The following is a 144,179-nucleotide window of genomic DNA, read 5'->3' as shown; positions in this document are numbered from 1 at the left end:
GGCAATCGAAGATTGGTTCAGACCTCAAGCGATGAGGAACAACAGTCAAGAGTAGAGATCATTCGATCAAAGGAGATCGACGCATATCGCGTCAAAACATGCACGCAAGTTATCTCAGAAAATGGATGCGATAAAGCTATGAGAAAGGAACTAAACTCTTTGAGTTCCGACATGAGGGTGGTAAATGGTTTATCACGTTCCCTCAAGGCAGGAAGTGGTTTTAGATAGGGAGCATGTGATTCCACTTAGCACTCGACAGGTAGCCTCCTGAATACCACTTTATCGTGTGCTTTCGGAGAAATAACCAACGTGCTAGTTGGAGCGCAAAACCGCGTGATAGCTTTTAGATGGCAGAGGACATATCAATGGTGCAAGTTGTCCGGATTAGTTGAAGAGCAGGACACGATAGCTGTCACATGGTTTGTTCTTGAGATCAATGTCAGGGAAAGGTCGAACGGTCGGGGTCCACCTGCGCCCACCGGTCCTTTCGTTTATAGCCTGTCTCTATTACAAATGTACGTGTTCCACGTTTATTACAATTTGTAACTAAAACATGTTATATAAACACCATAACATGGAAAATTTGACAAAGATTTTTTAGAGGAGTGTATTGTGAACCATTCCACGGGCTCTGGAGGTCAGGGTGAATAGTACGGTCGTGTGTATGCTCATTTGGACTCGAAGTTTCGAGCGTAACATAGTGGTGAATTCCATTATTGTGTTGAGACTCTTTTTTGAGCTCACACCTGTAACAACCATTTGAAGACATAATAAAGAAGTCAGCAGTGGAAGCTAGGATGAGGAGACATAGCCAGGAAGTTTGGTGAACTCCTTTATCAATTTTCCTTGTGTTGATGTGTCTAATTGTGTGTTTTATAATTGTTTAAGTGTTTGTGTTATTCACAATCTTATCAATCCATTGCACTAAGTAACATAGGCAACTTCACACATAGTCTGTAATACCTTTTATCAATTTCACATAAAGTGGTATCAATGTTTAAAGTTTTTAAGGTTCGACGAGTTTGTGTGGAGATTTGAATGCTCACTAGGTTAAGGCTTGGACGAGGTGAAGGAGAACTTGTTGAGGAAAATCCATACATTGGAACGTTCTTTTCATGAAGAAGGATCACAGATGAAGCTCCACTTGGGTCAGAATCCCAATTCTTGGATAGTTTCATGACAATATGTGCCATGGTGAAAGAAATGTACAATGAGTTTAAAAAGGGCAAAGGTTAAGGCACTTCATCACCTAAACCAAACAAAGGAGCAGAGGAGCCTTTTATCCTTGTCCCTCTAGAGAAGGAAGTTAAGAAAGATAAAGGAAAAGGAGGAATGCAGCCTCCACCATCTCCTCCATCATCACCATCATCGTCTTCCTCTCATAAAACTAGCTCTTCTAAGAAGAAGAAAAGGAAGACCTATTTGATCAAATTAGATGTAAAATTTGATTTGCCAATTGATGATGGAGAACTTAATGCAAAAAATCAAGATAATTTGATAAGGAAAATGGATGTATATTACAGGGTGTAAAAAATTGATTCAAAAAGGAAGAAGATTCAGCTGGCTAGCCTTCGACTAGGAGGAACCACACTGGTGTGGTGGGAAGGAAATACACAAGCAGATCTTCAAAAACATGGTAAAATCATTTCAACTTGGAATCAATTTGTTTCTGCCATTAAAAGGAAATTTTATCCTTTGGCTTATCTGCAGCAAGTAATGATGAGTTGGCATACATTACGTCAATTGTAGGGTCAACGTGTATAGAGTTATACTCAAGAATTTCGTAAAAGAGCTTTAATATTACGAATATCATTGGACTCACTAGAGACATTGTTAAAATATATAGGTGGGCTTCATAGTTATTTGAAGAATACTATACTTATGTTTAATCCCACTAGCTTAGATGATGTGTGAGTCCAGGCAACTCATCTAGAGGCTAGACGTAAAAATGTGAAGCGAGATGTTGGGAAATCATCCAATTCTATTGAGAACAACGATAAAGGAAAGAAGAAACTGGAATGAAAGGAGAGGAAAACAAACACTGTAAAGAAGGATAAACCTTCATGCACTCATTGTAAGAAGGAAGGATACAATGAGGCACATTGCTAGTCTTTGCATCCAAAACTGAAGCCTAAGAAGTTCGAGGGTAAAGAGTGAAAAAATGATGCTCCTATACAAAAGGACTTGAGGTCTGACTGAGGTGATGAAACAATAGTTACAACCACAGGTATAAAAGGTAAAGATTCTAAAGCATCTAGAAGTAATTCTTCTTATTCTGTTGATAATGAAAGTAATGAGAGGAAAAGAAATGAGCTATTTCATATTAGAGTCATTTCCAAGCACACTAAAATTGATACTTTATTTGATAGTGGGTCACAAGTTAATTTGATTTCTGAACCAATTGTAAAGAAGTTGGGTCTAGAAACAAAACCTCATAAAAAGCCATATCCATTAGGTTGGATGTGCGATAAAACAAAGTTACAAGTTACGAGACAATGTAAACTTTAGTTCGCTATTGGGTAAACATTTGTAGATGAGGTTGAGTTAGACATAGTCTCATTGGACATATGTGGCATTGTATTAGGAAGTCAATACTTGTATGATAGAAAAGCTATCTTCTATCAAGCTGAAAATAAGTATCAACTCACTAAGGATGGAATTGAATATATTGTAAGGGCTCATAAACTCAAAGATAACTTCCCTCTCATAAATTCAGGACAGATGAAAAGAATTGTAATTTCTAGTAAGATATTTTTACTAATGATTGTAAAGGCAAAGGATCTTGATAAATCCGATGCATTCTAAGGTTGTAATCCTAAACATAAACTAGATTTAGTTGAAGTTGTTTCCGATTATGATATTCTATTTTAGTAGCCTAAGGGGATTCCACCCAAGCAGGAGATAGCACATGATATTTATTTACAACAGGATGCTCAACTACCTAACATTGGAATATACAGGTCATCAGCTCTAGAGAATGCAGAGATAAAAAAGTAGGTACAAGAGTTGCTCGAAAAAGGTTTTATAAGAACAAGCATGTCACCATGTGGATCACCCATTGTGTTGGTGTGAAAGAAATACAGTTCGGAGAAAATTTCTATTGATTTCAGAGCACTAAATAAAATCACGATCAAGAATCATTATCCTCTTCCTTCTATTGATGATTTACTAGACCAATTAAAAGATGCAGTTTACTTTTCTAAGTTAGACTTGCGAAGTGGCTACCATCAGATCAAAGTTGCAAAACGTGATGTATGAAAAACTGCTTTTAAGACAAAGCAACGACATTATGAGTGGTTGCTTATGCCTTTTGGCTTAACTAATGCTCCTGCTACGTTTATGTGAGTCCTAAATGATGTATTTAGGCCACTTATTAATGATTTTGTAATAGTCTATTTGGATGATATTCTTGTTTTTAATAAGACATGGGATCAACAAGTAAAGAATGTAAAGCAAGTTTTAGATGTTATGAAAAGAGGTAATCTCTATGTGAAGCTGTCAAAATGCAACTTTGGCAGGACACCTTTGAATTATTTGGGTTATATTGTAGAGGGCGGTGAATTGAAGATAGATCCCTCTAAGGTCGAAGTCATTGTAAAATCGCCTAAACCCAATACTTCTATAGAAGTTAGAAGTTTATTAAGGGCAACGAAATATTGGAGAAAGTTTATCGCTAACTTTTCGTTGATTGCAACTCCTTTACATGCTTTGACAAGTGTGAAACATGTGTTTCAGTGGGGAGGAAAATAATAGAAAGCCTTTGACACCTTGAAAGAAAAGATCAATATAGCGATAGTAATAGTACTCCCATATCTTCAACATCCATTTGAGATCGAGACAGATGCAAGTGATTATGCCATGGCGGCAGTTTTGATGCAGCACAGGAAGCCTATATTCTTTTATCATGACACATTTACATCTGCAGTAGTTAACTATCCTACATATGATAAAGAATTTTATGCATTATTTCAAAGTGTTAAAAAGTGGAAACATTATATAATGGGTAAAGAAACAATCATACACATAGATCATCAACCACTTCAATATTTACATTCACAAAATAAATTGCAACAATCAAGGCATTACACGTGGATGGGTTGTTGGCCCTCGATTTTGGTCTATTTCTGCTTAAGGAAACTTACTTAATCCCTATATTTTCCATATATTTTCCACTATATCTATCCCATTTTGATGTATTTCATCTCTATTCAAGTATTTAATTTTAATTTTTCAAATTCTAAAGTTTTTATGAAAATTTGATTTCAAGTGCAAATTTTGATAGGTTCAGAAATTCCCGTAATAGCTATATGGATGGAATGTCTGCAGGATGCTTGGGCACGAGTTTGATGCATGGATGGATAGCTTGGGAACTAGGACTGAGATAACTCCACTTGGTTCGGTCGGAACAAGCTTTATTAGGCGCATTCAAGGCTGGTCAACCATGATTAGTCACTCAGAAATCCCTAGGAAATAGGCAGTTTTGAGATTTCATGGGATTGACCATATTTCTTGCGATGGATTGGATGAGTTTGACTTAGATAGGTGAATATGAGTATATATGATTGTTAGAAAGATTATAGATCAGTTTGTTTCACAAAACTTCTATTTAAAGCCAAGACTTTGATGGCTTATGTGTGTAACTTTTGTATAATTTCATGCTGAGACATTTTGGAGTTTGAAACTAATTTGAAGAACCTGTTGTACTACTATTTTTTTGTTCAATAATGTGGATGTGTGACTAAAGTTTAAGCTTTTGATATCAATAATCAAGTGTGCAAAGCAAGGGTGGAGGGCCTCCATTCCAAGTTAAGTACAATTCTTTGTTTAGACTAGTTTAATTTCCCACAATCTGGTTATTTTAGAACTTGTTTACATGCTTTGTTTCAGATTGGTTTATGGTTAATGCTTGGTGATTTATCTCATTGAATATTATTTTGTTCATCACATCAGTAAGATGGAATAACAAGGTGTTCAATTTGACCATTCCTTCTCTTTAAGTTGGTGGATTGAAACTAGCATTTCGTTGATTACATGCAAGAAATTTTCTTATGTATTTTCAGATTTCAATTGATAGCATTATGGTGAATGAATTATGATGGAAAATAAAAAAGGTCTCTTAAGTTAAGAGCCTCCCTTCATTGATGATTTGTCCATCTTAAGCTATTGAGAGTTCATGGTTTCTAATTTTTGTTCATCAAGTAATAATTGAGGAAGAATTAGACCTCTTAAGTTAAGAGCCATTTCAACTTTCCTTCTTTACAAAGTGAATTGGAAATTGTTAATGTAGGTTATATTTGTAATATGCACTTCTTTAGTTTTTGAAAACTTGTCTTTCAAGCTTGATTATATCTGATATTCATATATAGTGGACTTGCCTCCAAGTATTACCAACCTAGATTGATAAAGAATACTTGTGTTAATTTGTGTGAATAAATTAGCTCAACACTTTGGCATCATTTCTCGGGAGGCAATTATCGGCATAGTCAATAGGAAGATAAGCAAAAACTCTAAAAATTTCATAAAACAAAAATAAAAAAAATTAGTTACATTTCTTTTGGTCATGTTTCTTTATGCCTAGAAATAGAGATCCTAAAGGTAGATTTATTAAACAAAACCCCCCATCAATAGAGGTAGGACCATCAAAGCTAACAACACCAGTTGCTGGTAAGCCAACAATTGAGGAATTGGAAGAAAAACAAAGAACGGGACAAAGGTTAACTTTAATTGAGAGGCAAACTTTGTTAGCCTGGGAGGTAAAAAGAAAACAACCATCAACAACAACACCTACTTTAGGAAAACAAAAAGAATTTGTTAAAGAAAAACAACCTATTCTTGAATCTGTAGTTGAACCTGTCTTTGAACAACTTGAACCTCAAATTGACACTGAAACAATCGAGACTATGGCAGAAGAGGGACATGGATATGTTATTCTTACTCCTGAACAAAAACATGAATATGAGAGACAACAAAGAGAATGGAGAAGGCAAAGAGAGGAAGAGGCAAAATGAGAAAATGATAGAAGGGCAGACGAGGATAGGAAAGGATGAGAAGAAGGTGGTGATCAAGAAGCTACTTTTGGCTTTCCAATAGTAGATACAAGTGCAATATTAGGAGAAGATGTGAAAATGAAAAATATTCCACCTTCTGTATTGCCAAATTCTTGATTCCTTTATGTTGGAATTTGACATCTTATGTAGAACATATGGATACACTAATGACACACACAAACTTCATCTCTTTCCTACTACATTGAAAGCAACAACCTTAAAATGGTTCGTGGGTTGAGGAGAGAAAACATTAGCTTCTTAGGATGATATGAGATCAATATTTCTTAAAACGTATCAAGCCTTTTGTAGTCCTACGGACTCAAAAGAAGATGTTTTTAGAATGACACAATAAGAGGAAGAAAGTATAGAAGAATAATTAAAAAGATTTTCATATAATCTACAAAAATCCAAACAACACTCTCTAAATCAAGAAACCATTCGAACAATCTTTCTCAAAGGTATAAGAGATGAATATTTTGACATTCTGAATGTAATGGGCAAGGGAGACATTTCAAACATGCCACTTAATGAAATTGTTGATTTATGTCCAAAATATTCTAGAGGGAGATCAAAATCTGGAAAGAGAGATGGGAGTTCAAAAGCAGTGAAATCAGCAGCAGGAGGAGTAACAAGAGCAGAGATAGTAATCTTGTTAGAAAACTTCAAAACCGATCTCCTAAGTACATTAGGAATTTAGGTAGATCTTCTAAAAGAAAATAAGAAGAAAGAAGAACAAGAAAAAGCTTTAGCAATCTTTTGTTCCAAATGTAGAAAGAAACATCCATTAAGAGAATGTCCTTTGGATAGTGTTCAAGTATGTGGTCTTTGTACAGAAAACCATTCAATAAAAAATTGTCTAAGCTTGAAAGAATTACAAATGAATCAAATGGAAGAAGTGTAAGGAATAGAAGGTTTCTATTATGTGGCGCCACGAAGACCTTGGCAACCAACGATTCCTCAACAAAATCTGCAACAGTTCCCTCAACAAAACTATCCATATCCACCTAAAAATTCTTGGAATACTCCAATGCCATGGCAAGCTTGGACTCCACAAAAATATCCAAACCAACTTGCATAAGGATGGAGAGGATATCGTTATGGAAGCCAACCACCTCAACAATACCAACAACAATACCATCAATAATATCAACAACCATTCCCATATCAACAATATCCACAATCCATGCCATTTCCATAACAAAATTCTGCATATCCATTATCAATGCCATTTCCACAACAGAATTGTCCAGCACTGCTAACACAACCACAACAGCTATAGCTACCTTCGAACCAGCCCAGACCAACTCAATTACCAGCCCAACTAGTGGCAAATCCATACAATAAGATGGATAAACCTGCATACAAAGTAGAAGAAGTGGCATATTTTTCAACATATTCTATTCTTCCCATAAATGATGTCCATTTAAGGTCTAGAAAGGTGCTTAAAAAGGATTCTCCTCCAATCATAGAAGATACAATTAAGCAAGGAGAACAACCTGAAACATCACAATCTGAAAAAAAAATTCAAAAAGGAAAAACTATTATAACTCAAACACCACCTTATCCTGAGAGGTTAGTAGAGCAACAAATAGAAACAAACCTTCCTGAATTTGATATTTTGGATGAATTGAAAAATGCTTATGTAAAATTTCATTTATTGAAAGCGATAAAAGAGATACCAATATATGTTAAAACAATAAAAGAATTATGCATTAAGAAAACTGGTAAAAAGAAGAAGGATCCTACTACAATCCAAGTCATTGGCAAATTAGCGAGCCTCATGTCAACACAAATAGTGGTAGAAAAATATATTGATCCTGGTATCCCTATGGTTACTATTTCAATAAATAATTTCTCAGTTCCAAACACATTAATAGATTTGGGAGCCGCTATAAATGTAATGACTATGGAGACAATGAAATATCTGCGTTTAAATAACATTAGATCAACTTCTACAATTATAGAGTTAGCAAACAGATCTAAAGTTGTACCAGAAGGAATACTGGAAGATATTATAGTCTGTTTGGATTCATGGGAGTATCTTGTTGACTTCCTCATCTTGCAGCCAAAAACAAATTTGGGAGGACATCCTCTAATCTTAGGAAGACCATGGTTAGCCACGGCTGATGCCTTTATAGGATGCAGATCCGGAAGTATGATTATTTCACATGGAGATGAACGGAAACACATTACACTTTATTCACCTGCACAATCACCTTCTTTAGAATCGATGCTTGAAGCACAAGAACAAGAACAAACAAAATCAGTTCTAAGTATAAATCAATTTTTTGACCTTAGAGAGGAAGAAGAGAATTAGGATTTAATGGATCTTTTCATCTCAGAACCAAATATTTCAGAGCAACTTAGAGAGATTCAATATGAAGCTGCAAGCAATATTTTTAATCAATGTTTTCAGGAAACTTGTACAATTCAATCCTTGCGAAGCTCTTTTACAAACATTTTTCCTGTAAACACAATTACCAATTCAACAAAAAAAACAATTGAGATATATCCCGGAAAACATTTGAACATTAGAAACCATTTGCAATCGTCACAAGAAAAAGAGGTAATTGCATTATTACAAAAATATTCAAAAGCTTTTGCCTGGGATTATACAGACATCCAAGCAATCCATCCCAATACACGTATCCACCACATCTATAAAAATGATCAGATTAAACCAGTAAGGCAACCTCAAAGACTAATGAATCGCATGATGAAAGAAATAGTGAACGAAGAACTACAGAAATTGCTTAAAATTGTGTTCATCTATCCTATTTCAGATAGTCAATGGGTTTCTCCATTGGTAATAGTACCAAAGAAAAACAAGAAGTGAAGGATATGTGTAGATTACCGAGAATTAAACAAAGCAACATTAAAATATCATTTTCTGCTACCATTCATTGACCATTTTAATAATAATGTATTGATAATGATTTATATTTTAGAGCATAAAACTAATAAAGATATAAAAAAATAATAAATTTAATTCATAAATATTAATTAAAAAAAATAAATATAGAAATATGACATAAATTATGATTAATTTTATTGCATAAATTAAAATAATGAAACATTTTCATAATCATCATATTTTCTAATTTAAAATTTATGTTTAATTAACGATAAATGAAAATTCAATATTTACAATTTTTTTTTCGAAACTTATATATCTATCTAAATATTTTTATATACTAACAATGCTATGCATATCACATTAAAAAATAAATTTAAAAAGTTATAAAGCATATGATTATATGTATTATGAAGGTTTCAATAAAATTAAAAATAAAAATGTTGACACCTAATCCTTGTGATTGGGTGAATTATTGTAAATAGATAAATAGGAAATATGAACAGTCATCGGGAGACGAACTGAACAGTCTCTCCCTCATGTATATAATGAGGACCTACCTGATGGAATAATACAGTCAAATTATTTCTACCTTATGGAGTTAGTGCCTGACCTGACATGGTATTAGAGCCAACTCCTTTTTAGCTCTTGTCCCTTGTAACTCCCTCAGCTACTCTCCTATACCTGCGCTGCTCCTCCATACAATTATCTGTGCCCTCTGTCTGCCATATTCCTTTTATACAGACCTGCGCCTGACATTCACCTGAACGATGCAAACGTTCCTCTGCGTGACACTGCCAGCACTGTCCATGCTATTCTGACATGGTTTCATAAACATTTCAGAAGCACTGTGCATTCACCTGAACGATACATAATGAATCGCTGCTCCACACTAAAACGTTCCTCTGCCATATTCTTCGGTGTCAAAGTGTTGCATATTGCGCTACCCCTCTTTTGAAAATTTGCAATTGAACATTCACGGCTTATGTCAGAAAATAGGCCCCTCGATTTGCATTTTCCCTTGCTGTCGCTGCTCAATCTACAGCAAATCCCTTTTATAGCCTCGCCTTCCCTTTTTTTTCTGAACCATGGTTTCATTCATTCTGCAAACTAGATGGAAAAAATGAGGATTGAAGTCCTGCTCCGGTGGCCCATTGGTAAATCTGTGCACTATTAAGTGGAATGCTTTGGAACAAGTTTTAGTCTCAGAAATTCCACCACAAATCGATGACGTGGGTAACCTGTTTAAAGATTTGTGGTGCAGAATCGACTCAAAAGCATGGAGGGCGCTACTGGACCTTACAATGGCCTCATGTTGTTTGGTAATTTCTTGGTGCACATTCGATTTTCCAGCTGGAATCTGCAAGTGTAGAGAACCTGAGGAAACCGTTAAATAATGTTTTTTAAATTGTAATCCCTTTTATGAAGATCGAATGGCATTTTTAAGTGGTGAAAAGATTATATATACAAAGGGACGTATGATAATTCAGTTTTTTATATAAAGGGGATGTATGGCATATACATATATAATGATGGATTTATATGAGGTTTATATGAGATTTATATGGTGGATTTATATGAGGTTTATATGAGATTGATTTATATGAGGTGGATTTATATAATGATGGATTTATATGGGTCACATGGTGGATTTGAAATCTTTTGAGAATGCCCTTTTGAGTACAATTTTACTGTATATTGGCAGAAGTATTTTTCTATTAGCAATTTTTTTTTTTTTTTTACAGAATGCATTCAATCATATCCATGGTGGGAATAGTTCTCACTGGCAAGGAGAACTATCCTTAATGGTCCCGAATGATAAAACACACCCTCATTTTCGATGAGTTGTGGAAAGGAGTGTGTGTCAGAGAAGGAGACAATGAACCAATATAACCTACCTCAGACAAAGATCTCGTCATTTGGGAAAACAAGAACAACAAAGCTTATCCATTAATCGCTGCATCTGTAAATGAAGAGGTGAGACACCATATTTCGCGATATTCAATTGCCTTTGAAGCCTTATAAAAGCTGAAAGAACTCTATGACTCACATTCCACACTTGAAGTTGTTCAACTCATGATTAAACTCTTCACTCTTGAACTACAAAATAATGATCCTCTTGCTCTTGCATCTGAAGTAAAGTCTATAATGCATTATATCAAGTCCACTAAGGTTGAATTGGATATTCCTATTATCGCTTTTCTCAAGGCACTTTATCCTACTTACTCCAATTATCTTGAGTCATTGCAAGCAAATGGAAATCTCAAAGATATAACCTTTGACTCTCTTGTGAAAAAATTTGCTGAAAGAGAGAAAGCTTTTGGAAAGAAGACAACCCCTGAATCTTCTGAAGAGGTTGTGTGCCTTGCTCATAAAGAAAAGCATCCTACTCAAGATTCTACAGGAGGAAGAGGTGGGCGAAGAGGAAGAGGAAGATATTTTAGAGGCGGGGGGGGGGGGGGGTAGACATTCTCAAGGAGAAAAGGCAGATTTGCACTGCATTCGCTGCAAAAGAAATGGATCACATGATGCCTCTACATGCAAGCTACCATGGGACAAAATTGAGCAGAAAAGAAACCAACAGAAAAGTAAAACTAATGATACAGACAAAGGTGAAGCACCTAAATCCGCTCACTATGTTGCGGCACAATGTAACATTGGAGTAAATGAAGATTTATTTAATGCTTCACTTGCTTCTTGGAAAAATGATTGGTTGCTTGATTCAGGAGAAACCTGCCGCATGACTCATAGAAAATATTTTTTTGAAGATTTCATTGACAATGTTGATGGAGCAGTATACTTTGCAGATCAATCAAGAATCAAGCCATCAGGGCTTGGCACAATCAGGCTTAAACTGCCTGGTCTTCCATACTTTCTTCTGCATCATGTTCTATATCTCCCACAACTCAAGAGAAACTTGTTGTCCTTGGTCCACATCCGCCAGCAAGGTCACTCCATTCATATGTTTGATGGGAAGCTTGGGGTAAGAAAAGCATCTGACCACTCACTTGTCATGAGGGGAATAGAAGAGGAAAGGCTTATCAAGCTACAAGGAACCTCTGCTCATGCACAACATTTCTCATACAGTTCTCATCATGAAGAAGGTACACTTCCATCAAGTTTATTATGGCATGCTAGATTTGGAAATTTGAACTATGACTGTCTCCGCTTGTTGAAGAAAAATGGTGTTGCCGGTTTGCCTACAATTCCTAGGAAACTTAAGCAATGTGATGCTCGCATTCTAGGAAAGCATAGCAAACAGCCTTTTCATGATTCACATTCAAGAGCACATAGAAACCTTGAACTCATTCATTCAGATTTATGTGGTCCAATGCCTGTTCCTTCTGCAAATGGAAATAAATATATCATGACATTTGTTGATGACTACACGAGAATGTGTTGGTTTATTTATTGAAGAACAAATCTGATGCTTTTCAAACATTCAAAAATTTTCATAAATGGATTGAAAATGATGCAGAATCTCATATTGGGTCTATTCGCACTGATAATGGAAAAGAATACACATCAAATGAATTTGAAAATTATATTCGCCAACATGGGATCAAACATCAAACAACTATGCCTTATAATCCCCAATAGAATGGTGTAGTTGAAAGAATGAATAGGACAATCTTAAATATGGTACGATCCATGCTCTTCTTCAAAAATGTAAAGATAATGTTTTGGGTTGATGCTATTCTATGTGCTGCATATATAAAGAATAGATGTCCATCTAATGCTATTAGAGACAAGACTCCTTATGAAATGTGGTATGGACATGTTCCTTCAGTAAAACATCTTAGGGTCTTTGGTTCCACCTGTTATGCTTTAATACCAAAGGTACATAGAAACAAACTTGGTGCTAGAAGTCGTAAGTGTATCTTCCTGGGGTATTCAAACACCTCCAAAGCATACCACCTCTATGATGAAGTAAATAAGAAATTTGTTGTATCTAGAGATGTAATTTTCCTTGAGTCATCCAAAACTAACAATGTTGTTGAGTGGCAACTTGATCGCTTGGATAGATTCGCAAAAGCAAAATCATTTCAAGAATTTGATAATTAGATTACACATCTTGAAGGGGGGGTTCCTATACTAAATCAACATGTGGAATCTTCTTCTGAAGAACACTCTCCCCCGCATGAAACTCCAACAATGGATGACGCTTTAAGTGATGTAATTGATAGAATTGGGAGACTCAATCTTGAGTCCGTCCTAACTCAATCAACGGAGCAGCCTAGACCATCTGAGAAAGGTCCCCCAAAGTGGCTGACAAACACACTTGAAAGTGTTCATCATGATGAAGTTGGAAAGATAGGAACTAGAAATGCAACCCGACAAAATGGAGGTGATGTAGATGACTCTAATTCACCTATTGATATGGATGTTTCTTATGATTGTGAATTGAAAGTGTCTACAGACTTTGAACCAGCTTCCTTCAAAGAAGCTGCTTCTCATGATGAATGGAAAGAAGCGATGCAAAAGGAGTATGACGCCCTCATAAAGAACAACACTTGGAAGCTGGTTGATCCTCCATTTGGAACCAAACCAATTGGCTCCAAGTGGGTCTACAAGAACAAGTATAAAGTTGATGGCTCACTTGACAAGCACAAAGCTACGCTTGTGGAAAAAGGTTTTGCACAGAAGGAAGGGATCGATTATGAGGAGTCTTTTTCCCCCACAGCAAAATGGGCTACCATCGAGACTCTCTTTGCACTAGCATCTCAAAACGATTGGAAAGTCCATCAAATGGATGTAAAAACTGCTTTCTTGAATGAAGATCTAAAAGAGAATGTTTTTATGTCCCAGCCCGAAGGATTTTTTGTGAAAGGACATGAACATAAAGTATGCAAACTTGTGAAGTCCTTCTGTGGCCTCAAACAAGCACCACGAGCCTGGTATGAAAAACTAATTGAGCATCCTCTGAAACTCAATTTCAAACATTTTAATCTTGATGATGCAACTTTATTTGTCAAGAAAGTTGGCAAAACAGTGGTATATCTTGTGGTATATGTAGATGATCTTTTGATGACAGGGAATAATGAAAGCTACATTGCATCCATAAAGAAGGAATTGGGGAAAAGTTTTGAAATGACTGATTTGGGCTATGTTCATTACTATCTTGGCATTAAAGTAACCCAACATCCAAAGTCCATATTTCTTTCTCAAAAGAAATACATTGGAGATCTATTGAACAATTTTGGCATGACAAAGTGCAATCCTCTTGCCACTCCAATGGAACAAAACTTAAAGCTCACATCTATTGAGGGAAAAGAATTTGAGGATGCAACAAAGTATAGACAGCTGGTAGGAAGTCTCAACTACCTAACTACTACCAGACCAGACATTTTGTTTGTTGTTGGAATCCTCTCCAAGTTTATGTAAAAGCCTTGTGAGGGACATTGGTCTGCTGCAAAAAGAGTTCTAAGGTACTTGAAGGGAACTCAAGACTTTGGAATCAAATATACACAGGTGGACAACTTCAGTTTGATTGGATACTCTGATTCAGACTTTGATGGAGACAAAGAAACTACGTTATCAACTTCAGGATATGCTATGAGTCTTGGATTAGGAGCTGTCTCTTGGAGATCACGCAAACAATCAGTTCCAGCAGATTCCACGACAGAAGTAGAATACGTGGCAGCAGCTGAAGAAACAAAAGAAATTGTGTGGCTCAGGAAAATTCTTGAAGATTTGCAGGTAAAACAAGTACAAGCAACTCCACTTATGATTGACAATACCTATGCAATAAAGTTGGCCAAGAACACAAAGTTTCATGATCGAACGAAGCACATCAATACTAAATATCATATGATTCGACATCATGTTGAGGCCAAAACAATCCATCTCCGTCATTGTTCCACAAATGAGCAAATTCCAGACATCTTCACCAAAGCACTTGGAAGGGAAAAGCTTGAACAATTCAAAATGATGCTTGGACTCACCAACATCCCTTCAGATTAAGGGGGGAATGTTGACACCTAATCCTTGAGATTGGGTGAATTATTGTAAATAGATAAATAGGAAATATGAACAGTCATTAGGAGACGAATTGAACAATCTCTCCCTCATGTATATAATGAGGACCTACCTGATGGAATAATACAGTCAAATTATTTCTGCCTTATGGAGTTACTGCCTGGCCTAAAAAAAATATTTGTGTGGGAGAAATTTATATAAATATAAATAATATTAAAATAATAACCTTGAGATCTATGCAAGTGTAGATAGGAATCAAATATCTTGAGGTGTAATCATTTCCTCAAATTTTTATTAGTTTTGGAGCATGTACAAATCCAGAGTTAAAAATAATCTATGTTAATTGTTAATAATATTAAATTTGTAATAATCCATACTTATATATAAAACATTTTTTCTTTCATGTGTTTTATAATATTTTAACTTTATTGTTTTAATGTGATATGAATCACTCTCACACACACACACACACACACAAAGATATATATATATATATATATATATATATATATATATATATCTATCTATATATATATATATATATATATATATATATATATATATATATATATATATATAGATATATATTAGAGAGAGAGATAGAGATAGATAGATATGGAAAAATGTTTATTGTAAATATTATATTTTTATATGTTTCTTTCTTCCTTTTCTTTTTGTGTCTAAATGAATGGACAACTAGCACTACCACTATAAATATGCAACATTTTCCTTGTTTTTTATTATGTTTTAAATTTATTATTTTAATTTTATATGCATAAAATTGAATATCTATGTATATATATGTGTGTGTGTGTGTGTGTGTGTGGAGGTTCTTCCATTAAGGAAAAATATTACATCATTGATCTCAAATTTCATAAAAATATACCAACGCCACTCTAACTAGATCTATTGGATGGTATGCTAATGCCATAGTTTTTACATCCATTAACATAGAGTACATATACTAGCACATCCTATATCTAGAGAACAGAAAAGAAACATAGACAGAGTGAAAGATACAACCACTTATGAATTAGAAGATATCACAGGAGAAGGGTCATCTAAACTAGTGTCTTGGGGTATTGGAATCCTGAATTCAAACTCTATGTGCTTCTCCATTTGGCTCATACAAGCTTCGAGTCAATCAAGCTTATTCTGTATTTTCCATTTGTTCTGTTGCAGGTCATTAATGAAGGATATAATTTAATTTCTATCATCATGATTCTTTATGAGATGCATATGATTGTTTGAAATGTAAAGCATTAACAAAACCTATTACAATGGATCCATAAACAAAATTTCAACATAAATGAGGTTATAAAAATATCCAATTTGAAATCATGCGTCTCCTTGAGAAATTGCCCTAATAATGGTTTAAGCTACCAATGAAGAGTAATCATATGCGTATACTAATTTACCCTACCCCTAGTGTGCCTTGGGTTTGGGAACCATTGAGCAAATTCTCCTAAAAACTCAAAGTAAAAGATAATCTACCCCTCATTGCAGATGTTCCTCTCAGGATGTTGTATATCAACATGAATGCTTGAAGGGATCGTGACTTAGTAAATAATGGTCACCTCCTAGGCCTAAACCTTAGAGTGAGGTCTGACAGTCTCGCGCTAGTTCTCAGCACCTAATTGGCTATAGATGTGCTAAAAAGGCATGGTAAACCAAATAAACCATTGAGCCTTGTTAATCTCGAGATGGAAACAAATGTTCTTCCCCCAAAACCTACAATAGTCATAGTTCTAAATCACAGGAAGAGAATTATAGTGATTTTAGCGATTATAGTGATCTAAATGAGTGTTAGATAACAATTCAACTAGGGTATACACAAACTTAGTGAGAGATGGCGTAAAAGGACCAAACACCACCCAAAAGCTATCATTGAAGAGATGAATTGATCCATAAAACTGGGGACATTGTGTTACTTCCACAATATAACAAGAGTAAATGAAGATGTATAACCACTAAGTAGGTTCCAAACTCTGTTTCATTCTATCCCTTTGAGCAATGTTAGAATTTTTACAATTGACATAGGATTGCTCTAGACCAACATTCTCTTTTTGATGAGTAACATCTTAGCAAGAACCATTTCCTTCCTTTTCATGTGACACTACGATTCCACTTTTGAAAGGGAGAACTATAAGATAAAAATTAGTAAACCCAATCCAGTTTGTAATTTCCATTTCAAACTCCCTCACATCTAGGACAATACCATTGATACTACAAAATCTAGGCTCAGAGAGATGTCGTAAGAAATATCCTACGTCCCATGCTCTGCACTATTGTTCACATGCATTGACTTTACAAAACATAAAAGGATGAATAAATAGTATAGAAACAACATGAGTTCCATTAAGATAGGTGATGTCTCCGAACATTTAATACATGGAGGGGCCATGCCACATTGCCACCCACCTTAATGATTTCAGTAGTTGATGGGGATGCAGGTAGTCCCCCCAAACTCCTCCCTCATGCCATCCATTAGTAAATTCTTAAATTTCTTCAGAATTCACCATAAGGAAATAAATATAACTAGATGTACAAAGGTGGCTAGAATCAATTTTACCTTTGACAATAGGATGAATGTTTCTACGTAATTCATGACCACAGAGAAGAAATACCTAATCTAAATTGTGATTAATAGTGGAACGAAACCCATCGAAAATGTTAGAGCTAGGGTTTGAAGAATTAGACTTACCGTGAGAAGGTATGTTAAGGAGCCCCGAGAGTAGACAAAATTAGGTCAAATCCTTCTGGAAATGAGATGTTTTAACCAAAATCCTTGAAGAAGAACTAGGTTTTAATCTACAAACCTACCAAGCCAACCTACCAAGCCAACTGTTAGTGGGTGAAATAAATGAGAAGTGAAATAAAGAAGCTACAAATATATATGCATCCAAGAAGAAATAATACATTTGAGGATTTAACAAGTGTATTCGAATTAGGTGTACGCAAATATCTCTGATAATGTGCATATTAGCTCTGAGTAAATCTAAGGAGAACTATCAAAACTTCGAAGGAAACACTCTCATGAATAAAAGAAACCCCTTCTTTTCAGTTAAAATCACCATGAGGCTACAGATGAGGCTCTAAATCAAAGAAAATTATATTGAGACTGATACAATAAAGGTGAGGGTAGGGTAGCTACCCTAATGATAATTAAAGAACAATCCTTGTTGATCAATACTTTCTTCACCGTCAAATGAAACAACTAGGTAGGGTTTTAAGTTTGGTAGAGTGGCCCCCTTATCCACATTTGAGAAACACAGGAAGTGAGTCCATGTGGTTGCCATAGTGGAGAAAAATGCCATAAAATCCCATGTTTAAATGTTCATGGTATAGCTTTGTAGCGAATTTTGATGGAGGAAAACAAGTCTAAGCATAGACCCTTCTACCAATTCCTATAGATATATGTTTATACTACTCAAACATTTAGAACAAAGGGTCAATCACTATTTAATTACATTGGAAGTGTTATACCAACTTTATAATAAGTTGGAATGAGAGGAATATAGCTATGTATATAATATATATATATATATATATATATATAGATATATATGTATATGTATATATATATAAGGAGGTTCCATAACCTCCAACATTAAAGGTAAGGGGGTGCTGGAATAGTAATTCTAATAAAGCAATTCATAAAATTACACATCGAGTAATGTAAAAGCCATGTAGAAGTTCAAGATGAACTCAAAACATGATCATTGGGTGTTATGCCTAAACCCTAATGAAGATGAATAAAAGAAAAATATACTCTCATCTAAAGCAAGAAGTATGAAAGATATGTGGAATATTGATGATCCAAAATGGATTCTGCATAGCCTTGAGATCAAAAGTATTCAAATACAGGTGAAATGGAAAAATGTTGAAGTGCTTGTGAATACGAAGCTAATGGTGCAAACAACATGCAGATCTGAGTTTGGACGAGGAAATTAGAACTAATCAAAGATTCAGGTGAAAGAGTCAAAGCCTACGTCAGCAGGACATGTGGCAACCTGGGAAAGAGTCGTAGGTACCTGATGATTTCATCATAGAACATGATGTGGTAATCAAAGATTGGTTCAGACCTCAAGCGATGAGGAACAAAAGTCAAGAGCGGAGATCATTCTATCAAAGGAGATCGATGCATATCACATCGAAACATGTAGGCAAGTTATCTGAGAAAATGGATGCGATAAAACTACGAAAGAGGAGCTAAACTCTTTGAGTTCCGATAGGAGGGCGGTAAATTATTTATCACGTGCCCTCAAGGTAGGAAGTTTTTTTATATCACGAGCACGTGATTCCACTCACCATTGGACATGTAGCTTCCTGAATACCACTTTATCACATGCTTTCGGAGAAATAGCGAATGCTTTGGTTCGAGCGTGAAACTGTGTGACAGCTGTCAGATGGCAGAGGACATATCAAGGATGTAGGATGTTCGGATCAGTTGAAGAGCAGGATACAACACCTGTCACATGTTTTTTTCTTAAGATCAGTGCCGGGGAAGGGTCAAATGGTTGGGGTCTGCCCGCACCTGCCGGTCCTTTCGTTTATAGCCTGTTTCTATTATAAACGTACTTGTTCCACATTTATTACAATTTGTAACTAAAACATGTTATATAACATGTTTCGAGCTTAACATATTGGTGAGTTCCATTTTTGTGTTAAAGACTCTGTTTTCGAGCTCACACCTGTAACAACCATTTGAATACATAATAAAGAGGTCAACACTGGAAGCTAGGATGAGGAGACGTAGCCAGGAAGTCTAGTGAAATCCTTTATCAATTTTGCTTGTGTTGATTTGTCTGCTTGTGTTTTTATAATTGTTTAAGTGTTTGTGTTATTTGCGATCTTATCGATCCATGCACTAAGTAACATAGGAAACTTCACACATAGTCTATAATACCTTTTATCAATTTTAGATCCAGTGGTATCAAAGTTTAAGGTTTTTAAGGTTTGACAAGTTTCTGTAGAGATTTGAGTGCTGACTAGGTTAAGGCTCAGATGAGGTGAAGGACAACTTGTTGAGGAGAATCCAGATATTGGAAGGGTATTTTCATGAAGAAGGATGGCGGATGAGGCTCCACTTGGGTCAGAATCCTAGTTCTTGGTACGTGCCATCGTGGAAGAAATGTATAATGAGTTCAGAAAGGGCAAAGGTGAATGCACTTCATCACCTAAACCAGACAAAGGAGCAGAGGAACCTTTTCTCTTTGTCCCTCTAGAGAGAGAAGATAAGGAAGATAAAGGAAAAGGAGGAATACAGCCTCCACCATCTCCTCCATCATCACCATCATCGTCATCATCATCATCTTCCTCTCATAAAACTAGCTCTTATAAAAAGAAGAAAAGGAAAACCTCTTTGTTCAAATTAGATGTAAAATTTGATTTGCCAATTTATGAAGGAGAGCTTAATGCAGAAAATCTAGATAATTGGATAAGGAAAATCAATGTATATTGTAGGGTGCAGAAAATTGATTCAAAAAGGAAGAAGATTCATCTGGCTCGCCTTTGACCTGGAGGAACCGCGCTGGTGTGGTGGGAAGGAAAGACACAAGCAGATCTTCAAAAACAGGGTAAAATCATTTCAACTCGGAATCAATTTTTTTTTCCATTAAAAGAAAATTTTATCCTTTGGCTTATATGTATCAAGAAATGATGAGTTGGCATACATTACATCAATTGAAGGGTAAAAGTGTACAAGTTATAGTCAAGAATTTCGTAAAATAGCTTTAACATTAGGAATATCATTGGACTCACCAGAGACATTGCTAAAATATATAGGCGCTCTTCATAGTTATTTGAAGCATACTATACTTATGTTTAGTCCCACTAACTTAGATGATGTGTCTGTCCAAGCAACTCATCTAGAGGCTAGAGGTAAAAATGTAAATCCATATGTTGGGAAATCATCCAAATCTATTGAGAACAAGGATAAAGGAAAGAAAAAACTGAAATGGAAGGATAGGAAAACAAACACTGTAAAGAAAGAGAAACCCTCATGTACTCATTCTAAGAAGGAAGGACATAATGAGGCACACTGCTAGTGTTTGCATCTAGAACTGAAGCCTAAGAAGTTCGAGTGTAAAAAGCGAAAGAATGAAGCTGCTATTCAAAAGGACTTGGGGTCTGACTGAGGTGACAAAACAATAGTTACAACCAAAGGCATAAAATGTAAATATTCTGAAGCATCTAGAAGTAATTATTGTTATTCTGTTGATAATGAAAGTAATGAGAGGAAGAGAAATGAGCTATTTCATATTAGAGTCATTTCCAAGCACAATAAAATTGATACTTTATTTGATATTGGGTCACAAGTTAATTTGATTTCTGAAGCAATTGTAAGGAAGTTGGGGCTAGAAACAGAACCTCATAAAAAGCCATATCCATTAGGTTTGGTGTGTGAAAAAACAAAGTTACAAGTTACGACACAATGTAAACTTCGGTTTGCTATTGGGTCAACATTTGTAGATGAGGTTGAGTTAGACATAGTCCCATTGGACATATGTGGAATTGTATTAGGAAGTATGTACTTGTACGATATAAAAGCTCTCTTCTATCGAGCTAAAAATAAGTATCAACTCACTAAGGATGGAATTGAATACACTGTAAGAGCTCATAAACTCAAATATAACTTTGCTCTCATAAATTTAGGATGGATGAAAAGAATTGTAATTTGTAGTAAGAAATTTTTACTAATGATTGTAAAGGCAAAGGATCCTGATAAATCTGATGCATTCCAAGGTTATAATCCTAAACAGAAAGTAGATGTCGTTGAAGTTGTTTCCAATTATGATATTCTTTTTCAGTAGCCTAAGTGGCTTCCACCCAAGTGGGAGATAGAACATGATATTTATTTACAACAAGATGCTCCACTACCTAACATTGGAATGTACAGGTTATCACCTCTAGAGAATGCATAGATAAAGAAGTAGGTACATGAGTTGCTCAACAAAGGGTTTATAAGACTAGGTACATCACCGTGTAGATCACCGACTGTGTTGGTGTGAAAGAAAGACGGTTCGCAGAGAATGTCTATTGATTTTAGAGCATTAAATAAAATCATGATCAAGAATCATTATCCTCTTCCTTGCATTGATGACTTATTAGATCAATTAAAATATGCAGTTTACTTTTCTAAATTAGACTTGCGAAGCGGCTACCATCAGATCAGAGTTGCAGAACATGATGTATGGAAAAATGATTTTAAGACGAAGCAAGGACTTTATGAGTGGTTGGTTATGCCTTTTGGGTTAACTAATGTTCTGTAGGTTTTAACCCCATATAGAAATTAACTGCATACGAATTCTAAAACACAGAAAACAAACAATGCGAGTGCATAACACGTAAAACACATAAATAGAGAGATTTTCCACTAGATCCCAAAACTGGGACTACCAGCTTGATTTTTCATTATGTTCCTTTCAATTTTATAATACATATTTATACATGCTGAAGCATTCAATACCATGGACCGAAAACCATCGTGTCCAAAAAACAGTGCGAAAATCATGCACAAAACCATAGGTGGGTCCGCCCATCCTAACATAGGGTCCAAGCACAATAAAATTAGAGTAAGAGAAATGAGCTATCTCATATTAGAGTCATTTACAAGCACAATAAAATTGATACTTTATTTGATAGTGGGTCACAAGTTAATTTGATTTCTGAAGCAATTGTAAAGAAGTTGGGTCTAGAAACAAAACCTCATAAAAGCCATATCCATTAGGTTGGGTGTGTGATAAAACAAAGTTACAAGTTACGAGACAATGTAAACTTTGGTTTTCTATTGGGTCAACATTTGTTGATGAGGTTATCTTAGACATAGACCCATTGGACATATGTGGAATTGTATTAGGAAGTCCATACGTGTATGATAGAAAAGCTATCTTCTATCAAGCTGAAAATAAGTATCAACTCACTAAGGATGGAATTGAATATATTGTAAGATCTCATAAACTCAAAGATAACTTTTCTCTCATAAATTCAGGATGGATGAAAAGAATTGTAGTTTCTAGTAAGCAATTTTTACTAATGATTTTAAAGACAAAGGATCTTGATAAATTTGATGCATTCTAAGTCTGTAATCCTAAACAGAAAGTAGATTTAGTTGAAGTTGTTTCCGATTATGAAATTCTGTTTCAGTAGCCTAAGGGGCTTCCACCCAAGTGGGAGATAGAACATGATATTTATTTACAACAAGATGCTCCACTACCTAACATTTGAATGTACATGACATCACCTCTATAGAATGCATAGATAAATAAGCAGGTACAGGAGTTGCTCGAAAAAGGGTTTATAAGACTAGGCACATTACCATGCGGATCACCCATTGTGTTGGTGTGAAATAAAGATTGTTCACAAAGAATGTCTATTTATTTTAGAGCACTAAATAAAATCACGATCAAGAATCATTATCCTCTTCCTTGTATTGATGATTTATTAGATCAATTAAAAGATGCAATTTTCTTTTCTAAATTAGACTTGCGAAGTGACTACCATCAGATCAGAGTTGTAGAACATGATGTATGGAAAAATGATTTTAAGACGAAGCAAGGACTTTATGAGTGGTTGTTTATGCCTTTTGGCTTAACTAATGCTCTGTAGGTTTTAACCCCGTGCAAAAATTACCTACATATGAATTCTAAAACACAGAAAATAAACAATGTGAGAGCATAACACATAAAACACATATACATATGATTTTCCCCTGGATCCCAAAACTGGGACTACCAGCTTGATATTTCGTTATGTTCCTTTCAATGTTATAATACATATTTATACATGCCGAAGCATCCAATACTATGGACCGAAAACCATCGCGTCCAATACCATGGACTGAAAACCATCTCGTCCAAAAAACATGTGCGAAAATCATGCACAAAACCTTAGGTGGGTCTGCCCATAAAGTGGGGTTACAGGTACCCCTCAAACCCCCTGTGATCCCCCCTCTAACCCCCTGGTTAACTACATGGGCTAGTTGTGGAAAGAATATAACACAACCCAACATGCTCCTGCTAAGTTTATGAGAGTCCTGAATGATGTATTTAGACCATTTATTAATGATTTTGTAATAGTCTATTTAGATGATATTTTTGTTTTTAGTAAGACATGGGATTAACATGTAAAGAATGTAAAGAAAGTTTTAGATTTTGTGAAAGGAGAAAATCTCTATGTGAAGTTGTCAAAATGCGAATTTGGCAGGACATCTTTGAATTATTTGGGTTATGTTGTAGGGGGAGGTGAATTGAATATAGATCCCTCTAAGGTCGAAGTCATTGTAAATTGGCCTAAACCCAATATTGCTATAGAAGTTAGAAGTTTATTATGGGTAGTGCAATATTTGAGAAAATTTATTGCTAACTTTTCATTGATTGTAGCTCCTTTACATGCTTTTACAAGTGTGAAACAGGTGTTTCAGTGGGGAGGCAAAGAACAGAAAGCCTTTGACACCTTGAAAGAAAGGATCAGTACAGCGCCGGTAATAGCACTGCCATATCTTTAGCATCCATTTGAGATCAAGACAAATGCAAGTGATTATGCCATGGGGGAACTGTTGGTGCAGCATAACAAGCCTATATGCTTTCATTATGAGACATTTACATATGCGGTAGCTAACTATCCTACATATGATAAAGAATTGTATGCATTAGTTCAGAGTGTTAAAAAGTTGAAACATTATATAATGGGTAAAGAAACAATCATACATACAGATCATCAACCACTTCAATATTTACACTCACAAACTAAATTTCAACAATCAACAATTTCATCTTGTTATCAGATATAAGAAGGGCATACATAATAAGGTTGCGGACATGTTATCAAGACCAATCATAAATGCATTCACTATACATAGGCATAATTTAGTAATTCATGAAAGTTACATTGAACAATATGCTCAAGATTTAGATTTTAAGGATGTATATGCAACTTTAAGTCATGGAAAGTAGGTAGAAGAATTATACTACTATATAAATGACAAACTCTTATATCATTTGGTAAAGTTATGCATTCCACAAACTGAAAGAGTTAACATAATTCGAGAAGCACATACTTCTCTCATATTAGGTCATTATGGTGTAAGTAAGATAGTTTCACAATTGCAATCGTTATGTTATTAGCCACGAATGCATGACACAGTTTCTAGATATATCAAAGGATGTACTATGTGTGCTACAAGCAAGCCAAGTAATAGAGAATTAGGCTTGTATACACCACTCCCAATTCCTTCTCATGCTTGGGAAAGTGTTTCCATGGATTTTGTTGGGGGATTGTCAAAGTCTAGAAAAGGTCATGATTATTTGTATGTAATTGTGGATAGGTTTAGTAAGATTTCTATTTTAATACCTTATAATAAATAGGTCACAACTGAACAAACTTCTAAGTTGTTCTTTCAAAATGTATGGGTTCATTTTGGGTTACCCACTTCTTTTGTATTTGATCGAGATTCTCAATTTGTTGGGAAATTTTGGTCAAGTCTCTCGGAGTTAATGGTCACAAGGTTAAAGAAGAGCAAATTATTTCATCCACAAATAGATGGTCAAATAGAAATGCCCAATAGGACAGTGATACAGTTGCTTCGAGGATATTGTAGCAAGCATCCCAAACTTTGGGATGAGCATTTATGTTATGTGCAACATGCTTACAACCGTGCCAAATATTTTTATACTTATAGATCTCCTTTTGAGACTTGTTTTGGTTTTATATCGAAGTCTCCCTTGGATTTTGTCTTTGGTAAATACATAGCAGTTGATGGACACAGTGATGTGGACAAAGCAACCAAGTTCATTGAACAAATCCAGGAAATTCATGAGGCAGTACAAGAACAGCCGGAATGAAGCCAAACAAAGTATAAGGTGCAACATCACAAGCATCGAGTTGAGCATAGTTTTCAAGTTGGTGATCAAGTCTGATTATACATAAGCAAAGAAATACTACAAGGGGAAAGTAAAAATTTAAAACCATATAGATATGGTCCTTTCAAAATACTTGATAAAATTGGTGAAAATGATTTCTGCCTTGATCTACCATCTTATATTCAAATCTATTTAGTCGTTAATGTTGAAAACTTGAGGTTGTATGAACCTTTAATGATTGAAGATCCTAAAGAGCAAGGTCAGTTACCTTCCATTGAGGATCTGTTGCCTGAGTATCTCAATGAGTTGCAGGAGGACACATTTCTTGACAAGAGAATAAGAACTTCGTGATGAGGGGATGTTGAGTACCCGCGAGTTGGACAAAAGGGTACAAAACCAAGTAAAGCATGATGGATAGATATTGGAAAAGTGAAGGAAATTTATCCTCACTTACTCAATATCTAAAACGAACTTTTGGTGGACCAAAAGCATGTAGTGGGGAGGAGTGATCCAAAATGGATTCAGCATAACCTCCCAATCAAAGGTATTCAAATATAGGTTAAATGGAAACATGTTGAAGGGCTTGTAAGTACAAAGCTAATGGTGTAAAATTCATGCAAATTCGAGTTCAGAGATGGAAATTAGAGCTAATCAAAGATTCGGGTCATAAAGTCAAAGCCTATGTCAGCAGGACATGTGGCAACCCAGGAAATAGTAGCAGGTACCTAATGATGTCAAAATAGAAGATGATGTGTTAATCAAAGATTGGTTCAGACCTCAAGCAATGAGGAACAACGATCAAGAGTGGAGATCATTTGATCAAAGGAGATCGACGCATATCATGTCGAAACATGCAGGCAATTTATCTAGGAAAATGGACATGATAAAACTATGAAAAAGGAGCTAAACTCTTTGAGTTTCGATAGGAGGGCGATAAATGGTTTATCGCGTGCCCTCAAGGCGGGAAGTGTTTTTAGACTAGGAGCACGTGATTCTACTCAGCGCTTGACACGTAGTCTCCTGAAAACCACTTTATCCCATGCCTTTGGAGAAATAGCGAACGTGCTAGTTGGAGTGCGAAAGCGTGTGACAATTGTCGAATGGCAGAGGATAGATGAAGGATACAGGTTGTCCGAATTAGTTGAAGAGCAGGACGTGATAGCCGTCAGATGGTTTGTCCTTGAGATCAGTGTCAGGAAAAGGCTAGATGGTTAGGGTCCACCCGCGACTATCGGTCCTTTTGTTTATAACCTGTTTCTATTATAAACAAATTTGCTCCACGTTTATTGCAATTTGTAACTACAACATGTTATATAAACACCATAACACAGAAAAGTTGACATGGAGTGTTCAGAGAAGTGTATTGTGAACCGTTCCAAGGGGTCTGGAGGTCAAGATGACCAGTACGGTCGTGTGTATACTCATTTCGACTCGAAGTTTCAAGCGGAACATAGTGGTGAGTTCCATTTCTGTTTTGAGACTCTGTTTTTTAGCTCACATGTTATGAAACCAGCTCAAGAAAAAGATAGAAAAGATAGATCAATGCCTTAAAATTCAGCCTCTTCGAGGGGGCAACCTCCTTTACATTAGATAAATGAAAAATTATTCGATGATACAAATGAAAATACCTCCTTTCTATATATAGGAGTCTAAGGGGTCATAACATAATCAGAGCCGACATAACAATAATAATATAAGGGCACAATAATAACAATAGTGGGCTTCTATGGGGCACAATAGTAAAAATATGGGCACTACGTGGGTACATCAATATAATAAGTGGGTTGTACTCATAACAATAAGGGGTTACACTAGTAGTATAGGGGCCTAACATGCCCCTCTCCTTCAAAAAGCATTGTCCTGAACACTTGAGTAGTTCTTGACGCTTCTGTATAAAATTCTTGTCCTCCCATCTGGAATATTCAATGGGTAAGTTCTTCCACTTGATAAGATACTCTAAAATTGAGCGATTTTGTAGCTGTCGGGATCTTGTTTCTATGACTGCTCCAGGTTCCAATATGATTTTTCCTTCATCTTCAATTTCTAGCAATATTGTTTAAATTGGGATCTTTTGCAACTTTTGAATAAGTGGCCATACTTCTTCTTCCTTCTTCCATTGATCCCTTGCTTTGTTTATCCAATCTGGTTGGATAATAGAAATAGCACAAAGCAATGCTTCCACATCCTCATCCTTGAAGAGCCTTCCCATTTGGTAAGGTTTCCATTTTTTAAGTGCATGTAATATTGCCAACATTTCCTTCTCATAAATAGCTTGCTTGAGATGTAGCAGTAAAAATACCCAATCACCTACATCAAAATTTTTTTCACTACAATGTTGATCTACCTATTGTTTCGTTTGATTTTTCACTGAAGTGGCGTTATCCTTTAAAAGTTGGAGAACTTGTTGTTGATGCTTGATGTGATCTTTCACTGCTTGAACTTTTTTCTTCTTGATATGTCCTTCTATCTCCAGAGTTTGAGGAGTGGTAATTTCTTCCAATCCTTTACAAGATATGGTCGGATTCATTTCTTGATGCTCGATGTGATCTTTCACTTCTTGAACATTTTTCTTCTTGATATGTCCTTCTATATTGATAGTTTGAGGAGTGGTAATTTCGACCAATGAATTACAAGATATGGTTAGATTCATTTCTTCTTTCTCAATGTGATCTTTCTCTTCTTGATATATCCTTCTATCTTGAGGGTTTGAGGAGTTGACAATGCTTTACAAGATATTGTCTGATTCATTTCTTCTTTCTCTAGGGTGGGGTCCTGGCGTATATCTTCTTCTTTTGATGTTTCTTGATCCTTTTCTTCCTCCTCTTCATATTCTATGTAAAATAATTTCTTCTCAGCACACTTATGACCTTTAGTGCATGTTCTATCACAATTGTAACAAAGCCCTTTTTCTCTTTTTTCTTCCAATTGTTGTGGTGTAACCCTTGTAGGTTGTGGAAGGCTAGGAGAAACAATACTTCCATCTTTATAGTTGTGAGGGGTATGCTTCTTGGTTTCCATAATTTTTCTTTCCCCTATGTCACAAAGCCCTTTTCCTCTTTCTTGGTTTTTGTGGTGTTGCTCTAAAGAAGGTGTTGCTCTTTGTATCCTCATAATGTGCTATCATTTCCTCCGTGAAAATTGACCACGTAGCAAGTTGTTTACAAGAACAAAGCCCTTCATACCATAAACATTGATCCGGTTCTAAATATAAAGACGCAATACATACCTTTTTTAATAGTGGTACACCATGTAGATCAAAATATTGCTCCATCTGAAGTATCCAATTTACCGGATCCTTGGCATCAAACTTCCTGATCTTGCTTTTTCTTGATTTTAGGAGCTCTATTTTGAAACGACTGTAACTTTGTACTTTCAGCTCTTCAAGTTCTAAAATTGTGGTCTGTGGTAGCCCTCTGTGTCCTCTTTCCAATGCCACCAGTTTGACCCCAATTGGATTCTTCGATGGAGAGTTATGCCAAATCTCCCACAGTGACCTGATTATAGACTAATTCAGTAGAGCGAACTTGTACGACATACCACATGTCCTTGTTTTGACCTTTGGCTCTCAGAAATATATACAAGAAACTGCATTCCATCCTCTTTCTGCACCTTCTTATAAAATTTCAATCCGATGCTCAGAGAGAAAGTTATGATGATTTTCCCCAGGTCACCTGTTTGGAATGTAATTCAGGAGTCCGCAAAAAGACCAAATTCCTCAGATCATATCTCTGCAAATATAGCGCAAAAAACTCTGAAATTTGGAGCCGAGCTTTAGCGCGATGGCTTTTCAAATGGGTTTTTGTTTTAGCTTCTGAAACATCGCAGAAAAGAAGTTATAGCGAAAATTCCACAATGTCCTATTTGGAGCAACGAAACCCTAGATTCCAAAGCTCTGATCCCAAATGTTATGAAACCAGCTCAAGAAAAAGATAGAAAAGATAGATGAACGCCTTAAAATTCAGCCTCTTCGAGGGGGCAACCTCCTTTACATTACATAAATGAACAATTCTTGGATGATACAAATGAAAATACCTCCTTTCTATATATAGGAGTCTAAGGGGTCATAACATAATCAAAGCCGACATAACAATAATAATGTAAGGGCACAATAATAACAATAGTGGGCTTCTATGGGGCTCAATAGTAATAATATGAGCACTACCTAGGTACATCAATATAATAAGTGGGTTGTACTAATAGCAATAAGGGGTTACACTAGTAATATAGGGGCCTAACATCACACCTGTAACAACCATTTGAAGACATAATAAAGAGGTTGGCACTGGAAGTTGGGACCAAGAGACGTAGCGAGGAAGTCTCATGAACTCCTTTATCAATTTTTCTTGTGTTGATGTGTGTGATTGTGTTTTTATAATTGTTTATGTCTTTGTGTTATTCGCAATCTTATCGATCCATTGCACTAAGTAACATAGGCAAATTCACACATAGTCTGTAATACCTTTTATCAATTTGTGATCACTTGAGTTCATCGAGGCAAACTAGATATATCGACTTAATATGACCTAATTATACGAACTAATTATAAAGGTAAAAAGTAATAAAATCTAAAAAGTAATAAATAGATTTAATTTAACTTATTGTATTATAATATTATTTTTATTGATAAATTACAAATAGAAAAAATCATTATACACATATCACAGTATAATAAATTTGAATAATAATGTATTGATAATCGTTTATATTTTGGAGCATATAACTAATAAACACATTAAAAAAATAATAAATTTAATTAATAAATATTAATTAAAATTAAAAATTAAAAATTAAATATAGAAATATGACATAAATTATGATTAATTTTATTTCATAAATTAAAATAATGAATCTTATTCATAATCATCATATTTTCTAATTTAAAATTTATGTTTAATTAGAAAATATATGAAAATTCAATATTTACAATAATTTTTTTTTTGTAACTTATATATATATATATATATATATATATAAATGTTTTTATATACTAACAATTCTATGCATATCACATTAAAAAATAAATTTAAAAAGTTATAAAGCATATGATTATATGTATTATCAAGGTTTCAATAAAATTAAAAATTAAAAATATTTGTGTGGGAGAACTTTATATAAATATAAATAATATTAAATTAATAACCTTGAGATCTATGCAAGTGTAGATAGGTATCAAATGTCTTGAGGTGTAATCATTTCCTTAAATTTTTATTGGTTCTGGAGGTTGGACAAATCCAACGTTAAAAAGTAATCTATGTTAATTGTTAATAATATTAAATTTCTAATAATACATACTTATATATACAACATTTTTTCTTTCATGTGTTTTATAATTTTTAAACTTTATTATTTTAAAGTGATATGAATCTCTCTCTCTCTCACACACACACAGATATATATATATATATATATATATATATATATATATATATATATATATATATATATTATATATATATATATATATATATATATATATTAGAGAGAGAGAGAGAGATAGAGATAGATAGATATGGAAAACTGTTTATTGTAAAGATTGTATTTTTATATATTTCTTTCTTCCTTTTCTTTTTGTTTCTAAATGAATGGACAACTAGCACTACCAATATAAATATGCAACATTTTCCTTTCATGTCTTTTATTATGTTTTAAATTTATTATTTTAATTTTATATGCATAAAATTGTATGTATGTATATATATATATATATATATATATATATATATATATATATATATATATATATATATATATATATATATATATATATATATATATATATATATATATATCTGTGTGTGTGTGTGGAGGTTCTTTCATTAAGAAAAAATATTACATTGTTAATCTCAAATTTCATAAAAATATACCAACGTCACTCTAACTAGATCTGTTGGATGGTATGCTATATGCCCTATCTTTTGCATCCATTAACATTGAATACATATACTAGCACATCATATATCTAGAGAAAAAAAAAGAAACATAGACAGAGCGAAAAATACAACCACTTATGAATTAGAAGACATCACAGGAAAAGGGTCATCTAGTCTCGTGTCCTGGGGTACTGGAATCCTGAATTCAAACTATATGTGCTTCTCGATATGGCTCATTTAAGCTTCGAGTCAATTGAGGTTATTCTGTATTTTCCATTTGTTCTGTTGTAGGTCATTAATGAAGGATATAATTTAATTTCTACCATCATGATTCTTTATGAGATTCATATGATTGTTTGAAATGTAAAGCATCAACAAAACCTATTACAATGGATCCATAAACAAATTTTCAACATAAATGAGGTTATAAAAGTATCCAATTTGAAATCATGCCTCTCCTTGAGAAATTGCCCTAATAATGGTTTAAGCTACCAATGAAGAGTAATCATATGCATATACTAATTTATCCTACCCGTAGTGTGCCTTGGGTTTGGGAACCATTGAGAAAATTCTCCTAAAAACTCAAAGTAAAAGATAATCTAATCGTAGTTGCAGATGTTCCTCTTAGGATGTTGTATGTCAACATGAATGCTTTAAGGGATCGTGACTTAGTAAATAATGGTCACCTCCTAGGCCTGAACCTCACAGTGAGGTCTGACAGTCTCGCGCTAGTTCTCAGCACCTCATTGGCTATAGATGTGCTAAAAAGGCATGATAAACTAAATAAACCATTGAGCCTTTTTAATATGGAGATGGAAACAAATGCTCTTCCCCCGAAACCTATAATAGTCACAGTTCTAAATCACAGGAAGATAATTCCAGATATTTTAGTGATTATAGTGACATAAATGAGTGTTAGATAAAAATTCAACTAGGGTATAGACAAAATTAGTGAGAGACGGGGTAAAAAGACCAAACACCACCCAAAAACTATCAATCAAGAGATGAATTGATCCATAAAACTAGGGACATTGGGCTACTTCCACAATATAACAAGAGTAAATGAAGACGTATAACCACTAAGTAGGTTCCAAACTTTGTTTCATTCTATCCCTTTGAACAATGTTAGAATTTTTACAATTGACATATGACTGCTCTATACCAACATTCTCTTTTTGATGAGTAACATCTTAGCAAGAACCATTTCGTTCCTTTTCATGTGATACTATGATTCCAGTTTTGAAAGGGAGAAATATAAGATAAAACTTAGTAAACCCAATACACTTTGTAATTTCCATTTCAAACTCCCTCACATTTAGGACAATAGCATTGGATACTACGAAATCTAGGCTCCAAGAGATTTTGTAAGAAATCTCCTACATCCCATGCTCTCCAATATTATTCACATGCATTGACTTTACAGAAAATAAAATGATGAATAAATAGTATAGAAACAACATGAGTTCCATTAAAATAGGTGATGTCTCTGAACATAAAATACATGGAGCGGCCAGGCCACATTGCCACCCACCTTAATGATTTCAGTAGTCGATGGGGATGCAAGTAGTCCCCCTAAACTCCTCCCTCATGCCATGCTCCACACCCATAGATGTATTTTTGTCTTCCTCTAAAATGGTTTGCAACCGACCATTTCATCATATGCTTATAGCTTCCGATCAAGGAGAGCTAAATTTCAACTTTGTGTCCTGGCTTCTTGGATTAGATAAATAATCAACAACTTTGTTCCTAGTTATGTGTGTATGAGAGGTATTGAAATATGATGTAGAAGTAAGTGTGTTTTGAATGCATGAGATGAGGAGTTCAAATCTCTAAATTTCAACCATTTTCTAGACATCGGTGCGATAGATAAGTCTCTAAGGTGTAGAGGTAGCTAGTTGAGAATCCCCATCCACCTAGAGTTTTGAGTAACCTACTTCAATTGCTACCTATAAATCCTATTCTAGAGATAGAAATTTAGTTATGTTGTTGTTGGTTATACCACAATAACTAATGAACATTTGAAGTTTTATCCTAGTATAGTCTCTGAAGACACCTTCAAATCCTATCGGGCCAGGATTCTTTTCAAATGCCCCATTGAAATTTAACTTTACAAAATTGAGGACAAGGCATGTAAAAAATAAATGGGAAAAGTTGATAGAGGGGTAGACTTGTGATTTCCTATGGATTTCATGTCCTGGGAAATCATAAGATAGTTCATGATAGAGGCCTCTTGTTGATTGAATTTATATTCCTCGGGAGACCATGACTCCAAAAGAATGGTCTTCCTAATATTCCACTTAACCATTTCGAAAAAATACTCATTGGATGCCTACTTTTTCTGGATTATCTTCCTATTATTCTCTTTCTAAACTATCCATAAGATAAAACCAATAACCAGGGACCATGCACTTGGTAAGTGTATTGTGTCCACCCTTGTTTTCCTTCAGGATCTTAATATTTGGTGTGTTTTTAGAGGTATCTCTCACCTGGCATAAATGTTTCTTTGGGAGAAAGATGGAGCCATTTGGAAGGCCTAGATTGACTAGATTAGATCTTGTTCTATCATGTTTTAAGAGACAATAATAAGGAACAGATATACAGGAAAATAAAGCATACCATAAACTTCAAGGTGAAGCTCTAATCAATGTTGATAAGAGGTACATTCCAATCCCATGATCATGAGATCCAATCTCGTAATCATATTGGAACTTGTTCCATCATTGCCAAGTACAAACTTCATCACATCCATATATAGTACTCATAGATTTCGTACGTAAGAAAGGACATTTAGAAGTCCAAATTTTCTCCTCCCAAAATATTTAAAAGTATGATATTCTCAGAGAAAATATGCAAGGAAATCCTCCTGCCCATTGATTTACATAATCTAAAATTTTAATCATATTCTCTTGAGTGTCCCGAACTTCATGTGAAATCATATCAAGATGAGATGCATATCTCCCCTCCCATGGTCACTTTCTAACATTCACATTGTGCCCCTTATCCGCTCCTTTATCCCTAGAACTCTTTTCATTTTCACTTTGAAATGGATCCCTCTTTATCCTTAGACTCCTCTTTCAAATGTTGTGAATTATTCTATGCAGAGCTAGCTAGAACAAAATACCTTCAATAGAAATGGAAGGACCAATGTGAAGAACCCCCCAAGTCATAATTCATGAGCTCTCAAGTAGAAGTAACCTCACTCAAGTAGGCACACACTAGGAACAATTAGCACTGTAGGCCTCTTGAGAATACAATCCCATGGTTGCAAGAGATTGTATTTGCTTATCACTTATGAGTTGTTTCCTTGTTACACATAGTTTCCTTTTTAGAGTGAAAGACCAAAGGTATGAGTGAATCAAACAATGGAGTTCAATATCATGATGGAGGAGAAGATAATTCCATCAACTAGGTTGAATGAGGATGAACAAACAAAAACAACAACAATGCACAACCAGTTTTTGAAACAATTTTGGTTCAAATCTTGAAATGAAAATATGTATTTTAGATGTCTCATTATGTACATTACTACACAAGCTATGAAATAGAATCATATTCTAGACTAAAAGTTAGTAGTACTAGTCAAGTGATAACTCTATTTTGGGATCCATATCCCACTTTTTCAACTATGTACTCAGGACTATGAAAGGACTAAAATTTAGAATATGTTCCATTGTTTCTTCCTATGTCCTACATAGATGCCATAAAGAGCAGCCTTGAAAAGATTTTTTCAAATGTGATCCCAATTAAGGATTATTCTCCTTTAGAATAACAATGATAAATGCACCATTTTTGGCCACCAATTATGTGTCGAGATCTTGTTCCATAGGGGATCTCTAGGAATATTTGGATGACCTATTGTTGTATCAAAAAATTGCTCCCAATTTCGTATTTAATCGTAGACAAAATAGGGACCCTTTTAAAATTTTAACTTATATTTGTCTATTTTTCATTAATATTTCATTCTTCAAAAAACTCAAAAGTTTTAAGTTTCATATTTTTATTCATATATATATTTAAGGCTTGATTTCATGCATTATTGAATAACTTATAATAAGGCCAAAGTTCAAAATCATCATAGTCAACCGCTATATAAATGACCAAAGTTTAACACGTTCTTTGTTAACAAGACCTTTTATTAAACCGTCGCATGTCTTATTCTTATCTCATGACACATCACCCATAGGTTCTTCCTTGAAGCTTTCACAAAAACCTTTATTCAATTCTCCCAAGGATCACATTCCGAGGTGATCCAAGCATCGACTGAGGCATGGTATAACAGGATCTCTCATCCATGTCACATAGGCTATCTCTCTTATTTTATTTTCATCTTGCCAATGTGACACATCATTCTGACACATCCTTCCATGATATTTCATGTGCTTTTCCATTCAAAATATTCAGGGTCAAACTCCTTGGACAACCCAACATGATACCTCAAATGGTAGGCCCCTCTAAATTTTCCACGCTAGGTATCTCATTGGGCCTTTAGCTCCTACCTTACACATAATCTTAGCGCTTACTATTGATATATTTTGATGCACGCTCCTGTTGTTTCTTCTGGGATCCCATCCTTAGGATGACTCAACCCATCTAAGAATCATTTATATTGATTCACAACATTTTCTATCAGATCATTTGTCTTTACACTCCATGTCATCTGACATATATTCATCCCAATGAATGCCTTAGTGCGCAGTCCTTGTTTCTTCCTTGCTTTAGTTCTTGAGTTGACGTAAACAACCACGATGATTGCCAAGTCACTTATCATCCAAAATGAATCATGGCACCTCTCATTCCTAAACAATTGTCATATTAACCTATAAAATTGAAATGTTCACAAATTTTATTTTGTCGTACCTACCACCTTTCATGCATTTTATCTCCTGTATGCGAATTTTAATGATTTAACAACAGAATAAAGTTATATTAGATTTATGTGTTTTGTCACATTTATCTCATCAATAAATTTCTCACCCTATTCTTCCTCTATAATATCATAATACTTGTGAAAGTTCTGCATCAATTTTCGAGATGGTGAAAGAAAAGAAGAAGGTGTCAATGTGGCAACCAACAATTCCATTCATCGACATAATTGATGAAAAGTTGCATGATTATTTCCTCTTTTTTGATATTGTGTGCACAATGGACTATGGAATTTCTTGTTGGAACATAACGCATAACTCACTGTAGGAAGAGTTTCCAACAAAATATTACTCAAAGCTTAATGTAGTGATAACAAAAAAGGGTGGCAACAAAACTTCTGAGATGAGAAATCAAGATGCCTCAAAATACCATCTACACATTACTGTTGCTTGCCCTATAATTCTTCCCTACACTGATATGATTCACCAGGTGTTTGAGAATGTGGATATCATAGAGATGACATTCATCAGTTCACAAGGCATATTCATTGGACCATTCAAGCGAGAACACCTCTAGGGTATGTATCAATTGTTTGAACCACAATTTTTGTATAATTTTGTGTTCACTAATAACTTTACGAAAAATGAACGTAACAATAAAGATAAATAGCTTCCCGGTTTAATTCGAGATTTGAGGAGAGACCCCAACAAGAATAAATAGGATCCATCGTTTAAATATTCCATACAATCCTTAAATTATCTTTTTTGTTATGTTTCCTCTACATTATTAGGGTTATTTTCTTATCAAAATGTCTCATGTTTTCCGTTAGATTGGGTCCCTCTTCATTAGAGAAATTTTGAGGTAAAAAATGGGTCTCAAAACAAAAATGTACAACAAAGATAAACATTATAAGAACCAATATGATTCAATATGTTGATTTCAACCATGGGGGATGATTCACCATTTTGGAGTAAAAAAGTTAAGAGATTAAAAAATGATAATAACTAAAAAACTACTTTTTCCACTCATATTTTCAACTTATCTCCCTATGATTTTACTCAAATTTCAAATAGGAGCACTCACTAGATGCATAATTTAACTTTTGATCCAAGGAGTACCCATGTTACATAGTTTTGATCGGCCCTGCTACATAAAAAATGTGAAATGGATGAAAAAATGTGATTGCAATCACATTTTTCAGGTAGTAGGGTCCATGAAAAGTATGCAACATGGGTACTCCTTGGATTAAAAATTAAATTATGCATCCAACAAGTGCTCCTGCTTAAAATTCGAGTAAAATGGTAGGGCGATAAGTTGAAATACGAGTTGAAAAAGTAGCTTTTCTATGTTCCCTTCAAAATTTGATGAGGTAATCTAATATTATTTTATAATTTCCACTATTCTGCTATAATATTCCTTAGGAAGCCCACTTTCGACCTAAAAAAGTCTCTAATGATTAATAAAGCTTCTAACAATTTTATTTTCAAATGGGCCTAAATCTTATTTGATAATCACACAAAGCATATCCTTTATTTCCACACCAAGCATACGTCGACCCATAATCGCCCTTTTTATATGTTGACCTTTGTAATGGGTTCCACTTGTTTCTCCTTATATTTTCCATTTATGGGCTCAAAATGGACACTTTCTAATCCTCTTCCCATTCACATTTATCATAGTAAATTGTGGGAAGAGAATTATTTCAACCATTTTTATCTAATCTTTCATCTTGTCTTGATTCCCATTTATCAATAATTTTTTGGTTGCAAACCTCCAAGAATGTTTATGGTTGCTATGGATTGTCTATTAAGAATTGGGGTTTGGTACATATAAGAGATTTTTAATTATGTTAGGATTTGGTGAAGTAACCATAAAACCACAAGTTTTACTCTTTGTGTTCTATATAAGCTCTTATGCAGAGAGATCTCCCACTAAACAATAGGGACAAGGATAAACCTTTAGTTTAAAAAGGCTTCCGAGATACTATGGTCGAAATTCCCCTTGCAAATAAGTTTTCTTATTCTTCAAATTTACACTCATGTTAAAAAATAATTGAAACCTCTTTATGAGCTAAAATTGGATACTATTCCTGTAAAGCAGAATGACCCTACAAAGTTTGTCAAAATTTTAACTATTGATGCAAATATTAGGAAATATGTTCATGACACCAATCATTATGATGAACTATTTCATGGAGATTTTTCTTATTTATCTTTCTTCAATAAATCTAAATCGCCACCCCAAAATAGTTACCAACATTTTCTAGTTTACAAGGACATATGAAGTTCTATCTTGCCACTAAATTTACTAAAATTTCTAGAAGGAGAAGGTGTATCAAAAAATGCTACTAGTTCTTCAACACAATAGGTCACTTCTCAAGTAACCACCCCTATTTAGGTTTCTTCTGTAAATTGTCAAGAGAAAACTACCTCAAAAAATGTAGTGCTTAACAATATTGTCAAGGATTAGCAAGCATTTGTGGAGATTACTTTATAGCCAGTTAGACTAGTAGGAGAGACAACAATGACTAGAACAAGTGCTACAACTATAGTTGGAAAAAAATCAATTGATGTCTCGCCTGATACTTCAAATACTTTTCTTACAAAATCAGGTGTTGTTTCTAAGATTCCTATCAGTTCTCAACCTAGTGTGGAGATGATTACAAGCTCTCCAAATGCTATTATTCAATTGGAAAAAGAAGAAATAACACCCATAGAATATTTTTTACAGTCTAAAGCACAAGGCCATTTGTAATAAAGAGTAGTAAGAGAAGGAAGGTCTCTAAAATGTAGGCTTCAACAACAACTACTATTTTACTAATAACTTCTTTGGATATAGTTTGGGAAGGCACATCAACACTGCATCACGAAGAACTTAAGGAATTGAATCAATATGTTGGGGATTATACTTCTACCATTGTGGGTAAAGTACAAAAGTCTAGAAAATTGATCAATCATAAAAATGAAAGAATGCAACAACTGGAACAACATTCCTCATATGCCTAAGCTCAATTGAAAGTTCAAGTTTCTCTCATTATTAGACAATATGAGTATGAAATTAAGCAGAGAGATGACAATATAGGTGAATTACAATAGAAGATAAAGCAGACTAAACAAATTCTTTATATCTTGCTAAGCTTAAGCCTAAAGCTCATGGGTTAAATCAACATTTTAAACATGAGCAACAACATCTCTGAAACAAGCTAAGCATAATTTAGGCTCAAGAAAAATTGTTTAATTATTTTCTTGATTATTTTATTGATATTGAAAGTTGGGATGGTGAAACGAAGTGCAAGATCAATCAGTTATTGCAATGGAAACAGGATCCAAAAAGGTTATTTTCAAAATTTCCCAAAATTAATGAAATGCAAAATTCTATAGTGCTTCATATTTTGAAAGATAATATACACTTGGTTAAGAAATTGGTAAGAGATGTTGAAGGAATCTCAAATTTCATTGTTTAATATTTCATTCAATCAATTAAAGAAGTAAAAATATTATTAAGTGATTTAGAGGAGAACCTCCCAGAAGCATAAATCTAAAAGAAAATTGGAGAAATGAGAAGGTTTCCTTCATAAATAGGATTCAACAATTTCCAAAAGTTAATTTCGAGTTGACCTGAGAATTCCTCATCAAACTGTATGGTTACCTTCAAGTAATCAGGGTCATCATTGAATAGGAACCTCAATTACTTCCATCCTTACAAGCTTAGGTATTCAACTGTTTAGTGAGCATTAGACGTCACTCTCCTTCCAAATTGGAACAACTTATAGAAGTCTATCAACAATGGAAAGCATCTACTCGATCTTCATTATCAACTATATATTCTGAGTTGAATATTTCATTTAAAGTTCTAACAAAATATCTATTTATTATAGTTTGTTTTTCCTTTAGTTGTGAGAATATCAAAGATGTAACTATTCTCTATTTTTGTTTGAAAATCTATTTAAATGACTCTAGAGCTTAGAATTAAGGGCTACGAAATTTTGCAGGAAAAACATTGTTACACTTTTGTACTTTGTTATTTATTTAATATATGCTTTGAACTAATTGTGGATTCCATGTTTCAAAGGAGTAAGGAAAAATTGGTACTTTTATAAGTCTTATTTTCCTTCAATTTATTATTGGAATATTTTCTCATGTATTGTTACTCATGCTTATGATTGAATGCTTGAAATATTATTAGTTTTGATATATTTCTATCTATTGATTCTGAGTATAACTAAAAGAAATCATATGTCCATTTTATTTTGAATTAATTCAATTAAATATTTAATTGAATTAATTAATCCATCTTTAGAAATATTTTAATTAGCATTATAGCTTGAAGGTCTATATTTTTTGTTACAAGTTATCTTTCTCTTCACATATGTATATTAATACATGGGTTAATTAGCATATGACATAATTCAGTTTACTGTTTTCATTAAATCTTTGTCAATCCATTTCCATAATTTGCCTCTAACCTTTACATCTTCCAAGTGTCCATGCATTGGAGCAACTTACATGAAAATAACTAAAACTAATATAAAACCAATCGAAACTGCCAAGAAAAACTGAAATGAGTCTAATTTTGGGCTCTCACAAGATGGTCTCCTTAATGTTGACAAGGAAAATTTTGGCCATAAACATTTGTAGTGCTATAAGGAGGGCCATAACAGTGTGAATGGAAATAATATCTCATTAGAAAATTGCAAACCCTTGAAAGAGATCATCTATGCCCTTAATATCTCCCTCAACTTCTAAATTTACTTCAAGATTTCCTCCCTCACAATATGAAGTTTCAAAAATGCCTCACATACTTCTAAGTATTGTTTGAATATCTTCTAGTGAGCCTTTAGTGAATAAGCCCTTACCTTACTATTCACCTATATCTCCTAAAATTTAAAGCATTATTCAAAAGTTCAAATGATTATGAATTTCTCGAGATCAACCTTAAACACTTGAAGCATCTAAAGGAGTTGTTACATCATTAATAAAAAGTTTTGGAATTTTAACCATAGCTCAAAGTGCGAATCTAGGAGTAGAACCATTTGAGTTTCTGATAGGCACACATCGTCGAAAGAAACCTATCTCAATTTCTAATTCAACAGTGAGTGAAACTGTTACTCCTAGTTCCCCTCCTCCTACACCTACCATCACTCCAAATAGTACTGTATCATCTCATACCATTCCTCATTCAGCTTCATATACATTCCATTCTTCAAATCAACTTATAATATCTTCCATCGTTACTATTACAACATGTCCTTCATCTCCCACTATCTCATCATCACCCAACACCACTACCTCTGCTACTACAACTTATACAATCCTTATTTTACCAGAATAGCACAATGACCTTGGGGAAATCTCAGAGTTGTGATTGTTTGGGGTAAACAATGTCCTCTTCCTAAACGCCCTGAAATATGGCTTCCAAAATTTAATCCTGATAATTGTATGTCTCCTGAAAAAATACCAATTATTTTATGCTAGATATCAATTTAAAATATTTTTCAGAAGAAGATGTAGATTGCAGACTTTCTCCTCACACTTTGAAAAGAAAGTAATCTACTTGGTATTCTATTTACCTGCACATTCCATGCCAAATTGGGACAATTTTGTGGTAATTTTCCTTGCGACTATATTTTTCTTTGTTGGATAGTTGCATTTTCATACTTTTCATCATTTACATATGAATTCACGCCACAACATCAACATAACATTATAAATTATATAGAAATAACAATATAATGAACAAATCAGTAGAACAATTGAAGGAACATCAGAAGAAAATCAGGCACACATAGAGACAGCAGGATTAGTCAAAGACCAGGGAAAAACTCCAGAAGGAGGAAAACCTATCAATTCTTCATCTTCTATTACGTTTCATTAATTTTTCAACTGAGATACAAAGTAAAAGGTGTGAGACATCAAACACATGAGACCTCCTAGGGACAATAAGAGTTAGCTCATAACTTTCATTGTGAACTGACATGAATCCAAATAGGATGATACCATATAACCATTTTTGACATAGTGGCACTATCATCATTGTCATGGAAACATCATCACTATCATAACAACATAGTCATTCTATCTTCACTTTACTTTGTCATTTCTAAAATTCTATATTTCTATGTTGGTGGTTTTTGGATTTTTAAAACCCCCAAAAAACATGAAAAAATAACCAAAAAATGAAAAGTTTGTATGTAGGGACATGTTTTTTTGGTAAATCTTCTAGATTCAAAAGAACGGAAATAAAACCCAATTTTTTTTGCAAAAAAGATGAAAAAAATAACCTGGAAATGAAAAGTGTTGATGCTATAACAACATTTTCTTCAGGAGTACAATTTCAAATTTTTTTAGCAATGACATTAACAATAAAATATTGAGATTCTAGAAAACCCTAAAATTCCAACAGCTTTCATCCATTTCGTTAAAGATAAAATATCATAACTCTAAAAAACCCTAAAATTCAAACTATTTTCAACCATGGCAGTATATGTAAAATATCATAACTCAGAGAAACCTTAAAATCTTGACAATTTTTTGACCATGGAATTAAAAACCTTAAGTTTTCAATATATTTCCATGGAATTATGAACAAATTATATGGCTAAAACAACTTTAAAATGAACACCTCAATGAAAGAGTCATTATTCCAAGAGTAATTTTTATCTAAAAGGCTAAACGTATATCTTTTTTCAAATCTTTGCCTAAGGCAACTTATCCCATTGCAACAAAACCTAAAAATAAACCATCAAAATGACTTATCCCTTTTTAACGAGGCATTAAAATTGCCAAAAAAAATTAACTATCGTATATCAAATGATAATAATAAATAATATCATGGCAATATATCTGTATAATTTAAAAATAAAAAATTAATTTCTAATATTTTTTTTACTTTTAATCAAAATATCAATATTTGTAGACTGAATGAAACATAAATTATTTCTCTAAGTTATTGGTTGTGGATATTCTAACGAAATTAATTCTTCATAATTAAAACATATAATCGAACAAATATAACAACGACTCATACCTTCATGTAAGATCATATGGAAGTTAAAACATTTATTTCAAGTTACCATGCAAGAATCATTTACATAAATTGTCTTAGACAATCATTCAAAATCACTCATATGTTCTCTCACACCATCAAAATCTTGAACATCTTCAGATGAATGACTGGATGTAGATGAAATTGGCCCATATTCTTCTATTTCATCAATTAGTGCCCCATCTGAGTCAACATGCATGCCCACCATTTTAGGTTTCAAAAGTCTTCTAGACCTACGACTGGGTTCAACAAAATCCCATCTTAATATTGAATCTTCTGGTACCAACCTCTTCAGAATATTTATGGTCCTAAAGCGAAGAGTTCCTCTCTTTATTAAATTGAAGTCGTAAACAAGTATGCGAACATCCCATAATTTTAAGAGGTCTATACGGAAATGATTTATATTTGTACCCTTTCTTTTTCTCTTTCTGGCAATTTATTTAGCAACTACCATCTCTGGCATTTACACACCATTGAATGGGTGTGTATTTCTGGCCTACCAATTTATTGACCTTTATAATTTTGGCAACAAAGAATGGATATTGTTAGGACTCAAAAATGTCACTTTTTCATTCACCTTTCCCTTCACTATTCCTTACATTCCATCGTCCTATTAAAACCTTCATCATATCATTTTCATAAATTCATTTGGGTTTCATATTATTATTTTCCAATTTATTCATTTTAGTATTAAGAGTGAATTTATGATTAATATTAGAAAATATACATGTTTTCATATATATCTCAAATATGGGTGAGCTTTGTAATGTGTAGGAATATGAGAATGATTAATCCAAAGAGACTTCTCGAATATCTCCTCCAGCATTTCAAGCAGATAGTTATTGAAGCCTATTCTTAACGAGAAGACCATGGAATATTTGGTTGGCATAAATTATCTAAGATATGTGAAATATGTGTGGAGGATTTGAAGGAACTATATTTTGTAATAATGGGAAATTGGTTAAGAATAGTGGAGTGGGTATGTAATTAATGCATTCTTATCTTATCTTCAAATACTCTGATGTATAAAGGAGAATGCTCCCTCTCCATTGAGGGGGGGAGGAAAGTTGGAAGTTGTAATAAGATTGATTAGTCTTAGATTCTTTCATTGTTATGCTCTCATGTTTGTCATTTGATTATTGTAATATTTATTTATGGATGTGAGCTCACATATGTCATTTGTTGTTAACTCTTCACATGTTGTAATGCTTTTCCTTCATGAAAATCACCATTCATAGATTAAGTTGATTTCAGCAATGCAGATTAGAGTAGATTAGTTCTACTTCAGTCCTACATATATAGTGCATGTGTTTCATCAACTTATGTAGCCTAGATTGACAAGTAAATAGTTGGGCAACTGTACTACAATGCTATTATTACAACATATATTTCGCCTGACATTTTGGTGTTGTTGTCGAGGAAACACAAGGGATTGAGGTATCAATTTCTTTTTCATGCAAATATTATTAATCATGCTCCTAACTCTGAGGTGACATATGGGTAAGGGTATGTAAGCTAGTGTAATTTTCAATTTCTGCAAGTGTGTCTGCATGTGTTTGTAAGAGGTCATACTAGCTACTTGAGTGGATACTCCTCATGTTCTCCTTGCCAACATGTTACTCTGAGGTGAGACGTCAGTCTTATTTAGAAAAAAACATGCAGAGTGTGAGTGTTACTTTCAATTTCTGAAATTTCAATTTCTACAACTGTGAAGAGGTTTTTATGTGTGTTAGCAAGTTTGATTCTCAGTTTTTTTTTTTTTTGAAGGTTGATTTGGGTGTTGTAAGAACCCCTTTTTGCAATATGATTTAACTATGAGTGTCAGCTTGGAACAACTCACTCAGATCCTTGCAAAAGTCGGGATCTCCTCTTGTCATGAAGAGGAGATCTTGACAGCACTCCAAAAATTCATTATTACTCGAGAAACAAATGATGAATCTTGCATGTTCAATGAAGAACAATTAAGAGAGCAAGAAGTCGAGTAGGAAAATGAGGCACTGCAGCATGATCTGAGTGAGGAAAGTTGGGCCTATGAAAGCCATATTGAACGACGGTTTCAACTGAGCACCAAGTTAGCTGCATTTAGTTTTTCTTTTTATTTTGTTAATGTAGAGTTTCAACAACATATTTCGCACATTCATCTATATTTTTTATTATCATTATTCATGAAAATGAAAGTTAGCACATTTGTAATACTGTTGTGTGGATGACTACATTGGCTATTTGACTACACATAACTTTTTTTTTTTTTTTTTTAATTAGCATAGGGTATATAGGTTAATGAATAAGCAATGGCTTTTTTCTCTAGTTTTAATAAGTATGCTCTCCTCCACACTTCGTGCGATCACGAGGATTAGAAAATAGGGATGATGAAGATATTTCTCATTGGATTAACTTGCTTGAATGCAACTAACCCCTACGGATGCCATTGCTATCCTATGTTGTCAGCATCAATTACATGCATTTTTGTGGTAACAATCAGCTCCTTACCTTTTATCTGTTTGTCTCACCACTTTATTCCTTTTGATGTTGTAAATAAATCAATCAAGAATAACCACTGGTTTCGTATCTGCATGCGAGGTCTTCCTCAAGCTTCATTCTAAAAAGAGGAAGTTACCACCTATTATTGTCTACATCAATGAAATTTGAGGTTTACCTACTCCTTTCCACCCTCCACTTTAACCTTTGATTTTAAAGAATTACCTATGCTCCATGAAAGTCCCATACTCACATGATATGAATTATGCTTCAACCTTTATTTCGAACCTCCCTAGAGGTTCTGGAATAGAGGACCGCAATGGAGGCCTAGCCTTAGACATGGAATAACTATATTGATTGAGTGGATTGATTGATAACTAGTTGTCCTATGCTCAGATCCCGCTCCTTTCCTGTGCTCGAATATCTCTTCTTTAGCATTATTGAAAACATATTGATATGAGTGTCACTATCAGGAGCTACCGCAATCGCGAATCTGTATTTCAGGAATATGGTTGACATTTTGATTATAATCTCATTCTTTAGATGTCAAATCACGAAGAAAATCTTGAGTACGAGGTGAAAATATGGCAGAAATATTGTCAGGAAAATCAAGATATCGGACCAGTGAGGAAAATTGTGCCATTCGATATTGTCAATTGCCCCAAGAGGGAAGACGGTTGCCCGATTTATGTCTATGTCCACAAATCTTAAAATTGTTGCATGATTTATGTCTACATCCTTTTGCTATTGGTGCTTTGGCACTCTTCACGTTTCGTTTTCTTCAGCGAGTTAACCACCCAGGTAATCTGGATATGCGAGCTATGTTCTACTCATGTTTTACAATCTCTATGAGGGGAAGAGTAGGAGTGAATTTGAGATAAAACTGCATGAACCTTTTGGCCTGCTTGTTAAGATTCCTTTGTTGAAGCCTGTCAAGGATCCTTTGCCTAATTCAATTAAAGGTATTTTGGATGAAGGAATAAATTTATATAAGCTTCACACTAACAGGCATGGAAAGTTGGACTGCGCTAAGGGTTCCTATGGAAAACAGTGGTCCTAGTGGGAATGACGACTCAGAGAAATCTGATTTGCAAATGCAAATTATCTCACTGCGATTGAGGTTCCATTTGAGCATGTTGTGAACCATGTGTTGGACTATCTACGAGCTATTGCAAAGGGAGACTATGAAGTGGTTGTAACAGAGAAACGTAAGCCTGGGAAAATTGTTTTTGTTGCAGTTTCTTTGGTCCCAGATGAAACCAAAGAATTTTTTGACAAGATATCTAATCTTGATTCATATTCTAAGATGTTTCTTGAGGAAAATAATGTTAAGAGCACTCTTAATGTTGCCCATGTGACACTTGCTCAGAAGAGGTCTCATGGTGTCACTGCAGTTGCTAGTTTTGGTGTTTTCTATGGACAACAGGTCCCTGTTGAATTTACTACATTCTTGTTTTCAGATAATCTTGCTGCACAAGAAACTCATTTGGGTTGCACTGGAAATGAAAAGATATCTTCAAAAAATGAGTGGCCTCATTTGATGATTCGGGCAGGAGCTAGAGTTACTCCAAAAGAAGCGAACACATTACCCCAACTAGTTTCGGTATTGATTTGGAATGTGAAGACAGAACCATCATTTGAAGCAAGATCATACTGTCCTTCAAATTCATCAATCAGTTTTTGGAAAGGAAGCATATCCTTACCGTTAAAACCTTCAAGGCATTGAGGAAAAGTAATGAGTTCACAATAAAAGAGCCCGTTCACGGGGTCACGACTGTTTGGAATAGATAAAAAAACATACTTTCCATCTTCAGTTATTTCAAAATCAACTGTCCACTTGGGATTTTCTGATTCTTTCTAGCAGAGAATATCTTCAGAATGATGGGTGCCCAAGAAATGGTAAAATAGTTGATGATAAAGATTGATATTCATTTCTTTTTCTTCATGGCACCATTGACACTAGCTCTACATGGATTGAGGAACAATAATTAGAATCCTATGCCCCCACACATGGGCAAAGGGCTACACTCACCATGAATAGCATGGTTGATGGTTTAATGGGCTGCCTCTATTGCTTCTTTTGTTTGACCTTAGACGGAGTCTCTGCTTAGAATCAGAGAGAGATTCAAGAAGACATTGATCTTATTAAGTCGGTGGCAAGAAACACTTATAATCTAAAAAAGGTTGTAATGGTTCACTTATAAATATTTATAATCATTACTTTAACCATGGCCCAGGTCTTAAGCTATTTCACTTCCCTAATTTGAAACTCATGACAACCATGAAACTCTTAGCAACGATGCAATATGTTTTATGTAAGAGCATGGAGAATAGCCCATAGACAAAAATCATTGTTTCTTTCTGTTGCTAGAAGTAACTCAATCTTAGGGCTTTCCTGCTAGGGCATGAATACAACTTTATTTCTGTCCTAGTATATTTTAATTTTGGAATTTCCCTTGTAACATGGAGAGCTCGTAGGTAGATAATAAATAATGTTCAAATCATTGTAAATGGACATTTCCTCAACACAATCTCCAACATGTTTTTAGACCTTATGATGATTTGTTTCTCTCAAATCTCCTCAAGCTGCAAGACAATGAGACACAAGTGCACAATGGCAACAGGTACAAACACATTTTATTTTCTTGCCATATTCATACTTATTCTCTAGACATGTTATGTTTTTTTCTATTTTCTCACAAGTTTTCATGCAGGATCTATACTAAGCTTTTTCAGATGCACAGACGATCAATTCTTATGCCGAAGATATTCTTCCAAATCATAAATTTTTTCAGTGGAAAAATAAATAAAAACGACTTGTTGACAGCTTGAAGGAGTTTATTGTCATACATGTCATGACATTTTCCACTACACAAAAAAAAATTATGCGTCATGATTTGTTACCCACATTTCTCCTTCCAAGCATATTGATCATCCCCATGTTGAAGCCCATCTTCCATTACCTAATCCATCATGACTTCACATACGCCTATTTTTCTAAGCAGCATACATCATTTCCTTTATCTTTTTCAGTTCATCTTTGCCTTTCCAGTTTTCCTTTTGAATAAAACAAACTCCCTTTCCATGATTCCATTGCCTCGATTCCCTTTCCATAAACTATGTTGCTACTGAGATCTTTCTTATAGTCCTACCAACTCTTTTTATAAAAACTCGCGTTGACTGATGTGGGATTCCTTAAGGCCCACCTTTCAACCAGTCTTGCCCCATTGACCTCAGCACCTTATCTGGGATATAGACTAGAGTCCATTTTGAGTACCTAGAGGCTTGCATGCCTTAATGGCAAGTTCTCTCGCTAACGATCATGGGAATACATCAATGTCCCTTGATCCTCAGATCGTGCAAGTGGATCGAACTCAGCACATCCATTTGCACTACGCAAGATGTACTCAGGTACCTTGGCACTCGTTGACATCAATGGTGACTTGCCTTGTATTGATCAATGACATCCATCAATGGTCGATAATCCAATGATTTCTATTCATGCTCGACATCGACACATTCATTTGCATGATTAGAATTGTACCATTGGGTTTGTAGCGAGTGAAGACTATACACTTTTTCCTGACTCACTCAGCGGTTCCAACAGTTGCAGTTATAATAGTATTACTTTATGTATGAGAGTACTCCAGCCCACTTGCATACTCCCTCTTTTCCCTGATTCATTAGCAACAGTTCAGATCCCTCCACTTCACATTCTTGGATATAGCAGTTCCAGCAGTTGAAGTTACAACAGTTACAACACTTTTTATTATAGTAGTTCTAGCAGTTACAATTATAGCAGTGTAGTTGCAGCTCCCACACCAGTCACGTTCTCTAGATCCAACAGTTGCAACAACTCCATTCCTATTGCATAGTTCATCTACTTTTTGGGTGAGTGGAGGTATGTTATTTACTAAGCTTTAGTCACCCAATTCCTTATATGCTAACTTGAATATTTTGGAAAATTTCCTCGCCATACTCCATTTCCTTTTCCCTTCCATGAACTACACTATGTTGCATGAGGACATGCAACAAATTCAGTTGGGGGCAGGGGGGGGGGGGGGGGGAGGGAGGGGGAACTATATTCATAGTCACCACATATTTACTACGATCATTCCATTTTTCCATTATCATCATTCCATTTTCATCCCATTCACCATTCACCATAATTTCTTTTCTAACGATCCCATGTTGCACATTGCTTCATATGCGTTGATATAGATATTGGCATGATTCATAAAAGACAGAGAAACGACTTTCTTACACTCAGTGATGTTTTATCATACACATTAATAGCCTATGATTTCCAATGAAGTTTGTGGTTACATTATTATTCCGGCAAGAAAAATAACAAAATGAATATTGTTAGCACAAGAACCACCATTCTTATATTCACGGTCGTTACACAAGAACCAACCATAGGAAAGTGCCAGTTGTTACTCACAATTTGTTACTCACATATTTCACATATCCTGGAAACATTCATTATTAAAAAGACATCATTAATCAAAGCCAAAGTTCAGATGCCAAAAATTCCTTATACGATCCATGCATGGTTGCATGAGGACATGCAACAACTTCAGTTGGGGGAGATGTTAAGACTCAAAAATGTTACCTTTTCATCCACCTTTCCCTTCACTATTCCTTACATTCCATCATCCTATTAAACCATTCATAATATCATTTTCATAAATTCATTTGGATTTCATATTATTATTTTCCAATTTATTCATTTTAGTATTAAGAGTGAATTTATGATTAATATTAGAAAATATACATGTTTTAATATATATCTCAAATATGGGTGATCTTTGTAATGTGTAGGAATATGAGAATGATTAATCGAAAGAGACTTCTTGAATATCTCCTCCACCATTTCAAGGAGATAGTTATTCAAGCCTATTCTTAAGGAGAAAACCATGGAATATTTGGTTGGCATATCTTATCTAAGATATGTGAAAGATGTGTAGATGATTTCAAGGAACTATATTTTGTAATAATGGGAAAGTGGTTAAGAGTAGTTGAGTGGTTATGTAATTAATGCATTCATATCTTATCTTCAAATACTCTCATGTATGAAGGAGAGTGCTACCTCTCCATTGAGGAGGGGAGGAAAGTTGGGAGTTGTAAGAAGATTGATTAGTCTTAGATTCTTTCAATGTTATGCTCTCATGTTTGTCATTTGATTATTGTAATATTGATTTATGGATGTGAGCTCACATATGTCATTTGTTGTTAACTCTTCAGATGTTGTAATGATTTTCCTTCATTCAAATCTCCATTCATAGATTAAGTTGATTTTAGCAATGTATATTAGACTAGATTAGTTCTACTTCAGTCTTGCATATATAGTGGACGTGTTTCATCAACTTACATACACTGGATTGACAAGTAAATAGTTGGGCAACTGTACTACAATGCTATTATTACGACATATATTTCACCTGACATTTTGGCGTCGTTGTCGAGGAAACACAAGGGATTGAGGTATCAATTTCTTTTTCATGCAAATATGATTAATCATGCTCCTAACTCTGAGGTGACATATGGGTAAGGGCATGTAATGTAGCATAATTTTCAATTTCTGCAATTGTGTCTGCGTGTGTTGGTAAGAGGTCATAGTAGCTACTTGAGTGGAGCCTCCTCATGTTCTCCTTGCCAACATGTTACTCTGAGGTGAGACGTCAGTCTTATTTGGAACAAAGCATGCAGAGTGTGTGTGTGACTTTCAATTCCTACAATTTCAATTTCTACAATTGTGAAGAGGTTTTTATGTGTGTTAGCAAGTTTGATTCTCAGTTTTTTTTTTTTTTTGAAGGTTGATTTGCGTGTTGTAAGAACCAATTTTTACAATATGATTTAACTATGAGTGTCAGCTTGGAACAACTCGCTCAGATCCTTATGAAAGTCAGGATCTCCTCTTCTCACAAAGAGGAGATCTTGACAACGGTCCAAAACTTCATTATTCCTCCAACAACAAATGAAAAATCTTGCACGTTCAATGAACAAAAATTAAGTGAGCAAGAAGTCGAGTAGGAAAATGAGGCACCGCAACATGATCTGAGCGAGGAAAGTTGGGCCTATGAAAGCTATATCGAACGACGGTGTCAACTGAGCACTAGGGTAGACGCATTTAGTTTTTCTTTTTATTTTGTTAATATAGAGTTTTAGCGATAGATTTCGCACATTCATCTATATTGCTGATTATCTTTATTCACGAAAGTGAAAGATAACACATTCGCAATACTGTTGTGTGGATGGTTACATTGGCTATTTGACTACACGTAGCTGTTGTTTTTTTTTTAATTAGCATAAGGTAGATAGGTTAATAAATAAATAATGTTTTTTTTCTCTAGTTTTAATAAGTATGTTCTCCTCCGCACTTCGTGCGATCACAAGGATCAGGAAATAGGGATGATGAAGATCTTTCTCACATTGGATTAACTTGCTTGAATGAAACTAACCCCTATAGATGCCATTGCTATCCTATGTTGGCAGCATCAATTACATGTATTTTTGTGGCAACAATCAGCTCCTTACCTTTTATGGGTGTGTCTCACCACTCGCTTCTTTTTGCTGTTGTAAATAAATCAATCAAGAATAAGAACTGGTTTCATATCTGCATGCAAGGTCTGCCTCGAGCTTCTTTCTAAAAAGAGGAAGTTACCACCTATTATTATCTACATCAATGAACTTTGAGGTTTAGCTACTCCTTACCACCCTCCCTTTTAACCTTTGATTTTAAAGAATTACCTATGTCCCATGAAAGTCCCATACTCGCATGATATGAATTATGCTTCAACCTTTATTTCGAACCTCCCTCGATGTTGTTCATCCACATATGGAGCTTTCTGAGAACACTAGAGGTCTGGAAAAGAGGACTGCAATGGAGGCCTAGCCTTAGACGTGGAATAGCTATGTTGATTGAGTGGATTGATTGATAACAAGTTGTCCTATGCTCAGATCCCGCTCCTTTCCTACGCTTGGATCTCGCTCCTTTTGCCTTGTTGAGAACATATTGATATGAGCATCACTATCAGGAGCTACTACCATCGCGAATCTGTATTTCAGGAATATGGTTTACATTCTGATTATAATATTGTTCTTTAGATGTCGAATCATGAAGAAAATATCGGTTATGAGGTGAAAATTTGGTAGAAATATCGTCAAGAAAATCAAGAAAATCAAGAAGATATCAAACTGGTGAGGAAAATTGCGCCATTCGATGTTGTCAATTTCCCCAATAGGGAAGATAGTTGTGTGATTTATGTCTACTTCCACAAAGCTTAAAACGGTTGCACAATTTATGTCTACATCCTTTTGCTATTGATGCTTTGACACTCTTCATGTTTCTTGTTCTTCAGCGAGTTAACCACCCAGGTAGTCTGGATATGCGAGCTATGTTCTACTCATGTTTTACAATATCTATGAGGGGAAGAGTTGGAGTGAATTTGAGATAGAACTGCATGAACGTTTTGACCTACTTGTTAGGATGCCTTTGTTGAAGTCTGACAGGGATCCTTTGCCTAATTCAATTAAAGGTATCTTGGATGAAGGACTGAATTTATATAAGATTCACACTAACAAGAATGGAAAGTTGGACTATTGTAAGGGTTCCTATGCAAAAGAGTGGTCCTGGTGGGAACGACGACTCAGAGAAATCTTATTTGTAAATGCAGATTGTCACTGTGATTGAGGTTCCATTTGAACATGTTGTGAACCATGTGTTGGATGATCTGCGAGCTATTGCAAAGGGAGACTATGAAGTGATTTTACCAAAGAAATGTAAGCCTGCGAAAATTGTTTTTGTTGCAGTTTCTTCGGCCCCAGATGAAACCAAAGCATTGTTTGACAAGATATATGATCTTGATTCACGTGTTGAGATGTTTCTTGACAAAAATAATGTTAAGAGCACTCTTAATAGTGCCCATGTGACACTTGCTCACAAGAGGTCTCATGGTGTCACTGCATTTGTTAGTTTTGGTGTTTTCTATGGACAGCAGGTCCCTATTGAATTTACTGCAATCCTGTTTTCAGATAATATTGCTGCACTAGAAACACATTTGGGTTGCACTGGAAATGAAAAGATATCTTCAAAAAATGAGTGGCTTGATTTGATGATTTGGATAGGAGCTAGAACTACTCCAAAAGAAGCGAACACATTAACCCAACTAGTTTCGGTATTGGTTCGGAAAGTGAAGACAAAACCATCATTTGAAACAAGATCATATTGTGCTTCAAATTTATCAATCATTTTTTGGAAAGGAAGCATCTCCTTGTTGTTAAAACCTTCAAGGCATTGAGGGAAAGTAGTGAGATCACAATAAAAGAGCCCATTCACAGGGTCACGGCTTTCTGTAATAGATAAAAAAAACATACTTTCCACCTTCAGTTATTTCAGAATCAACTGTCCACTTGGGATTTTATGAGACTTTCCAGTAGAGAATATCTTCGAATTAATGCGTGCCAAGAAATGGTAAAATAGTTGATGATCAAGATTGATATTCATTTATGTTTCTTCATGGCACCATTGACACTGGTTCTACATGGATCGAGGAACAGTAATTAAAATCCTATGCCCCCACACATGGGCAGAGGACTACACTCACCACGAATAGTGTGGTTGATGGTTTAATGGGATGCCTCTATCAGTTCTTTTATTTGACCTTAGATGGAGTCTCTGCTTAGAATCAGAAAGAGATTCGAGAAGACACTGATCCTATTAAGTCGGTCACAAGAAAAACTTATAATCTTAAAAAGGCCATAATGGTTCACTTATAAATCATTATAATCATTACTTTAAACATGGCCTAAGTCTTAAGCTATTTCACTTCCCTAATTTGAAACTCATGACGACCGTGAAACTCTTAGCAACGATGCAATATGTTTTATGTAAGAGCATGGAGAATAGCCCACAGACCAAAATCATTGTTTCTTTCTATTGCTAGAAGTAACTAAATCTTAGGGCTTTCTTGCTAGGGCATGAGTACAACCTTATTTCCGTCCTAGTATATTTCAATTTTGGAATTTCCCTTGTAGCATGGAGAGCTCATAGGTAGATAATAAATAATGTTCAAAACATTGTAAATGGAAATATCCTCAACACAATCTACAACATGTTTTTACACCTTATGATGATTTGTTTCTCTCAAATCTCCTCAAGCTGCAAGACGATGAAACACAAGTGCACAATGGAAACAGGTACAAACACATTTTATTTTCTTGCCATATTTGTACTTATTCTCTAGACATGTTGTGTTTTTTTCGATTTTCTCACAAGTTTTCATGTAGGATCTGTACTAAGCTTTTTCGGATGCACAGACGATCAATGCTTATGCTGAAGAGATTCTTCCAAATCATAATTTTTTTTCAGTGAAAAAATAAATAAAAACATGACTTGTTAACAGCTTGAAGGAGTTGATTCTCACGCATTTCATGACATTTTCCATGACACAAAAAAAACTTATGCTTCACGATTTGTTACCCACATTTCTCCTTCCAAGCATATTGATCATCCCCTTGTTGAAGCCCATCTTCCATTACCTAATCCATCATGACTTCACATACGCCTATTTTTCTGAGTAGCATACATCATTTCCTTTATCTTTTTCAGTTCATCTTTACCTTTCTAATTTTCCTTTTGAATAAAACAAACTCCCTTTCCATGATTCCATTGCCTCAATTCCCTTTCCATAAACTATGTTGCTACTGAGATATTTCTTATAGTCCTACCAACTCTTTTTATAAAAACTTGCATTGATCGATGTGGGATTGCTTAAGGCCCGCCTTTCAACTAGTCCTGCCCCATTGACCTCAGCACCTTATATGGGGTATAGACTAGAGTCCATTTTGAGTGTTTAGAGGCTTGCATGCCTTAATGGAAAGTTCTCTCGCTGATGATCATGGAAATACATCAATGTCCCTTGATCCTCAGATCTTGCAAGTGGCTCGACCTCAACACATCCATTTGCACTTCGCAAGATGTACTCGGGTACCTTGGCACTCATTGACATCAATTGTGAGTTCCCTCGCATTGATTAATGACGTCCATCAATGGTCGGTAATCCAATAAATTCTATTCATGCTCGACATCGACACATTCATTCGCATGATTAGAATTGTACGATCGAGTTTGTAGTGGATGAAGACTATACACTTTTTCCTGACTCCCTCCACAGTTCTAGCAGTTGCAGTTACAGCAGTATGAATTTATATATGAGAGTACTCCAGCCCACTTTCATACTCCCTCTTTTCCTTAATTCACTAGCAGCAATTCAGATCCCTCCACTTCACACTCTTGGATACAACAGTTGCAGTTAATACAGCTACTATTATAGTAGTTCCAGCAGTTGCAGTTACATCAGTGCAGTTGTAGCTCCCGCACCAGTCATGTTTTCTTGATCTAGTAGTTGCAACCACTCCATTCCTATTGCATACTTCATCTACTTTTTGGCTGAGTGCAGGTATGTTATTTTCTAAGATTTAGTCACGCAATCCCTTATATACTGACTTGAATATTTTGGAAATTTTCCTCACCATACTCCATTTCCTTTTCCCTTCCATGACCTACACTATGTTGCATGAGGACATGCAACAACTTCAATTGTGGGGCAGGGGAACTATATTCATAGTCACCACATATTTACTACCATCATTCCATTTTTCCATTATCATCATTCCATTTTCATCCCATTTACCATTCACAAAAATTTCTTTTCCAATGATACCCTGTTGCGCTTTGCTTCATATGTGTTGATATAGACATTGGCATGATTCATAAAAGACAGAGAAACGACTTTCTTTCACTCAGTGATGTTTTATCATACACATTAATAGCTTATGATTTCCAATGAAGTTTGCGGTTACATTATTATTCCAGCAAGAAAAATAATGAAATGAATGTTGTTAACAGAAGAACCAACATTCTTATATTCATGGTTGTTACACAAGAACCAACCATAGGAAAGTGCCAGTTGTTACTCAGAATATGTTACTCACATCTTTCACATATCTTGAAAACATTCATTATTAAAAAGACATCATTAATCAAAGCCAAAGTTCAGATGCCAAAAATTCTTCATATGATCCATGCCTGGTTACATGAGGACATGCAACAACATCAGTTGGGGGGGATGTTAGGACTCAAAAATGTTACTTTTCATCCACCTTTCCCTTCACTATTCCTTACATTCCATCATCCTATTAAACCCTTCATCATATCATTTTCATAAATTCATTTGGGTTTCATATTATTATTTTCCAATTTATTCATTTTAGTATTCAGAGTGAATTTATGATTAATATATATACATGTTTTCATATATATCTCAAATATGGGTGAGCTTTGTAATGTGTAGGAATATGAGAATGATTAATCCAAAGAGACTTCTCGAATATCTCCTCCACCATTTCAACGAGATAGTCATTCAAGCCTTTTCTTAAGGAGAAGACCATGGAATATTTGCTTGGCATAGCTTATCTAAGTTATGTGAAAGATGTGTGGAGGATTTGAAGGAACTATATTTTGTAATAATGGGAAAGTGGTTAAGAGTAGTTGAGAGAATAGTGGGTATGTAATGAATGCATTCTTATGTTATCTTCAAATACTCTCATGTATAAAGGAGAGTGCTCCCTCTCCATTGAGGGGGGGAGGAATGTTGGAAGTTGTAAGAAGATAGATTAGTCTTAGATTCTTTCATTGTTATTCTCTCATGTTTGTCATTTGATTATTATAATATTGATTTATGGATGTGAGGTCACATATGTCATTTTTTGTTAGCTCTTCACATGTTGTAATGTTTTTCCTTCATGCAAATCTCCATTCATAGATTAAGTTGATTTCAACAATGTAGATTAGACTAGATTAGTTCTACTTTAGTCCTGCATATATAGTGCATGTGTTTCATCAGCTTACGTACCCCGGATTGACAAGTAAATAGTTGGGAAACTGTACTACAATGCTATTATTACGACATATATTTTGCCTAATAGATATCCATGTTGATCTCCATAGGCTAACACTGTGATCATGCAACCCTCCATAACATCTTGTACATAACCCTTGTAAAGGTCTTCCATGGCTTCACATTGTGCATGTAATCTTCTAGAACCAATATACATTTCTCTTTCTTCTACCATTGAATATTTATTAATGCCTTGAGATTGTTGTTGTTCAACAATCATTCTTTCATCATGCTCATTCGTCACATTTTGTGGCCAAATAAATGGAATATTCAAAAGTATATCTTCATTTCTTGATCTTGAACTAATATCACTTAGATTATTTACAAAAGACTCCCATGAAACAGAATCAACAACATCAAAGTAATCATATGTAATAACAATGTATTTGATGCAAATATTAGACGACCTGGAATGAACTTCATAAATGCCAAACCTAATGAAGGCCCCAATTCGATAGTAGTTGAATACTTCTTGCCCAATATAAGTCTTTTCCCATTAAAAAAAAAAAAATGATGTTGGAAGCTAATGTCATTAAGATGTTCAATGTATTTCTCGTCACCATGTCAATCCAAAATAAACCTTCACATGTTAATAGTTTCTTCCAACACATGAGAAATATGCTCTCCATTGTATTATTTCTTAACACATAGAATTAAGGATGGCAGGCTCCCAACATCCTCCCTACTTAATGTTACTGAAAAATGATTGAACATCTGATCAATATGGTCATGAATGTGCCCAAAATGGAGGAAACCACCCTTTAGCTTTTGAAAAGGTTTGAATTCAACAATCATGTTTGGATATCTAATTTTTTTTTTTTTTTGTGACTAGTGTTCTCTAATTGCAGATACAAAACTTCCAGAAGATTACCAGACTAATGAGAAAACACACCTTGAATTATGGTTATGGTAATATTTGCATCATTATGAATATTTATAGTATCAAAGTAAACCCTTGGCAACATTTTCCCTCTAAAGACCATACAACCGACCAAGTGAAACTGAATTTTTTATTTTCTCTTGTAAAGTTTTTGGTGTGTAAACAAAATGTGGTAGGAGTGTTTTCTTTTGGGCCATACCATCTATTATGAAAGCCAAATATTTATTTGGATTATTATACAACTTTTTTCGATGCTTATACAATTTTTTATTTTCACTTGTTTGTTGATTGTGATGCTCTTGAAGATATTTGACAATGGAGTCTACACATAACATCAAAGAAGACTATTAATAAATATATTTTCATAGTTTATAACTATCCAGTTTTAAAAATAATTTTATGAATGCATACTTCTTTCTGCCCCTTAAAATTTATCACTTTTTTATTTAAGATAATCATATGTATTGCAAACCCCCATCCTTGTCTTCTTAGGAATATGGACATTTTTTAATTCTTTCTTCCATAACTTCAAAAAATATGCATATGTAATAAAATTAACATATCCTTCAAAACCTTCTGCATATTATTTGTATAAGTTGTAGATTTCTTGTCTTGAGAAACCACTTGGAATAGCTATTGTGTCTTTATTTTGAACACACTCTCCATGCTTTGAAAATAATTTTTTCATCCATGACATTGCAGTATTTTCTAATGGACGAAACAACCATCTATGACGTACATTTGAATAAAATGTGGGATCTTTCTCCAATATTTCTTGGATTCTCGACAAATGAAAATTACCAATTGAATGAAACATTTTGAAAGCATTTTTATAGAGAAATAAAGTCTCAATATAATAATCAAAACCTACTAATGTAGATTTCATGGACCCCACTAAATATGAATTTTACATGTTGTTATTCATTGGAAAATAACTCATCCTTTTCTCCAATGAAAACTTGAAATCCATATGCTTCAAGAAATACTTTTGACAACATTCACACGAAATCATATCACTGATAGAACTTCTTCTCATGAGATATTTTGTCTTACCCCTTACATAACCGAAATATCTTGGATTGATATGAAAAGGTTAACTCATACTCCTAGATACAATATTTGTTGAAAATGTCTCGATCATTTAATCATTTTCTCTATAAGCATTTTCATCATAATTAGGGGAATATTATCTTCACTATGACCAATATGAACATAGTTAGGAAATTCATCACCATCATTGCTTGGAAAATATTCATTATCATCATCACTTGTTGGAAATCGTTCACTATCATCATCTGTGCTTTTGAAATACTAACTTGTGGGATACTCTTGACTGTATTCATCTGTTCCTTCGAAATCCTTGCTTGGAGGAAATTATTCACCATCCTCATATTTTCTTTTCAAACCCTCACATGTGTTATAGACATTTTTGGGCACTGCAAACCCAATCATAAATGTCCATAAACCAAGGGCTCTTAAGTCCCTAAAAGTTTTGTTCCAACCTCTAAAAGAACAAGGTCAATTGATTACATCTTCTCCCAGAAGTTCTCCATGAAAAACTGCTTAGAACTGGTCAAAACTGGACCATCTCACCTGCTCCATGGTCAAAGTGTTGCATCCCACCTAAATACACACGGGAGGTGCGATGCATCTTGAGAAGCCCTTCTATCGGGTGCGATGGGCAAGAGTGGACAAATGGCAGGGTCAATCTGCAAGGTGGAAGATCATGGAATCTTCTAGAAACTTCTCCTGTGACACTTGCCTCTCTGCATTTGCCCAGGATGAGTAAGAGATGATCAATCTCCAAGTGGAATCAAGAACTATCAGAGAGAGGACACTAATCAAATCTCAAAAGCCGACTCACCCCCCTTGGAAACATCTATATATGGATCCCTCATCCCAGAGATCTAGAGGCTGGAATTTTGTATCTTGTAAGGAAGTGCTACTGGTTTCTTGGTGCAATATCATAGTGTTGGGTGATCTAAGCCTTTCATGAGGTGAAGAAGGGATTTCCTGCTGAGAGGATGATGTTGGGTCAGAACAATTAGTTGTAATCCTCTTTGCTATTCTTGATTATTAATAAAGCTATTCAAGTTTTCCTCCACATTCTTGTATGATTGATGATATATGCATTTGTGTGGTCAATATATATCTGGTATTATATTGTTTATGATAATAGATCTATGTTCTTGGATAGTGTTATGCCGCTTTGATTCTACAGGTGCTCTTTGAAGCTGGGTAGATGAGGAAGCGAGTGTCAAAGATCTATCAGAAGGGATAGGAATCAAGAAATGAACCAAGCACAAGACAGAGGTTGGTCTCCTTTATTCCCCTCTTATCTATTTCTCATAAAGGAAAATGAAAGTAGTTTTAGTTTGTTTGTTTCTAAGGTAGCTACCAGCCTTAGTGGGACTAGCAGCTCTGCATAGACGCTAGATTTCCTGATAACAAAATGGCGACTCCGCTGGGGAGCAAATAGATTGTTTGTTTATCTACATTTTTTTGCTTTATGAACTTACAGACAGAGCCTGAAGTTAAGCCAGCTAGCCTTCGAACTGCATTTGCTATGCAAGTGCAAAGTAGATCAAAGTTGCTTCAGTCTATCTCCGGGTTTTGTTTATGAACTGAATAATCGATTTACAAGCTCTCTAATTGCCCTTGTGTTGGCTCTAGTAACCTCCTTAAATCTACCCCTGTGATTGTTTTACTGATTACCACTTTCTCGGCCTAAATCCTTGAACTGAGCTGCAAACTGTGACCCGTAACCAATTAAAGTCTTGTCCCTGGTCTATTGCACTGTCTCTTCAGTGGATTCTGGATGCATCACACTTCCTGAGTGTAGTAGGTGTGTTGCATCTCTTTTTCCCTGTGTTACAGGTGCGCTGATCAGACAAGTCCTTTTCTTCTCTTAGATTTTGGTTTCTGTGTTCATTCTTTTCAGCTCTATTCAGGAGTTTTGCTACATGTAGTCAGTACACCTCTGTTGAAACCCCCTCCCTTGCCATTATTCTGCCTCCATTGTGCAAAGAACTGTAAATGTTATTATGGATTTTGAGCCATTTTCAGTTCTCTTTTACAAAGAAGTAGCGTAATTGAATTGTCGTTTCTTGATTTGAAAGAGTCGCAAGTGTCGTTTTCAGTCATAGAAGAGAATTCGATTGTTCTTGATAGTCAATTACATTGTTACTCTTGTATTTGATTTGAATTAGTAGTTTTCCAAGTGCTGAAAGCAAGTTTTCAATTCGAAATCGCAAAGTGTCATCATTATCCTCATTTTGTCTTGAAAAGAAACTTACTAGTAATGTCGCTTTGAAAAAAAATTCAGATTTGCACTTAGCTTTCTTTTTATCATTCACACATTAAGAAGGCTGAAAACAAATACATGCATGTGCATTTTCATTTAGATTGTTTGTTGGTTTGATTTAGGACAGTGCATATAGTGTGTGCTCTCTACTCTATGTTGAAAGAATATCATCTCTCTTTCCTTAGTAGCTAGGATTTTCATTTGCAAAAAGAAGATTAAATGATTGTTTATCATCTTAGATTGCATTTTAGGAATTGTACATCTGCATCACACGGTGAACCTGAAAGGAAAATTTCTTAAGCAAGATCAACTGTAAAATAAATTTAATGAATCTAAAAATGCTTTGGAACCTAACGCACACCATTTAGAAGTCTAGGCTAGAGACACATTTCGGCGTTGTAAAGCCTAGTAACTGTTGTTTTCATTGATGGTTGGGTGATTCCTCCACTTTGAGACGATAAGTGCCAGTATGGACTTGTGCTCCCACATACCATCGAGTATATATTGGGAGACCATAATAGGCTTCATCCTTTATCCATAGGAAGCCGTGTCTGCTGCCCTATCGATTGCAATGCACTGAACACAACATTCGGGAAGATTGACTGTCGTACCGTAAAAAGTATTTTGTAGTTTTGCGATTGCTTTAGTAATCCCTCTGTCTAGATTTCCAGAGTAGTCTCTTTCGTTCCTTTTCAGACTCCTTAAAAGAAAAGGTCCATCTGAGCACTTGTCACTTCAGGCTCATTAAAAATCGAAGGTGACTAGAGTCATCTTTTGTTTTTTCTCGACTCTTAAAAATTGAAAAAACAAGTTGTGTCAAAGAATCTAAAATTTATTTTAATCGGAATAAATATCACCTTTCCTACGTTGGTCTTAGTTTGAGAAAAATGGATTCCACCAACCAAGGAGTTCCCCTTGGGGGAAATCCTAGTCCTTTCTCCTCTTGGGGAGATGTTGGTGCACCCCATATGGCCACATTCTTGCTTCCAGGATTGACAATCGGCTTGCCCGTATGGCTCTTCTCAACTTCTGTCATTCAGAACACCATGATTCCTGAACAATCAAGTCAGTGACTAAACGATACCAGAGTTACCCCCCAACCCTCTACTTCGCCCAATTCTTCCTCTCCTCATTCCTCTTCGCTTGATGAAGCTAGTAAAGCGAAAAATCAAGTAACTGAGAAGAAGAAGGAGAAGAAGAAGAAAGAGAAGAAGAAGAAGGAGCCAAGGCTAAAAGGGGCAACCAAGCATCGTCCAGCGAAAATCAACACACTGCACCATCCAGGCCTAAATCACCATGTGTCATTTGCAAAGGAGACCACTATCATCGAGATTGTCCCTGCATCCCTCGGATCTTAAGGGACTGGTCTCCTTGTTTGCACAATCTGGTGTCATCAACCTCTGATGATCATGTTGAAAATACACGATCGACTAGTGAAAGTGAAGCCCCTGGACAAAAAGGAAAATGTAAATCTCCTTGTAAACTGTGTGAAGGCGATCACTCTATCCACCATTGTCCCTTCTTAGACGAGGCTAAATGAGTTTTGGACAACCGTCCAGTTTCACCGTTACGGCTTCCTCCTCGATATAAGAAGCTCTTGCCGAGTCCATCACTAGTTGAAAATCCGGCTGACACACCCTTGTGGTCAACCAAAGCATCTATCATTGAAGATAAACCATCTGAATCCACACCAGACGAAAGTCAAAAGGTCGAGGCGGTAGTTGACCCAGTCTTGCCTTCAGAGGATCCATCTTTAGATGATACAGTCACCGAAGAGAACAAAAACGACACCGTTCAAATTATCTTCGTAAGCACAGACTCCGATGAACATGGGGGCAGTCTACCCGTTTCTTTACAGCAGGAAAGAAGTTCGTCAGAGTCATATCCGACCGTCTATTCGGTCCCACCTCCAAGAAACCTGGTTGTTTCCTTCGATTGGAATCTACTAGGTAGACCCCATTTACCGGCTAGTGTACCATTTCGAATCATTGCTCAAATATATAGAATGGTCATGGCTGGTACCATCATAAATGAAGGGGCTTCTGTGAGTATCCTTTCCTCAACTTCTTGGAAAGAACTTGGTTCGCCATCGCTTTTGCCTGAGATGAGAAATCTAACAGGCTTTGACAAAGGAACCGGTCGACCGTTAGGGATCCTTCCCAATGTGCCGATAACATTGAGAAGGAAAACTGTTCACATGAACGTAATGGTAGTCCAAGGATCGCTGGATTATAATCTACTCCTTGGATGTGACTATATTTATTGCATGGGAGCCATTATCTCCTCACTCTTTAGAGTAATGTGTTTTCCGCATGAAGGAAGAGTGGTCAAGCTCGTAGACCAGCTTTCATTCGCCAGTTCACACATAGGAAATAGTCATACACCAACCTGAATGGTCTTTTCACGCAAGGAATATCTCATCAATCCCTAGTCCATCCTCCTGATAAGCGCGAGTGATTCGGAGGATATGATTGAAACCCAAGGGGCATGCACCCTGTCCTGTTTCAACAGGAAAACTTTGGGTATAGGGTAGGTTTCTGCGGAGGATATATGACTGGCTGACACACCTGTCCATTTGGGAAAATGGGGTTAGACCAAAATAAGATACCTCTGTTAAGGTAGGCCATTCACGATAGAACAAATGTTTTGTCTGCAAATTGAGGGGTAACCTGGAAACTCTACTTCACTATACCTGGGGGCATGCGAACCATTTGGCATGTAAGCGAAGAGCAACCATTTACTTTTGAAATTTATAGGTACTCTAACCCTTTAAACTTGTACAATTGGTCGTTTCCTAACTTGCATAAAGAAAGGATGCGGGTCAAAGCTTTGAGAAAATGTCGTTTTTATATGAGACATCCTTATGATACGACTGGATCGAGCAGTTTTAACACAGAATTCAAGATCGTTAAAAAATAAACATAAGAAATGAGAAAATGTTCCCCTAGAGTTCAAGCTCATTAAAAAATGAACCAATTTCTGGTAAATAACCATCGTGAATGTATTATCATTAGCCTTTGAAGCCTTGGTCGTGTTCTCATCATCACCTCCACTCTATATTGGCCGATCATTCACCCCCATTTGATTGATTACCCTTTTTGAGGAACATCTGCGAAGAGTGATCCTGTTAGACATCCTTGTGACACTATCGTGATTGGAAAATTCCAAACCTAACCTGGAATTAGCTGCTACCCGAATTTATCACTCGTTCCTCAAAAAACTAGTCTCCTTTAAGCTCTTTTCAACTGACTCGTAAAATATGAAAATATTGCTGAGCAATTGGCCTCTCTAGTTCGTTAAAGGGACCGGAAGTGCTATCCTTCCTTTATATTTTAATCTTTTTGGAGTTGAGGGATCATTACACAAAAGGATCGAGCGCTTGTTTTGTTCGGATCGTTAAAAGTACCGAAAATTCATCCCTTTTGTATTGTTTTATACTTTTTCAGACTCAAGGGATTATATGACGAAAAAGGATTATTGGAGTTTCCTTTACGTCCCTCTTTAGACTCTCTAAAATTGAAAAGGACCGAGTTATCCTTGTCGTTAAACTCGTTAAAACCGAATAGCGACAAACTTGTCCATACAGACAAGAACAAGTTTCACTATCGCCAGGCTCGTTAAAACATACTGATGGGTTTGCCCAAAGGGAAAATTATAGAACAAGCATATGTTATCCTCCTCAAGCTTGACAAAAATAAAGAGGTACTGGTCAGCAATGAGTGGGGAAAAATTGGGAAGAAAACTTGAAGAAACTTTATTTGTAGCAAGTCGCTCTTTAACATGACACTTTCACTCTACATCTGAGTCGGGTTGGGTTGTTCCATTCACTGGTCATATCACCATGGGTCCATCACACCATCCATATTTGCGGTTAACCTAACCAATCCATCATGTTAGTGTCGCCGATATGTTCAAGAGAAGTTGCTCAGAGAATTCACCTGTGTCTCACCCACTACAATACAATTACGCTCCATTCTTTCATGACCGCCACCCTGAACCTTATATCACCAGATCACTTTCACCTCCATTAAAATCATTTTCTTTGTTCCGTGTCATTGATGTGGGATTCACTAAGGCCCTCCTATGACGGATCGCTTCTTGTCGACATCAGCTCATTATCCAAGAAGTCGATCTAGGAACAACCCTTTCAATACTTTGAAACTTGCACGCCTCAATGGCAAGTTTCTCACTTTCGGCGACAGGTTTACATCAATGGCCTTCTACTGGAAGATTTTGCGTGGTGTTCGATGCTAAGTTCCTTATTCACACCACGTGAATTGTACTGTAGTACCTTGAGGGTCATCATCACTATCGGTGATTCCTCTCGCGCCTGTTAATAGCTTACATCATTGGCTGGTAATCAGGGGATGTCTTTCCATGTTCGACTCTAGAACATCTCTCACATGGATCGACTTGTACTTTGAGTGAAGATCGAACGATATTGAAGACCCCAGATCTAGTTTCATCCATCCGGGTTGCGATATGTATTCAGGAAAATAAAGACATCAAGTGTACATCATTACTGCAGAGATAATCATCCAACCTAAGGGATGATGGCTTTACTAGAATCATTAGTGTACACTCAGATGATTGTCTTTCTTATGTACATGAAAATGAATTTATAAAGCTGAGCATGGGAATGCTCGCCTCAGCTACATCATGAAAATACTATGAAGATAATGTATTGTATTGTATCTTATTACAGGTCGCCTTCCAGCTTCAGATCCTCATGATAAAGAATTTCACCCTATATCAAAACAGATTAATGACCTCATGCTTTAGGGGGCAACTGTTATAGACATTTTTGGGCACTACAACCCCAATCATAAATGTCCATAAACCAAGGGCTCCTAAGCCCCTAAAAGTGTTGTTCCAACCTCTAAAAGAACAAGGTCAACTGATTACATCTTCTACCAGAAGTTCTCCATGAAAAAACTGCTCAGAACTAGTCAAAACTAGACCATCTCACCTGCTCCATGGTCAAAGTGCGCTGCATCCCACCTAAATACACACGGGAGGTGCGATGCATCTTGAAAAGCCCTTCTATGGAGTGCAATGGGCGAGAGTGGAAAAATGGCAGGGTCAATCTGCAAGGTGGAGGATCATGGAATCTTCTAGAAACTTCTCCTGTGACACTTGCCTCTCTGCATTCGCCCAGGGATGAGTAAGAGATCATCAATCTCCAAGTGGAATCAAGAACTATCAGAGAGAGGACACTAATCAAATATCAAAAGATGACTCACCCCCCTTGCAAACATCTATATATGGATTCCTCATCCCAGAGATCCAGAGGCTGGAATTTTGTATCTTGTAAGGAAGTGCTGCTGGTTTCTTGGTGCAATATCATAGTGTTGGGTGATCTAAGCTTTTCATGAGGTGAAGAAGGGCTTTCTTGCTGAGAGGATGATGCTGGGTCAGAACAATTTGTTGTAATCCTCTTGGCTATTCTTGATTATTAATAAAGCTATTCAAGTTTTCCTCCACATTCTTGTATGATTAATGATATATGCATTTGTGTGGTCAATATATATCTAGTCCTATATTGTTTATGATAATAGATCTATGTTCTTGGATAGTGTTATGCTGCTTTGATTCTATAGGTGCTCTTTGAAGCTGGGTAGACGAGGAAGCGAGTGGTAAAGATCTATTAGAAGGGAGAGGAATCAAGCAAGGAACCAAGCACAAGACAGAGGTTGGTCTCCTTTATTCCCCTCTTATCTATTTCTCATAAAGGAAAACAAAAGTAGTTTTAGTTTTTTTGTTTCTAAGGTAGCTACCAGCCTTTGTGGGACTAGCAGCTCTGCATAGACACTATATTTCCTGATAACAACATGGAGCAAATTCATCATCACCATAAGTGCCATTGAAATCTTGACTCGAAGAAAATGAATTATTCACATTTGTGCCTCTAAAACTATCATTTGGAGGAAATTCTTCATTGTCCCCTTTGTGAGTGGTTCTCTCATAATCCTTGGGATTAGGACTAAGTGGAAAATTTTACTCTCTATTCATAGAAAAATTATCATTTGTAGGCCTCAGATGTGGGTGACCATTGAAGTGATGGAGGTTACGAACTGGCAGACAGGCGCGTGGCAAGCCCAATGGTTCGCCGGCGCAATGCAGATACACATCTCTGGTATAATTAAGATGACGGACAGTCACCCTATGCAACATTTAATTCGGTGGGGAAGCCGAGACACCAAGCGTCTCAGCATGAAAACTCAGGCCCCTGTTACCCCGTCCTCAATTATGAACTCAGTTGCTTTGATCTGGTTTTGTGATGCTCTGCCGGTCTCCATGTCGAGACAGCTCCTGCCTGTAGGTTCTCGATGCTCGCCGGAAGCCGAACTGCACAGCCTTCGCACCTCGGTGGGAAAGCGCTGCCCGCTGGCCTCCTGCATTAGTTTTATCCCTGGATATCACCACTCGCACAGCCAATTCTGTGCTCAATTCATCCCTGCGCTGTTCGTCTTTCACCCCCATCTTCCTCTGTCGGGCCCCCCTACCTCCTCCGCCGTTGATCACGAATTATGTGCTACAATGCCTAGGATGAGGCACTGCATGAGAAGCCGTAAGGGGGGCTCTAGGCCTTATCCCTCCCCTTCCCCTTCCTTCAGCTCACCCCTTGCTTGCAATCCCTGTGATTATGTTCACCACTATATTCGTACAAGTGGGCAAGCTCGTCGCCTCCCTCCCACCCCGCAGATTGACTCCCTCCCCTCTCACCTGTCCATTGACCCTCGGCCTCCTTTCATCGCCTCTCCCCTGTCCTCCGAGCCCCCTATCAACACACATGCCTCCCCTTCTGTTCCGCTTCCTCCTTTGCCCGTAGATAATAATCCCTCTCGCCAGGTCGATGACAACATCTCTAGCCCGCTCCAGAACACTAGGATGACTACCGGCAAGTGTGTAGAGGTGGAGGGCACTCCTCAAAGGATTTTCGACCCAGCTCCTGAGGACAGCGGCTCTGGCCAGCTCCAGAACACCAGGACGACTGCAGGCGAGCGTGTAGCGGTGGATGACACTTCTCAAGCAGTTCCTGATCCAGATCCTGACAACAAGGAAGGTTGGTGGTGTAGAATTGAAGAGGAGTCACCCTCGGGTGACTCTAGAATATAGCGCCTCTGCTTTTTCTCGCCATCATGACTAGTCTTTTGCGCTTTATGCTGGTTTTGTCGCCTATGTATCTAAGCGTGTCCAAGTTGAACTCTGCAGTTAATTTAGTTCTTAATCTATGTATGAGTCGGTTTCCCCTGGTGGGCGGCTCTGTCTTTTGACTTACTGTTGTCAACTCAATGTTGGTTTCCTCTTGCGAGGCACTGTCCAAACACTTCTTGGGCCCGTTTCCCCTTATGGGCGGCTCAATTTTTGATATTCTGCTGACTATATGGCATCACTCTGATGCCTAGAACTCTCTGTACCATATGTTTCCATAATAGGTTTAAGCTTACTTAGAAAAAAAAAATTATCATTTGTAGGAAATTCTTCATCCTCCCCTTCATGAGTGGTCCTCTCATTATCCTTAGGATTAGGACTAAGTAGAAGGTTTTACTCTTTACCCATAGTAAAATTATCATTTGCAAAAAATTCTTCATCCTCCCCTTCGTTAGTGGTTCTTTCATAATACTTAGAACTAGGACTAAGTGCAAAATGTGACTCTCTATTTACTGGAAATTCTCCATCCTCTCATTTATTAATGGTGCTCTCATAATCCTAAGGATTAGGGCTAACTGGAAAATTTGACTCTCTATTTCTGGAAGTTATTCATCATTCCCTTTGTTAGTGGTGCTCTCATAGTCCTTAGGATTAGGACAATGTGAAAAATTTGACTCTCTATTTACTAGAAGTTCTTCATCCTTCCCTTCATGAGTGACACTCTCATAGTCTTTAGAATTAGGACTAAGTGGAAAATTTGAATCTCTACTTAAAATAAATTCTTCATCCTGCCCTTCGTCTGTGGTCCTCTCATAGTCCTTAAGACTAGAACTAAGTGGAAAATTTGACTCTCTATCTATAGGAAATTTTTCATCCTACCCTTCGTCAGTGGTTCTCTCACAGTCCTTAGGATTAGGACCTAGTGGAGAATTTGACTGTCTATTCACAATGAAAGAATTCATGTTATATTCATCAATATGAATAGATTTTTTACGTGAGGAAGATGTTGACACTCCAGAAAGAGAAAGTTCACAATCAAAAGAATTCATGACTTTCAAACAAAATATGTTGAATGATATGAATTCACTCCCTTACAATGAAAATTTATAGCTTAGAGAATAAAAAATTCCCTCCAAAGCTTCCCACCAAAATTTGTCGCCAAAAATTTTCCTTCAAAAATTTTGTTTGAAATATTTCACTCCAAAACTCCCCCTATAATTTATTTGAAAACATTCTACTAAAATTTTGTCTTCAAAATTTTGATAATAATTTTTATTTAAATTTTTGACACAAGATTTTACTTTAATGCATTCTTCTGGCATGAAAATAAAGCTTTTTCTTCAATTATTTAACATTAACTAGATAATTAAGTTAATTTTTATAATTAAGTTTTATTTTCTATACCACATTTAACAAAATTTAGTGGAAACCTATAATATTAACTATATATTATCTTTTCTTAACTTTAATTTTAATCCCACATCAAATAAATGATAAATTGATCCCATAATCTTCACTATATAATAACACTCTTTGATTCTATCCCTTACATCACATCATGTCTTCGGGGGGCTTTGTTAAGATCTTGGGGTGATTTTGTGAAGGAGCTATATCATCATTGAGAAGACATTCAACAGATATTTTTGCATTTTAAATGTTACTTTTCCTTCTATTTTGACCTTTTAAAGAGGAATTTGGGGAAAATATGTTGTTTTATTGTTTCTATGTTGAAAACTAATTTTTTTGTATCTTTTTTTCGAATTTCTTTTTAAAAATATTTTAGGGTGAAAACCAAAAAAATATCAAATTATTTAGATTTTTGTAGCCAAAAATATAAATAAAAAAAAAATCACATTTGTATAATTTTAGGATTAAAAAAAAGAAAAGATACAATTTTAGGGTTTTGAAATGGAAAAACAAATGCTCATGTTTTTTTTTTTCTAAGGGAATCTCAATTTATTAAATCAAAAATTGGGAAATTGTTGAAACAAGGCAGACTTGTTCAAATCCCTTTGAGGTTATCGGCTTATGACAAGGAGGACAGGTCGTAAACCCCAAGAGGTTAACTAGTAGTTACGTGTTAGGCGGGCTGCTAGGTTCCTTCAGGATACCAAAAAAAAATATTGTTCCTTCAATATGTGTGTGTGTGTGTGTGTTTGTGTAAATCATTTTACATTTATTAAAAAAACTAGACTTTTTTTTTTTTCAAAACCAAATAATTTAAAAAAATTTGCACACGGGTGCGTCAGATCCAGGCCACCCATATCTTCTTGGCCCCCTAATGGGTGAGGCGATTGATTCCCAAAATCAACCGTCCTCCTAGACGGGGGTCATGAGTCCGAAGGCACACTTGGCCAAAGCAATTCTTTTTATTTTTTCTATTTATTTTTTTTATATTCATTTTAAAAGCTTAAAATCAAATTTTAATTGTTAATTTTTTTTCAAGATTTTGAAATTAATTTTTTTTAAATATAATTGTTTATTTTTTATATATTTTTTTTGTTGTTTTTTTTTTATATTTTAATTTTTTAATTAAATTATAGTGAATATATATAATTTTTATGTTTTTTATTATTTTGTTTATTTAAGTAATATATGGTTTTTTTTTTTTAATTAACATATATATATATATATATATATATATATATATATATATATATATATATATATATATATATATATATATATATATATATATATATATATATATATATATAGATAGATATAGATATCTTATTTTTTATAGGAAAATGGCATCGAAGAAGATTTTTGTGAATGTTTCTGAAATAAGGGCAACAATCACATCATTTAAATTTGTAGTTGGATCCTCTATGAATACTTATGGACAAAACATAACTGAAACACATGGTAAAAGTCCAACAAATAGCCTGTCAAATGCATTCAATATTATTTATGAATGGAAGATAACATGAAAAGTAAATAAAAAGAAATTTACATGCCATGTTAAAGATAAAGAAATCAACGAAGGTGTGAAAATATATCTATATGGTGGTATAATTAATAATGGTGTAAGTTATGTGGTGATGGACAAAGTATGAGACATATCTTTGGTATCGAATAGATATATTTTTTATGCCCTTGCAAAAGTGCTCAATTCACGTGAGAAGGTTATATATCTCTCTTACATAGATGAATATTTTACAAAGATGTGTGAAGAAATCACAACCAACATTGTAAATAACATTGTAAGTTTGCTTATTTATATTTATGTGTTTTGAATTATTGTATTTATAATTATATTTTTTATAACTTCCTTATTATTGACATAATATAATTTTTTTTATAGGTTTTTTTTTAGTCTTTCAATTACATTGGAGGGAATTTATTATATGGTGCCAAATATTATGAATGTGATCAATAGTTTCCACATAGAAACAAAAGAAGATATGAGAAATAACAAAAGAAAATAGTTCATGAAACTACAAGAGTACATATAGGGGATCAACAAAGAATGGATATAGTGGATAAATCTAGTAAAGCTAGACATGTTACTTTTGAAGATTTGGAAACTGAAGATGAAGAATATGTTGTCATTACTGAGAATAACATTAGAACTATTGTTGGAAAGCAAAAAACCATAAAATACAAAAACCAAAAATTCCCACTAATTTTTCTCTTCCATTTGATGATGAGGATATTTCTTATCTAGAAGAAAATATGTTAACTGATGTAAGGAATAAATAAAAAGTTTATCATTCTAAAAAATCATGCGCAGTAGTGATGATCATAGTGAAATCTCAAAAGGCAGCAGGAAAATCATAACACTAGATGTTGATTTAGAGGATAGCCTTATTAACACAAAACAAAATTCCATTCAAAATAAGTTGATGAATAAAAACTTAATTGATGGCAGTTGTACATTTTAGCTTAATGTCAGCCAATTCTATAAGCCAAATGAACGAAAATCTAAATATCAAATTAGAAAGCCACACCATTCACATGTTCATAAATTCAAAACATTGATCATGTTCAATGGTTGATTATGTACTTGTTGTTGATCCAATTCAAGTTCCCAATAAATAGGAATTTGATAGGTGAAGATGTTTTGAATACAAATATTATGTAATTGGGGGGAACCATTCTTTAAAGTCTAGAAGATAATTTATGGAGGACTATCCCAAAAACTGGTTTTTTGAAAGAATGAAATGTATCATTCATGTTGGTTTAATAGATACAAAAGAAAATTTATTGGCATGGGAACGTAACACAGATAATGAGTATAGGATGTCCATGAATTTCATCTAAGGGTCATATTTATTCATAGTGAATTTGAATAAAATTGTGGTGGGGATAAGGCAAAGCATAGCCTAATATTTTAGAGTGAATGTTGTATGGAGATAGGTTATCAAATTTAGGAAAAAATCATTTCAAAAGGTGGCGAAGTAAATTCAAACTTATTCATAGGTATGGAAAACATTTTCTAATTGGAATTTAGAAGTGGAGAGATATGGGAATTGATTAATGAGATTTTGGACATGTGGGAGAACATTTCCATAAAAATCTAGAAGTTTAAAAAGTCTAAACCATTAATATGTACCAGCAGTAAGAAAAATCCTAAAATCAAGCAAATTCTAGATGATATGACAATCACACCTTGGAGGAAAATTTAGCGAGTGAAGGATGACAAACTTGTAAAATAAATATTTTCTCGTGTGAAGTCGGATGAATTATCATTGGACAAAATGTGTGAGTGATTTGAAAAGTAAGTTTGTTGAATTATTTTTACTGATTTTTGGATTATAATTTTAGTTTAAAAAACATATTGTTGTTGGTAGTACTTATTATAAATATCACCATATTAAAATTTTTTACTTTATTTATTTAGTCATGAGGATTATACGGAAGTACAAGAATACATGGTTAAAATGTTCAATGAAAAGAGTTGGGATGATGTTGTACGCAACTACCCAGATTCATGTTCTACATCAACACTAAAATATGTTTGTCGCACATTTAAGAAGGTATGTTGATCTATACATTCATTTTTATTCATATGTATACTATTTTTATTTTATTTCTTATACATATATTTGTGTATTTCATTAAATATTTCGAATGAGGATACAAAGTACTAGAAAGTTTCAAAACCTTTATTGAAAAAAATAATTTGGAAAGGCTATGAAAGCAGTGTCTTAAGAATGTTAAACTTCATCATATTCTGAATCATTTCATTTAGAATGGGATAAACACTATCCAATATCAAATAATGAAAGGTGGTTTTGAAATCATTGCAAAACTCATAGCTAAAATGGATTATTCCCCATTTATTGCATGTATTCCTCATGGTTTCAATTTCCTAGGCATTGGATATGAGAGTGATCCTTATAGTTATCAATATCTTAGTAAATTAGTTACCTAATTTTAACAAGTCACAACATCACGATTTTGTAGATTTGTGACATTTCATTTAAGACACACAATTTTCAATGTTATTATGAAGCTTTGAGGGAAAATAAATCTTAAGCATGCAACTTACACGGTAAGATATTGAAATTGTATGTTGGATTAATGCTATTTTTTTTTTATGTACAAGTTAATTGAAATTTTATTATTTCATGTTACAGGAAAAAGTCAAATCTTATTGGTTGTTGAGATCAGTGAATTTTAAGTGATTGTGAGTTCATTCGTGTCTATTGTTATAAAAAATATGATAGTTATATGTCTATTCTTTTAAATCTAATAGATGGAAAGGGTCATTGGAAAGTACTCGTTCATGATGTTGTTGTAAAAAAACAAACATATGAGGATAAACATTCAAAAGGAGAGAGAGTTAAGATTTATAAAAAAGCACAGACATTGATTAACTATCTTACATATTTATGTTCAAATAAAAGAGATTGGTTTTTTGATTTGTTCTCAGGTTCAGGTAAGCTTTATCATATAAAATTAAATTTCAATATTTTGTTTTTTAATTTTTGGGTGTTTATAATAATTTACATAATTACTTATTTTGTACTTGATTATTCTGTACAACACTATCACATTGTCTACAAAAAGGAATAAATTGCATTGGCATTGAAAAAGACTCACTACAACGCAATTTTATTCAACGAAGAATTAAGTTTATTCAATTTCTTCCACATGCAATGCAAGAAGTTGGTTTGAGTAAAGGGGATTTTAAAGAATCACATGTGGCGAAAAATTAAAAGGAACCTCAACCACTGTTAGATGGAATGATTGGAAAGGAATACTTTGGGAGATTCGCAAACATCAAAGATCCATCAAAAAAGGAAAATGACCAATTTGAAGTACAAAATACTATGGAAGAAGGTAATAATGAAACTATAGAAGATTATGGGAATGTATTATATGATATTAGTGATGAAATTTAAGTTATGCTTGCAAATCAAGCTCAATTTTGAGAATTATTGATTACTTATACTTCTAATGTTTTGACTTTGAGATTTTATGAAAATAATATGTATTCAATTATTGTTGTTATAGGTTTAATATTTGTATTATATGATTTTCACTTTAACGTTTATGTGAAACATTAATTTTTGAAAAAAACTATGATTATTATTATTTTTTGACATAAAATTCATAAATAAATAAAATGAATTTAATTTTTTTTTGTTAAAAATTTCCCATAAAAATCATTTATTTGACATGTCATTTTTAGCAAAAAAGTCTCTAAATGTGTGTGTGTGTGTGTGTGTGTGTGCGTGTGTGTATTCAAAATATGTCTTTTTCGCCATATGTCTAAAATTATTATTTTTTAGTGCAATTATTTGAAGTACATTGAAATATTAATTAGAGATATATATAAATATGTAGAAAATTATAACTTTAAAATATTGACCCATTCTTTTTAACTGTGCAAAAAACAAAGATTTCATTACAAAAAAAAATGAAAAGAAAAACAAAAGAACGCAAACCTAAAAAGCACTTAAAATAAATAGCTCAAGGAAGAAGAAGACTACTTCGAAAATTGTTAAATTTAAAAAACAATTATCCACACTAAATACAGTAGAAAATTTAAAGTGTTAAAAATAAGGCCTCTAAAAAGGGGGGTTGATGTGAGGGAAAATTTAAAGGATGGGAAATGATCTTGAAGTTTAAAAACATTGTGGAATCTCATTCATGCCTTATATTATGCAAACTATAAAATGTTTATTGACGTATTTCTAAAATTATTCAAACTTAAAATGATTTTATATATACTCTATAAAATATTGGCAATTTTTAGGGTAAAATAATTCTATATTGTAAAATTTGGGTGATTCTTTTCTATAAAAAAATAGAAAATTGGCGAATCTTATTTTTTGGAAAAATCATGAAAAATTAGTCCACCTGCGAATATTAGCCCTTAAAAGTTTCCATGGTTGATGCTGCATCAACACTTTTCAAAATCGACATTAAAAACACTAACACTTTTAAAAAATGTTCATACTTGATACATATGAAACTTTAAAGTGTCAAAAATATGCACCAAAAAGAAGGTGTATAGCGGATCAACGCTTTTCAACATAAGATATTTTTTTGCTGCATCAAAAGAATGAAAACTTGATATAGTTCTCATTTGATAGTTTACTTTGTTCCATAATGAATCATCTAGGAACAAATGTGATGCTTCAAAAAAGAGACGTAATGAACCCTTGAATAAATGCATATCTACATGTTTTTCTTTTACGTGATTTCACATATATTAGAGTGATGCTTCAGATAGTGAAGATTGATGTGATAATATGTGCATTAAAACATTCATATAAATCTTATATGTAGGAGGTCATTGCACAAAATTTAAATCATAACCAAACTTATCGATGTGCAAAAGAGTTACAACTATAATAGAGAATACCAATACTTTCCATCAACATAAAATAGTGATAACTTTCCATCCACAGAGAATAGAGAGAAATTTCCTAAGATACGCATATCCTTGCGAGCTACGAAGTTCCATAAATGAACCTGAGCCATTGTAAATTTACAGTTGTTGTTATGCAAGGTCATGACCATTATAGCGAAGGTGACATGAATTTTTACTTTCAGGGGAACTCATTGAATTCAAATATATATATATATATATATATATATATATATATATATATATATATATATATATATATATATATATATATATACATATACATATACATATATATATTCTTGTTCAAAATAATATTCTTTATTGACCATAGGGCTTTGTAATTTGGCACTTAGGGTTTCCCTCAGGGGAAATCTCGATGTAAGAGCTCATTGCAGAAGATTTAGATCATAACCAAATGTATATATACGTAGAAAAGTTGCGAGAAGAATAGAGAATAGCAAGATATTGATACCATAGAGAATAACAAGACTTTCCATCAACATAAAACAATGAGAACTTTCCATCCACACAAAATAGTGATAAATTTCCATCCACAAAGAATAGAGAGAACCTTACTCATATACACATACCCTTGTGAGTTGCGCAATGCTAGAAATGAACTTGGGCTATTGTAAATTTATAGTTGTTTCTATGTAAGGTCATGACCCTTATGTGGAGCTAGCATGAATTTTTTCTTTGAGGGAAACTCAAATTGAATTCAAATTTCAATATATTAATTTTTTATTTGACATATGCTTATTCAAACTTATTTTCTTTATTTACCATAAGGCTTGAAATTTGGGGCTTAAGGCTTCCCTTAGGGGAAATTCTTCCAGATGTTGCCCAACTTTCAACACTCCATCTCAGCTAGGGAGGAATTTACATCAACTTCCTAAGTCTCATCTTAGATATCTCATTATAGCTACATGATGACATATTTTGAGTGTACAAATCATAAGGAAGATAGGCAGTTATATCGTTGACAAGAACCATCTTATATCATCTCATAGAATAAGATGAATCCATAAGCAAGGGTAGGAGATATCATCAATCCAAACCCTACGTATATTGAATACATATCTTACAACTATATCAATAAAACAACCATCTCATTATATCTCAGCATAACTTAGTTCCTCTGATCATCAACTCAACAATATTGATATAAAGAAGAAGAAGAGGAAGAATCACAGGAAAGTCAATCTTGACCCACATCATCATCTCTAATAATTAGTATGGTCATCTGAAATAGAATCATTATCATCCTCAAGTCACATCTTGTCTTGGCTCATATTTTATTATCTCCAACTGTTGAACAATATCAAATTTGATTAAGAATAATATGACATTGTAGGAGAGCTAAAGGTACCACCCTTTATCCATCAGGGAGCCACTACTACCACCGAGAATCACGACTATTGGGGATCCAATGCAAAAACCAAGGAATCTATGTTGATATTCCCAACATGGCCCCCAAGAGTCAGTGTTGGAACACTTGCATCTTTAGCTTGAGTAGAATGCCACTTACCATGAATGGTAAGTATCATGCCTAACTCAAGCATGAAAAACCCATTGGCTAGATAGGTGGGAAATCAAATGCCAAGTAGGATATAATCTATCAATTCTGGAGTTCCCTCAGCCTCAAGAGCTCTAAGGCTCAATTTCTCACACTGGAAGATTAGATGAGGGGAAAATAGCATAGCTCAATGTCCTTGGTCAGCTATGACAATTTCTTAGTGTTGGAAGCTAGGTTAATGAGTATTGTAGGAATTTTACAAAATTAATATTTTATTTCACCGACTCAACCACATTAGGACACCATAAACAATTCATTCACATGAGCATGACATGAAATAATTTTTTTAACAGGAGGAACCAACAATTTCTACAAATTTTCTTTTAATTCTTTCATAAGGAAAGCTACAACTTGTTATTACAATTCTCTAGCTACAACTAGCAAGAAGCTTCAACTCCCCAATTTAACAGCTGCAAATGAAAGGAGATAGAACCCCAAATATTTACCAACAATAACAGGAAGGAGCACCAACCCCTAGTCTACAAGCTTGTTACCTTAGGGGGTCCTGACCCAAGTTCAGAGTTAGTTGCGCTAAACAAATCCCTACACCACTGGCCATTTTGGCATCAATCCGCAGTGTGTAAACTGAAGTATCACCCAAAGTAATATGGGGGGATGCTGGAACCACATTTTCGCACCCAGAGATCAGTGTGATGCACTTTTGTGACTTAGAATTGCCTTCGCGCAGATCCTTAAGTTCTTATGGCTTACGGAAGTAACTTCCTCGACTGAGCCTCTAGACCTCCACAAAGGTCGATGACTCACTTTTTCGGACCTTGAACAATCAAATTAGCTACTTATGTGCACCATAGATTACTTTTAGAATAGTATTTACTAAAATCCACCTATGTATTCGATAACTTTAACAGACAATTTTATCATCTTCATGTAATCACTTAACATTAATTGCGTTCAAATAATAAGATGAATCAAGTAAATTCACGCATCAATACATCATTATTTTATAACGACATCATTCCATAACAACACATATCGCGATCATACATAACAGAAGTAAAGATATAAAACACCGGAATTTCTGCAATAATCTTCTTTATTGATCTTCAATATAGGTTTATAGACTCAATACTTCCCTTCGCACTCAGCTGCAGGGGTCCGCCCACTCAGCTGTGTACTCTACTCTAGGCCTCTACGCACTCAGCTGCAGAGCCTTTCCCTCCTCTAAGACTTCTATCTCTATGCCAGACTTCTTTGCTCGTACCCATAAACGTCTTCTTACTTTCCTTAAACTCTCTAAGACACAACTATTTATATAAAGGAAAAGCTGACTCAACGTTACATAAAGGAGGGTAAAAATCCATTTTGACTCTTAATTAGCTACGCGCTCCGCGACCATAATTTGTGGAGACTTTACATATTTTTGCATCTAAAATTGGGCTTTTGCCCCAAAACTGACCCCAGGGGAACCCATACCAACAAGCCCCCAACACAAAGGTCATGACTCACCCACAAGTCACTCAGCTAGCACAGTGAGCTTGCTACGAAGATCCCCTAGCTTGACCTGTATAACTGCTACTTCAGCCACGCTCTGTGTGGTTGCCTGCTTGACTTGCTCCATCAGTTGTTATGTGGCTCATCCTTCACTGACTAACTTGATGTTCTACTACTTAACGTACAAGTTCTCCAACTTTTATTGTATGTTGGTCGAGACCAGGTAGGCTTCATCTAACTAAGGACATAAATTGGCCTTAAGGACTGCTTCATTTTTCTGCACGGCTTCCACTTGTGTGAGGAGCTTCTTTGCTGCCAGAAACTTGGTGAGGCATGGTGCTCTAGAAATGGTGCACATCATGGCCCTTACTTTTTCGTACTACTGCTGGAGCTCCCATATCTCAATCTTCAGTATCTGCATGGTGGGATCCTCCTGCAATCTCATCACCACTTCCATGGCCCGTTCAAACAACATTGTACAATCGGCCACCACGACATCCACAGTATCTATCCCTTCCTTGACAGCATCCTCACATTGCTCCCTAACTTCTAGGAGAGTTGAAGGTTGTTACTTAAGTACCAGTTTGGTGATATTCATATTAAGCTTGAACTAAACTCTAGCCACCTCTTCCTTAGCATCGCGGATGCCCACGATGAGTTTCTAGATCTTAGCCTCAAGTGGTGCCTCCTCAGGTATGAGCAACTCCGACACTGTCTTGTATGCTTCTGCCACCATCGATGCCATCTGGGTGCTCTTCACCTAGATAGTTTATTTTTATTTTAGGGCCTCAATCTTTTCAGTGATCATTTTCTCATTGTTCACCTTGTACTCGCTGATTAAATTGAAGGCACGCTTCTCCTGCTATTATCGAGAAAACTAGTGTCTATGCAGAGCTGCTAGTCCCACTAAGGCTGGTAGCTACCTTAGAAACAAACAAACTAAAACTACTTTTGTTTTCCTTTATGAGAAATAGATAAGAGGGGAATAAGGAGACCAACCTCTGTCTTGCGCTTGGTTCCTTGCTCGATTCCTCTCCCTTCTGATAGGTCTTCGCCACTCGCTTCCTCATCTACCTAGCTTCAAAGAGCACCTGTAGAATCAAAGCAGCATAATACTATCCAAGAACATAGATCTATTACCATAAACAATATAGGACCAGATATATATTGACCACACAAATGCATATAACATCAATCATACAAGAATGTGCATGAAAACTTGAATAGCTTTATTGATAATCAAGAAAGAGCAAAGAGGATTACAACCAATTGTTCTGACCCAGCATCATCCTCTCAGTAAGGAAGCCCTTCTTCACCTCATGAAAAGCTTAGATCACCCAACACTATGATATTGCACCAAGAAACCAAAAGCACTTCCTTACAAGATACAAAATTCTACCCTCTGGATCTCTGGGATGAGGGATCCATATATAGATGTTTGCAAGGGGGGTGAGTCAGCTTTTGAGATTTGATTAGTGTCCTCTCTTTGATAGTTCTTTATTCCACTTGGAGATTGATGATCTCTTACTCATCCCTGGGCGAATGCAGAGAGGCAAGTGTCACAGGAGAAGTTTCTGGAAGATTCCATGATCCTCCACCTCGCGGATTGACCCTACCATTTGTCCACTCTCGCCCATCACACCCCATAGAAGGGCTTTTCAACATGCATCGCACATACTGTGTGTAGGCAAGTGGGATGCAACGCACTTTGACCATGGAGTAGTTGAAATGGTCCAGTCTTGACCAGTTCTGAGTAGTTTTTCATGGAGAACTTCTGGGAGATGCTGTAATCAGTTGACCTTGTTCTTTTAGGGGTTGGAACAACACTTTTAGGGACTTAGGAACTCTTGGTTTATGGAAATTAATGATTGGGGTTATAGTGCCCAAAAATGTCTATAACAGTTGCCCCCTAAAGCATGAGGTCGTTAATCTTTTGATGTCGGGTGAAATGCTTTATCATGAGGATCTGAAGTTTTTTCAAGCTCGAAGGCGACCTGTAATAAGATACAATACAATACATTATCTTCATAATATTTTCATGATCTAGCTGAGGCGAGAATTTCCCATGCTCAGCTTTATAAATTCATTTACATGTACATAGGACAAAAAATCTTCTGAGTGTAGACTGATGATTCTGGTAGAGCCATCATCCCTTAGATTGGATGATTATCTGTGCAACAATGATGTACATTTGATGTCTTTATTTTCCTGAATATATATCTCAGCGTAGATGGATGAAACTAGATCCGGGGTCTTCAATCTCATTTGATCTTCACTCAAAGTACAAGTTGTTCCATGTGAGAGATGTTCTGGAGTCGAACATGGAAAGACATCGCCTGATTACTAGCGAATGTTGTAAGCTGTTAACAGGTGCGAGAGGAGTCACCGATAATGATGATGACCCTCAAGGTACTACAGTACAATTCACGTGGTGTGAATAAGGGACTTGGCATCAAACACCACGCGAAATCTTTCGGTCGAAGGCCATTGATGTAAACCTGTCGCCGGAAGTGAGAAACTTGCCATTGAGGCATGCAAGCTTCAAAGTACTGAAAGGGTTGTCCCTAGATCGACTTCCTGGATAATGAGCTGATGTCGACAAGAAGCGATCTGTCATAGGATGGCCTTAGTGAATCCCACATCAATGACACGAAACAGAGCAAATGATTTTAATGGAGGTGAAAACGATCTGGTGATATAAGGTTCAGGGTGGCGATCATGAAAGAATGGAGCGTAAATGTATTGCAGTGGGTGAGACACAGGTGAATTCTCTGAGCAACTTCTCTTGAACATATCGGCAACACTGACATGATGGATCGGTAGCATTAACCCAAAATATGGATGGTGTGATGGAACCATGGTTATGTGACGAGTGAATGGAACAACCCAACTCGACTCGGATGCGGAGTGAAAGTGTCATGTTCAAGAGCGACTTGCTACCAATAAAGTTTCTTCAAGTTTTCTTCCCAATTTTTCCCCAGTCATTGCTGACCAGTACCTCTTTATTTTTTTCAAGCTTGAGGAGGATAACATATGCTTGTTCTATCATTTGCCCTTTGGGCAAACCCATCGCTATGTTTTAATGAGTCTAGCGATAGTGAAACTCGTTCTTGTCTGTTATGGACAAGTTTGTCACTATTTGGTTTTAACGAGTTTAACGACAAAGATAACTCGGTCCTTTTCAATTTTAGAGAGTCTGAAAAAGGGACGTAAAGGAAACTCCAAAAATCCTTTTTTGTCACATAATCCCTTAAGTTTGAAAAATTATAAAACAATACAAAAGGGATGAATTTTCGGTACTTTTAACGAGCCGAACAAAACAAGTGCTCGATCTTTTTGTGTAATAATCCCTCAAGTCCAAAAAGATTAAAATCTAAAGGAGGGATAGCACTTCCGGTCACTTTAACGAGCTGGAGAGGCCAATTGCTCGACAATCTTTTCATATTTTACGAGTCAGTTGAAAAGAGCTTAAAGGAGACTCATTTTTTGAGGAATGAGGGATAAATTTGGGTACTAGCTAATTCCAGGTAAGGTTTGGAGTTTTCCAATCATGGCAGTGTCACAAGGATGGCTAACAGGATCACTCTTCGTAGTTGTTCCTCAAAAAGGGTAAACAATCAAATGGAGGTGAATGATCGGCCAATACAGAGTGGAGGTGATGATGAGAACATAACCAAGGCTTCAAAGGCTGATGATAATACATTCACAGTGGTTATTTACCAGAAATTGGTTCATTTTTTAATGAGCTTAAACTCTGGAGGAACATTTTCTCATTTCTTATGTTTATTTTTTAACGAGCTTGAATTCCAAGTTAAAACTACTCGATATAATGGTCATTGATTTTCTTGATTTTACCATTAATAACTTTGTTCCTTCAAAGGTTGTACTGCCTCTCATTTTACCATTTCATTTGAACTTTGGTTTGTTGGAGCTTTGGAGGTGCTTCCCCCCTTGATTTTCACTAGCTGATTTCGGGAGATTCTGTGGACGATTCTTGGCGCCGTATGGACCAGGTAGGAGCTAAACCTGTGTTCTTTAGTTTCATTCTTTCCTTTTTGAATTCTGAGCATGTTTTCTGGTTTTTTTGAGCCTCTGGGGTTTGAAAAACTCGCCTTGGCTCCATCGCGCCCTTTCTATATCGATGTTGGGGGTGTGATGGGCGCAAGGAGGGAAATTTGTGCACAGTTTTTCATGGAAATTTTTGCCTGTTTTTCACCAAATCAGGAGCTGACTCTTCTCTTGTTTGCTTTCAGAGATTCATTGGAAAAAAATGCTTGTTACATGGTGAGAACGTGAGGATGAAGAAGAGGACATGCTTGCTTTACATGATCTGATTACGGTAAATGCATTGCAGAACTGTGGCCTGTTCAAGTTTTTCTGCATCTCTAGCATGACGCAACAAATCAACTTGTTGCAGTATTTGCTCGATGCCTGGGATCCTACTAGTCAAGTGTTCCAGATTAGGGGAAAATCTATCCCCTTGACTGTCATGGACATCTATTTTTTTACCGGCTTATCGAGGCAGGGTGTCCCTATCTCATTATCAGGGTTGGCCCGTGGGGGTGAATCTGTGAGAGATTACATTCGTAGTTATTGCAGAGAGGGATCTCAGCCGAGTAAGGAAGGCAAGATCAATATCCGAGATGTCACTGACAGGCCCTCGAGGACCATTCTATTCACTTTTGCTAGAATGGCTAGTAGTGCAGCTCTTCATGTGGCCAACTGGTCTTATATGCAGTATGCCTTAGAATGCCTTGAACAAAAGGTGTTCAACTGGTGTGATGCAGTACTCTTTGTGATGAAAGAACAATTGACCAAGGTGAAAAACGAAAGATTGAGGAACTTTGGATATGGTTATATTTTGACCACTTTTGCCTTGGAAAAGATCCCGCTAATGCAGCTGTAGTATATTTCACTTGGTTTACCTCCACCGACTGAGCCACAGATGTAGAGATGGGTTGACCATATGTCTAGACATGCTGGTCAGTCTTAGGTTTCCTTTTCTGATTGGTTCAATCATCAGGAGATGGTTTTTTCCGAGTATCCATATGCTGGTATGGATTTTTGGGTGACCCGGATTTGGTACTGCTGGCTGGCGAGCAGTGGGGTACCATTGGTAAAATTCTTGACCATATCTCTGTCTATCGTTTCTCTTTATAATTTTCTTGTGCTTTCTTCTATCAAGACTAATCAAAACTCATGTGCTCATGCAGATGTTGGACTAGTTCAGTTAGTAGTACGCCTGAGAGTGCCAGCTGCCGCCCCGGCAGGAGAGGCTGTGGGAAGGGCTATCCTTCGCGACCTCGATGTGGCCGAGACTCTTTCAGCATTATAGGATCAGGTCGAGGGCCTCACTCTTGGTCTTCCAGATGTGAGGACTGACGAGCTGCCTCTGAGATTGCAGTGACATACTATTGGCGTGCCGAGTCGATGGACTAGGCTTTTACGCATGATTGCACAGGCAGTGACTTGTTATCACCAGCATCATTAGAATAGGTTGCCCCCTAGCGTTTTCAGTTTTGGGTCATTTGACCAATTTTGTCTTGGTTATAGAACATTATGTGTAAACCATAAATAGTTATATATATATTTTTTATTTTCGGAGTTTTATTTTGGTTAAGTTACATGATCCTGATGCAAATGTTGATGAAATGCTTCTTTTTATAAATGTTGCAAATGTCTATCTAACACATAATTTGCCAATGAGTCTGTTAATGTGTTTAAGTTTCTGGAAATATGTTGATATTGAATAAAATCAAATTTCCTTTCCAAAATCTTGACCCTTAGTAACATGCAATAGATAGCTGGATTTCAGATGGAGTAGATACTAGTGAGTTGTAGTATGACGAACTGTGAGTCTAGCCTGACAACAAGTCGGCGTATGCCATGTGTGATGGCATCAGAGAGAAGTTCTATCAACACGCTATATTCAGTGATGTTATTTGTTGACCGACCAATACATACCCCTTTGAAACTTACTAACTCGTTGCTTGGATAAAAAATGGCCTAGGCCGCAGAAGATAGGTTCCACGAACTACGACTCGCTCTGTCAGCATATCCAACAAATGATTCCGATAGGTTTGACATCTGCAAAAAATGTAAAAAGTGGATTACTTGACCAAAACGATTACCCTTAGCGAAAACAAAAATGTAACAACAACATATGGGTTACTACACTGCATCATGCGTAGTAACGCTTAAGGTACAACCCGTTACGGGGTTGCACCAGTGTAATCCCGCCATAATCCATTAACTCGTAGGCTCCTTTTGCTAATATACGTTTAACAATATAGGGGCCCATCCATAAAGACTTGAATTTACCTGCCCCTAATTTATCGGATTCTTGGTCGTAGAGTAAGACCAAGTCACCTTCTGAGAAGACACGGGGTATGACATTCTTATCGAACTGCGCCTTGACTAGTTTCTTATGGGCTTCGTTAGCCAACGAGGCAGCACGACGGGTTTCATCCCATTGGATTAGTTCCACGAAAGAAGCCTCCTCTTCTGAAGTTCTGAGGAGAAGGTCGACTGGGAGTTTGAGGGACGAGATTTCACATTGAACTGGTAAGATTGCTTCTAAGCCATACACCAGTTGGAAGGGTGTAAACCCGATTGCATTCCTTACCAATGTTCGGTATGCCCACAATGCTGAGTACAGGATCAGGTGCCAACTCCTTTTGTGGACTCCAATCATCCTTTGTAGCATTCACTTCAGGACATTGTTGATTGCTTCAACTTGTCCATTGGCCTACGGGTAATATGGAGTAGAGCCATCATGAGACAACCCTAATTTGGTAGCCAATTCGGCCATCATGTGATTGCGAAAATGCGATCCATGATCTGTGACTATAGCCTATGGAACGCCGTATCTGGTGTCTACATGATTGAAAATGAAAAGGGCAGTTGTTTCACCAGTGTTATCTAATGTAGGCATCGCCTCAGCCCATTTGGTAAAATAGTCTACAACGACTATGATATACCCATGCCACCAGTCGAGGTGGGGTTACATGTCATGAAATCAATGCCCCATTTGGCGAATGGTCCAACAACAACTATTAGCTGCAGAGGTGCAGGTGGTCTTCTGGTTTTGCTATCGAAAATTTAACATGCATGGCAACTTCTGACTGCGGTTATGCAATCTTTGAACATTGTTGGCCAGAAGTATCCTGCTCATAAAAAATTTTGCGTCGTAGCGTAACCAGATTGATGCCCCCACACGCGCCTGAATGGCAATCATTTAGGACTTTTTCGTCCTCCTCATGGGTGAGGCACCTCCTTAGAACTGTATCGACACCACGACGGTAAAGCGTATCGCCAATGATCATGTAGTCTTTTGATTGGTATCTAATATGTTTTTGTTCCGAGTGGGAGGCATTAGGCCTTTATTTTTGGGTTTGGAGATAGATGATTATATCTCCATACCATGGATTGCTTGAAGATATCAGAAACAAAGATTCATCCACGATGGTTTCTTCAGATGTTTCATCGTTGGACGACAATGGGAGATCGCATAGTAATTCCGCGAATACCGGGGATTTCTTCGATTTGGATTTTACAAATTCCAGATTGAAATCTTGAAGAATTGCTATCCATTTTGAATATTTTCCCCCCAGCAACTGTCGCGACAATATATAAGTCATGGGGTTGCAATCTGACAAAACGGTAGTTTCTCGAAAGAGGATTTAGTGTCAAAATCTCAGTATCGCTTGAACATCCGCAAGTGCCAGCTTTTCAAAATAGGAATACTTGCTTTTTGTATCATTTAAGTTCCTACTGAAATAATATATAGGATGTTCAATTCTGTTGTCTTCTTGAACTAAAACCATTGCGATGGTTGTATCCCCTGCAGCCAGATACAGGTTAAAGTCTTTTGATAATCAGGAGCGTACATTAATGATGCTTTCATTAGGGATTCTTTTAAAGCATCAAAGGAAGCTTGCGTGACCTGATCCCAGAGTAAGGGCAGTTCCTTTTTCAATAGACATGTGTAACCTTTAGCAAGTTTGGCGTAATTTGGAATGAACCTCCTTAGAAAGTTTGCTTTCCCTTGGAGTTTCTGAATCTGAAGCAAATTTGAAGGAGGAGGCAAATTTATGATTGCTTGAACCTTACATGGGTCGAGACGAATCCTGTCCTTTGAGACTACAAAGCCAAGGAAATGACCAGAACTGACACAGAACACACATTTATGTGGATTGAGTCATATCTTGCAGTGTCGACAACGTAGAAATATCGCTCTCAAATGTTGCGGATGATCAGTCTGCTTTTGTGAATGAGCAGGAAGGTCGTTGAGATATGGTTGAACGATGTTTTTGATGTCATGGAAGGCATAATTCATTTCCCTCTGAAATGTTGCCCCTGCGTTCTTTAAACCAAAAGGTAATTTGCGATAAGCAAATGTGCCCCACGGACAAATAAATGTAGTCTTTGACTGGTCCTGTGGGTAGATATTTATTTGATTATACCCGTAGAATAGATACATGAATGAAAAGATTTCACATCCGGCACATTCATCAATTATCTGGTCAATAAAGGGTGTAGGATAGTTGTCTTTCGGACAAGCTTGATTTACGTCCCTATAGTCGACGCACACTCTAATCGTTCCTTGTTTTTTCATCAGAGGAACAATATTCGATACCCAATCGGTTAGAGGAACCAGGTAAATGAAACCAACATGGAGAAGCTTTTCAGCTTCTGCCTTGATGGCAGCGGCTTTCTTAGGGTGCACCTGCCGTAGCCGTTGTCGTACTGGTTTGACATCTGGATACATATTGATTTCGTGTTCAACTATACTCGAGTCAATGCCTCGCATTTCTTCATATGGCCAAGCAAAGACATCTCTGAATTCGTGAAAAGGAGTTTTATATATTTCTAGTTCTGAAGGAGAACAACATTTGCCAACATAAATATTCTCTACAACATCCGTTTTGGTCGAGATATTTATGGATATAGTCTCTTCAATATTGGACAAGTTTCGCTTGGAATCCACCGTGTTTACAGTATTTGATAGCAAATCAAAAACTGAAGGATGATGAAGGTCATCAGGAGCATCTTCTTGACAATCCGGAAGATGGGAACGATGGTGGTAATCTTCCCATGGCGCTCCTTCAATTACCATTGAGTGAACAATTCCTTCGTCGGTGTAATGCACTTGCGACCAAGGATCTGAAGGGGTGCCATATTCCTTAGACCTATCTATCCAAATGCTTGATGAGCGTTGATTCGGGTTTGCCTCCCATGCCGAAAACATTTATTGCTACAATATTTCTATTGGGCTTGGAGGCAATACCTGCAGATGATCCATGTTAATATCGTTTTCTGAGATCTTTTGAATCGAAGATATCATATTGCAGGTTCCTACCGTCGCCACTTCCGCCAGATTGATTAGAGGCGGGAGGGAAAAAGTTCCCATTAATATAGGGTCTTTTAGTAGGCCTACTCCGATATTTTGAAGCGTATGGGGGCTTCCATGGATGATCGGAATGCTTCCCGTAACTTGGGAACTATTGGGGAGAAACGTTTGTTGGTCGACGATTGTAATTCCCCCTTGAAAAGGAAATGCAATCTTCCTAAAGTAGGTCGACACAACTGCAGCCATAGCATATATCCATGGTCTTCCGAGTAGGATGTTGTAATCGATATTTCCGTCGATTACTTCGACATCTATTTCTACTGTTTTCCCTCCTAGTTCAACTTGCAAGTTACTTAAAATACCATATGGGGTATACATTCGTCTGTCAAATTCTTTTAATGTCGTCGACGATCTTGACAAGATTGGAGATCCTAAAGCTTTCCAGCGACTCATTGACATAATACATGTAGATGCCCCCTCATCAATAATTGTTCGATGAACAGTTTTGTTGAGGGCTTTCACTTGAATGAGGAAAGCTAGTTGAGCTGGTAACTGAGGATCGTATCCTTTATGACTAAAGGACACAAGATTAGAATCCTTTGGGTCTATCCCACCTATAGCTGATAATAAAGTCTGCTTTTAGGATGGGCAATTTTGCAGTACCTCAAGTGTCGACATAGCGGATGGCGATTGGGCCAGATCTTCCACTATATTATAATGATGTGCTGCTCGGGCATGAGGATTAAATGTCGACTTGTGTACTACACCCTTTGGCGGTTTTATTGTTAGCTCTGGAATGACGGGTAGCACAACTTCTATTGAAGTTGTTGTCGAACTACTAGGTTGATCTTTATCCTTGTTTTTCGACAACTGTGGATTCCCGTAATCTTTATTTCTTGTCGATATCAAAGCATCATTTTGTTGTTTCGAAACCGAAAACATTAGTACTTGGGACAGGGAAGCATTTTCACTAGCAACCAGATTTTTCCTTGGATTTGGAAATGGATCAGTCAATATCGTCGAGGTTTTTGAACTCTTGAAGAATATTTTAAGCTCAGCTTTATGTGGACAATTTTTTGTCCAATGATCCTCATCGCATATTAAGCATGGATTTTTGGTTTCCTATCTCCAAGAGGGTTTTCAGAATAATTTTCAGGTGATGATTCCTCCTGTTTCTTCTTCTTCCCTTTGTTTTTCTTCTTGCCTCCTGGTTTCTCGGTTTCTTTGCCTTTATTAGTCGAGAGAGCATTTACTTCCGAGGCGAGAAGTTCTTCTTTTGCATTTTGACTAGAAATCTTATGGGCCTTTTTAGATGTAGCCTTTGTCGATTTTGTGTCTGTTGTACCACTCATGCCATCACCGACATGAGAGTCCTTGTTTGATTTAGGAGGAGGAGGGACGGAAAATTCCGGTCTGGGAGCGTCAGGGATTTTATCTTAGAGCGTGCCAAACTGGGTATAAATCAAGTCTAAATATTGCACACGAGCAATAACTTGCTCTTCAGTGACGACTCCTCCTTTTGCCACATATTCTGTAATGGAAGGTAATAACGACTTAATAAACCATTCAGCTAAAAGCTGATCAGGAACATACGTCTTTACCATTCTACGACAACATCGCCACTCATGAATATGATCGGATATGTGAGTGGCTGTTGTTTGTTTGAAATTGGTAAGAAGTTTTGTTCCCGTTTCGTACCTTATGGGTAACTGAAAATGAGTTAAAAGGGTTGTGGCTAAGGTACTGAAGTTGTCAAACGAAGCTCTGGGTAACTCGATATACCATTTTGCTGCCGGACCCATTATCGTCCTCTGGAAAAGGCGAAGCCTAATCAAATCATCGTTTAGGGTGTTTGATGAACACCACAGATGAAAATTCATCACATGATTCAATAGCTCTTCACTTGAATTTCCATTAAATTTGGGAATATCTAACGGAATTTTATGTGGAATCGCTGGTCACCAAGGGGTGTAAGCAATTGGATCATTCGTTAGGCGATTTAGATCTAGTAACTCTAAAGTCGCCACGAAGGGTAACTGTTGATTCAGGTTTGGCGAAGCATACCCAGGATAGGACAAAATGGCCTGACCAGTTGGTCTTTGCATACCAGCATAATGCATTTGATGCTGGTAACTTTGGTAAGGTTGATGGGCATAACCATTATAGAATGGTTGATTTTGACCATTTTGAATATACCACTGCCCACTATTTGCAAAGATTTGTTGCTTAGATCCTTGGTATACTTGTTGGAATTACGGTTGTTGGTATTGCACCAGCCATGGTTGCGAAGCCATGTTCTGTTGTCTGACACTAACTGTTTGACCAAGATGAAGGGTAATTGTACCCGTTTGGGCCTGTGTCATTCCACTAGTTGGCGATTGTGGTTGAGTCGCAGGGACAAGAGGCTGTTGCATTACAACCTGAGAAACCTGAGGTTGGCATACAACGGGCAGCGCTTGTACTTGGGACACCGTCACAATAGCCAGCGTAGTTGGTATATTTGACGTAGGTAAACATTGTTGCATCGAATATACAACTCTTAGTTGTTGAGGCAGTATCGGCACCCAACCGCTAGATGTAATTCCAGCATAACCTAAATTTTGTTATGAACTCTTGTATAGTTGTCCTCCTGGAGGAGACAATGAAAGGCTATATTTCCCCCCATACGGTGGTAATCCGGTACTTAAAGGAATTGTTTTCCCTTGAGGACCGGACTGCCCAAATTGACACCCTGAAGGATCAATTTGCTGAGACTCAACATAAGAGTTCCCGGATACTATTCCGGATGAAAAAACAGGAATGGACCATACTGTCGAAATAGCCCCTGAGTGGGTCCCGTCTAGCGATTGAGAGCTAGTTGGGACAGATGGTATGCCGATGAACATCGTTGGAGTGACAGCAGGAAGTTCTGCCATCGCTGTGTCGGATGACACAGTCCTAGATGTCGACAGTTGTTCAGACATTTCTAGTCTATCCAAAAGATTGCCTAGCAATTATACAGGAGCTTTCGATGACGGTAGACTAATTTCTGTTGAAGAAGGATATAGGGTGATCCCAACTGCAAATTGCGATGGAGTACTAGACAGAGGATCTTCCACAATCTCTTCTATAGCAATCAAACCAGGTGGAAGAGGTATACCGTCAGGTCCGTAAAATATTTCCAGTGCCGAAGAAGGTATAGAATCTGCAGCGACAGATGTTTGGGGAATAACACCTTCCGAATCAGCTGTAGATGGACCTGGTTCAATAATACAAGTGTTTACCTTCACACTAGGATTAGTTCTACTATCCTTTGGTGGCTGCTGAACTTCTTCTATAAAGGCAGGGATACCAGAAATGTTTGGAGTAACCAGAGTCTCCGATGGTGTTGGAACACTTGTTCTAACTTTACCAGGGGATTTGGAACCGGTTAGACGAGTTCATTTTGTCCATAATAGTTTCGATTCTGGAGACAAAGATGGTTGACTCGTAAGCCTCCGCGAACGACAGGGTTTCAATTGACTTTCTTCCATGATTGCAGATTACTCAATCAACTAAAAATCAAGGGGAAATATGTTTCCGAATTAAATGAATTTTAGATGCTTTGACACAACTTGTTTTTTCAATTTTTACGAGTCGAGAAAAAACAAAAGATGACTCTAGTCGCCTTCGATTTTTGATGAGCCTGAAGTGACAAGTGCTCAGATGGACTTTTTCCATTAAGGAGTCTGAAAAGGAACGAAAGGGACTGCTCTGGAAATCTAGATAGAGGGATTACCAAACCAATCGCAAAACTGTAGAATACTTTTTACAGTACGGCAGTCAATCTTCCCGAATGCTGTGTTCAGTGCATTGCGATCGATAGGGCGGCAGACACGGCTTCCTATAGATAAAGGATATAGCCTATTGTGGTCTCCCAAAATATACTCGACGGTACGTGGGAGCACAAGTCCGTACTGGCACTTATCATCTCAAAGCGGAGGAATCACCCAACCAACAGTGAGAACAATAGTTACCAGGCTTTACGACGCCGGAATACGTCTCTAGCCTAGACTTCTAGATGTTGTGCGTTAGGTTCCAAAGCATTTTTAGATTCATTAAATTTATTTTACAGTTGATCTTGCTTAAGAAATTTTCCTTTCAGGTTCACCGCATGATGTAGATGTACAATTCCTAAAATGCAATCTAAGATGATAAACAATCGTTTAATCTTCTTTTTGCAATGAAAATCCTAGCTACTAAGGAAAGAGAGATGGCGTTCTTTCAACAAAGAGCAAAGAGCACACACTATATGCACTATCCTAAATCAAACCAAGAAACAGTCTAAATGCAAATGCACATGCATGTACTTGTTTTCAGCCTTCTTAATGTGTGAATGATAAAAGAAAGCTAAGCGCAAATGTGAATTATTTTTCAAAGCGACATTACTAACAAGTTTCTTTTCAAGACAAAATGAGGACAATGACGATACTTTGCTATTCGGAATTGAAAACTTGCTTTCGACACTTGAAAAACTACTAATTCAAATCAAATACAAGAATAACAGTGTAATCGACTATCAAGAACAATCAAATTCTCTTCAATGACTGAAAACGACACTTGCGACACTTTCAAATCAAGAAACGACAATATAATTACGCTACTTCTTTGTAAAGGAGAACTGAAAATGACTCAAAATACATAAAAACGTTTACAATTCTTTGCACAATGGAGGTGGAATAATGGCAAGAAAGTGGGTTTCAACAGAGGTGTACTGACTACGGGCAGCAAAACTCTTGAATAGAGCTGAAAAGAGTGAACACAGAAGCCAAAATCTAAGAGCAGAAGAGGTCTGATCAGCGCACCTATAGCACGAGGAAACAGAAATGCAACGCACCTACTACACTCGGGAAGTGCGATGCATTCAGGTTGCATAGAAGAGACAGTGCGATAGACCAGGGCGAGACTTTAGCTGGGTTCCGGATCACAGTTTGCAGCTCAGTTCAGGGATTTAGGCCGAGTAAGTGGTAATCAGTAAATGAATCATAGGGGTAGATATAAGGAGGTTACTAGAGCCACCACAAGGGCAATTGGAGAGCTTGTAAATCAATCATTTAATTCATAAACAAAACCTAGAGATAGACCTATGCAGCATTGATCTACTTTGCACTTGCATAGCAAATACAGTTTGAAGGCTGGCTGGCTTGACTTCAGGCTCCGTCTGTAAGTTTATAAAGTAAACAAATGTTGATAAACAAACAATCTATTCACTCCCCAGCGGAGTCACCATTTTGTTATCGGGAAAACTATTGTCTATGCAGAGCTGCTAGTCCCACTATGGTTGGTAGCTACCTTAGAAACAAACAAACTAATTCTACTTTCGTTTTCCTTTATGAGAAACAGATAAGAGAGGAATAAGGAGACCAACCTCTGTCTTGTGCTTGGTTCCTTGCTCTATTCCTCTCCCTTCTGATAGGTCTTTGCCACTCGCTTCCTCATCTACCTAGCTTCAAAGAGCACCTGTAGAATCAAAGCAGCATAACACTATCCAAGAACATAGATCTATTATCATATACAATATAGGACCAGATATATATTGACCACACAAATGCATATAACATCAATCATACAAGAATGTGGAGGAAAACTTGAATAGCTTTATTGATAATCAAGAAAGAGCAAAGAGAATTACAATCAATTGTTCTGACCCAGCATCATCCTCTCAGCAAGAAATCCCTTCTTCACCTCATGAAAAGCTTAGATCACCCAACACTATGATATTGCACCAAGAAACCAATAGCACTTCCTTACAAGATACAAAATTCCAGCCTCTAGATATCTGGGATGATGGATCCATATATAGATGTTTGCAAGGGGGGTGTGTCAGATTTTGAGATTTGATTAGTGTCCTCTCTCTGATAGTTCTTGATTCCACTTGGAGATTGATGATCTCTTACTCATCCCTGGGTGAATGTAGAGAGGCAAGTGTCACAGGAGAAGTTTCTGGAAGATTCCATGATCCTCCACGTCACGGATTGACCCTGCCACTTGTCCACTCTCGCCCATCGCACCCCATAGAAGGGCTTTTCAACATGCATCACACCTACTGTGTGTAGGCAAGTGGGATGCAACACACTTTGACCATGGAGCAGTTGAAATGGTCCAGTCTTGACCAATTCTGAGTAGTTTTTCATGGAGAACTTCTGGGAGATGCTGTAATCAGTTGACCTTATTCTTTTCGGGGTTGGAACAACACTTTTAGGGACTTAGGAGCCCTTGGTTTATGGACATTAATGATTGGGGTTGCAGTTCCCAAAATGTCTATAACACCTGCGTTCTCAATTATGTCGTCACACATGTCTACAGTGCGTGAAGATATTAGTTGGGGACTGCTGCAATGTTGAGGCTGATGTTCTTCAGAGTGCCTACGATTCCCTTGTCATGGGTTGACTCTACCCTCATGGAACCTCCTGGTAGTGCAACTGTCTTGAGGTCCATTGACCTGACATGTTCTGAAACCTTGACTTGTCCCTGGTGCCAGGCTCATCTATGTAGCACCCACCTTACATGCTCCCAGCTATATCCTATTGGTCTGGATCTGAAGCTCTCTCATATCCTTGTGAATAGTACCTAGTTACTGTAGGTGTTGTTGTTCAAATTGCTGCAATAGTTCACTGGTGGTGTCGCGCACTTTATCCCGAATCTTATCAAGGTCACCCTTTGTCAGCGTAATGGGATCCAGCGATGGCTTAGTCACCTTGGACTTATTTTGGGCCCCTCCATCTGCTATTCTCTGTACCTCTTAACCTAGAATGTAGTGCTCTAACCTTCATCACCACTACTGCCATATGCTGACTGCTCTTCTTGCTCGATCTAGGGCGAAGGGGATTTACCGCTTCGCTCAGAGTTGTGTTTTTCTTGTTCAGCCTGTTGCTTTGCAGCGTGCTCTCTTTTTAATCAGGCCTTCTCCTCGACCTCCTCTCTTCACTACATGGCCAACTTCTGGACTGCATGTTTTGTTTTCCCCTTCTTCTTCTTTTCTGTGGATCTCAACGTGCCTTTGCTGGTACCCACAACTAGGTCAAATGGAAATTTGTTGGAAATGCTTGATGACCTCCTGAATCGCATCATATGTGGAAAGATGTGGTAGATTGTACCACTTCTGCTCTGGATCCTTCCACGCCCTGATATACACGCAGTGGAAATCTTCCTTGAACTCTGTGTACTCCAACAACTACTCATAGATGGTTGGTGACAACCATGGCTACTGGTTGATGGCCATGCAAATTCTTAACTCCATTGAAACCCAAAATTTTTTTGTCTTAGTGACCTGCGCAGAGTCCTTCATGTCCCAAATGGAGTTAAACTGTGTAGCTCGAACCTACCTCCAATGGGTGGAACTGACTGTCCTCCAATAGTTCCCAGGAAACCAGCACAATAGATAGCAACAACTATGTGTAGTGGACGGTCTTGCTCTCATCTTTAGCCTCAAACAATTCGAAAGGAACTCACTACATAGATAGCATGACTAGTTGAACTTCACAGCATTCACGCATTGTGTAGCTAGTGAGATCATGGGCACTGAAATTTCATCTACGCGACACTTCCTCATGACCTTACCAATTAGTATCTGTTTTTCAATTTCCCCCATGGGGTTGTTGATGGATGTTATGGAGTGCCCACGTGGCTTCTTGATAATCACAAACTTTTCCTTCATTTTCTCTGCCAAGTCCCGGTCGCTTGTCTTGCCACCAAACTCCTTCTCCGGATTCAAGCCTTTTGTTGGTAGGAGCGTGATCCAGTGGATAAGCATGTCTATGATGGGGATAGGTGCGTCAAGCCATAAACATTCATCATGCACCAGAGTGAGCAGTTGCTTTATGCAGGTGATATTGATGTTGGAGTGGTCATAGTGGGACACCCATATCAGGTTTAGCAACCCAGATTGATTTACTCCGTGAATCCACTCAACTGGCACCATCGTAGTGACACTAGATTCTTTGTAATACACCTATTTCATGTAATTCTCTGTTGCGAGGTGGGGGAACCTCTCATGATCATCTAAGTCCTAATCCTCCATATTTAAAGGGGAACCCTTTTCAAACACGGACTTTCAAAGGCTATATTTTCTACCAAGAGGGGTGTGTGAATGTCAAATTTCTTCGCTTCTCAGTCCTTGGTGACCTTCACCGTTCCTTTACATGAAGGGATATACTCTGGAAAATTAGATATGGGCTCCATGCCCTCAGCTTTGATATTTTCAGCACCCTCTTCGGCCTCCAACTCTACAACCTTCTCAGGCTTCTTGTCCTTCTCCATGCTTCGTGTTGTTGTCCAAGTGTGAATACAATATTCAATCCATTCCTACATTAATTCATTAATCCAGATGTGTACAACTTTCAAGGTAACGCGCAAGGTATATGCAAGGGCAAGGTTAAAACCTTGCATCAACCAAGGATTCGTGATTAACAAATCAACACATTATTGTAACAGGAATAGAAATTAAATTGAAAAACCTAAAAGGAATTCACAACAATCTATATAGAGATCTGTAACTGTTACAGGGAAAACTAGTGTCAATTCGAACTGCTAGTCCCACTAAGACAGGTAGCTATCTTAGAAAAAAACAATGAAAGCTTTTCAAGAGTTCCTTTAAGTGTGATAGGTGGAATACAAGAATAGAGGACCAACCTGGATCTTAAGCTTTGATCTTAGCTTGATTTCTCATTCCCTTGATAGAATTTGTGACTCCTCTCCTACTTGTCTCACTCCAAAGAGTACTTGTAGAGTCAAAGTAACAACAAACTATCAAAGCATCTCTATCTAAAACATCATAAACAATGCGGAATCAAAAACACATTGACCATACAATTGAATTCATAAAAAATATGATTCATAAATACAAGATTATATGGAGGAAAACTCAAAGAGATTTATTTATAGTAATGTAAGAGAGGATTACAACCTAGCTGTCTGATCCAACATCATCCTCCCAGTTGTAGAAGCCCTCTTCACCTCATGAACAAGCAAATCACCCAACAATGCAATGTATCTTCTCACCAAACCAACAACACTTCCTTACAAAATACAAAATTCCAGCCCCTAGATCTCTCAGATGAGGGATCCATTTATAGATGTCTTGCAAGGGTGTGAGTCAGCTCTGGGTTTTTTATTAGTGTCATTTCACTGATATTTCTTGGTTCTACTTGGATATTTCATGATCTCTTACTCATCCCTAGGCGAATTCAGAGAGGCAAGTGTCACAGGAAAAGTTTTTGGAAGATTCCATGATCATCCACCTTGCAAACTGTCTCTGCCATTTGTCTATTCTTGCTCATCACACCGCACAGAATGCCATCTAAGTATGCATCACACCTAGCCAATTAGGCAGTCAGTATGCATCACACCTTGCCCATGGAGCAGTCTATATGGTCCAGTTTTGGCTAGTTCTGAGTAGTTGTTTTAGTGGAACTTCAGGGAAATGATGTAATCAATTGACCAGGATTATTTAGGGTGTGAAACAAAAATTTTAGGTACTTAAGGAGTCCTTAGTTTATGGACATATGAGTTTTGGGTTGCAGTGCCCAAATATGTCTATAACAGCTGCCCCCTAAAGCACGAGGTCGTAAATCTTCTGATGTCGAGTGAAATGCTTTATTCATGAGGATCTGAGGTATTCGAACTGGAATGTGACCTGTATAAGATACAATAAAATACATCATCATCATATTATTTTCATGATCTAGCTGAGGTAGGCATTCCCATGCTTAGCTTGATAAATTCATTTTCATGTACATAGGACAGATAACCATCTGTTGTTGCAGACTAGTGATTGTTCGCATGGAGAGTCACCTTCCCTAGCTTAGATGACTATCTGTGCAGCTCCTGTGTACAATTTATGTCTTTATTTTCCTGAATATATCGCAGTCTAGATGGATGAAACTAGATCTAGTGTCTTCAAAACTCGTCCAATCTTCGCTTGATGTACAAGTCGATCCATGTGAAAAGATGTTTTGAAGTCGAACCTGGAAAGACATCGCCTGATTACCAGCCAATAATGTGAGCTATTAACAGACGTGAGAGGAGTAACCAATAATGATGATGATCCTGAAGTTACTACAGTACAATTCACATGGTGTGAATATATGAGTCGAAATCAAACACCACGCAAAGTCTTTCAGTCGAAGGTCATTGACGTAAACCTGTCATCGGAAGTGAGAAACTTGCCATTGAGGCATGCAAGATTCAAAATACTGAAAGGGTTGTTTCTAAGTCAACTTCTTGGATAATGATTTGATGTTGACAAGAAGTGACCTGTCGTAGGAGGGCCTTGATTTATCCCACATCTACGATGCGAAACAGAGCAAATGATTTTTATGGAGGTGAAAATGATCTAATGATATGAGGTTCAGGAATGGCGGTCATGAAAAATGAAGCGTGGATGTAATGCAGTGGATGAGGCATTTGCTGAATGGTGAATTCTCTGAATGACTTATCTTGAACATATTGGTGACACGGATATGGATTGGTAGTGTTAACCCCATGGATGGCACAGCAGACCAATGGTGATGGTGAACAGGAAAACCCAACCCAACTCAATCAGGGTGATGGACTGAAAGTGTCATGTTCAAGAGCGACTTGATACCAATAGAGTTCTTCAAGTTTTCTTCCCATTTTTCCCAATGATTTTTGACCAGTACCTCTTTATTTTTGAAAAGCTTGAGGAGGATAACATATGCTTGGTCTATAATTTTCCCATTGGGCAAACCTGTCGCTTTGTGTTTAGCAAGGCCACCGTTAGTGAGACTCGTTCTTGTCTAGGTGGACAAGTTTATCGCTATTGTTTTAACGAGTTTAACAACAAAGATAACTTGGTCCTTTTCTTGTTTAGAGAGTCTAAAAATGGATGAAAAGGAGACTCCAACAGTCCTTTTTCATGGCATAATCCCTTAAGTCTGAAAAAGGGTAAAATAATATGAAAGGGACGACTTTTCGATAGTTTTAACGAGCCGACAAAGACAAGCGCTTGATATTTTTGTTTAATGATCCCTCAAGTCAAAAAAGATTAAAATATATGAGAGGGATGGCGTTCCCCTTACTTTAACGGGCTGTGAAGGCCAATAGCTCGACAATATTTTTATATTTAATGAGTCTAAAAAGAGTTTAAAAGAGGCTCGTTTTTTAGGAACGAGTGATATTTCTGGATAGCAGTTCGTTCCAGCTAAGTTTGGAACTTCTCAAAACATGGCAGTGTAAAGAGGGTGGCAATCAGAATCACTCATCACAGATGTTCCTCAAAAGGGTAAAAAATCAAGTGGAAATGTATGGTCGGCCAAATAAAATGGAGGTGATGGAAGTAACACAACTAAAGTTCAAGAAAGGGTAGATATCAAAGCGATCACAAAAGTTTATTTACCAAAGGCGGGTTTATTTTTTAATGACCTTGAACCTTGTGCCAACATGTGCTCAGTGTAGGTTGATTTTTTAATGATCTTGAACCTTACGGGAACATTGCTCTTCCCAGTCTTTTGATAATGTCTCTTGGTAGATTTATTTTTTAATGAGCTTGATCACTACTATAACATGTGGTGATGACCTCTTCATATAAGCTAGAAATGATCAAGCTATGAGGTTAAAGGGTTAAGAACCTACAAACTAAAAAAATCAAAGGTCTTTTTTCACTTTCATGCAAAGGTTTGCATGCCCCCAGGTCTTTCAGTAAAAGGAGAGTTTCTAGGTTATCAAATGGAAGTCCTTGCAGTTAGGCAGGATTGTTTCTGTTGGGAGACAAAAACTCTTCCTTTGCGATGTCCATCGAAATAGACAAAGGTGATTGTTGTGAGCCCCAATCACATAACGTACGAAGGTGAATGCTGTGAGCTTCAAAATTGTACAAAGGAAATAATTGCGTCAGACTGATCACATAACCTATACAGGAATGTTATCCAGTCCAAGTATTATGACCTTTCAAGAAAATCTCTCTTTTCCTCTAGGTTCACCTACAGAAGCAGACTAAGGTGCATGCCCCCTAATCTTCATCACACTCACCAAACTACTCGCGGTAATTAGGTGGATGGGATGAATATAGAAGAGACATTGTTGATGCGAAGAGACCATTTAGGGATGATGGTTGATTTATAGCTATGTTTGAAATAGGAAATGAAAGCTAGTTGACAAGCTGTACTAGTCTGCCTTCATGTGGAAAACACATCACTCGAAATAATGTGGAGGCAATGGCTTCCATGCTATATATATAATCATGTCCAAGGAGTAGATTGTAATCTAGTGTACCTTGGACTACCATCATGTTCACATAAATGGTTTTCTTTCTCAAAGTTATTGGTAACTTCGGAAGTATCCCTAATGGTCGACTAGTTCCTTTGTTGAAGCCTAACAAATTTTTCTTTTCAGGAAAAAGTGATAGCGAACCAAGTGCTTTCCAAGTAGTTGAGGAAAGGATACTAACTGAAGCCCCTTCATCTATGATTGTGCCAGACATGATCATTTTGTAAACCTGTACTATGATTTAGAATGGTAGATTAGATGGAAGGGGTAGTGACGCTAGTTGATTCCAATCAAAGAAAATAACTAGACTGCTCGGAGGAGGTACCGGATAAATGTCTGGATAAGTTTCATGAACTGGGGCGGTCTCTTCCTATTGTGAAGGAATGGGTGCATTGCCCCCAAGTTCATTAGACTCTATATCGACAAAAAAAAATTGAACGGTGTCGTTCTCATCCGCTTTGGAAACTATATCATCTGAAGGTGGATTTTCTAAAGGCAAGACTGGGTAGAATGCCATCTTGAACCGCTAAATTTGATCCAAAATGGACAAAAGGTTCATTTTCAGTGATAGGCGATTCGATCGACAATTGAGTTATGTCAATTGAGTTTTCAACTACTAAAGACTTGGCAAGAGTTTCTTGTATCCAGGTGGAAGTTGCTACGGTGAAGCGGGACGGATATCCAAAATGCTTTTGGCTTCGTCCACAAAAGGACAACGGTGAAGAGTATGATCACCTTCACATAACCTACATGGAACATTGACTTTTCCTTTTTGTCTGCTAACTTCATTTTCACTAGTTGATGGTGTGTTGTCAACTTGGTTGTCAGGAGTTGATGACATCGAGTGGTGCAACCGAGGAGACCATTCTCTCAAGATCCATGAGATGCAAGGGCAATCTTGATGGTAATGGTTCTCCTTGCAAATTGCACATGGAGTTTTTGGTTTGGAAACTTATGTTTACAGATTTTTGCCAGATGATGCATTAGTGTTCCCTTGTTTAGCTGGCTTCTTCTTCTTCTCCTTCCCTTTCTTTTTCTTCTCAGTTACTTGGTTTTTAGTTTGGATGAAGAAATAAATGAAGTAGAAAGTGAAGGGGTAACTTCAATATCATCTAGTTGCTGATTAGATTGTTGAGGAGTTATGGTGTTTTGAATGACAGAGATTGAGAAAACACATACTAGAAGGCTGATTGTGATTCCTGGAAGAGACAATGTAGCCATATATGGAGAACCAATGTCTCCCTAAGACGAGAAAGGACTAGGATTCCCTCCAAGGGGGATTCCTTGATTGGTAAAATCCATTATCTCAACCTCAGTTCAACGTAGAAACAGGGATGTTATTCCATTTAAAATAAATTTGAAAGACACTTTGACGCAACTTTCTTTTTCAATTTTTAAGAGTCAAGAAAAAACTAAAGGTGACTATAGTCGCCTTCGATTTTTAATGAGCCTGAAGTGACAAGTGCTTAGATGGACCTTTTCTTTTAAGGAGTCAAAAAGGAATGAAAGTGACTACTGTGGAAGTCTAGACAAAGGGTTGACCAAATCGATTGTAAAACTGCAAAATACACCTTGGTGATAAATGATAGAGAAATTACCAAGGACTTATGTATGGCAGTCAATCTTCGCGAATGCTGTGTTCAGTGTATTACGATAGATAGGGCAGCAGACACGACTTCATAAGGATAAAGGATATCAACCTATTGTGGTCTCCCAATATATACTTGACGGTACGGGGAGCATAACTCCATACTGGCACTTGTCGTATCAAAAAGGAAGAATCACCCAACCTACGATGAAAATGATTGTTACCAGGTTTTACGATGCCGGAACACGTCTCTAGCCTAGACTTCTAGATTTGTTGTGTTAGATTCCAAAGCATTTTTATGTTCATTGAAATTTATCTTATGGTTGATCTTACTTAGAAGTTTGTCTTTCAAGGTTCACCGCGTGATGTAGATGTGAAATTCCTAAATATGCAATCTAAAATGATAAAAAATGATAAAAAATCATTTATGTTCTTTTAGCAATGAAAATCCTATCTACAAAGGAAAGAAGATAACGATTTTCTTCAGTAGAGAGCATAGAGCACACACTAAATGCACTTTCCTAAACCAAATTCGCAAGCAGTCAAAATGAAGGTGCACATGCATGTATTTGTTTTCAGCTTTCTTAATGTGTGAATGACAAAAAGAAAGCTAAGTAGAGATCTAAACTATTTTCTTTTAAAGCAATAGTACTAACAATTTTATTTTCAAAAACGAAAGGAAGACTAAGACGACACTTTTTGATTTCAAATTTAAAATTGTTTTCGACACTTGAAATACTAATAATTCCAAAATCAAGTACAAATGACAAAAGTACAATCAACTATCTAGAAAAGGAAGACTTTATGACACTCGTCTTTTGATTCAGAATGACAATTACGACACTTGCATCAAAGACGACAGTTCGATTAGGCTACTTTCAACAAAGGAAGACTGTAAATGATTATGAAATACACAAAAACATTTACAATTCCTAACTGATGGAGGCTGAAATAATGTGAAGGAAGATGGTTTCGGCAAGCAGGTACTAATCATGAACAGCAAAACTACTGAATAAAAGTTGAAAACAACGAGAAAAAACAAAAATTTGAGAAGAAAAATAGTTCACTCAATCATCTAACCTGCAACATAGGGAAACAGGGATGCATCTCACCTGCAACACACAGGAGGTATGATGCATCCAAGTTGCGCAGTTACAGATAGTGTGATGGGCCACGGTTTCGAAATTGAGCTTGGTTTTTTCTCAAAAATTGCAGCTAAGTTTAGTGATTTTTACTGAGTAATGATGGACAGTAAACAGAAAGCATAAGGGTAAGATCTGATGAGGTTCTGAGCTACCACAAGCCACTTCGGATGCTTTGTAATTCAGATGTTCAGTTCATAAACCAACCTAGAGATTGACTGAAGCAGTGTTTATCTACTTCACAATTACATAGCAAAGGCATTTCGAAGGCTAGCTGGCTAACTTCAGGCTCTGTCTGTATTTTATAAAGCAAACAATAAAGAAACAAAAAAAACTATTCATTCCCCAGTGGAGTCGCCATTTTGTTACAGGGAAAACTAGTGTTAATTCAAACTGCTAGTCACACTAAGATGGGTAGCTATCTTAGAAAAAACAATGAAAGCTTTTCAAGAGTTCCTTTAAGTGTGATAGATGGAAGAGAAGAATAGAGGACCAACCTGGATCTTGCACTTTGATCCTAGCTTGATTTCTCTTTCCCTTGATAGAATTTGCCACTCCTCTCCTACTTGTCCCACTCCAAAGAGTACCTGTAGAGTCAAAGTAACAACAAACTATCAAAGCATCACTATCTAAAACATCATAAACAATGCAGAATCAAAAACACATTGACCATACAATTGCATTCATAAACAATATGATTCATAAATACAAGATTATATGGAGGAAAACTCAAAGAGATTTATTTATAGTAATGTAAGAGAGGATTACAACCTAGCTGTCTGATCCAACATCATCCTCCCAGTTGTAGAAGCCCTCTTCACCTCATGAACAATCAAATCACCTAACAATGCAATGTCTCTTCTCACCAAACCAATAGCACTTCCTTACAAAATACAAAATTCCAGCCCCTAGATCTCTCAGATGAGGGATCCATTTATAGATGTCTTGCAAGGGTGTGAGTCAGCTCTGGGTTTTTTATTAGTGTCATTTCACTGATAGTTCTTGGTTCCACTTGGAGATTTCATGATCTCTTACTCATCACTGGGTGAATTCAAACATGAAATTGTCATAGGAGAAGTTTCTGGAAGATTCCATGATCATCCAGGTTGCAAACTGTCTCTTGCATTTGTCTATTCTCGCTCATCGCACCCCACAGAAGGCCATTTGAGTATGAATCACACCTGGCCAGTTAGGAAGTCAGTATGCATTGCACCTTGCCCATGGAGTAGTCTATATGGTCCAGTTTTGGCCAGTTTTGAGTAGTTTTTCAGGTGGAACTTCTGGGAAATGATGTACTCAGTTAACCATGATCCTTAAGGGTGTGAAACAACACTTTTAGGGACTTAAGGAGTCCTTAGTTTATGGACATATGAGTTTGGGGTTGCAGTACCCAAATCTATCTATAACAGTAACAACAATAAGGAAATAAACACAACAATTAAAATAGCATATATAAAATAAAATACGCAACACCTGATTAGAAGAGTAGGCCCAACTCTCTGATCAGGGCTGCATTAAATTACAACTAGAGATAGAATAACAAAATTGCTTGTATTTTATTAATATGTAAAGAAGTCGTTACAATACATATCCCTATGTTGCTAACCCTTCACACAGGATTAAAACCCATTTTACACAATATATGGGTAATAACATATTCCCCAAAACCTGGAAACTAAATGCCCAAAATATACAACAGTTTAGAACAGCACTAGTCACTGAGAGAGCGAGAATAGAAACGATCCAAAATAGGCTTGAAAACAGCTGTGAGTTGGTTATGTTGTCTCAACGTTGCCGAACAGCTACTGTGAATCGCAGAACTGCTGCTACCTGATGTGAAAGAGATACTTGTTAACCAAAATCTATGGACATAACAGGTTTTAGTAGTTTGCATAGGAAAAACCCGGATGAATTTATTTCATCAATTAAATATTCCAAGAGACATAAGAAAGGAGCATTACCTCATAGGTTTATCATAATAAATGCATGTTAATTACTGCAAAAAGGATGAAAGGATGGATGGAAATGTGAGGAAAAGATAAGAAAATTTGGTGCCCAACATATCCCCCCAACTAGCATTATGCATGCCCTCATGCAACTCGCCATTTCCGTAGGTCTGGGTTAGATCGGTTGTGATCCTCGTGGAGCTGGGCGAGATCATATTCTTTTTCCATGTCTATTCCTAGGACCTTGTATCCTTCTGAGAGAAGGACTTCCTTCCACCAATCATCCAGTACATTTTATGCTCGGGTATAGTGCTCTGCTGGTGACCAAATTATGGGGAACCTGAACCGGATTCCCATCCACTGGACATCGCATGTTTGGACACATGCCACATATCTTGGCACCCGACTAAGTGCCCATGCAAAATTTGGTGCTCCAAAAGGTTCCCTATTCCGGACAGATGTGGGTGACATCATCCACCTTTTCTGGCAACTATCAAGGGCCTCATCTTGGAATGTGACTATTTGTTTGACACAAAGATCAATGCACCACCTCTATGTCCTCAGCACCCATTCTCTATTTCCATCGATCTCTAAAAACGTGGTGTGCCTATTGTACATGGTTATTGACCGTCCGTGCACTCCTCTCATCATAAGAGGCTTCGTGTTTTGATTTGACTCAAATGTATTGGAAGCCTTCTACCAGTTTATCTGATTGAGAGTGTAGGAGGTAAAAGCCCTTAAATGAATGTCCCCCACATATGGGACCAGATTAAATTCTTTGTTCGCACGCAGGAGGTATCCATGCAGATAGAGCTCACACATCAGGTGTTGGGTTGCTAAGTCATAGATTCTCATTATATGAAGGAACTATACATCGTCCTCGATCTCATGACTAATCTCTTTCTTAATGCTTTCCAAAGAAAAGAAAAGGAATCGATCATGTAATAACAAGGCATAACTAGAAGTAGGAGGGTGAAATGCCATTACCTCTTGTGCTAGGCTGAACATCTATTTTTTTTGAGCCTTCAATTCCTTCACTTGTTCTTCCAACCGTTCTACCTTGAGTTGTTTCTTTGCATACCTCAGCCGTAATATGTCCACACACTCTACATATTTGAAAATAGCTTTGGACGCCTGCTCCTAGGCTCTTTTTACCTCATTCTGGTAGCGGGCTGCGGTGGATTTCCAAGTTTGAATCTCAGCTGTCAAGGAGAATTCATGACCTTCAAACAAGTGCTTGATATGGTCCATTTGAGTAGCAACAGAGGTCATCGTCACATTGTCTCAGCCACCATAGATTTGGGCTCCTTAGCCCACTATTTATACTTTCTTACCTGTTTCTTGAGTTGATGCACCTACTTCCTCAACCTCCGAACCTCTATTTTCAACCGCATTGTATCCTTGAATTGTAGTTGGTATTTCATTTTAAGTGGTGGCCTCCATTACTCGCACAGTTTTGTCCACTCCTACTTAACAACCACTTCATCTTTCTCTACAGCTGGTCCAGCAGGTAGTGGATTACTCAGAGGAATATCTTCTGGGCCTTCTGCCATGTTATCCTGCCTCGGCTCCTCTCCATCAATTACTTCTTACTTGACAACCACCTTAATCGGCCTTGCAACTGGTTCATCAGGTGGTGGATTACTCGAGAGAGTATCTACAAGTTCATCTATCAGGACCATCTTGCTTGGTCCCCCTTCCTTGGGAGCAACTGCTTCCTTCTTAACAATTACCTTGACCTACTCTGGAGTTGTTTCGGCAGGTGGCAGGTCGACCAAAGGAGTATCCACTAGCATTTCGACCAGAATCTCCCTTCGTGGTTCCCTTGTTTCAGAAGCACCCGCTTCTTTCTCTCCTCTGGGTTCTAGGGCATTCACCCAAACAATGCCTTCATCACCTGACTTTTGTTCTTGTGGTCCTGCGGGGTGCTCTTCCTCCCTCTATCCTTCAGGACGGTGTTGGTGGGAGTCCATAACCAACAAACTAGCAGCAATCAGGCCTTTAATTGACCCATCAAACTTCAAAATAGGATGAACAACAACCTCCTCCTCTATGCGTTGGGGAGAACGAGATACCATCGCTCGTTTCAGAATGGAGTCACAAAATGAAAACTGAAAAATGTTTTCTGCCTAGTCTATAATAGTCCCAGCTATGACTTCAATTTCTTTTCCCCTATCACCAATAGTTCCATTTTGGCCCAAGACTTCCTCCTATATAGTCTCCTGTCCCATGGTTGACACTGGTTCTTGTGGAAGAGTGTCAACTTTAGGATTTAATTCTTCCAAATTTTCCATTATTGAATGGGTTGGTGGTGGTTCTTGTGTGACACCGCTGGCCATATCCAACATTTCCTTAGTAGATGACACTGGCATTGTTTCCTCTAGCACTTCATTAATAAAGGTGGACTCTTGTATCAACGTGTCAACCCCATCCATTGTGTCCATAATTCCTTCCTCTGTCAGCCCCATGGTCTCTTCTGCCTCATATCTCTCTTGCCCTGGTCCGTCTTCTTCCATTGGCCCCACAGTCGAGGCTGGTTCTTATGGAACTGCCTTGGTTGTTGCACTAACAAATTCTTCTATTTCAGCTCTTTCCTCCCCTGGTCTGTCTTCCTCCATTGGCCCCACGGTTGAGGTTGGTTCTTGTGGAACAGCCTTGGCCATGGTGTTGACAATTTCTTCCATCGGTTCCACAGTCGAGGCTAGTTCTTATGGTAAAGCTTCGACGGTCATACTAACAATTTCTTCCATCTCCGACCTTCCTTGCTCTGGTACCTCTTCTTCCATCAACTCCATAGTTGAGGCTGGTTCTTGTGTAACAACCTCTACTATTTCTTCCACTTCAAGCTCCCTTCCTTGCTCTGATTCTTTGGCCTCCATTTCCATCTCTTCCGGCTCTTCTTGATCTACGTATTCATCCTTTGCTACTCATTCCTCCTCCATTCATTCTAGCTCCTCTTCCCTAGCAGCTATAAAAACTATTATCTCTCCTTGTATCGATTCCCGTAATGTTTCCCACGGAATTTGAAACTAGGCTTGTGCATGCATAACCAGTAGCCGAACCAGTCCGTGGTTGGTACTGAATGTTGCAACTTGTTGTGAGTGCCGAGGAGATTGTGCCATCATTTGGAGACATTTTAACAAAAATAAAGGCATATTCAACGAGAATACCTCCAACTGTGGAAATTGGAGGTGAGCTAACTCCCTGAAGTGATACTTGAATATGGTGGTGTACCTCCCTTCACAAGTTATGTATTTAATTACAAAACTTGCTACATCGCCCCATGGATGTGGTAATGAATTTTGGTCATACCCCCAACATTTTTGAACAATGCTCTCACCAGCTTGCAAGAATGCTTCAAGGAACTCCAAGAGGGAGGTTCTCCGCGAAAACCAGCTTTGTCCTTACTAGGATAATCCACTAACTTCTACGATGGCTTCCTCCATGACAGGGATTTCTATCCCTCTAACCTGTGAGCTTTCTTCACCCAAGTTAAGTGTGAATTCTACTATAATTCCTTCATCAAACCCCTACAACCTGTCGAGATAAACGTCCCAACCTGCATTAACAAAGATCTGCCACACTTCCCTGTTGTTGCAGACCAATGTGGTATCCTCCGACTTGTGATGCACAGCCAACCCACCCATCGATGTAGAAACAGTAATAGCACAGTGGACGTAGTCAGCTGTTAGGGAGAGAGTAGCAGCAATCCACACTAACAACGACAATGGTAACAACATGGTGGGGGCATGAGGTAAAAGGACAATGAAAATGGTTGGTAGATTTTGGAAATCGAAAATAATGATGGTGAATTATGGCAGTATGATGGAATAATTATAGTAATTAATTTCGATGCATTGGGAAAAGACCGATAGGTTATTGGCATACAAAATTCAAATTCCAATGCGTCGTGGCCATTATTACAAAATCATGATATTTTTGGGTTACCATTCACATCATATTTAGTAATGATGTATCATTATTGTAGTTTAAGTACACCATCATTTATTCATGACAGGACACCCCCCAACTTAAATGTGGTCGTCCGCGGCACGTATATGTCTCATTAATGGAATATTTTAATTGAACCTATAAAAGTGAATGGAGGCGTACCTAGCAACCTACTGGTAGTGGAGTAAAAACAATGTAACTAGTGGATTAATAGCAGTGGCGGAGTAACAACACCGGCAGAGTAACAATAGTGGCAGAGTAACGACACTGACGGAGTAACAGTAGTGGCGGAGTAACAGCACCGGCGGAGTAACAGCAAAGGTAGAGTAACAACATCGACAGAGTAATAGTACCAATGGAGTAACAGCATCGGAAGAGTAACAACACTAGTGGAGTAACAACATTCGTCACTTAAAAAAAAAATCAAGATTAACAGCAGTGGAGGAGTAATAACATCAGCGAACTAGTAGTACTAGCAGAGTAACAACACCAATGTAGTAACAACAACCGTCAGTTAGAAAAAATTTCATGAGTAACAGCATTGGGGGAGTAACAACGTCAGCGGAGTAATAGTAACGGTGGAGTAATAACACCGATAGAGTAACAACATTGACTATTACTTGGAAAATTTTCTTTTAGCTCCTCCTTGTCTTTTTTTTATCATTATCCCTGCAAAATGACAAACAAGTAAGTGGCAACAACATATATTATTATGATTATTATGTTTAGAGGGTAGAGAGAGCATTCTCTGAACCAACAACCATCAAACCAGATTTATCAGAGAGATGTTTGATGAAGGCATCCTTAGAAGTTGGACGGTGGTATAATTTCAGACGGTGTCCATTCACTAAGAAAGAAGTATGAGTGTCATCTATTGTAACCAATTTAATTATTCCATTCTCAGACACAACATTGACTTCATAGGGTCCCATCCAATGAGTGTGAAGCTTCCCTTTGAAATCTTTGAACCTAGAGTCATAGAGAAATGCCTAATCTCCTGTATGAAACACCTTGTTCTTGATAAATTTATCATGCCACTTCATTCTTTGTTGTTGAATAGCAGTAGTTTTCTGGACAGCCACTGAACGGATTTCATCTAATTCGTTGAGTTGTTCCAGCCAGTGTTTCTATGCCTATGATAAGTTTAATCCTACTTCCAAAGCTGTTATGAGCATGCTGATCTCAAATTCAACTAGAAACAAGGGGGATTTCCCATAGACTAACTCAAATGGTGAAAAACCGGTTGTCTTCTGTCATGTTGTCCTACATGCCTAGAGAACTTCTGGAAGTTTCTGAGACCAATCTCGATGATGTCTTGCTACAATTTTTTGTCAAGATATTTTCCAATACCATGTTTGTACTTTCTACTTGTCCATTCGCCTGGGGATGGTAAGGAGTTGTCACTCTGTGTTTAACCCCATATTTTTGCATAAGCCTTGCTATCATGTGGGATGTGAGTTGTACCCCTCCATCTGAAACAGTCTCCCTTGTAGTACCATATCGAGCAAAAATCTCTTCAAAAAAAAATCTGCAACCACCTATTCTGTTGCTTTCACAACCGCTCTGGCTTGCACCCACTCAATCACATAAACAATGTAGACTAGAATGTGAGCCTTTTGATGAGAAGGTGGGTTTAAAGGTCCAATGAAATCAATTTCCCACTTCTCAAAAGGTTTGAGGACTACCTGGGGCTGTAGTGGCATCTCATCTGATTTTCCAGGCTGTCCCATGCATTGACAACTGTCACATCTTCAGACATAGTCTCGAGCATCACGAAAGATAGAAGGCCAGTAATATCCCATTTGCAACACCTTGTGGCCTGTTCTTTTATCTGCAAAATTTCCTCCACAAGGGCCATCATGGGTAGCCTTCAATATCTCATAGATGTCGTCCTCAGATACACAATGCTGAATTTGTTGATCAATCCCTGTGTGAAAAAGGTACCCTTCCATCCATGAATATCAGATACTATGATGAATAATTTTCTGTTTTTCCCTATATGACAAGTGACGAAATACCTTCCTTGTAGCAAGATAGTTAGCAATATCTACATACCACAGAGTGTTAGTAGAAACTAAAAAAAGATGCTCATCTAGAAAACTACCTTCTATGGGTGTACCTTCAACATTATTTTCTAGTCTAGATAGAAAATCAACAACCACATTGTCCTTTCCTGGTTTATATACTATGGTAATGTCGAATTCTTGAAGTAACAAAAGCCATTTTGTAATATGATCGGGAGTAAAGGGTTCATTCATCAGATACAATATTTTTGTGTGATCAGTATGTAGAAAGGTTGGATACCCAGTAATATAATTATGGAACTTGTTGATAGCGTAGATGATGACAAGGAATTCTTTTTCAATCACAGTGAAGTTTAACTGAGCAAGAGCCAAGTTCTTACTAACATAGTAAACTGCATATGGTACCTTGTCCACCTGTCGTCCCAAAACTGCCCCAACTGTTGTCTGAGAGGCATCAACATGAATATGGAATGGTAATGTCCAGTCCAGCCCTCGCAGGATCGGAGCACTACAGGCAAGCTCCTTGATCTTCACAAAGGCTGCATCATAGTCATTTGTCCACACAAAATCTGCATCTCTTGTCAGTAATTGAAAAACTAGATGTGCTATTTTAGCAAAATTTTCTATAAAACACCTGCATTAACCGGCAAAACCAATAAAACTACGTACCTGTGTGGGTGTTTTAGGTATCGGGAAGTGCAATATTACCTTTATCTTAGTTGGATCCATTTGAATTGTAGCAACTGTAAGTAAATGCCCCAAGACTATTCATTCATCCATCATCATGTGGTATTTTACTGTACTCAAAGGTACATGTGCCCGTTTACATCTTTCAAGAAATTTTTACAGATTCTCCAACCCTTATTCGAATGAGTCCTCATATGGAGTGAAATCATCCATATGAATCTCAACACTATTTTCTACCAAATCAGAGAAAATCCTCAAAATTTCCCTTTGGAACGTTGCAGGCGCATTACACTGACCAAATGGAAGGACCCGGTATGCAAATGCTCCCCAAGGGCATGTGAAAGTGGTTTTATCCCGATCTTCAGGAGCTATCTGGATCTGGTTGTACCCACTAAATTTGTCTAGGAAGGAGAAGAACTTCTTCCCAACCAAAGTATCCAAGACTTCATCAATGAAAGGTAATGGAAAATGGTCTTTCTTTGTTGCCTTATTTAATTCTATTTAATCCACACATATATTCCATTTACCATTTTTCTTGGGGATAATCACCAGTGGGGAAACCCATTGGCTATCCGAAATGGGGTAAATAAATCCTACATCCAGTAACTTTTGAAGTTCTTCCTTGACAATGTTTTTCAGAGCAGGGTTCATCCTCCTCTGGGGCTGTCTCACAGGACGAAAATCCTCTTTGATGTATATATGATGGGTACATAGGTTGGAAGGAATCCCTTTCATGTCTGTGTAGTCCCAGGCGAAGGCTTCTTTATGTTTTCCAACAACATCCAGGAGTTGTTTTGTTTGGGATTCTAATAGATCTGGATTAATATTTAGGGTCTTCCCTGGCTCTATCTCCACAAAAATGTTGTCATGGGACACAGTTGTAGGTAGCTCTTCGAATCCATCTATTGTTTTAATACTTTCCTGGGTTTCACAACTCAAGACAGACTCTGGGATTCACTAATTTGAATCCGAAACAGAACAGGGATCACCAATAAAAGTGGTAATTGTGTCATCTTCTGTTTCTGTTTTCAACTGAAGGGCCTACCTAATAGTAACAACTGGTCTTAATTCCTCATTTTCACATTCCAACTCTTCCTCTAGTAAAGGTTTCTTGCGGCTAGCTAGCTTCACTGATGGGCTAGGTTCTACAGGAGGGTATAACACCATATTTTTAGTAACCTACCCATTTGAGATAACCATGTGCCCAAAACGACACCCAATATAAGCATCTAAGGTTGCCAGAATTAGGGGATGACCACCAACTGGGGACTACATTTGTAGCACTAGGAAATCCACAGGGTAATGCCATGAATCGACTGAGATTGTGATATCTTCCAACTTTCCTACCAGCTTGATTGTAGATTGATCTACCAGCTCTAACACAGTAGGTGTATGTTTCAGATTTCGAAGACCCAGTGCATGCATAGTTTCAGCGGTAATGACATTTATGGTAGCGCCCAAATCTACCAGTACATTTGGAATTTCTACTCCATTAATTTGCACGGTTAGAATTGGGTTCCTGGGATCCCCATATTTCATAGGCATGGCCTTTCCCATCATAAAATCTAATAGTTTTCCCATCACATGAATGGTGAGTGGGTCCCTTGATTTCTTTTTAGGCTTCTTAGCACAATATTCCTTGAGAGTTTTTGCATATATAGGTACATCCCTCATAGCTTAAAATAGGGGGATCTTAACCAAAAAAAATTGTGACTCCCCTAACAATTCAAACATAGCTTGAGGTATCTGTTTACTCAAGGTCAATATTTTCGGATAGGGTGGTTTAGCTCAGTGTTCTTGAGTAATTAGCGGCTAAGTAGATGTCTGATATTCACTAACTTGCTTCTATTCCTCCTCAATTGTTTTGGATTCTTTTGCCTCATTGCCAACTTGTGTAATGATAACAGGTGAGGGTTGAGGATCTAGTACCTGCCCAGATGTCAAATTAATCTCATAGAATTCTGCGGTGGAGATTTTTTATGAAGGTGGGTTGAGGGTGTCAGCTTCCTGAGCTTCCTTATTATTAGGATTCAAATTGGGTTGGATAGGAAGCTGATGACAAACAGGCTAATTATTAGGAGGCATATTAGTGGGAAACTGGAGTTGTTGTTGTCGCATTGACTGCGGAAGCTACCTAAGAGGAGAGTGTCCACGTCAATTCGAAGCCCACGAAGAACTGGAACTAGCTTGACGATCCCACTGCTACCAGGGTGGAAGATGATATTGGGGCCACATAGGTGGATAAGGCATGGACTAAGGACCCATATTAAAATTATTGAAATACTAAGATGGATCCGGAAACATACCTTGATTTCCAGTTGGTGGCCGAGGTTTCCATGGCTTTTTGGATCCCATAAATTACAACTCCTCCATCACTTTTCCTGTCCCTTGAAAGACCACTTTAACTCCTCGCAAGGAGGGGCATGAACTTGTTGCATGATTCAACTCACAGATTGCACATTCCTCTATGGAGTTTAATGGGCATTCTCTCTGTGGATGCTTCTTTCTACACTTTGGGAAAAATATAGCCATTTTCCTTTCCAATTCCATCTATTTCTATTTTACTTGTAGTGTGTCCATTTGTGTAGACAGGGTACTCAGGATATCAGTCCTCAAGTTATCCAGCAGATTTCCAATTTCTGCTTTCATGACACCTCCATGAGATACTTTTGTTAACCGAATTCCCTGTTTATTCCTTGCAACTCCCCTCGAGCATTGAATGCACAGCTCACAGATGGTATCGAAGTCCTCATTTGATATGTCTCCCTTCCCCACTATGTTTAACAACTCCAAAGAGTCTTCTCGAAAGGCTCGGAGAAGGATAATTTTTAAAATGTCCTTATCCAAGGTAGAATGACCTGATCTTTGTAGCATGTACTTAAACCATTCCACATAATCCTCCATGTTCTCGTCTTCTTTCTGCATGAACTTAAAAAGTTCTTCCTTAATATCCCGATATTTACAATAGTCCTGATACTTCTCTAGGAAAGAGGTTTTCATCTCATCCCATGTGGTGATAGTCTTTCCTCCTAGACCCATAAACCATCGTAGGGTTTCCCCTTTTAGTGTAGCAGGGAAGATTTTCAATTTCTTAGCATCTGTTATATAGTCATATCCCCAACATATAATATCAAATTCAAACAGGAATTTGTCGGGATCCTCCGAAGTCAACCCATGAAAGCTAGGTAAAGTTGTTAAAGGAATGGGCTTTGTTGGTGTGTCAGTCCCAAGATCCCCAATTGGGAATTCAATAGTAGAGGTTGTAGGTGCCATGAATATACTCGAATAATCACTGGGGATTTTAGCAGGTTCTCCAAGAAGTGGTGGAAGGGTTCTTATCACAAGAGTTTGAGTTGCTTTAACAACACTCCCTTTATCCCTTGCTGATAAAAGTACCCCTACAACTTCTTCCTCTCTATCACAATGGCTTGACTTTTTAGACCACTTCTCTGCAACTTCTTCTTCCCTACTGGAATGGGTTGATCCCTCAGATATTTTGCTTGCAACTTCTTCTTCCTCTGTTACCAGCAATGGTACTCCTTTATCAGGTATACTTCTGCATACCTCTTCTATTGTTGGAAGTCTCTGATCAGTTGAATCAACATGGGGTACTGTGGATAGCACTAGCTAATCTACAGATTGTCCCTCACATCCTGTTCAAATACCTGGCCTTACAGAAACAGAAGAAGATGCCTCTGATTCAGCTTTGGCGATGATTTGTTGGATATAATTATTCCTTCCCAAATCTTGTACCCCCTTCTTTGGAGCTCTTCCTCTACCCCTTTTATAAGAATCTATGTTCATGCAAGTCGATGAGAGGAAAAATATCTAAATTAAGTCACTATGCTCATGACCTAGAGTAGGGTGTCAAAACACCATTCCCTCCCTAGGATGAGAGATAGATTTTAGCCAACAAGAAAGGAAAACGGCTAAAAATGAGATCTAGGGTCTAGGGCCTGGAGCGAGGTGTCAAAAGACTCTTCCCTCCTGTTATCGAGAAATCTAGTGCCTATTCAGATCTGCTAGTCCCACTAAGATGGGTAGCTATCTTAGAAACAAACAGATGAGAAAGAAGCAGAGAGTACCAACCTCAGTCTTTTGCTTGGCTCCTTGCTTGTTTCCTTTCCCCTTTGACAGAATATTGCCACTGCTTCCTTGCATGTCCAGCTTCAAAGAGCCTGTAGATTCATAGTAGCATAATACCATCAAAGCATAGATATCTTTCACTATAAACAATAGAGGATCAGATATATATTGACCATATAAATGCATATAATAACACAATATTCGGAGATACACAAGAATATGGAGGAAAACTCAAATAGCTTTATTAGTAAAACTCGTAGAAGAGAAGATTACAACCACTTGGTCTGACCCAGCGCCATCCTCCTAGCTTGAAAGCCCTCTTCACCTCACAGAAAGCAAGATAACCCAACAATGTCTTCAAAGAGAAACCAGCAGCACCTCTTTGCAAATTACCAAATTCCAACCTTTGGATCTCTTGGATGAGGGATCCATTTATAGATATTTGCAGGTGGTGAGTCAGCTTCTGGGATTTTGATTAGTGTCATCTCTCTGATAGTTCCTGGTTCCACATGGAGATTTTAGATCTCTTACTCATCCTTGGGCGAACTCAGAGAGGCAGGTGTCAAATGAGCAGTTTCTAGAAGATCCTCTGGGTTTCCACCTAGCAAACTGCTTGTGCCATTTTTCTGCTCTCACTCATCGCACCATATAGAAGGGCTTTCCAGTATGCATCGCACTTTTTGCATGTGGCAGGTGAGATGCATCGCACCTTTAGCACTGGGCAGTCTGTATGGTCCTACTTTGACTAGTTCTGAGTAGCTTTCATGGAGAACTTCTGGGAGATGATGTAACTAGCTGACCTTGCTCCTTTAGGGTATGAAACAACACTTTTAGGGACTTAGAAGCCCTCCATTTATGGACATATTTGATTGGGGTTGTAGTGCCCAAATATGTCTACAACAGTTGCCCCCTAAATCATGAGGTCGTAAATATTTTGATGTCCGGTGAAATGCTTTGTAATGAGGATCCAAGTTTTTTTGCACTGGAAGGTGACCTGTAATAGATACAATACAATACATTATATTCATAATATTTTCATGATCTAGCTGAGGTAGGCATTCCCATGCTCAGCTTGATAAATTCATTTTCATGTACATAGGACAGACAACTGTCTGTGTGCAGACTGATGATTCTGGTAGAGCCATCATCCCTTAGTTTGGATGATTATCTGTGCAGCAATGATGTACATTTGATATCTTTATTTTTCTAAATATTTCACAGCCCGAATGGATGAAACTAGATCCAGGGTCTTCAAAACTTGTTTAATCTTTGCCCAAAACTACAAGTCAATCCATGTGAAAAGATGTGCTGATGTCGAACGTGGAAGGAAATCGCCTGATTACCAACCAATGATGTAAGATGTTAACAGGCGCGAGAGGAATCACCGATGATGATGATGACCCTCAAGGTACTGTAGTACAATTCACTTGGTGTGAATACATGATTCGACGTTGAAGACCACGAAAAATATTTCAGTCAAAGGCCATTAATGTGGACCTGTCGCCGGAAGTGAGAAACTTGCCATTGAGGCATGCAAGCTTCAAAGTACTGAAAGGGTTGTTCCTAGGTCGACTTCTTGGATAATGAGCTGATGTCGACAAGAAGTGACCCGTCATAGGAGGGCATTAATGAATCCCACATCTATGACACAGAATGGAGCAAATGATTTTATGGAGGTGAAAACGATCTAATGATATAAGGTTCAGGGTGGCGATCATGGAAGAATTAAGCGTGAAGGTATTGCAGTGGATGAGACACAAGCTCAGTTAGTAAATTCTTTGAGTGACTTCTCTTGAACATATTGGCGACACTAAAATGGATTGGTAGCGTTAACCCCAAAATTGGATGGTATGGTTGACCAGTGGTGATATGACCGGTGAACGGAATAACCCAACCCAACTCAATCATGGTGATGGAGTGAAAATGTCATGTTCAAGAGCGACCTGCTACCAATAAAGTTTCTTCAAGTTTTCTTCCCAATTTTCCCCAGTCATTTTTGACCAGTACCTCTTTATTTTTGTCAAGCTTGAGGAGGATAACATATGCTTGTTCTATAATTTTCCCTTCGGGCAAACCTGTCGCTATGTTTTAACGAGCCTAGAAACAGTGAAACTTGCTCTTGTTTGAATGGAAAAGTTTGTCACTATTGTTTTTAATGAGTTTAACAACAAGGGTAACTCGGTTCTTTTCAATTTTAGAGAGTCTGAAAAGAGACGGAAATAAGACTCCAATATTCCTTTTTCGTAACATAATCCCTTAAGTCTGAAAAAGTATAAAACAATGTGAAATGGATGACTTTTCGATAGTTTTAACGAGCCGAACATGACAAACGCTCGATGTTTTTCTGTAATAATCCCTCAGGTCCAAAAAGATTAAAATCTAGAGGAGGGATAGCACTTCCAATCACTTTAATGAGCTGGAGAGACCAATCGCTCAACAATCTTTTCATAGTATGTGAGTAAGATGAAAAGAGCTTAAAGGAGACTCGTTTTTTGAGGAACGAGTGATGTTTTCAGATAGCAGCTACTTCCAGGTAAGGTTGGGAACTTTCCAATCATGGCAGTGTTAATAAGATGGCTAACAGAATCACTCGTCGTAGCTGTTCCTCAAAAGGGGTAAACAATCAAATGGAGGCGTATGATCGGCTAAAACAGAGTGGAGGTGATAGTAAGAACATGACCGAGGCTCAAAAGCTGATGATAATGCATTCGCAATGGTTATTGACCAGAGGTGGGTTCATTTTTTAATGAGCTTAAACTATGGTGGAAAATATGCTCATTGTTAGGTTTAATTTTTAACGAGCTTGAACTTTGCGTAAAACTGCTCGTTGCTAGGTTTATCTTTTAACGAGCTTGAACTTCACGTAAAAATGCTCATTGCCTAGTTCATTTTTTAATGAGCTTGAACCATGCAACAACATATGCTCAGGTTCGGTTTCATGTTTACACAAGCTTGAAATGAGAAACTATGCTTGTTATAAGTTCGCATGCCCCTAGCATAATGACGCAAATTGAGGTGCATGCCCCCCGAGCTTCATTGCATTCAACACGGCGGTTGGAATGAAGGTTTACCTTCAAAATCTTTGAAAGACTCAACTTGGATTTTACGAGATCCTAATCAAAGCTCAATTTGGAAATGGAGTTGTTTCATTTTTTAATGAGGTCGACACAGTAAAAGATCTATCCTTATAACTTCTTGTTTCATTTTTTAACGAGGTCGACAGAAGACAATAATTGTCCTCATAATCCACGTGTTTACAATATTTGATAGAAAATAAAAAACTGAAGGATGATTAAGGTTGCTGGAATAATCTTCGTGGTAATCTTCCCATGGTGCCTCTCCTATCATCATTAACTGAATGATTCCTTCGTTTGTAGAATCTACATGCAACCAAGGATGTGAAGAGGTGCCATATTCCTTAGACCTATCTATCCAAACACTTGATGAGCATTGGTTTGGGTTTGCCCTCAAGGCCAAGAAAATTGATTACTACAATATTTCTAAAATGGTGATGATCCATGTTGACAAAATGTTTAGGAATCTTTTGAATCTTTTAGATATAGAAGATATCATATTGCAGGTCTTCACTGTGGCTACTTGGGCTAGATTACTCAGAGGCGATAGAGCAAAAGTACCCATCAATGTAGGGTCTTTTAGGAGGCATACTCCGATATTTTGAAGCAATTGAGAGCTTCCATGGATCATCGGGATGCTTCCCGTAACTCGTGAACTATTGGGGATGAAGGTTTGTTGGTCAACGATTGTAATTCCTCCTTGAAAAGGAAATGCAATCTTTCTAAAGTATGTCGACACAATAGTAGCCATAGCATAGATCCAGATCCTTCCCAGTAGGATGTTGTAATCAAGGTTTCCATTGATAACTTCAACATCAATTTCTACTTTTTTTCCCCCCAGTTCAACTTACAAGTTACTTAGAATCCCATATGGAGTGTATGATCGTCCATCAAATTCTTTTAACGTAATTAACGATCGCAACAAGGGTGGTGATCCTAAAGTTTTCCAGCAACTCATTGACAGAATGTAGGTAGATGCCCCCTCATCAATAATTGTTCGATGAACAATTTTGTTGAGGGCTTTCACTTGAATAAGGAAAGTGAGTTGAGCTGGCAACTGAGGTTCATATCATTTATGATTAAAGGCCACAAGGTTGGAATCCGTTGGGTCAATCCCACCTATTTCTGATAATAGAGCCTACTTTTGGGAGGGGCAATTTTGTAGTACTTCAAGTGTCGACATAGCGGACGGCGATTGGGCCACGTCCTCTACTATAGTATAATTCTGTGCTGCTCTGGCACGAGGATTAAATGTCAATTTGTGTACTACTCCCTTTGGAAGCTTTATCATTAGCTCAGGAATGATGGGTGGCAGAACCTCGGTCGAAGTTGTTGTCGAACTACTAGGTTGATCAGTAGCCTTGTTGTTCGACAGCTGTGGATTCCCGTAATATTTATTCCTTGTTGATATCAAAGCATCATTTTGCTTTTTTGAAATGGAAAACATAAGCACTTGGGATGGGGAAGCATTGTCACTAGCAACCAGATTGGTTCTTGGGTTTGGAAATGGATCAGTCAATACTACTGAGGTTTTTGAATTCTTGAAGAATTTCCTAACTTCAACTTTATATAGACAATCTCTTGTCCAATGATCCTCATCACATATGAGGCATGGCTGAGTAGGTTTCTTTTGCCCAGAAGGGTTTGCAGAAGATTTTTCAGGAGACGAATCATCCTGTTTCTTCTTTTTTCTCTTCCCTTTCTTCTTGCCCCTTAGTTGCTTCGGTTCTTTGCCTTTGTTGGTTGACACAGCATTAACCTCCGAGGCTAGAAGTTCTTCATTTGCATTTTGATCAGAAATCTTACGGGCTTTCTTAGATGTAGCCTTTTTTGATTTCATGCTTGTCATACCTATCACGCCATTGCCCGCATGAGAGTCCTTGTTTGATTTAGGAGGAGGAGGAAAAGAAAATTCTGGTCTTCGAGCATCAGGGATTTTGTCGTAGAGCATGCCAAACTGAGTATAGATCAAGTCTAGATATTGCGCATGAGCAATGACCTGCTCTTCAGTGACAACCCCTCCCTTTGCCACATATTCTGTAATAGAAAGTAACAAAGACTTAATAAAACCATTCAGCTAGTAACTGATCAGGAACATATGTTTTTACCATTATACGACGAAGTTGCCATTCATGAATATGATCAGATATGTGAGTGGCCGTCATCTGCTTGAAATTGGTAAGAATCTATGTTTATTTCGTACCTTATTGGTAACTGAAAATGAGTTAAAAAGATGGTGGCAAGGGTGTTGAAGTTATCAAATGAAGCTCTAGGCAATTCTATGTACCATTTTCCTGCCAGACCGGTTAGTGTTCACTGAAAAAGGCGAAGCCTAATCGAATCATCATTTATAGTTTTGGAGGAACACCGTAGATGAAAGGCCATCATGTGATTTAACGGATCTTCACCCGGATTTCCATTAAATTTAGGGATATCTGATGGAAGTTTATGAGGAATCACTGGCCACCAAGGGGCATAAGCAATTGGATCGTTTGTTAGCCGATTTATATCTGGTAACTCTAATGTCACCACGAAGGGCAACTGTTGATTCAAGTTCGGTGAAGCATACCCAGGATAATATGGGATTTCCTGAGCAGCGGGTCTTTGCATACCAGCATAATGCATTTGATGTTGATAACTTTAATAAGGTTGTTGGGTATAACCAATCTGGGACAATTGATAATAATTGTTTTGATTATACGACTGCCCATTACTCGCAAAGCTTTGTTTGCTCAGGTCCTTGGTAAGCTTGCTAGAATTGCAGTTGTTGATGTCGCACCAGCCGTGGTTGTGAAACCATTTGTTGTTGCCCAATACTAGATGTTTGACCAAGATGATGGGTAATGGTACCCATTTGAGCCTGAGTCGCTTTAGTTAAGGAGCCACTAACCGGCATTTGAGATTGTGTCATGGAGACAAGAGGCTATTGTATTACGACCTGAGAAACTTGATGCTGGCATACAACAAGCAATTCTTGTACTTGCGACACTGTCACAATAGCTGGTGTAGTGGGGATATTTGACACAGGCAGACTCGGTTGCATTGAGTATACAATTCTTGGTTGTTGAGGTAGTATTGGCATCCAACCACTGGATGTGATTCCATTTTGACCCAAATTTGGTTGAGAACTCTCATATGTTTGTTCTCCCGGAGGGAACAATGAAAGGGCATACTGCCCCCCATATGGTGGCAATCAATGCTCACATGAAAGATTGGCCTTTGGAGACTGGACTACCTAGATTGATACTGTCATGAAGGATCAATTTGCTGAGACTCAACATAAGAAATTCCAGATATTATTCTGAACAAACAAACAGGAATAGACCATACTATCAAAACAAGCCCTGGGTGGACTCCCTCTAGTGGTTGAGAACTAGTTGGGACAGATGGTATACCAACGAACATCATTGGAGTGACGGTAGGAGGTTTTGCTATCGTTGTATCAGATGACACAGTCCTAGATGTCGATGGTTGCTCAGACATATCGAGTCTATCCAAAAGACTTCCTAGTGATTCTACAGGAACCTGCGATGAAGGGGTATTAACTTCTGAAGTAGAAGGATATAAGTGGATCCCAGTTCCAAAATGTGATGGAGTACTGGATGGAAGATCCTCCACAATCTCTCCTATAGCAATCAATCCAGGTGTAAGGGGCATATCGTCAGGTCCGTAAAATATTTCCGGTGCCGAAGAAGGTATAGATTCTGTAGCGACAGATGCTGGAGGGGTAACAACTTCTGAAACAACCCTCGATGGGGCTATTTCAGGAAAGGAAATGTTTACTGTTACACTAGGATCAGCTCTAATGTCCTCTTGTAACTGCGGAACTTCTTCTATAGAGGCAAGGATATCAGAAATGGTTAGAGTAACTGGAGTCTCAGAGGATGTTGAAACATAGGCTTCAAACACACCAAGAGACTTTGACCTAATTAAACAAGTCCGCTTGGCCCGGAATAGTTTCATTTCCAGAGTTAAAGATGGCTGACTCGTCAGTCTCCGTGAATGACAGGGTTTTGATTGACTTTCTTCCACGATTGCGGATTATTTTCAACTCAAAATAAGAGGGGAAAATGTTATTTTGTATTAAAAGAATTTTAGACGCTTCGACACAACTTGCTTTTTCACTTTTTAAGAGTTGAGAAAGAGCTAAAGATGACTCTAGTAGCCTTTTATTTTTAATGAGCCTGAAGTGACAAGTCCTCAGATGGACCTTTTCCTTTAAGCGGTCTGAAAAGGAATGAAAAGGACTACTCTAGAAATATAGATAGAGGGATTACCAAACCAATCGCAAAACTACAGAATACTTTTTACGGTATGGCAGTCAATCTTCCCGAATGCTGTGTTCAATGCATTGTGATCGATAGGGCGATAGACATGGCTTCCTAAGGATAAAGGATATAGCCTATTGTGGTCTCCCAATATATACTCTACGATACATGGGAGCACAAGTCGGTACTAGAACTTGTCGTTTCAAAGAGGAGGAATCACCCAACCTACGATGAAAGCGACAGTTACCAAGCTTTACGACGCCGGAATACGTCTCTAGCCTAGACTTCTAGATGTCGTATGTTAGGTTCCAAAGCAGTTTTATGTTCATTCAATTTATTTTATAGTTGATCTTTCTTAAGAAGTTTTCCTTTAAGGTTCACCACATGATGTAGATATACAACTCCTAAATATGCAATCTCAGATGATAAACAGTCCTTTACTCTTCTTTTTGCAATGAAAATCCTAGCTACTAAGGAAAGAGAAATGAAATCCTTTCAACATAAAGCAGAGAGCACACACTAGATGCATTGTCCTAAACCAAAATCAACAAGTAGTCTAAATGCAAATTCACGTGCATGTATTTGTTTTCTACTCTCTTAATGTGTGAATGACAAAAAGAATGCTAAATACAAATCTAAATTATCTCTTCCTTCAAAGCGACAGTACTAATGATTTTCTTTTCAAAAAACAACAGGATGGAAAGACGACACTTTGTGATTTTGAATTGAAAACTACTTTCGACACTTGAAATAATTATAAATTCAGATCAAATACAAGAGTAACAGTGTAATCGACTATCAAAAAGAGAAGTATTCTTTTCTTTGATTGAAAACGACACTTGCGACACTTTCAAATCAAAAGACGACAGTTCGATTAAGCTACTATTTTGTAAATGAGAGCTGTGAATGGCAAAAAATACATAAAAACATTCACAAATCTTTGTACAATGGAGGCTGAATGATGCAAAGGAAGGGGGTTTCTACAATGGTCCATTTATCATAGATAGCAAAACTCCTAAATAAAACTGAAGACAGTGAAGAAAAAACCAAATTCTAGAGGCAGAAACAGTCTTACCTGATCATCGCACCTGTAACATAGGGAAACAGGGATGCATCTCACCTACTGCACACAGGAGGTGCGATGCATCTAGACTACCTAAAGGAGAGGGTGTGATGGTCTAGGAATGAGACTTTAACTTTGTTTTTGGTCACAGTTTGTAGTTTAGTTCAAGGATTTAGGCCGATCAAATGATAGTCAGTAACTACAATGTATAGGGCTGATCTAATGAGGTTACTGAAGCTACCCCTAGGGCACTTAGGATGCTTGCAAGTCAATTTTTCAGTTCATAAACAAACCCGAAGATTGACTGAAGTAGCATTGATCTACATTTCACTTGCATAGAAAATGAAGTTTGAAGGCTAGATGGCTTGACTTTAGGCTCCATCTGTGGTTTATGAATCAAACAAACAGAGACAAGCAATAAAACTGATCGTTCCCCAGTGGAGTCACCATTTTGTTATCGGGAAATCTAGTGTCTATTTAAAGCTGATAGTCCCACTAAGACAGGTAGCTATCTTAGAAACAAACAGATTAAAGTCACTTGTTTTTCCTTTACGAGAGAGAGATGAGAAAGAAGCATAGAGTACCAACCTCAGTCTTCTTCTTGGCTCCTTACTTGTTTCCTTTCCCCTTTGACAGAATCTTGCCACTACTTCCTTGCTTGTCCAGCTTCAAAGAGCGCCTGTAGATTCACAACATCATAATACCATCAAAGCATAGAGATCTTTCACTATAAACAATATAGGATCAGATATATATTGACCATATAAATGCATATAACAACACAATATTCGGAGATACACAAGAATATGGAGGAAAACTCAAATAGTTTTACTAGTAAAAGTCGTAGAAGAGAGGATTACAACCACTTGGTCTGACCCAGTGCCATCCTCCCAGCTTGAAAGCCCTCTTCACCTTACATAAAGCAAGATCACCCAACAATGTATTCAAAGAGAAACCAATAGCACCTCTTTGCAAATTACCAAATTCCAACCTTTGGATCTCTTGGATGAAGGATCCATTTATAGATATTTGTAGGGGGTGATTCAGCTTCTGGGATTTTGATTAGTGTCATCTCTCTGATAGTTCCTGGTTCCACATGGAGATTTTAGATCGGGCGAACTCAGAGAGGCAAGTGTCAAATGAACAGCTTCTAGAAGATTCTCTGGGTTTCCACCTAGCAAACTGCTTGTGCCATTTGTCTACTCTCACTCATCGCACCCTATAGAAGGGCTTTCCAGTATGCATCGCATGTTTTTCATGTGGCAGGTGAGATGCATCACACCTTTAGCAATGGGCAGTCTGTATGGTCCTGCTTTGACCAGTTTTGAGTAGCTTTTCATGGAGAACTTCTAGGAGATGATGTAATCAGGTGACCTTGTTCCTTTAGGGTATGAAACAACACTTTTAGGGAACTAGAAGCCCTTGGTTTATGGACATATGTGTTTGGGGTTGAAGTGCCCAAATATGTCTATAAAACCTCCCCAGGACAAGAAACTAAACAAGAAAAGAACACACATACAAGGAAATCTACAGCTCGGGACCTGGAGTAGGGTGTCAAAGGACCATTCCCTCCCAGGATGAGAGATTGGGTTTTATTAATGCAGAAAAATTCAATACAGCTAACCGAAGAAAACAACTCAGCCCAAAAACAATAAAAGCAACAAAAATCAAAACACTACACTCAGGACTTAGAGCAGGGTAGCACTTCCCTCCCTAAGACGAGAGATTGATCCTCTGGTTGATACAGATTGTGTCTTGCACCTTGTTAGCCTCCCTGGCAACAACCCAAAAATATTGGTGTCCGAGTGTGAATAAAATATTCAACCCTTTACTACATTAATTCATCAATCTGGGTGCGTACAAGTTTCAAGGTAATGTGCAAGGTATATGGAGGGGCAAGGTTACAACCTTGCATCAACCAAGGATTCGTGATTAAGAAATCAACACATCACTGTAACAGGAATAGAAATTAAATCGCAGAACTTAAAAGGCATTCACAACAATCTATATAGAGATATGTAACAACAATAAAGAAATAAACACAACAAGCAAAACAACATACATAAAAGAAAATACACAACACCTGATCAGAAGAGGGGGTCGAGCTCTCTAATCAGGGCTCTATTAAATTACAACTAGAGATAGAAAAAAAAATTGCTTGTATTTTATTAATCTATAAAGAAGTTGTTACAATACATATCTTTGTGCGGCTAACCCTTCACACAGGAATAAAAACCCTTTTATACAAAACATGGGTAATAACATATTACCCCCAAAACCTAGAAACTAAATTCCCAAAATATACAACAGTTTAGAACATCACTAGTCACTGAGAGAGAGAGAACAGAAATGATAGAAAATAGGCTTAAAAATAGATACAATTTGGTTATGTTGCCTCAACATTGCCAAACAGTTGCTATGAATTGCGAAACTGCTGCTACATGCTATGACAGTGATACTTGTTCATTGGAATCTACGAACATAACAAGTTTTAGTAGTTCGCATAGGCAAAACCCTCGTGACCTTACTTCATCAATTAAATATTCCAAGAGACATAAGAAAGGAGGGCTACCTTATAGTGTTTATCATAATAAATGCATGTTAATTACTATAAAAAGGATGAAAGAATGGATGGAAATGTGAGGAAAAGATAAGCATATTTGGTGCCCAACACCTGGGTAGTAGAGTGCTTTCTAGGTGACTTGCACACTGGCATTGGTCACTTCTACTTATATTTCTTCCACTTGTGGGTCTGGTGCACTGGTGTAGGCCTCGGCCTAGGTGACCTTAGCACCATACGTAGAAGAGCCATAGCTTCCATGCTCACAACTTCTGGGGCTGCTACTTCAGAGGCAACAATTCCTCCACTACATGCAGTCTCTCCTGGTCCTGATATAGTGTTGTGAATAAATTGCTAGGTGTCCTCGGGTAGATTATAAAACACAGATTTTTCTACCAAATCCTTGAAAAACTTATGATTCATGAGTAACAAATAGCACAACGCAAAATTTCTAAGGATGCAAAGTGTTCTCTGTTGGATGGCCACATGTAATTTATAGGGTATTTTTAATTCAAATTTGACCGTTCCCCCCAAAATCCATCCATTAATGCTAAATTGGCAACAGATATCAAAAAATTTCAAACTTAAATGATGCCCCCTACTAGTCTTAGCTGTCTCCTAGTTGTCAAATCATGAACAATGACCCTAGCATTCATTTTCTGGTTGTGTTGTGCGATATCTCCTTTCATAGTGCAACTCCCTTCATGTCGCTTCTGGCACCGTGACATCACCCTCTTCCATGCAACCTCGCTATCATGTAGTTCTCAAAACTGGGCATCGTACTTTATAGTCCCGTGCTCCCTTGCAACTTACTGGAGAACTAATACTGTCCTGCCATCATGTATTCATTAAGTTGGGTCTCCTGCATACGGCTTCAACTGGATCCCATTCACGTTTCTTAGGAAAGGTTCTCCATTCAACTTTGTGAGCTGAACCGCACCTCCATCTATTATTTCTTTGATGACATATGGTCCCAACCAGTGCATCTGAAACCTTCTTGTAAATTTAGTGAACTTACTATCATATATAAAACCAAGTCATTTACCTTGAATGTACGTAGCTTGATGTATCGATCGTGCCATGCCTTTTCATGTTCCTTTTGTACTGGCTGATTAAATTCCACTAGGAATCTGTCCTCTTCAAGCTCCATCAATTGTGTGAGCCGTTCTCCTAAGGCTCCATAGTATGCCATCCTTGTGAAGGCTACTATGTGTATACTAGGAACGATATTTACCATAGGCATCACAACTTCTATGGCATAGACCAAACGGAAAGGTGTTTGACCTATTAGTTTTTTGCAAGTAGTCTCGTATGCCCATATTATTGCCACTATGCACACATCCCAATCATTTCGTTGCACGTTGCAAATATTTGTCAGCACATTGTCCAATATCTTATTGAAAGCCTCCACTGTTCAATTATCCTGTGGGTGATATGGTGTACTCTTTTGATGATAAACCTTAATTTCTTCTGTCAACGCACTAATCATTTCATTAAGGAAGTGCATACCACAATCACTTATCAATACTTTTGGGCACTCAAACCTTGTTAGCATGTACTCAAACTAAAATTTAGTTGTTGTAGCCCCTGTACAATCCTTTACATGTTGTGCTTGCACCCACCTGGTCAGATAATCTGTTGTGGTGATGATGTAGCGCACACCTGTTTTCTTATGGGAGGCTGAATCGGTCCTACAAATTCAATAGCCCATTTCTCAAATGGTTGTAAGGACACCTGAGGATTCAGAGGTAGCTCATTCCTTTGCGATGGCCTGCCCGTTCTTTGACATGCATCACACACCCTACAATACGCTTTAGAATCATTATGCAATGTAGAGCACCACAACCCAATGCACAATCTCTTCTACATTGTTGTCTTTGCATCATAATGCCCTCCTACAGATCCTCCATGAGCCTCCATAAGGATGTTGTTTCTTTCAAAATCAGGAACATACCATCGAAGTATATAGTTCAATCCCATTTTATACAAATGTCTGGAAATTACTGAGAAATCAGCCACGCGTACTACCAATTCTTTCTTCTGCTGGCTGCTATAGTCTTATGGGGCTATCCCTGTGGTCAAAAAATGGATGATATCCACAAATTCATTGTTTGTTATTCGCACCATGAAGAGCTACACGTCAGGCAACCCTTCCTCCAAATTAGTATGCTCTTCCCCCGTTTCAAGGTGCAACAAATGGTCGGGTCTGTCATTCAACCTTCTTGGCTTGACAATTACCTCATAGTCATATTCTTGAAACAAAAACAGCCATTTGCATATATGTCCCCCAACACAGGCTTGTTGACTAGATACTTCAAACCAGAGTGGTCTATGTACGTCTTAAAATGTCCTCCCAATAGATAGTTCCTAAACTTCTCGAGTGCGTACACCACAGCCAATCCCTTGCGCTCTATCGTTGAGTAGTTCTTCTTAGCCTTTGATAATTTTCTGCTTGCAAATGATATAGAGTGATCCATCTCTCTGTCACGAGCCTGTGTGAGCACTGGTCCTAATGAAATACATGAAGCATCAACATGCACATGGAATTCCTTCTTCCAATCTAGGAAGACCAAGATCGGCGTCGTGACTATCTTCTCCTTCAAAACATCCAGATTGAGCTGATATTCTTCATCCCAAAAGAATGTAGCATCCTTATTTAGCAACTTCTCCATGGGCATCGTAATCTGAGCATAAGCCTTGATGAACTTTTGATAGTACCGAGTATGGACCAGCATTGCACGCAACTGTCTAACACTCCTTGGGGCTTCCAAATTAATTATTACCGTGATCTTTGCAAAGGTCCACCATGAGTCCTTTCTTGCATACCACATCACCTAGAAAAATCCCAAAGGGGACATAGAACAAGAACTTCTTCAAGTTCAGTGTGATCTGGTACCTTCCGCATGTATCCAACATTAAGTGCAGATTGGCTACATGGTGGTTTACCATCCCAAACATTGTCTAGTCATCAAAATATACCTCCAAGAATTTTTGAATAGATTCTTTGAACATCACGATGACTACGTGAGAGAATATCATCAACGCATTCTTGAATCCGAATGGCATCATCATATACTGAGAAAACCCCCATTCCATTGCAAAGGTTGTTTTACTACTATCTTCTGGTGTGATCTTGATTTGATGGTATGCAAAGAACCCATCAGAAAATGAGTAGGCCTCCTGCCCTCCACCATTGTCTGGTACCTCATCAGTAAATGATGTCAGGAAAGGATTGTGAAAGCATGAATCATTAAGATTTCTTAGATCTACGCAAATCATTATCTCTCTCTTCTGATTCTTTTCCTAAACTACCATTGGGCTCACCCAATCAGATTCCTCCACTGGTTCAATAATACTTGCCTCAAGCATCTTGTCCAATTCCAAGTGAACCTTTTCCTTGTATCTGGGATTAAGTTGATATAGCCTGTGCTTAACGGGCTTCGCATCTTGTTTCAAAGTTATTTTCATCACTCCCAAATCACCTATGATGCCTTTCAATTCTGAAAATTTTATAAGAAAAATATCCTGGTACTCGCAGAGTAACTCAACAACTCTATCCACTATGGCATCATCCCAATAATCTCCAATCTTTGGGAATTTAGGCTTCACTTCAGTACCAATGTTTACCTACCTAGTTTTCAGTGGTGTAGTGATATCTGGGTTCTCTATCTACGAACCTTCCACCTTGCAATGGCCTTCTGCTTCTAGGATATTGATATTCCTTGAATCTGCATCCTCTGCTTCAGCAGTCATAATATAGCATTCCAACGCATGGCGTAGCTAGGTGCTCCAATCCAACTGAACCAATTCCAAAGGATCCTGTGGAATTCGGAAGATCGATGCCTTAACCTCCTGCAACACTTCATCAATGCTTTCAAACCTGTCTTCAAAGCTAAATGTCATCAAGAATCATTCTCTTAAGATGTCCCACTCTACGGTGTTGTGGCGGAGCTTCATTTCCAAATACCAATTCATAGGGATTATTTCCAGAGTGTGGGAAAATAAATGCACCCATTCTGGCTGCGGATTTGTTACATAAGCCTTAGTCCATTTTTCCAATGATCATGTGGATCATTCCTCCCATCATACTTCTGAGTTAACCATACTTTAGGACTACCAAATTTCATCCTCATCATCCTATTGTAATCGCACCATTCATCAAATTTGTCCTTGTGCATACTCGACCATCGAGCGGGTGTAGCGTGCAATGCCAAATCTTGCGCTTGAAAGCGGTGAATCTGTAGGATTTTCTTTAAAAAGTATCCAAAAACTTATCTACATCAGTTAAACAATCATAAGAAGGTAAATTTCTTACCTCAGACGACACACAATGCAATGATTTGGTCATCATGTTGCAGCGCAGTGTCGATACTTCATGCAGCCTATTTTGCCAATGTTCCAATTCTTCATATGAATTTGAGGTATAGGAACTTTTTCGGTCCCATGCAATCCATCCATCAGTCGTTGGATTCACTAATTCTTGGTCTCGCGTTGTTACTTTATATATCTAATCCAAATCATCATTGCTTTCATCATAGTATCTAACTGGTTTAGTATAGTGCGGTCCTTCTGTAGGGTCTAATGGTACTACAATGCGAAGCAATTTTCATTCAAATGAAATTGTATGCTTCTTCAAGTTGATTACCCCATTCACATCAATAGCCTAGTCAATTCCAATGAGTGCGGGGTATGGATTGTTATCATCAACAATTTCTATCACTTCAAAATCAGCCAATGTGCATGCACCTTCTATATCTACGTTAACTCCCTATAATCGTCCCGTGGAGATAATCTTCTACTGGTTTGCTATCCTCAGTTGAATTGGATACCACTGTAGCATAGGTCTTCCTATCCTCTCCTAGGTGTGTTTAGGCAACATGTTCATGTCAGACCCCAAATCCAAAATAACTTGGTCCATCTCGTAGTCTCGTATTTGTGTGGTAAGCCTCATCTCATGCCCTATTCTTGCCTTATGCTTACCAATAGTTTTCACTACGCAGGGTCCATCAAGAGAATTTTCCTTACCAGAACACTTATTTATCAACCCCTGTAGTCCTTTCACAGCCTTTCTATCGCATAGTAGTTTCATACATGTCTCCAAGAAGGTGGTAATCACAGAGGGGTCAACCTCTGTAGGCAGACTGGTGTCTGGCAGTTTGTTCTAACTCCCTGAGGTAGAGGCTTCAATGAAGATTTTCTCCACTTCCACGAATGTTTCCTTCATGCGGTATAGATCCTGCTTCGTAGTATGATATTCACATTTGGGTCCTCCTCGCGGGGTTCAACCCTCATCATCTATAAGTTCTAGGTAGGATGCTGAGGTTGTGCCTTCTTCTTCTGCATTTTGGCCATCAGCATAGGACATTCTTCGATTATGTGGTCAAACTTAGTGCAGTATTGACATGACAGGTGTGTCTGGTTCATACACTCTCGTGTGTAGTGTCTTGGAGTTACAGAATTGTAGAAAATTACATGCCCATGACCCCTCCCAAGTGCACCTCCTCCTCGGCCTCGTAGGTGCTCTCTCCATAATTAATTCATAGCTTCGAGAGTGGAACTCATCATTGTACACCTATTTGTAGAAATCATAGAACAATTGTTGTGGTGTCTATACAAACTTTTGCGTCAAATGAAAATTATCTGTGACATGTTTTCCGACCACTTAACAAATAGCGCACCATAGTGTGGGCCCCACACTTGGTCCTACTAGAGCTTCCTACCTTAGGGGCAATGGGCCCCTCCTGTGATGTAATTCATGAAGACAGGGCAGTGATATTTATCATGCCTTAGTTTTATCACTTGAGATGCAAAACTTCATCGTGCACCTCCAGTCGCACCGTTTTTTCTTTTTCCAAGCTCTACAGTTACAAGAAAAGGTTTTGTAGATTTGTGTGTATCTATTGAACCCCCAACGAAGCATCCTAAATAGGGGATTTTAGCAATCTCATCGCAATTTCTAGCACTTCTTCTTGAGTTCCTATCCTCAGTTGTGATAAAGAAATCCTTAAGTGGGGCAAGAGCACGGCTATAAACAATCAAGGTGTTGACTATCTGTGAGATTCATATTAGCTTCACGGATCGCACACTTCAGTATTTGAAGCTCCCATGGCATTTCACTGGGCCACATCATGATTTCCTTAAATCTAATTACTAATTGTGAGGTAGACTTAGGCTTACCGAATTCCTTGTTCAAAGAAATCTGAGTATCTACTAAAGATGCCAACGGATTATCAGTGTAGTACTTAACGTAACATGTCAGTGCACGATCCTGTAGATCAGTAACCAACTGCACTTTTTTTCTTTATATTATCATCCATAATTTTTTTTTTTGTCCACATAGCCTTCGCAACAAACAAAAACTGATCCAAATCCTCACATCCTAACCCCTTGAAAACTGGAAACTTCATTGTATTCGACTTGTTGACAAGTGGCAATGGTGGTGGCAGTGTGGGAAAAGGTGTATGTTGTAGAGGTGAAGGTGGAGGTGGTGTGGATAGATGAGGTATCCGTGGAAAAACCTGCCTTATCGACTGGACAACACTTTGTGTGGAAGCTTGTGTTGCTTCGTCGTCATCACTCACAAGAGGTTCAATCAACGGGCTATATTTAGGGCATGTTCTTCCTCTATCCTTGAAGAGCTTCCCACTTTCTGTAGCTCCAAACATAAAGGCAGTGGCATAACCTATTTTTCGCGCAACAACATCTTAATCTAAGTATTCAAAGATCTTAGATACTTACCTCGTAGTCCTTTGAAGAAACATCACTCTGCTTCACTGTATCTGACTAAGGTGTCGACCACGAACTTTGTAACAAATCCTCCTATAACCCTATCAAGCCAATGGTCAACAGTGTGCGCGCTCTTATCTTTAGAAGCTTCCAGCCTTTGCACTAATTCTTGAGTCCACACTATTTTACCACTAAGCTTCCACCTCCCTTTGCCATCACCCAATTTAGCTATCCACTCGTATGGTTCGATCGGGAAGGTGTAGAAGAAAATTTCATGTATTTCAGTGTACAAATATCTGCCCAACCACTATTCTTTTCTCAAGCACAGATTCTTGTTTTCTTGTGTCTCAAATTCATGGATCTCTCTATCCAACCACTTCTCAATTTCCTTCTTGGTCGGTGTTATAGCACCATTTACCACTCTTGGTAGATCTTATGCTCTGATTATGGCCTAGGGAAACCCTTCCTTCCAGACTTGGTCCAAAATCTAAAAAATAATGTTTTATTCCCTATACACTACCTTTCCCTATGATAAAAGTATGTACACGTGGGTCAACATATATCCAACCCACATACGTATGTTAAAACACTTAAAATAATTAAATTTCCTTAATTTCGAGCGGATTTCATGAGTTTTACTTGTTACTCACCTCCTCTTGCTCGTGGCTCAACTGTTTCCCAACTGAAAGAACTAATTTGGAGAATTATAAATAAACCTCCAAGGGAAGGCCTTAAGGGAGAATATATGAGATATCGATACTATAGTGAGATTATCCTTGATTGAGTTTGACAAATCCTTGTGCCTCTTATACTCCCCAAAGTTTCATGAAACCCTTGTTTCCTTGTTATAGATATCCTCCATCTTGCTTGAGATATCCTTGAATTGATGATGGAGGAAGATTTTTGAAGGCCAAGAAAGGATGGATCTACAGGATGGTTCTACTTGGAGCTAGAGAAGGACTTAGGTTGTATTTTTCCACTTTACTTGTAGCTAACTTCAATAAAAGGAATGTTGTTCTATTTTCGATGTTAAATATGTTTATGCATCAAGTTATGTTGTAATTCATTTATGAATCTTATATTCATGTATAATTAGTCATTCATTTATATGATTTAAAGTTAATATCATGAACATGCTTTACGTTTCTACTATTGTGTATCTTCGATTTGAATAATTTTGAGGTTTCAAGAACATCGGGAGAAGCTGAGGGTTTGTATCTTACAGGTTCTAACCAAACGAAGAACATCCAGGTAAGGACACTAATACACGATTTAGTAGAATAAGCATTTTTGTTGATTGCCAGAGCATTTCTTGTTGTGGTTTGCCCTCTACTCTATTAGGGTTCTCAACCAAAAGCCCTACGGTGGTTTTGCCTGCAACATAATTGGCGACTCCACTGGGGATAACAATCTTGTTATTCCTAGTTTGGGTTGTTTCTTCTCAATCAGGGTTCAAGTTCTTGATTGATTGCTTTTACAGTATTGTTTGGTCGATTAGTGTCCCAGGCATGAAGTATGATCTTCTTGATCAGACCTTGATTCTTTTTTCCTAATAATGCTTTGTATATGCTATTTTCTTTGATTACAGTAGCGTATACACGTAGGTTTCTTTAAAGTAGACTCACGTATACACAAGTTTCTTGTATTAGAAACACGTGTGCATGCTTTTGTGTCTTTACACAGTCACGTATGCAATTGTTTGGATTGTTTTTTCAAATCCTTCTGCCCAGTTAGGTCTACTGCCTGGTCGTTTATGCTATTGCACGGTCATCCACTGTCTGGAAAATTCATTTTTCCAGTAAGCTTTCTTTTTCAAAATCTCCTTCTGACTGAAAATTTTTGGCCTAGGATTTCTTCTTAAGTAAGTTTGCAGTTTGTATCTTGGGTTCAAGGCTTCATTTTGAAGTTCTTGGTTGTCGTGGTCTTTCAGAATAGGAAATTTTTTTCAATTTCGCTTTCAGCCCAGATTTCAAGTTCCTTTTCTTTGATTTCCCTTGTTTGGTGGCCTTATTGCTTTCCTTTCTTTTCTTAGAGTCTTTTTAACAAGTTTGAAAGTATTTCTTTCTTGATATTTTTGTCAGTTTGTCGAAATATTTTGCTGCTATTTGGGTCAGTTTGTAAAAGTTCGTAGTCTTTCTTGTTCAAGTTTTATTCATTTTTGAGTTTATAACTTGCGAGATTGAAAGACTCCTTGTGCCTATTTATTGATATTTCGAGTTTTAGTAGTACTTTTGTGACCTCAAAAAGTTGTTTTGTTCCCTTTAAAAGAAAAAACTGAAACAAACATTGCTTTTTTTTTTCTTTTTCCAAGTTTTTGGTTTTCGGTGTCTTTTGTTTTAGTGTTGAAAAGCGAATTGAGATCTTTTGTGATTTGTTCTGCATGCTTTCAAGAGATATTTGTGTTCAAATTTTTCCCCCTTCATTTTAAGTTGGCTTACTGTCTCTATAAAGATTTGTATTTTCTTATAAGCATTGCATCATCATTGTAATTTGCGTTAGGTTAGATTTTCATTTTAAGGCATTCTTAGTCTTTTTAGTTTTTGGGTGTGTGTGGATTGTTTCAGAAAAGAAATGAAAAATATTTTTCTTATATATAAGTTTTCGTAGAACCCAAGTAGAGATCACTCCTCATCGAAGAAATTGATTGCATTCATATAGTTAGTTTTCTATTGATTTCTTTTCCGTCATAAAAACATCATCAGTTTCACTCTCGTAATTAGTCTGACTTAAAGAACAATGATATAAAATCAACCTATTAATAATTTAATGAACTAGAACTTTTATTGTTGTCATTAAGAAACACCAACAAGGTTAGGTTCATTTGGCCCTTGGATTAGGTGAGTGGAGAGTTAACTCTCCAAGGCCGCTCAAATTACAAAACTTAGAAGTTGAATAAAGAGTGAAGGATAATATCATTAGAAAGACTGAGAAAGATCTGTGGTTGGGAGCTAAGCATGAGGGAGAGTGAAAACAAGGAAGAGAGATACCACCTCTCTTACTTGTTGGATCCTACCTCACGATTGTTCCACCTAGCTTTTGATACGAGTTGGTATCCATGGTGGCCTTTCCTAGGGATCGCATAGGTGGCTGTAGAGGGGAATCACATGACACCTAAGGCTAACGTTGCATCACGTTCAACAGTACTTCTGGAGGGTACCCTTGCAAAGCTTGGGTGCTTGCACTGGAGAAGGTTGTAGACTAGAGGTCATCGTAATTGCTTCTGATACCTTCACTGGTAGGCTTGCACCGTCATTATCCCAGACTATCTTTGGAAGGCCCCTTACTTTTATTTCTTGTATTTTGGTGTCCGGACCCCATCACCCGGAGTGGAAATACTTAGAATTTGCTTGATTGGTTGTATCTATAGGGACTTTATAGTCGAGTGCTCTTTACTCTTTGTATATAGTTGGCTTTAGGTATTTTTGTCTTGTGACTTTTGGACTTTAGATACAATGTGATTGATCTACCACTCCACTGATCTTGAAAGGCTTTTGACATTTCTTTTGAAAGCTGTGGAGTTTTATCATCAAGGGCAAAGGTTTTGATTGTGAATCTATCTTCCTTGGAAATTCATTTGTACATTCCCGTAAGGGAAGGATCTGTGAATAAGTTAGATATCGCCAATATTCCCGTGGAAACCAACCAAGGTACCCTCCCAAAAGGGGATACTTGTGCTTTTCCTTTCTTTGGAAATGCTGGAACCCCCTTGATGGTCACTTTGAATATTCTTGGATTAAATGTTGGACTACTAGTTTGGCTATGGTCCACTCCAAATATTCCTGATGTTCTTGAAGCTTCTCAGATGAATGCTTTATTTCAAGGGCATCAAATGGGTGTTAATTGTTCATCTTATTTAAAATTGAAATCTAGTATTCCTTTTTCTCCTCCCTCTTGTAATAAGATATCTGAAAAGAAGAGAAAGAGGAGGAAAAATAAGAAGAATAATTATATCCAATCATCAAAAACCTCTACAAGTCATGTTGGAGATGAGCTTTTAGCCACTGCAAGTCATGCTGGGGGAATAACTCTAGTCACTACGAGTCATACTAGCAATGTTTCACCTCCCTCTATGAGTCATATTTCTATTGACTCACCTGCTTATGTGAGTAGGGCTTGGGGCACAAGCCCTATGTATCTTTGGAAAGAGTCACTAACCTATGCGAGTCCTGTTAGGGACTTTCCACCAACCACTGCTAGTCATGTTAGTAGAATGGATGTTGATAAGAAACCTAAGCGTAGAAGTTTTAAACATAAGTTCCCTTGTAAGATATGCAAGGGAGACCATCTTGCTCATTCATGCCCTGGTATTCCAAAGGTAGAAAGGATATGGTCCAAGTCTGAAATTTCTTCTACTCCTGAATATGATATGGTTTCTCAATAGTCCCATCAACCATTAGTTGATAACATGGTTGTGGCAGTGCAATATCTAGATGATTATACTCCTCTTTTGGGGGGTGAAGTGCCTAACAATAGAGTCTATTTGATTTCTAGTATAGAGTCTTCTATTATCAGGGCATTCTGGCTTCTTCGAATGTTCCCCCTCCAAGTTTTAGGAGTGTCTCCTTTGATTGGGATAGTCTTTCGAACCTCATCTTCCTTTTGTTGCACCTTTCCAAATAAAGGTTAGAGTTAATTCCACAAATTTCTATCGATTTATGGTGGATGAAGGATCCTCCGCAAGTATTATATCCTCCTTAACTTGGAGAGCTTTGGGTTCTCCAAAGTTGTTGTCAGCTGATAGTTAGTTGTTAGCCTATGATAAAAGACCTGGTGAATCTATGGGTGTTCTTCCTCAACTGCCTATTACTTTAGGTGGAAAGACTATTTCTATCCATATGATGGTGGTTGATCGCCCTTTGGACTTTAATATGATACTTGGGCATGATTATGTCTATGTTATGAATGTTGTGGTGTCTTCACTCTTTCGAGTGATGTGTTTTCCCCATAATGGTAATATTGTCACTATTGATCAACTTGCATCTAATAATCATCAACCTAATTCAAATTTACTACAGAATACCCATTGCTTTGTTCCAAGTGTTCGAGTAGACTCTACCATGCCATCGGTGAACTATGTGGCATTGAATCCTCAATGTTAAATTTCTTATGAGAAGGATCCTTTGGCCTATTATTATCCTTCTTGGGACTTGGTCCTGATAGTTGACCGAGAGATTCTTCCTATAGGGACATGGGACCCCTTCATTCCCTCTTTTGATTCTTGTAGTTCTCATGATTTCTTGGAATTTGATTTGCCTTCATAGGAGTAACTTTTTGAAGCCATGAGTTTTAACTACCAAAGGAGTCCTTGGGCTGAGCCTCGCAAGGGGCTTGTCCTAAAGAAATATTATTCGTAAGCCGTAAGGCTACTTGGTTCCCTAACCATATTGTACATATAAGGTATGCATTTTCAATTTTTGTATTCTATAACACAAGATTTTATCTGAATTTTATATGTGGGATGTATTAACTTCTTGTCTAGTGTTCCTATTTATGTCTACAAAAATTGGAAGATTTCTCCTTTGGACATTTGTATGGTTGATTCGCTCTGACAGGTATTGGTTCTCGAAACTAGCATATAGGTTAGGTTTTTCACCTACATTGTGCATTTATTAGTTTCCTTTCCCATTTTTTCCTTAAGATCGACCCCATCAAGATATGATTTGGAACCTTCTCTTTGCTTAGAAGTGTCATAACTTGTGTAGTAGAGCCTACCTTATCATGGGCGCCCTAGATAGTGCCTTATTGTCACTTGGCACCCATGCTGAATTTTTGTTCTTAAGCTTGGGAGTCCTCTTTAGTCCTGCCATGACTTGTGCGTTGAAGCCTCATTCCTCTACTTCTTCACTATTTTTTTGGCTTTATACCCTAGAGGCTCCTTTGTGATGAGTTGTACCATTGCATTACATATTGACTATTTTCACCATTTGGCCTGGAGTCGGCTTCACTTAGACTCGTGTTTAAGCCACTTTTTCAACCATGTCTTCTGCAAAATCATCCTTGCAATCACTTAGCTTCTGCAACTTGACACACCCTTATACCTGTGGAAAGAACACCCCTTTGAGTGTCCTTGACTAGTTTAGCCACCTTGCATTGAGCATAGGAATGTTCCCCTCCTAGGAACTAGAGCATCAACTTTTTTGACACTCGTTCTTTCCACTGTACTATATAATTCTTTTATTCTTTTTCAAGATTCATATAAAAGAAAAAGACAAAAGAATTATATATTCGAAAAAGAGCGAGAACGAGACAGTATTTCCATATTTTGATGGAAGCTAGACTCAGTCATGTTGCCCTTGAACAAAGCACTCAAAAGAAAGTCTTTCCTCCATTGGGGTAGGCTTTAGTTTGACTTAGTAGAGCCTTAACCTTGTTATCACATCAATCCTCCTCCAATTAGCTACGTCTTCTAATCATATGGATAGTTTGCTTATGCCTCCTGGATGACAAACTTATACAAATTTATCATATGCTACCATGTAGTCACAACTGAGTCATGCTTTTGTTCAAGGGAAGTAAACCTAAGTCAGCCTCTCTATGGCATCTCTTGATCGATTTTTGATTTGGCCATCCCTGGTTGTCAATGTCATGTTTTTTATCACATCAGTTTTATTGGTCCTTTGTTAAGGCCAATTTGAGAAGGTCTCCATTGACTTCTTGTTGGTGGGTCCTGTCCTTATCGACTACGACAAATTCCTCTGAGGGCAGATCTAGAGTTGCACAATGGCTTTATTTTCATTATTGATAGGTCACCTTGTGCTCAACATAGATCAGTATCATGGGTCTTTTACTAGGTGGTTTCCCTTGTGTTCGACATCAACTTTTATTATCACACATTGGGATTCATATAGTGTGTTGGTTTCCATTTGACCCTATTGGTGGATTCCTCACCTCTGTGTTAGCTTTCATTATTGATTGGTTCAGAGGGTTTCTATCATGCACTAGACACATCTTGTGTACGCCGAAAATGTGCTTTGCTTGAGTTACTACATCTTTGTTCATCTGATTCCTTCCACTTTATTGGCCTACAGGTTACACTCGCACTAGACTGATGAAGGATGCCTTAATCCCTTCCTTCTAGCAAATTGCTTCCCATCGACTTCAGCTCATTGCTTTGCGAAAGGGATCTAGAGTCCATTTGGTAGTACCTTAAGGTTTGCAGTCATCAGTGGCAGATTCCTTCGCTATCGACAGTGGGAAAACATCATTATCTCTTGATTGATATATTCTTTCAAGTGTTCGACTACAACTCATTTATTCACACTTATTAGATTGTAATGGGTACCTTGACTCTCATCATCATTATTGGTGAGTAGTGTCACGTTTGTTAACGGTATACATCAATGACGGTAATCAAATTATTTCTCACATGGTCGACTTCATATCATTTATTCCCGTTGTGTAGAAATTTATCATGGCGGTGAGTGAAGACCTCAGGTTTGCATTAGCATGTCTTGGTTGACACCATCCACATTATATGTTGCAGTTCCTCACAACGACATCTTATATGCTGGCACACAAGTTGCAATGTAGTACCATTTATTCCATCATGTTTGCTTGGTACTATTTCGAACAGTTTCTTAACCTCAATGATCAGCTTCATACTTCAACATCATTGATCAACTTTCTATATGTGATATTTAGATATGTACTTTATTTATTATGATTAGAAGATCCATTATGTATTTTTAGTTCCTTTATACTTATATGCATATTGGATGAACTTTTGTACTTGACATGCAGACATGATTTACTATTTCTAAGCACGGGTATGCCCACCTCAGACAACAGTTTCTTTATGATCTCTTTCGCTGGCTTGGCACGCTAAATTTTGGTGAACTCCTCCTTGGTCTCGACATGATTCCTTCCATACACTTAATACGTTTCGGCCATTATGTACCCCTTCTAACCTCATATATTAAGGGGCATTTGTTATAGCACCATTTACCACTCTTGGTAGATATGATGCTCTGATTATGGCCTAGGGCAACCCTTCCTTCTAGAATTAGTCAAAAATCTAAAAAACAGTGTTTTATTCTAGTGATGCGACATCACACATCTCTTTATGCAGATCTCGATCCAAGAAACGGAACCATTTGTTGGCTTAGGGGGTCCTGACCTAGGTTTCGAGTTAGTTGCGCCAAACAAATCCCTACACCACTGACCCTTTCAGCATCAATCTGAGGTGTGTGGACTAAAGTCTCACTGGAAGAAGTATGGGGGGATGCTGGAACCACTTTTCCGCACCCAGAGATCAGTCTTATGTCTTTCTACAACTTAGATATTCCTTCGCGCATATCTTTAAGTGCTTATGGCTTACGGAAGTAACTTCCTTGACTCAGCCTCTAGACCTCCTCGAATGTCTATGACTGCCCTTTGTGGACCCTGAATAGGCGAATTAGCTAATTACATGCACCATAGATTACTTTTAGACCAATATTTACTGAGATCCACCTAAGTATTTGATAACTTTAACAGACAGTGTTATGATCTTCGTGTAATCACTTAACATTAATTGCATTCAAATAATAATATGGATCAAGTAAATTCATGCATCACTACATCATTATTTTATAATGACATCATTCTATCACAGCACATATCTCAATCAGACATAAATGAGGTAAAGAGGTAAAACATGGGAATTTCTGCAATAACCTTCTTTATTGATCTTCAGTATAGGTTTACAGACTCAATACTTCCCTAGATACTTAGTTGTAGGGGTCTGCGCACTCAACTGCAGACTCTACTCTAGGCCTCTATGCACTCAGCTGTAGAGCCTTTCCCTCCTCTAAGACTTCTATCTCTGCACTAGACTTCTTTTCTCGCACCCATTATATTCTTCTTACCTTCCTTAGACTCTCTAAGACACACCTATTTATACAATCCCATCGTTCATGGACAATGGGTAGATCTGAAAAGCCGACTCAACATTACATAAAGGAGGGTAAAAACTATTTTTGACTCTTAACTTGCGGAGACTTTACATCCTTTTACATCAAAACGTGGGATTTTTCCCCAAAAATGACCCTAGGGGAACCCATCCCAACAAAGCTACAACTTGCTTGATACTCACTAATTCATCTTTCATCCATTTTCATACTATAACTATAAATGAAAACTATGCTTTCAAAATAAAACAATTTCTCCTCAATCACTAGTACCTTCAACAATCTCATATTACTAATAACACCAACAACTTCACCTCACACACATGTTCTCGACACACACTCATATTTAATATTCTTTCTCAAGCTTACTTAAGTCATATTTAATAGACTTTTTCATGTTTATTTAAGTCATATAAATCTACT

The sequence above is a fragment of the Pinus tabuliformis genome, chromosome 1_2, assembly GCF_031772625.1.
Source record: "Pinus tabuliformis cultivar Carrire ecotype Pingquan chromosome 1_2, CPIR1, whole genome shotgun sequence".
Taxonomy (NCBI): Eukaryota; Viridiplantae; Streptophyta; class Pinopsida; order Pinales; family Pinaceae; genus Pinus; species Pinus tabuliformis.
The sequence above is the reverse complement of the archived record's forward strand: the minus strand, read 5'-3'. Positions refer to the sequence as shown.